This window comes from Tenrec ecaudatus, chromosome 7, assembly GCF_050624435.1.
Source record: "Tenrec ecaudatus isolate mTenEca1 chromosome 7, mTenEca1.hap1, whole genome shotgun sequence".
Classification (NCBI taxonomy): Eukaryota; Metazoa; Chordata; class Mammalia; order Afrosoricida; family Tenrecidae; genus Tenrec; species Tenrec ecaudatus.
In genome coordinates this window covers 29,756,587-29,882,428 of record NC_134536.1, presented here as the reverse complement: position 1 = coordinate 29,882,428, position 125,842 = coordinate 29,756,587, and the positions used below count along the sequence as shown (strand labels likewise).

The window sequence follows — 125,842 nt, the reverse complement described above, 5'->3', positions numbered from 1 at the left end:
GTCATGTGATCAAATAGATGTGGATTCCTTTACACTGTCCTCAACATTGGAGTTAGATAAATATCTAACTAGTTCTTGTTTGGAAATGGATTATTCTTACAAGGATCTACATATAATGTCCTCCTTGGGGGACACACAGCAGAGAAGTGGGTGAAGGGAGATGTCAGATGGTGTAAGATATGAAAAAATAATGTATAAATTATCAAGTGTTCACGTAAGAGAGCGGGTTGGGGAGGGAGGGGGGAAATGAGGTGATACCAAGGGCTTAAGTAGAAAGCAAATGTCTTGAGGATGTTTTGACATGAGGGAAACATGTACAAAAGTGCTTGGCACAATGCATGTATGTGTGCATTGTGATAGTTGTACAAGCTCCCAATAAAGTGATTTAGTTATAAAAAATTCCTTTTGCTTTGTGTTATCACTTGCAGACAGGTTATCTTATTCAGCATGTTAATTTGACAGTAGATGCCTGGGGAGATCCTTGTTGCTAGCCCATGCTAGTGTAAACCTTATCCAGATCCTGAATTCACTTGGCTTTTTAAAAATCATTTTATTGGGAGCTCACACACCTCTTATCACAATCCATACATCCATCCATTGTGTCAAGCACATTGGTACATTTGTTGCCATCATCATTCTCAAAACATTTGGTTTTTACTTGAGCCCTTGGTATCAGCTCCTCATTTTCCCCTCCTTCCCCCCTCCCCCTCCCTCATGAACCCTTGATAATATATAAATTATTATAATTTGTCATATCTTACACTGTCTGACGTCTCCCTCCACCCATTTTTCTGTTGTCTGTCCACAGGGAGGAGGTTATATATAAGTCCTTGTAATTGGTTCCCCCTTTCCACTCCACCTTCCCTCCACCCTCCTGGTATCGCCACTCACCACTGGTCCTGACGGGATCATCTGGCTTACTTGGCTTTTTTGTGTCTACTTAATTATATTGTCTTCATTTCACCTGCTTTCTTCTTTTCTGATGCTAAATGGGACTTAGTAAATGACAGTTATATAGACTGTATGGGAAAACATGTCAACTAAAGACACATTTTTACCAAATATGTCAACAGAATGGCATATGTGTAGCGTATTTCATATATGGGAAGGCTGGAATATCAAAATGGAAAGAAATATCGGGAGTCGCAATGGGACAAAGTGCCCTGAAGAAGTAGTGAGAGGAGTCTGTGGGTGCGGGGGTGGATAGCTTCACAGGAAAGACTGGGCTTCTCTGGACAGGAGCTGGCCTTGACCTGAAGACAGCTCGTCAGAATAAAGGCACAATGCCAGGAGGTTTGGTCTCATAGTGCCGGCTAAAGCCCCGTGCTGCTGAAACTACAACCTTGGGATAAACCAAGGGTATTCTGAATCCACAGGGTAACCATGGCAAATCTCGCTGGAGAGCCCACTCACCCGTGATCTAAAACAGGATAATCATGTGTCTTGGGAAGTAGATGGGATGCTTCCTGACTTAAGAAGACTGGCACATTGTTTAAAGACCTCACCGTGTCACTCCCCTTTCTTCTACTGTGGAACCATTTTTTTTTCATTTTAACAATTTATTAGGGGCTCATACAATTCTTATCACAGTTCATACATATACATACATCAATTGTATAAAGCACATCTGTACAGTCCCTGCCCTAATCATTTTTTTCTCCTCTTTTCTTTTTTTACATTTTATTAGGGACCCATACAACTCTTATCACCATCCATACATATACATACATCAATTGTATAAAGCACATCCATACATTCCCTGCCCCAATCATTCTCAAAGCATTTGCTCTCCACTTAAGCCCCTTGCATCAGGTCCTCTTTTTTTCCCCCCCTCCCTCCCCTTTCCCCCCTCCCTCATGTGTCCTTGGTAATTTATACCTCGTTATTTTGTCATATCTTGCCCTATCCGGAGTCTCCCTCCCCCCCTTCTCTGCTGTCCCTCTCTCAGGGAAGAGGTCACATGTGGATCCTTGCAATCAGTTCCCCCCTTCCAACCCACTCACCCTCCACTCTCCCAGCATCGTCCCTCACACCCTTGGTGTGGAACCATTTTTAAAGCATCATTTGGACCCAGCTTTAGCTCATTTGGCAAGATGAGGCTTTTTGCCTTGTCCTGTCTCAGAAGCAAATGCTACAACTCCTGGTCCTTTTTTTTCCCCTTCCCCTCCCAGTGTTCTGCATCACTCCACCTCTCGTCCGTTGTACTGTGGTACCTAGTGTACAGTCTGGTGATGGAATCTCTGTGCTAGTCGGATACATGGTGGAAAGAAAGGTTTCAGGGAAGGGCTTCCAGACTAAGACTAGGAAAAAGAAATAGGTTGGCTTCTGAGTAATTAGCCTTTGAAAACCTTAGGAGTAGCGGTGGACCGTCATCTGTTATTGTGCCTGGAGATGAGCCCTGTAGCTTGCAGGGCACGCAAATACAGCTGAAGTGCTGCCTCTTCGGAGTAGATTTAACTTCCCCGATGTGGATAGAGCACAGTTGGCATCTTCATTCGCACAACTGAAAAAGAAGAAACGGTGGCAAATAGCCATTAGCAATTAGAACATAGAATGTATGAAGTATAAATCCAAGAATCCTGGAAATTGTCAAAAATGTAGTTGAACACACAAAGATGGGAAATTCTAGGCATTTGCTGAAATGGACTGGTACTGATCATTGTGAATCAGACAGTCTTATAGTTAATCAGGAAGAAATGCTATTGAGGATTGACGTGTTCCTCATGGAAAAGAACATTTCAAGTTCTATTATGTGGTACAATGCTGTCTAAGGTAGGATCATATCCATACACCAACAAAGAAGAGCAGATAATATGACTTCCCCAATTATGCAATGACCACTAATGCCAATGATGAAGAAACTGAAAAGATTCTACCAACATCAGTATGAAATTGAGCTAGTATGCAATCAAGATGGATTGGCAATTACTAGTGATTGGAGTTGGAAAGTTGGAAACACAGAGGATCAGCAGTTAGAACACAGAAGGACTCTTGTGATAGGAAAGAGTTGGAGATCACATACTAGAATTTTGCAAGACCAAGGACATTTTCATTGCAAATACCTTTCTCAAGATAAATGACAGGGAGACACACCCTTACCAGATGAAATACCCAGGAATCAAAATTGATACTATTTGTGGGAAAAGGAGATAGAGAAGCTCATTTTCAGTGGAAAAAGGTCAGCGACGGACTGTGGAACAGACCATCAGTTGCTCATATGCAAGCTCAGGGGGGAAGCTGAAGAAGATTAAGACAAATCCATGAGACCCAATATATGACCTTGAGTTTATGCCAAGAATCTCAAGCACATTTTAAAAAATTTACTTTTATTATTTTAAATTCATTTTATTGGGGCCTCTTACAGCTCTTATCACAATCCATACATCCATCCATTGTGTCAAGCACATTTGTACATATGTTGCCATCATAATTTTCGAAACAATTTCTTTATACTTGAACCCTTGGTATCAGCTCATTTTCCAGTCTCCTCCCACCCTCCCTCATGAACCCTTGATAATTTATAAATTATTTTGTCATGTCTTACACCAACCACTGTCTCCCCTCACCTATTTTTCTGTTGTTTTCCTGGTAAGAGGGGATTATATATCCATCATTGTGATCGGATCCCCTATTTTTTTATTATTTTTAAACCGTTTTACAATCATACATGTATCATGTAATTCGATAGTTATATCAAGAGTTGTGCAATAATTACCACAATCAATTTTAGAATATTTTCTTCTTTGTACTCGTTATTAGTATAATTACTTTTTGTGACAAAAATATGCACAAAACATTCTCAAATTCAACAACTTCTACATGTATAACTCAGTGCCACTGAGGATACTCTGCATACTGTGCAACCATTATTGACATCCTTTTCCAAATCACTCCACCACTACTAACATAAACTCCACGCTCCCCACACAAACTCTTGCACCTGTGGTAACCATTGGCTAACTTTGATTTCTTCTTTTAGTAGTTTTCTTATATAAAATTCACACCTCCATAGTTGTCACTTTTTTAAAGAGTTGCATCCCCACTGCTGTATTCATTGTTTGCTCCCCAATTCCTCCCCCCAACTCATCCCCATCCATGGTAAACCATTATTCCAGTTAGTCATTCTTGTGCTTCATAAACTGGGAAACCTAACAGAAACCATTAAAAATGAAACAAAATAACCATGATAAAGAGTAAGAAAGGAAAGACTAACAAGAAGCCAGAGAATAAATTTCTGTCTTGGAACAGTGAGAAATATTTGAGGCTCGAGTAAATTCAGAATGGGCCAAGAGGGCGGTCTAGTGGCCAAGTATCATACCGAGGTTTGATCTACCATCATCATCAAGTTCACCGTAGTCTTTGACAATATAGCTGTTCAAATCCCTTGCCTGTGGCCAGAGGAGATTTTCTAGAGGTTTAATCTGACTAGATACTCCACGGATGGATTGGGGGCTCCCACTGTTCTCCACACCCTTCTATAAATCGGGTTTTCAGTTTGTAGCTCTGATCATTTTCCCTTCGTCATATTTGGATTTTGTTATTGTCATCTTTGGATCACACAGCCTGGAGGTGCCTCTTCCATGTGGACTTAGTTGACTCCTCACTTAGATGGCTGCTTGTTTTGAGCATATGCCTCTAAGACCCAGACACTATTCCAATTGATAGCTGAGCAACATCTGCTTTCTTCACCATACTTTGTGGTGATCTCTTCATGAAAGTGAGTATCAAGCAGGGCCATGTTATAAGAATAAAGTGTTCTCTGATTGGGGCTAGAATAAAGTAGGAGCTCAGAATCCATCTGCTTGTCCATGGGTTATGTCCAGGCTTCCTTTGGCAGTCATATTGTGACAAATGTAAAAACCAACAAGAACAGCAACCCAAAAAATGAAAAACTAACAAAAACTTTAAAACCCCTCAAAAAGGGCTGGCCCCAATCCCAACTACTACGTGGACACCTGGCCCTCCCCCCAGAAGAATATATTTCAAAGGACAGCATTGAATCTGCAGCTCCAGGAGAGGCACATGTCTGATTGGAGCACAAGGAAGCAGATAATGGGAGAGGAAGAGAGAGTGGAGCACATCCTGGTCCACCAGGCCTTGAGGATGATGTTCCCGCTCAGAGCAGCCAGTCCACTCTGGACCACATGGCCGGCCCCACTATGAGACATGGTGCCCCTCACTGACCCTTTGTCCTACAGAGGACAACACTGGAGACACAGTGTGGGAATTGTGCCCAATCTGATCCCACCACACTGAGGCAAAACACTAATGGGGTGCAACAGAACAGCAAGGGAACGGAGCAGCGAGGTCCCCAGGGAATGCTGAAGGTGGACTTTGGGGCCAGGGTGTGGTGCCCCAACAGACTGGACTGGAAAACACTCCTAAAGGCCAACAAACAGTCCTTGAACTAACTACAAACCTTACTTTCTTCATGTGTTTTGTTTTTTGTCATTGGTTTGTTATTTTGTTATATATTGTTGCTTCCTTTTGCTCTGTCTTGTTTTTGTGCATGTTATTATCTCCGCATTTCTGTCTAAAGATAGGCTGGATGAACAATCTGGAGGAGAAAACAATGGGACCGACAGTTCTGGGGGCACATGGGAGAGCAGGAGGGGAAAGGTAGCAGTGTTAAGAAACCCAGAGACAAGGGAACAACAAGTGATCCAAATCAGTGGTGAGGAGGGTGTGGGAGGCCAGGTAGGGCGTGATCAAGGGTAATGTAACCAAGAGGAATTACTGAAACCCAATGAAGACTGAGCATGATAGTGGGACTAGAGGAAAGTCAAAGGAAATCGAGGAAAAAGCTAGGAGGCAAAGGGCATTTATAGAGATCTAAATAAAGGCATGTACATATGCAAATATATATATATGAGGATGGGGAAATAGATCTATGTGCCTATATTTATAGGTTTAGTATTAAGGTGGCAGAAGGACATTGGACCTCCACTCAAGTACTCCCTCAATGCAAGAATACTTCTATTAAATTGGCATTCTATGACACTCACCTTCCTGACACAACCGCTGAAGACAAAATGGGTGCATAAGTAAATGTGAAGAAAGCTGATGGTGCCCAGCTATCAAAAGATATAGCGTCTGGTGTCTTAAAGGCTTGAAGGTAAACAAGCGGCCATCTAGCTCAGAAGCAACAAAGCCCACATGAAAGAAGCACACCAGCCTGCATGATCACAAGATGTCGAATGGGTCAGGTATCAGGCATCATCAGAACAAAAAAATCTTATACTGAATGAGGAGGGGAGAGTGTGGAGTGGAGACCCAAAGACCACTTGTAGGCCACTGGACATCCCCTTACAGAATGGTCTCGGGGAGGAGACAAGCCAGTCAGGGTGCAATGTAGCAATGATGAAACATACAACTTTCCTCTAGTTCCTAAATGCTTCCTCCCGCACTATCATGATCCCAATTCTACTTCACAAATCTAGCTAGACCAGAGGATGTACACTGGAGCAGATAGGAACTGGAAACACAGGGAATCCAGGGCAGATGATCCCTTCAGGACCAGTGGTATGAGTGGTGATACTGGGAGGGTGAGTGAGGGTGGGTTGGAAAAGGGCAACCGATTACAAGGATCTACATGTGACCTCCTCCCTGAGGGATGGACAACAGAAAAGTGGGTGAAGAGAGACGTCAGACAGGGAAAGATATGACAGAATAATAATTTGTAAATTATCAAGAGTTCCATGTGGGAAGGGAGAGCGGGGAGGGAGGGGCAAAAATGAGCTGATGCCAGGGACTTAGGTGGAAAGCAAATGTTTTGAGAATGATGAGGGCAATGACTGTACAAATGTGCTTTTACACAATTGATGTATATATAGATTGTGATAAGAGTTGTATGAACCCTTAATAAAACAATTTTTAAAAACCCTCAAAGCAATAAAGCAAAAAAGAAAAACATTGTCAATTATCCCTCTGGGTTATTAGGTGATTGCATAGATACCATCAATAATTTATACAGTGGCATAGAATTTCAGGTGCTATTGATATGAGGACTTTTTGCAAGTATAGTCCAACTGTAAACTGCAATCCATGAGTTGTTGCTTTGTGCAGATTGATTTCTTAATTGAGCTCTTTACGTTGCGTGTGGGGGTTAATGCTAGGGGAAAATTTACTTTAACATTTCTTGCCTCTCAGATTGAAACCTGTCAGTTGATGCAAGGAGAATATTTAGTTACTAAATATATGATGGTTGTGGGTCCCCTTTCACTGGGCACCCACTAAGCCAAGGGCTCCACCCACGGTCCCACGACTGACATTTCCAAAGGATGGGCCCATTCTTTGCTCCCTCTCCCAAAAGGGAGTTTCAGTCTTTGCTCCAAGAACATCACGCGGGAAGAAAGCAAAGGCCATTAAACAGACAGGAACGTAAAGTCCAACATACATGTCAGAAGAGGCTCTAAAATTTGCTCTTGAATAGGGAGAAGCTAACGCCATTGAGAAGTACAGTAACTTTACAGAAAATTACAAAAGGAAGCTCGAGAAGACAAAAGCCTAATACAATGTGCAAAGACCTGGACTTAGAAAGTCCAAAGGGAAGAACACTCAGCATTTCTCAAACCGAAAGAACTAAAAAAAATTTTTTTTTAATTCAAGTTGTCAATGCTGCTAATGAAGGATTGTTCGGGCGAGATATTGAATGATGTAGGAAGCATCAAAAGAAAATAGAATGAATTCACAAAATCACTGTACCGAAATGAATTGGTCAATGTTCAACCAATACAAGAGTAGCATACTATATGATGTATTAATGGGGTCAGTCCAAAGTGAACTGAAGGCAGTGGTGAAAAACCAGGCTCCATGAATTGACAATTGAAATGTCTCAGCAAACTGACACCACTTTGGAAGCACTCACCTATGTCAATGAATTTGGAAGATAACTAGCTACCTGGCCAAATCAAGTAGAAGAGATCCGAAGAAAGGCAAATGAATATGTAAATGAAATTTTGCCGAAGGTAATTGAAAACAACGGTTGCACCCATAACATCAACAGGGAACGTCCAGGATTTTAAGCCAGATTCAGAAGAGGATGTGGGACAGTGTATATCACTGTTGAATATGTTTCCTGGTGTTTTATTGACTGTAAACTATAAATAATATTGAGAAGAACAGGAATTCTAAAACACCTGATAATGCTCATTTGGAACCTATGCATGGATCAAGAAGCAGCAGAGGGGTGTTGCATTGTGTAAAATCAGGAAAGCCAAGAAGACTTTAAGCACTTGCTGATGAAAATCAAAGACTACAGTCATCTGTGTGGAGACACTTCAACAGAAAGAGTGAAATTCCTCACATCGGCGTCAATAAAGAAATCCGTCATAAACAGAATAAAGTCTGAAGTTGTCAAGGGTTTTTTTTCACTTGGGCCAAGAGACGCGATTTTGAAGACTTTCTTTACTCAATGTCCTTTACACAAGGTTTTAACTGAGTGTATAAAAAATGCCTTATAAACTCTGTGAGCTATGGAGAATAACAAAACCAGAGACACACGCGGATCCACGTCCTGGTCTAGAGAACAGTTTATATCATTTTTACTACACAGCCAAGCATTCCATTTTTGTTTGTCCTAGACTCAAATCTGTCTCTAGAATTAAATTATACATGTTTGACTCAGTTTATGAGGAAGAGGAAGTTTATGACAGTTTATAATTAGAACTCTTTTCAAAAATATATTATTTTGGGGGTGGGTGGGGGGAACCGCTACATTGCACTGGTTTTAGAACTCAATGGAGCAGGAGCCGTACAATGCCTTTTTCAGCCTAGTGCTAAGTTTAGTAGGTGAGACACTTAGTAACATTTTTATTCTTTCTATCAGGGATGAGCGCGTTGTGTTTTAGTTGAGATTCTTTGGGGTGTGGGTCAGCAAGAGAAGGGATTTGCAGGCATCACAGCTGTTGCTCAGTAGTACACACTAAAACAGAAGTGTTTCTGCTGCCTGGCCTGGCCCCCGCGTAGGGCTAACCATGTATTTGTAAGCATCCCATCATTTTAGAAAGAGAAAACTCAGGGACCCTGTTGACTTCTTGGCCCCTGTCCCCTTTTGCTTGAAGCAGAACATAGTTCTGAGGAGAATTGTATCTGTGTGCACAATGACATTTGAGCAGTCTACACTAAGAATGCATCGTGGCCTTCACTTTGGGATCTGTCCGATCTGAGCACATTGACCTGTCCAATCTGGGAAAGGTTTTTCCTTTTTCACTCACTTCTCAGTTTCTCGGTTTCTTGTCTCTACAGCTCTGGAATTCCAGACTCTCAGGAGCTGCTAAACCTGATTGGTGTCGATTTGAATTCTACACAGCCTTCGAGGGGGAAAGTGCTAGTTACACGTTTCTTATAGATAATTAAAAATTTTCATGGTTTTAAGGGAATTTTTTTAGCTAATTAGTGATAAACCAAATTGTTGCGAAACCATGAGTTGGCAACCAAGACCTTACAATTTCTTGTTGTTGTTTTTTAACCGTTTTATTGGGAGTTTGTACAACTCATCACAATCCATACATCAACTGAATCAGGCATGTTTGTACAAATGTTGGCTTCATTCTTTGCTAGAAATTTACTATATTGAGCCCTTGGCATCAGCTCCTCTCTTTCCCTCGACCCTCCTCCCCACCCTCATAACCCCCTAATACATTGTACACTGCTATTATTTTCATCTCTCACACTGACCACTGTCTCCCGTCCCCCATGTGTTCTGTTGTTCTTGCCCCTGTGTGTATGGTTATGGGTTGATCATTGCGACTGGTTCCCCCTTTCTCTCTTCCTCTCCCCCTCTTCCCCCTGCTCTTCTGGTATCTCTAGTCCCATTGCTGTTCCTGGATTCTGTGTTTCTTGTTCTTTTCATCACTCAGCAATCCTATCTTTTTCTCAAGCTCTGATGGCAGGGCAGGTGATTGATGGGGACAGTGAAGCTGGTGAAGCCCCGAGGCTACTGCTGCTCCGCCTTCAGACCCCCTGGTCCTAAAGCAAGTGGTGGGCTTGGCATGGTGGGCTGTTGTGAATATTTCAAGAAGCTTAATTGAGCTCACGGGATACCTAAAAGGTCAATTTATTTTTGGCAGGAGTTATAGCAACCTTGGTTCTCTCATAAGACTCAGACATATTGTCAGTAGCATATGCCTTTGATGAATAAAATATGAGAACACAAATGAGTCATTGCCTAAGGCCAATTAATTTATAGACATAGCCTTTCAAAACCTTAGGAGAGGGTCGTGTTGGGTGAGTGGGGAGAGGGCCTTGGGGATGGCAACGTTTGGAGCCGATGACATTTTATAATGTTTCCACTTAAAACAATCCTTTTCTGTTTACCTGGTGTGTGTGTGTTTTTTTTTATTTACTCCCTGCCACTTCTCTCTTCTACTTTTCCTGTCTCAACTAAATGTTTACTACATCAAAGGACAAATCCCTGACAGACCAGTCATAAGTCGGTCAATAAATTAATGAAACAAAAACTGTTTTAAAAATTTACAATTGACATAAGGATGAGGACAGTTGGCCAGTAGGAACATAACCCAAGAATGGACTCTTACATAGTCAATTATTTTTCAATAAAAGGGTGAACAATTTTTTAGAGAAAGCATGATGCTTTCCACAGATGGTGCTGGGACACTTTGAAGCCCGTACCCCCTTGCCCTTTCTTCCCAACCCACTCCCAAATAAGGCAGCCTGGCTCCAGACCTCACCCCAAATTGAAAAATCTCAAAGTGGATCTTAGATTTAAAATACACAATTTGAAACTGGATCAGTTGGACCTTACTAAAATTAAGAACTCTGCATATTCAAAAAGCATCCTTAAGAGAATTAAATGGCAAGCCAAGGACTGGAAGAACAGGATTGGCATCCAGAACATATAAACAGTTAAAAAAATTGTAGTAAGAACATAAACCACCCAATATATTTGGTAGACAAAATACCAGAATGGCCTGTAAACAAAACAATAGGCATCATTAGTAACCATGGAAATGCAAATTTAAACTATAATGAATTACCATTACATACGTATGGACATGGCAGAAATCAAAAAGGTGATACCAAGTCCTGAAAAAGAAAAAATCTGAACAGGAAATGAAATTCTGCTGGTGGGAAGTAGTTTAGCCAGGTCTTACAAGTTCACCATAGCTGCTCCGTGACCTTGCCTTTCCGTTCCTTTGCGCCGACTCGAGGAAGGAAAGCTCACGTCCACTTAAAGGCTGGTTCAGAACGTTGAGAGCACCTGTCTTTGTAATAGCCCCAAACTGAGCACAGCCTGAACGGCCGCTAACAGACTACGGAGAGACAATGTGTGGTACGTCCATACAATGGATTTCTACTCAGCAGTGGAAAGTAACCATGGCTACATACAGCCACACGGCTGGACTTGAAAACATTTTTTAAAGGAGTGAGAGAAGCTAGAAGGGAAAATCCGTCCCTCTAGGAATGATTCAACTCAGGAAGAACTCAAGAAGTGGCACAGACATCTCCAAGGAAAGTCGTTGATTGGGGCTTGGTGCGGGGTGAGGAGAACAACACAGGAGGGAGAGGCTTTTGTGGGGAGACTGAAATGTGTACCAGCTTGACAGTGGTGATGTCTTTAGGGGGACATGTTCGTCAAACTGTGGTATACTTCAAATATGTGTGGTTCATGGTCAATCACACCTCCATAAGTCAGAAAAAATATCTCAACATGGCAAGCTCTGCTAAGGTAGGCCAGTGGAAAAAAGAATGATTTGGAAATACGCATTTATTTGCCACTTTTTTTTAAGTGTTTGAAACCTCCCATTTCATCTCACGTCCTGTGGACACGTTATCAGGAGAAACCCGTTTCTGGAACCGGACTTCCTGCTGGATAAGCCGAGGGGCAGCGAAGACGCCCGAGGAAGCCCCCGAGGTGAATCACTGCACACGGTGCCTGCACTAAGGCACGCGAGCATGGAACAAGTGTGAGGATGGCGCAGGACTGGGCAGTGGTTCGTTCTGTTGGACATCGTGCTGTCAACTGCACCAAAGTTTCGTTCTGTCGCTCTGAGTCGGTACCAACGCAGCACCTAAGCACAACATAACACCTCCAGTGCCATACAGATCAATATTGCCTTTCTGGCAAAGCCTCCATAAAAGTGCTTTCTGAAGTCACGGAAATGATCCTAAGAAACCTTCCCGGTATTTACTGTTCGGGCTAGCAATGGGGCTGCGTTCTCTAACATTTCCCTTTGGCTGTCTTTCGGATGAAATCCTGTGAAGGCATATGTGGAATCCTGTAAGAAGAGAAGCCTTCTGGACTTCTAGGAGTTCTGTCCCCCGCTCTGAGCATGTTTTCTCGGCAGCATTTAATGCAACATTGTGTTCCGTGTGTCTGATTTGCTTTACCTTTCCAAAGCATCCTGCGGAAACAACAGCCCGTTTTGTTCATCTTATCTTTCACTGGTTGGTATGCTTAATTAGTTACATCATTGCCATGACAAGCAGAGCACACTAGTTTGGGAACAGGCAGGACTGACTTTTGGTAAGGACACAGCTCTCCCTGGGGACGCCAGGTGCAAACCCTGCGTGATAACGAGGAGCTTCTCCCCAGCCACCACCTTTCACAGGGCTCAAGGCATTCTCCATTGGGCAGTTTTACAAAATGAATTAGAGACAGTGAATTTCCTGGTTGGATTAAGTAAAGGTTTATGGAGAGAGGTTTTATTGCCCAAGCTCACCAACCCAACTTTCCTCATATAAATTCCTACTGGTTCTTGGTGCACCTACCCCAAGCCATGGCACTTCCAATCACTTCATGTGCATGTGAAGATTGGAATTGACTAAAGGAGACTGAAGATGGTTTTGAATTGTGCTGGGAAATGCATTTGAATTGTGCTGGCAAAGAATATCGAAAGAACCATGGTCTGCCAAAAGAACAAAGAAATTCGTTTTGGAAGAAAGAAGTACAACCAGAGTGCTCCCTAGAGGCAAGGATGGGGAGACTTCAGTTCATGTGCTTTAGTCATGTCAAGAGAGACTTGCTCCTGGAGAACACCATGCTGGATAAAATATAGGGGCAGCGAAACAGAGGAAGGGCTGCAACAAGATGGACTGACAACAATGGACTCAAACATAAGAACAGTTTTGAGGATGACTCGGGATCAGGCAGTGTTTCATTTCTGTTGCACATGGGGTCGCTCAAAGACACCTAACCACCACCTCCACCTGGTTCTGGGGAGTGGGACTGTGAGTATGACCCGGGGCTACATGACAGAAAGACTTCAGCCCCATGCCTGACCTAAGGTACAAATGTGAGAACTGATGCTTCTTAGGATCCTACATGTTACCCCAGACAGCATTTCTATGTGAAGGCAGAAGATACCTGAATGTTTGCTTGTTTGCACCCAGTACTTTGCATATGAGGAAAATTCAGCAACAAACGCACTGGTGTCAACATGTAGGCACCTTGCACACCACCTGCAAGTTGGTTGCCTTTGAGGACTGTGCCCTGAAGGGCTCTCGGTAACCTGAAGAGAGCTCGAACGCTAACAGAGCAGACTCGGAAAGGAGCTGCCACAGCACCATGATCCTTTGTATCTCCGTCCAATGTGTGTACAGAGAGGTAAGACCAGGCCTCCGTGGCGCAGTGGGGGTCAGAAGGGGCTGGAGACGGTGGTAGGACTAGCAGCGGGAATCTGGCTTAGTAAACAGACTTCGAAAGTTTGTGACAACCACATTTGCTTTTCCCCTTAGGGTTAGCTTCAAATTAAGATCTGCACTCGAAGACGTTTCTTCTTGGGTTGAGAAAATGACCCACACCGGACCCTGGTGAAAACAGGCACAGTGGTGGCAGTTCATCTGAAGTCTGCCTGGGAAGGAAGGAATCCACGCTCTGCTACCCATGTGGAGTGCTTGCAAACATGATGGAAGCCGACATGGCCACTCTGTGCTGGCTGGGATATTGCCCCTTTGCTTTGGCGTTCACATCCACGCACCTGGCGTTAGTTGCCAGGTGTTCCTGACAAACAACCAAACTCTCTCGGTCAAGTAGGACCAGTGTTAGTGGTGGGAACAGATGCCGTGTGGAGAGGCAAGATCCAGCCTCAATGAGGTAGTGAGGTCAGAAAGGGCTTGAGAAGGTGACAAGACTAGTTGATGGTGGGAATCTGGCTTAGTCAACTCATAGCTAAAAGAATTCATAGACAACATCAATGAGAAAAATATGTGAGCCATCCAGCAATAGTGGTGAGCTATGAGTAGATGCTTGAATAGACATGGGCTGAACAGAACTGGGAGGGAGAATGGGCATATACCCATGAATATAGATTTAAGAGGATATTTGTATTTGCCTTTAATGTAAACATCACAACTATGAGCGTGGTGGAGCACACAGGGGCATTTCTATTCTTAGAACCAAACACCTTGAGAGAATGATGTGCAGAATGATGTCCTGGGAGCTCAGGACTATAGTCTCAGGAAACACAAGATCAACTAGCATAACACAGTTGACCCAAACCATGTTCTACACCCTACTGTGGTGAGTAGTGACCAGTGTCTTCACAGCTCATGAACTTCCACTTAAGGTGCATGAAAATTGAAAGACACATGGCAACAACTAGTCCAATGGGCTAATCCACTCAAAAACGCATTGCTATTGAGTCCATGTTGATCCATGGTGATTCCATACGACAGGGCAGACCTGCCTCTGTGCGTTTCTGAAACTGTGACTTTTATTTTTTTTAAATCATTTTATTGGAGCTCTTATAGATATCACAACATTCCATAGTTCAGTCACATCAAGCAGTTTTGTACAATTGCTACTACATCAGTTGAGAATGTGACTCTTTACAGGAGTAGAAAGTTACATCTTTCTCCCATGAAGACACTGGTGGTTTCATGTGGTTCGTAGCCCAAAGCATAACCACTACACCACCAGTGCTCTCTAAATGGAAGGATGGACTGAGGACACAAACATCAATCTCCGCATCTCAGAGACCAGAAGAACTAGATGGTGCCTGGCTACCACTAACATCTGCTCTGAAAAGAGTCACATTAGAAGGTCCTGGATATGGTGGGAGAAACGTGGAATGGAACTCAGCATAAAAGGGATCGAGCTTTAGGGTCAGATTGGACAGATAGGGATTCCCCAGATTCAGACTCTTAGTCACCCTTCAGCTCTGGAAGTAAACTTACCCCTGTGTTAGAATAATCAACAATTAAAATGAGAAAAGTGCAGCACTTGTCCAAGAACAGACGCGTAGGAATGAAACAGGAAACGCTGGTAGGAAGTGGGATAAAAGATGGTAATTATGGATACTTAAATGGATGAGTTGAAATAAAATGTGTACAGATTGTAGAATGCAAAACTGATCATCTGATAGGTAAACCTTCACCTGAATCAATAAAAAGTGATAGAACAACTACCAACACCCCCCACCCCAACCCCCAAAGAGGAAAGAAAGAAATAGACCCAGGAGATCAAATTTGCATGAACAAGTTAGTCATGGGTCTAAAATGCCTTTGATCTTTGAGGGTGAACAACAGAGGCTCTTTTGTAAAAATCAGACTCCACGTGTCAGCTTGATCCGCATAAATACTATTCAACTCAGCATTTATTGAGCAAGTGGCCTGGTGGTGCCATGATTAGGTGCTTGGCTGGTAACTATGGAAGACAGATGAGTGAGCCTCGCTGCTGCCGAAAATATTTGCAGTCTTGGAAACCCTAAATAGCGTGGTTTTGAGTGGGAATTGATTAGATGGCAGGCGGTTTGGTTTGGTATATGCACAGTGCAGTGGTAGGAGCTAAAAGCATTGTTTTTCCAGAAGCCTGATCATCTTCAGTATCTGAATATTTTCTAAAAACCATTTGCTGAACTCCAGTTTAGAAGTGGCAGCATTCCACGAGAGGTGACAAGACTCCCCACGCTACATACACCTGAAATAGTTCACGCTGGAAATTGCAGTGCACATCTGTGATCTATCTGAACACCGAATGAAATTTTCAAAGTAGATCTTTTGGTTGAATAAAAAGAGAGTTGAAATTCTAACAAAGCTTTTGACTTAAAAGTTTTGCATATTTAGATTAAGAAGAATTGTATTAAACTGAAAAAAATTCTCTGAGAAACTCCATCCCTGGCATGTCTCTCATTTATATTTTTGTCAGGTTTATAATTCATGTGCAGGTCTCTGTGCAGGGAAGCAAGAGTTTTTGGAAGATTTGTACTGGAGTCTCAATCATTTCCCAGATGTCTGTAATCTGGTATTCTTTGTAGGAGGAATACTGGCTCCGGTCCTTGTTCTTCTGAAACTGGGGTTTTAACATTAGGCATTCATCGATGCTTCGTGTAAGAAGTGCTAATGCTTTCTTTCAGCCGTAAGAGTAAAAACATAGCAAACCAAAAACATAGCACTCTGGTTCTGTTGCTAAAATCGTTATGATTTCTTTTCACGCGATGCTTTTCATGTTGCATATTTGAATTTGCATTAGTTGAAAGTTTTAAGAAAATATCTCCAGCAAATCATCTACACTGTGTCAGGGAGCTTGTTCAAAACTGCTTAGCTTTAAAACTCAAAAGAGGTCACATGTGGATCCTTGTAATCAGTTCCCCCTTTCCAACCCACTCACCCTCCACTCTCCCAGCATCGCCCCTCACACCCTTGGTCCTGAAGGTATCATCCACCCTGTATTCCCTGTATCTCCAACCCTCCTATGTACCAGTGTACAGCCTCTGTCCTATCCAGCCCTGCAAGGTAGAATTCGCATCATGGTAGTTGGGGGGAGGAAGTATCCAGGATCTGGGGGAAAGCTGTGTTCTTCATCGGTACTACCTCGCACCCTAATTAACCCATCTCCTCTCCTAAACGCCTCTATGAGGGGATCTTCATTGGCCGACACTTGGGCCTTGGGTCTCCACTCTGCACTTCCCCCTTCATTTAATATGGTATATATATACATATACATATACACATATATACACATACATACACACACTTATATCGGTTTGTTTTTTTTTGCATGATGCCTTATACCTGGTCCCTTGGCACCTCGTGATCACACTGGCCGGTGTGCTTCTTCCATGTGGGCTTTTTAGCTTCTGAGCTAGATGGCCGCTTGTTCACCTTCAAGCCTTTAAGACCCCAGACACTATCTCTTTTGATAGCCGGGCACCATCAGCTTTCTTCACCACATTTGCTTATGCACCCATTTGTCTTCAGCGATCCTATCAGAGGGACAGCAGAGAAGGGGGGAAGGGAGACTCCGGATAGGGCAAGATATGACAAAATAACGATGTATAAATTACCAAGGGCACACGAGGGAGGGGGGAAAGGGGAGGGAGGGGAAAAAAAAAAGAGGACCTGATGCAAGGGGCTTAAGTGGAGAGCAAATGCCTTGAGAATGATTGGGGCAGGGAATGTATGGATGTGCTTTATACAATTGATGTATGTATATGTATGGATGGTGATAAGAGTTGTATGAGTCCCCTAATAAAATGTAAAAAAAGAAAAGAGAAAAAAATGATTAGGGCAAAGACTGTACAGATGTGCTTTATACAATTGATGTACGTATATGTATGAACTGTGATAAGAATTGTATGAGCCCCTAATAAATTGTTAAAAAAAATAATAAAATAAAATGTATTGCATTGGAAAAAAAAAAAACAACTCAAAAGAGATGATTTTTGTCTGAGAAGGATAAAGTTGAAAATGGTCAAGTGGAAGTTCCTGGTTAAACTCCCTGAGATTGGAATGAGTTCTTTGACTGTCTTTGGTTTTCTGTGGTTACATAGAATTTTAATTAACAAGATATTAATTGTGGGACTGATGATTTCAAAACTTGTGATTAAACCCCAAGGAAGGAATTCAAGAACAATCTTGGGGCGATGAAGTTCTCGCCTGTGGAGATGTACCCCTTTTAAAGCGTACACTTCCAGAATGGCTTTCTCCTGGGGGCCAAAGAAGCAAGGCCGTGCACCTATGGACTCTCTCGTTATCCGACATCTTGCATTGATGGCCATGGCTAAAAACAAGCTGCCATCTGATGATTTCTTGCATTGACAATGCGCTCCTAGCTGTAACTGCCGCTGGACGGGCGGCGAGAGTAATGCTGGCTTGATGGGGTAAGGTCATGAGTCACTTTGGCCTAGCCTTGATTCTTAGTGCTCTGGCAGTTATGATGTAATTTGGCAGTTACTGAAGAATACAACTTGTCAATTATATAACCATGTAATCATCCTCCCTTTTTGCATAATACCAGGTTTTTGAGTAAGAACCCGATCTTTGGAACTTAACCCAGGCAATAAGTGAAGAGTGGGCAGACTGTCTTTGCAGTTGTCAGCATGCGGGGGGGTGGGGGTGTGTGCATTGGGGTGGGGCGCAGAGGCAGATAACAGCGTCTTTACTGAATTCCGCAAGGATAAAGGGACCTTGGTGGTGCGGAGGTTGAGCACTCACTGTGAATGGGGAGGATGGTGGCTTGAACCAGAAATGTGTGGCAGTCTACTTCTGTACAGGTGTGCAGCCTTGGAAACCTACAGGGGCAGTTCTACTCTGTCCCACAGAGCAGTTCTCAACCTGTGGGTCGCCATCCCTTTTGAGGTCAAACAACCCTTTCTCAGGGGTTGTCTGATTCAGAACAGTAGCAAAATGAGAGTGATGGAGTAGCAACAAAAATAATTTTATGGCTGGAGGGGTCACCATAGCATGAACTGTATGAAAGGGTTTCAGCTTTAGGAAGGTTGAGAACCACTGGATTAGATGGAAATGCAGTTTTGTTTGTTTATTTGTTTTGATAATCTTTCAGGATTAGATTTCTAGGTCTTTCCCCCACAGAGCTGCTGAGAGGGTTAGAGCCTTCAGCCTTTCCATTAGCGGTCAAGTACTTTATGTTTTGCTATCAGGGCATGTTCACCTGGGGCCAGTGGTTGCCATATTGGTCAATGGAAATTACAAATCACTCATCCTTGGAGAACGTCTGTTGGGGAGCACTAGATTTGATTTCCCCATGAAATCGCTTACTCCTCCACTAGGAAAACCTCAGTGAATAGAATCTTAATGACTGATCCACAACAAAGCATCGTGCAATTTGATCAGTGATTAAAAGTTGGAAACAATGTGTGGAATAGTTTTAAGTTATCTATATTGGGTTATTCTAGGAGGGTAGGTCACCCAGGAGACTCATGGAATGTGTGGTTCATTCACACATCAATGACTTTATGAGAGTAACTACAAAGCCTTGTCCCCGAGACAGTTGGTGGTGGCCTATTTGCCCTTGACTGCCTCATGTGAAATGTCAAGGTCAATTTCAGGTCTGTGTTAGTGAAAGTAACTTTTTAAAGCTTTTGAACAGCCCAACTCAATCTGTCTTGTCTATGAACAACGAGGCTGTTTTCACTCAGATTTAATAATCCAATACCAATGGCTTTCTTTTTGAGTCTAGAACCCCTCATGATCTTTCAGCAGATTGAACTCAACATGTTTGTTCCTTGTTGAGAGACTCTGAGAGCTCAAAGTACTCACCAGCTTATTAGAAGGTAATAGCTCAATTCCAAACTCTCAGCACAAGTCCTGCTGCAGAGCAGACTCTGAGCCACTGTAGTCCTCCCGGACTGAACAATCGCTGCATAGGATTTGCAAGGTGGAGGCAGGAATCCTATTGGAGCGGACGACCTCACCTTTCACCGACAGAGTTAGCTGGTGGGCTCACACTAAAGACTGTCTGCTAGTAGCCCAAAGGTCTAAGTGTTGTGGAGGATAAATATTGATTTTTACTTCTGAGAGAGTTATTGCACTAATCTTTCACTAGAATATAGACCTTACAGCTAGAGTTGATTACTTAATTCCTGTTGAAGGCTTTAAACTGAGGCTATAAACTTACCACATTTTGATTCACTTATTATGCTTATCTTTCATTGATTGCATCTTCCCCAGTGAAAGGGCATTTTGGTTGGTTTATTATTTGGGGAGTGAGGGAGGAAGAGTCTGATATAGACTAAATGTCTAGAATAGAGCTTATTCTTCAAGTAGCAGACCCTCAAGAAAAAAACTGAATGTGATCACAAAAAGATGATAGCTTTCATTGGATCACACCACCATTAAAATTGCTCATTTAGGCCATCAGTGACCTCTGCATTTTAAACCCAGTGGTCATTTCTCAGTCTTCTTCATATTTAAATTATCCACAACACTTAATATAATGACACACCCTTTTCTGGGACAACACGGTTTCAGTTTTCCTTCTACTTCATTGGCTAAACCAGTTGCTCTTGAGACCCTGATCTTCATGGGGTTTCAATGGCTAGTTTGGGGGAAGTAAATTACCAGACCTTTTTTCTGAGGTACTTCAGAATGGACTTGGTAGACTTGAACTTCCAACATGCTACTGAGTCCAAGAAGCATTTGAGGGAATTGAATGAAGAATTTTATCTTTCATCAGTTGTTGGAATGAGACGTTACAATGCCCTAGATCTGGGGTCAGCCAACTTTTGAGATGGAAGGGCCAATCCTCTGCCTCACAGCAGTTTAAAAATCATTAGAGTGCCATAAATATATCTTTACAAACAAATGAAATCACCACTATCTGAAAAATATTCTTTAAAAATGTTTAATTGTGTTTCAGAGACCCATGTACTTACAGAAAGAGCCACAGATGGCTGGTGAGCCACAATTTGCTGACCCCTGTCTGAGATAAACCAATCGATCAATTATTCATTGGTAAGTATTCCTTGGGTGACCCAGAAAATGCAAAGCAAATGATCCCTGTGTTCTAGGAAGTGTAGATTCTAGTGGAATCGTACTTAAACAAGAGCTGGTGGGGAAAGGGAGATTTCAGTAAATCTGCCATTTTTCTATGTAAACCCATCTGCCAATGTTGTCTCGAGCCTTGTTTTAGAAGTGCCCCCCATATGGATTCTGCCTTTTCTTAATCAAGAATCATGGTTTTATTCTGGGGAGTAATGTGGACAGCCCAAATACTACAAACATATTCTAGTTTTCTGTGCAGCTTCCTGGTGGCTAATGAGATATATTTGGAAATTCTGGGTGGGAATCACTGAGGAACTTCTTCAAGGGGATCTGCTCAAACTGGAAGCCTTTGGCATTCTCCGTATTGACCATCTTTCTTTGTGGAATGAGAGTGGGGTGCCATGATGTTCATAGCCATCTTGGACCATGATGTGACTATAAGGAGGAAAGCTAAGATTAAAGGTGACAAATTTAAAAGGGTGGGGCTACAGGGAGATGCGATGGTGCAGGCAGTTTGGGGTCAGTTGCTAACTGACAGGGTTCAAGCCCACATACTGGAAATACAAACCTGGTGACTGTTTGGGCTGGGTCTGGACCATGCAGCTGCTTCCCCCAGCTTTCCCGAAAGATAGCCTGCTGGACTGTGCTGCCCCTCCCCCCACCTCTCAAGGCCAGAGCTGGACTGTGCAGTCCCTGCCTCCAGCATTCCAAGGAGCTTATCTCTCTGGGCAGGTGTGTACAGCCCCTTCCCTCAGCGTACCAGGAAGCGGGTCTGCAAAAAACAAGACGATGTACTCACAGACCACATCCTGACTCAGACCCTGCAACTGCAGCACCAGAGGGCCTTCCTTCCCATCAGTACACACATCCTTGGTTCCAGCCCTCTCTCTGTCCCATTGCCTTACTGCCAGGTGCGGCTACACTGACCTAACTTGTTGGGTCTCGGAACCCGCCTCGGGGCTCAAAATGCTCCCAATTCCTTTCTCTGCTCTCCCTTCCTTCCCAGGAGTTCTTTCCCTGCCTCAATAAAATCTTTCTCAACTTCAAATCCCTGGCTTCATTCTATCTCTGTTTCACGTCTGTCTCCAACCTCTCAGTGACAATAATTCTTTGAGCCAAGAAAACCCTAGGGAGCAGGTCTATTTTGTAATACATGGTATCTCCCTGCTTGATGACCACTAACAACCTTAACAGATGAACAAGAGAGAAGGAACCAGGGGTCCTGGACTATGGGGCTGTCATCTCGGTTCTGATGACCTATCTTCAGATTCAATATCAATAAGTTGCTTTGATGGTGATTATTGTTGTTTTTGTAACCTGCCCCAAGGTCCGTTCTCTAGTCTCTTTTCCATCATCTGAGCTTTTGGAGACTACTTTCCCCTGTGACTCCCAGTTGAGTTTAGCTATTTGAGAAACATGGCAGGAGTTAAATAAGGTACTATGGATTCTCCTCTCTGTCTTGTATTGTCTTTATTCTGGCTTCTGTCCATCTATGGCTAAAGCTCCTGCCTGGTGCCCCCAGTCCTAGCTGGGCTCCAGTAGCACTGCCCTAGCCTAAGGGTGGTAATGTCTTCTCCAATAGCTTCATCATCCTCTGTTGGTTTCCTTAACCCTGGTTCTAATTGTTATTGTCAGGTGCTGTTGAATCAACTTCAACTCATAGAAACCCCACGACAGAGTAGAACTTTCCCATAGGATTTTCTAGGCTGTAGTCTTTGCTGGAGCAAGTCTCTCAGTCTATCTCCTTTGGAGCTGGTAGGTGAGGATCACCAAGCCTTTTGTCAGCACCACCACCAAGCCTCCTCCTATACTGCTATTAACAGTGTGGCTTCTTCATCCTTGGTTTCAGCTACACACTTCTGAATGCACCAACTGGGATCCCTGATTGGTGACACTTCATATTTAGGTTCCCTGCTCTGTGTATTAAATGTAATGTTGATTGATACAGCCTACAGGAGCCATGCTGTTTGAAAACTTCCTCTATGTAGACCCTAGATTCATACTCAGTTCAGCAAAGTGGCCACATTGTGAGTATCATTTTTGCCTTAGTTCACAACCATCCCTTTGACTTTACCATGTCCAAATGTGAATGCATTTCACCCGTTTCCTTCTGTCTTTCCAGGGTGTGAGAAACGCTGTAGTGCGCCACCCAGACCTGACCGCTTCTGCCTTCTCCTCTTGCTACAAAGGAGACTCCAACCCCTTCTCCCTCGGCTCTCTGCTTCTATGCTGAGCTTGACAATACATTGCGATGGCCACACACACTCACAGACAATAATCACAATGAAATGGTCTCGTAGGGGAGGTAACAGGTTTCCACGGGTCAGGATTAGGAAACCGTAAGGATGCAGTCGTCGGTCCACAGCAACACCTCTCCTCGGTCTGCAGCCAAATCTCTCTTGTCTTCAATCTCTCAGTCATGTGGTCCCTTAGCTTCTGCCCCTGTGAACCAAGAAATTCTGCCTCACCATCTCATAGCCTTGGCGCTGCTCCTCTGTTTTGCCTCTGCCTCTGGGACTTCTGGTCTCGGCCACGGCCCCTTCAGACAGAGACCTTGAATGTGCTCCTGGGGGCTCCTCTTCCAATGGTCCTGGATTTCCCTCTTCCTGATGCGATGACTCATCGTTATAGTTAGGGGAATGGCAATAAAGATGGACCAGTTCTCTGTATTAGTGTTCCAGCTGCCTGTGAAGAGTCCCACCCAATCGTTTGGTGGGAGTTACAAAGACATTGCTGGCAGAGCCATCGTGAGAGATTTCATTCCACCCACCACACAGGGGCCCTATCAGCCCGGATCCTTTGGTATCTCCTCTAGCTATTCCGGTCCATGATCTTCAAACCTTCAAATTCCTCACTGGACTATACTTTTGCTCCCAATCACCGGCCTTTCTGTCTCCTTTTACAGCCTAATTCAAAGAATGGTCTACACGTTCTGTCATTAGTTCTGCACCTAGGCAGTCTCACATCTCTCCATAGAAATCGCTCGACACGATGACTGCGCTTCGTGCCTCCCTTCACCTTCAGCAGCACTTCATGCTGCCCACTTGCTCCTCTTCCCTCCTCTTGGTTTCCATGACAATGCGCTCCCCTGGCTTTCATTTTCTCTCTCAGAATGCTTTTCCCTGTCTTTCTCCTTCTTGTTCCTCCCTCCCCTCCCCACACTGTCTCCTGGAGAGAGAAACTGCACAGCAGACACCTAACTCTCCTCAAAGAAACCCCCACTCACCCGTGTTTCCCTTTTCATCACCTGGATTTTCTCAGCCACGGACTAAAGAGGGCTGCCAGACTGATGCGGAACTGGTTTGAGGCCTCATCCTAAGAAAGGTCTGCAGAGACTAATGCCACTCATTAGATCACGGACGTCCCTTCCACATATCATCCTCAGGCTTGGGACTTCAGCTGAAACTGAGACAATAGGGAAATAACAACAACCGAAAGACAATAGGGAAACAACAACCCCTCACTTAATATCCATATATAAATAATTGTGTATGTGTACATAAAGCGTATGTATACATAAATATAAAACAAACCGTGGTCAATTCAGTAATTTTTACATCTATAAGTCAATGATATTGATTAGATTCATGTTGTCCAAACAATCCAACTCTGCCATGGAGTGATCCTAGAGTAGAACTGTGTCATAAGGTTCTGGAGGCAGTAAATGATTGGGGGAGTGGACCGTCTCATCTTCCTACTGATGGGATGACTGGTCAGTTTGAACTGCTGAACTTTCAGTTAGCAGATCAATGTTTAACCTGACGCCTACAGACCAACTTTAACCAAGGATCCACTTACAAGCCTATAACTCAAACCCAAACCTTGTGCCTTTAAGTGGTTCTCACTCATAGCAATTCTCTGTAGGATTCCAAGACGGTAGAGCACAGACAACCTCCTATGTCTCCTGTTGAGCCATTGATTGGTTTGAACTGCCAACCCACAGCACCGCTAGGGCCCCCTTTTAGTCTTGTCGATCCTACACTTATTTTCTAGACAATGGACAATTTTTAAAACACCAAATCAAACAAAAAAGCCAAGGTAAAAAGATTCAAATGGCTCAGTCACATGTAGTAGAAGTAGAAATACTTAAAGATGAATTCTTGAGATATTTAGTGTATTTCAATATAGTTAACTTTGTCCCATGTTCTTGTTTGAAGTCTAATTATTAATTTCAAACTGCCCACTTCTCAACTTTAAATGCACCCCTCCACCCCATTTAGCAAGTTTTCATAAAGTTTTCTTCTTGATGGACCTGGGACTATGCCCTTGATTGAGAGGAGACCAAGGAGTCTTAAATGTCTCTAAGAGTTGGGCAAAGTTCCAGGACAAATCATAGTAGGTTGATCTCATTATATGTCTTGAGAAGTCGTTGGGCAGGTAGTTCTGAGCACTGTCAAGGACCTTGTGAACTTGGACTTCAGTCAGAGACCTGACCAGGCTTCTCAGGACTGCTTGTGAGCAAACTGCCTTGGCGCCAAGGACAGCTGTGAAAGTCACAATGCCCTGAGTGAGAGCGCATTAGCTTCCCAGGGCCTCGATAGCGGATTCTCCAGGAGGCCAGGGGTCTGAAGTCAAGGGTGTTGGCAGGGCTGTTTTCGCTTTTCATTTCAGGTCATTTTCTTTCTTTCTTTATGGCATTCTTGAAATTTTTGACATTTTATTATAGAGAAAGCAGAGATTTTACATCATCAACGGTCATACGTCAGTGAAAGAATTTGGGCATAGCCATCTATTATAAAGCTTTTGCTTGATTTGGCACATTTCCTTTCCTAAGGGAAACCCTTCCTTGCCTCTTCTAGCTTGTAGTGCAGCAGCTCTCAACCTGTGAGTCATGATCTCTTTGGGGGTCGAAGGAGTCTTTCACAGGGGTCGCCTAAGACCATCAGAAAACACATATTTCCGATGGTCTTAGGAACTGAGACACCGCTCTTCTAGCTGTGTCCAGGAGGGTCCGCCCACATGCAGACACACCCACATATGAGTACCGGCGTGAAGACGGTTACCCATGCTACACCATGCTTCAAGACAAAATTTCATTTACTTGTCATTAGAAATAAATATTTCATGATATATAATTACATATTATTTTTGTGATTAACCACTATGCTTTCATTATGTTCAATTTGTAACAATGACAATACACCCTGTATATCAGATATTTACATTACAATTCATAATAGTGCAACATTACAGTTATGAAGTAGCAATGAAAATAATTTTATAGCTGGGGGTCACCACACCATGATGTATGAAAGGGACGCGGCATTAGGAAGGTTGAGAACCACTGCTCTGGGGGCTCCAGGCTTCCCTTGGCTGTGGCTGCTTCTCTTCGATGCTGTTTCTGTTTCCCATGCCCTTCTCCCCTGGTTCTCCTCTGGTGTGTTCCTTATCAGGACACTTGACATTCAATGTAAGACCTGCCTGGAGAATCCAGAGAATCTCACCTCAAGTTTCATAACTTAGGTACAGAAAGTCATGTCCTAAATAAGTTCATGTCCTGGTGGTTAGGTCTTGAATGTACCCTTTTGGGGCTCACTACACAACCCTCTATGATGGAAGGTAAACAGTTGAGAACATGTCTGGTACTGTTCATGTATGTGCGTGTGTGGAGCTGGGATGTGGGGATATGTAGGGAGTGCTTGGGTACCTAGCTCTGGTGGCATAGTGATTGCGAGTTGGGCTTCTAACTGCAAGGTCAGTGGTTTGAAACCACTAGCCACTCCTTGGGGGAAAGAAAGGGTTCCTACTCCCATAAAGAGACACTCACAGGGGCAGTTCTACCCTGCCCTCTGGGTCGCTCTGAGTCGGCATCGACTTGATGGCAGGGAGTTTGTGTTTTGGTTTGGGTAAAGCACAGTTTCTGACATTTGATAAATACTAAATAAAGGGCAGCTCCAGTTATTAGTAACACCTCCACAGCTGTATTCTGTGAAGATAGAGCCAGTATACTCACTCAATTTGCAGATGACTCAAAGCTGGATAGAAACAGTCTGGGAACAATCTTGATAGACTGGAACCATAATGAGGTAAGACAAATGTAAACTCTTTGGGGGTCCCCAAAGGCAGCCATGTCTGACAGGATGGCGGGGGCACAATTAATAAGATCTTCCAGCAGCTCAGCAGGAATGTTGAGTTGAAATAAAGGATTTAGAACCAGACTGTTCAACACAGAAGCCGTTTCCGACTTATGGTTATGCAAACTTAAATTAAAATTTAAGTTAGGCAAAATAAAATGTCAGGTTTATTCCCTCCATCGCAGCCAGCTCATCTTAAACACTGGATAGCCAGGTGGCAGCTGCGTAGGCCAGTGCAGCGTGACAAACTTCCTGTCATCACAGCAAGTTGTTTCGGGCAGTGCTGGCCTAGCGTGCAGGGCCTTTGTGGCACAGTGGTTCGGCAATCTGTTGCTGAACAAAAGGTGGGCGGTTCGAACCAGCTGCTCCGGCTGGGGGAGAGAGATATAGTAGTTGGTTTTTGTAAAGATCACTGCCTAGAAAGTCCTACGAGGTAGTTCTACTCTGTATGGTCAGGGGGATACGAGTCAGAGTGGCCCTGATGGGCGCAGGGAACAAGGCTAGACTCTAGCTTGTAGTGGAGTCAAATCACATTTTGGCTATAGTTCTGTCAAGACCTTCGGTGTTAGTCTGGGTAGACTAGAGAAACAAATCCAGGGAGACTCATATGTGAATAAGAAAGAGGTTTATATCCAAGAGCAATTAAATTATGAGAAAATGTCCCAGCCCAGTCTATAAGTCCAATATTAGCCCACATGTCCGATACCAATCTATAAAGTCTTCTTCAAATTCAGGAAAGACACGCAATGATGCTGAATGCAGAAGGATCACAGGCCAGTGGGTTGGAAGTCTTGTGGACCCAGTGGCATTGTAAGCGTCTCCGCACTGGCAGAAGTCTCTACGTGGATTCAAGAAGTCTCTACATGGATTCTCTGCCTCCAGAGGTCTGGTTGCATCAGGGTAGGTCCATATGGCTTCTCCAGCTCCCAGGGTGTGGCGCCATGTGTCTTGTCAGTAGAGCGCCTCTCAGGGAGCGAGCAGAGAGAAGTATCTTCAGCCTCCAAGGAGGAAATACAGGAGTACCCAGGATTCTCAGGAGAAGGTCATGCCCACACAGGCCTCATTGGTTATGTCTTGATTGACAGGCTAGACTCCACCCCTTCACTCGTAATCCTCTCCAATGGACACCAGATTATGTAACTACCACACCTTTCCAGAGGCAAGTAGGCCATTGGTAACATGTCAGATGAGTGTGCCCGGAGGGTGGAAGAGAAACAGTATCGCATCATATGAGGTGTGTTGCCTTAAACGAGCTTGGAGATTAACTGGGAGAAAAGATGACACCTACTTTTGGGAGCTGTCAAGACTATCATGTGGAAAAAGAAGGTGGTTTCCTGAGGACCCAAAGGCCAATAAGTGGCTACTACAGGAAGCAGGACTCCTTGGGCCATGCAGAGCAAATCACTGAGAGAGGCTCGGGGCCAGAGGGCCTGCGCTCACATCTGTGCTTCTGTGTGCGCCTTCTCTTTCTTGGCACCAGCATGCCACGTCCTGGAGCCCGCGGTGATTACTTTTGTCAGGGGGTGCATAAGGCCATGAAGCACCAACTCACTGCTTAAATTGGGCTTTTGAGGTTCCTTCCCGCATAAGAATCTACTCTTACTTCATTTCATTTTTATCTTGGTAAAATCAGTGTGCCAGCTTTAAGCACCAGTGCTGTCAGATAACAGGGAATAGCCCCTCGCTGGCCTTGAGAGCTGGGACACGGAGAGGAACGGAGGGAAGGATTAGGCTCAGCCTCGGGATCCTGTCGAGGATGTACCAGTTTGTATAACTCATGAAAGACCAAGATTAGCTGCAAACCCTATCCTCCGAACAACACAGGCATTGTGGCAAGAGTGAGAGTTAGAGAGGACTCAGCATTTTGAAGAAGGTTCTTAGACATGCCCCGGGGTGGTGTGTGCCTTTTCTATCAGCAGCGAACGTAATGACTAAATGTACATTGGGAGCAGCTGACAGCAGTTGGGCGCTTGTAAGTGCTCTTTTCAATGGAATGATGGGAATTAAGGAGTCAGGCATATAAGGAGAATATCAGGTCAGCAGCTGAGAGGCTGGATGGAAATATATATTTTTTAAAACTAATTTGCATAGAGACTTGCAGAAAGAAATGGATGATAATGGGTGAAATGACAGAATATTTATGGATAGCAATGTGAGTTAATATAAATACTTAAATTGTGGTCTACCAGAGCTGTATTCAAAAGTAAAATTTTATATAAACCATGGATTGAGAGCTACCTCATCCTGCGTGAGACAATTCCGTTTGGTTTGTGCAGACTGCCATCTGCCTTCGGTCTATAAATTTTGTGTCTAACAGGAGGAAACCTCTTTGGCCATTTCCTATCATCCTTTTAGAGGAGGTGTGATAGTTGGGTTTATTATGCCAACCTGGCCAATAGGAACATGTGGAATTAATCAAGTTGCAGTTTGATTGGAGGGCAAAGAGATAAATGGCTCTCCAAGGGCCACCCCATGTATTGCTCTCCGGTGATTGGACCAGAGAGCTGCTGCTTTAGCTAGTTCTCTGCTTCAACCTGTGTGTTACACAACCTGTGGGCCAAGCCAACCCATGGATCATGTTGCTAGACCTTGAGGCTGGTGGATCCTGCTGCCTTGCATTGCTTGAGTTCAATATCCCATAGAGACCTGATTCCTTAAGCTCCCGAGCTACTGACTGTGGCTGACCCACCCTGCAGTTTGCTGCCCTGAGGGAAGACTCTGCCCGCCTTGTGGGAGGACTGGGCTGTCTGCTTCCTTGACCTTGGACTTCCAGTATATTAACTGTTCCACGAAAGTGAGTTGAACTGAGCCCTCTGTGCTGCTGTGTGGACTAATTAGCTGTTACATTCCTTCTCGCTGTATAAACCTATCCTCTTTTCAATATAATTATAAGTGTCCTGGTTTTGTTTGTCTAGAGCCACTCCCAATCCCATTTCAAGAAGTCCATATTTATGGTTTTGTTTCTCTAGGGAACCCTGCCTACCATAAGAGGAGAGTTGCATCCGTCCACGCATTCGAATATGTTGGCCTGGGTGTCTCAGTTGGGAAGGGCTCCTCTTGGGGCAGGCCCACCTGTAAGAGTGTAACTGTATCAGGGCATGTTGATTCTTTAATAAATAAGGCTCTTGCATTTACATATTAACTTATGGAAGTATGTATGCGTGTATGTAGAAACCTAATGTTGTTAGACCCTCAAGATAGGTAGTATTGATCATTGGTAGAGATATGCTACATACACATATAAAGAAGTTTGTGAAAATAGGCAGATACCTCAGAGATATTTAAAGTTCAGGTCAGACTCCCATGATAAAATGAATAATTTTAATATGTGAGTCACAAGTCTTTTTCTGCTTCTCAATGCATTTAAAGGTTTTGTTAACATTATACTGTAGTCTAGTAAACATATAGGAGTGCTGGTGGCACAGTGGTTACTCATTGAACTGTGATCTGAAGAGTCAGCAGTTCAAAACCACCAGCTGCTCCTCAGGAGAAAGACTGGGCTTCCTACTCTGGGAAGAAGTTACAGTCTCAGAAACTCACCGAGGCAGTCCTACCCTGTCCTGTAGGGTCATTATGAGTCAGCTCCAGCTCAATGTCGGTGAGTAAGTGAGTGATTAATTAGTTTGGGAAAGCCACAGGGGGTCACTATGGGTCAGCATTGACCCATGACTGTAGGTTTCCCTTATTTGGCTATGCAGATGACGCAACCTTGCTTGCTGAGTGCAAAGAGGACTTGAAGCACTTTTTGATGAAAATCCAGGACTGGAACCTTCCATGGGGATTGCCTTTCGATGTAAAACCTCACAACTGGAAACAACCATTAGAAAATATCATGATAAGTGGAAAAGATTGAAGTTTTCAAAAGTTTTCATTTTGCTTGGTCAACCATCATGGTTCATGGAAGCAGCTTCCAAGAATCCAAATGATGCCTTGCATTGGGGAAATCGACTGCGCAAGACCTCTTTAAAATATTGACCAGCAAAGAGGTCACTTTGAGGACTAAGGTGGGCCTGAACCAAGCCCTGGTGTTTCTTTCCATTGCCTCATCTTCGGGTGCAAGTGGGGCGGGGAATAAGTAAGGAAGGCTAAAGAAGAATTTGTGCTTTAGAATTCTGGTGCTGGCGATGAAGACCGAAAGTACCACAGACTGCCAGAAGGGCAAACGAGTCTGTCTCAGAAGAAAGCGGTGGCGTCATAATGCCCCTTAGAATCAAGGATGGTAAAACTTAATTGCACATGCTTCGGACAAGTTATGAGGACTTCATGCTTGGCAAAATAGAAGGTCCGTGAAAAGGAAGACGACCCTCAATGAGATGTGTGTTAGTCCAGGTAGAATGGAGAAACAAATCCACAGAAGCTCGTGTGTATAAGAGAGAGTTTCATATAAAGGGTAAATGTATATTAAGAAAGCATCCCAACCCAGTGCTGTTCAAGCCGATAATTCCAATATTAGCCCATATGTCCAATACCAATCTATAAAGTCCTCTTCAGACTCGCAAAACATGCAATGATGCCCAGTGCAGGAAGATCACACACCAGTGGGTGGGAAGTCTTCTGGATCCAGTGGCGTTGTAAGCATCTCAGTGCTGGCAGAGGTCTCTACATGGCGTCTCTGGCTCCAGAGATCTGATTGCATCAGGGTAGGTTCATGTGATTTTTCCAGCTGCCAGGATGTAGCGCCATGTGTCTTAGCACTTCCAATGGAGTAAGCAGAGAGTCTCTCCCTCCTACAAGGAGGAAAAATATAGGAGTTCCTAGAATTCTCAGGAGAAAGACATGCCCACACAGAGATACCATTGGCTATGATCCGATTGACAGAGGAGACTCCACTCCTTGACTCTTAATCCTATGAAGCCCCAAATTGACACTAGATTATGTAACTACCACAAGATGGATTGACACATGGCTATACCAATGGGCCTCAAACAGTAGGGATAGAACACAGGGAAAATAAAGGCAAGCCAGACCACACAAATTCCACCGTGGGACATAGTCTCCGTGGGCAGTACGTTGACATAGACTTTCTGACCGCATGAGGTCAGCTGTGAGGTACAGGGATAGGGTTTTTTTTTAATCTATTGTTTTCTTTTGCAGAGCAAATAATCCAGGAAGTTGAACTATATGAAGATGTAACGATTGTGACAAGAGATGTAAGAGCCCCCAATAAAATTATTTAATAGTAATAAAAAAAGAATGTAACATCACAGTGAGAGCAAAAGTCATGAACAACTTGGATGGGCAGATGACACCACCTTGCTTGCTCAGACCAAAGAGGACTTGAAGCCCTTGCTGATGAAGATCAAAGACGGGCAGCCTTTGGCGTGGATTGCAACTCAATATAAAAAAATAAAAACCCTCACAACCGAACCAATAGACAACCTCACGATAGATAAATGGGTAGCAGATTGAGATTGTCCAGGATTCTATTTTACTTGGATCTACAATGAACTGCCATGGAAGCAGCAGGTATGACCTGAGAAGTATCGCACTGGGAAAGTGTGCCGCACAGACCTCTCTCTCTAACGCAGTGGTTCTGAACCTTCCTAATGCTGCGACCCTTTCATACAGTTCCTCATGTTGTGGTGACTCCCCAACCATAACATTATTTTCATTGCTACTTCATAACTGTCATTTTGCTACTGCTGTGAATCGTCATGTAACTATCTGATATGCAGGATGTAATTTCATTGTTACAAATTGAACATAATTAAAGCATAGTGGCTAATCACAAAAACAATATGTAATTATATATCGTGAAATATTTATTTCTAATGACAAATAAATGAAGCATGGTGTAGCATGGGTAGCCGTCTTCACGCCGGTACTCATAAGTGGGTGTATGTGGGCGGACCTGCCTGGAGACGGCTAGAGGATTGATGTCTCAGTTCCTAAGACCATCGGAAATAAGTGTTTTCCAATGGTCTTAAGTGACCCCGGTTGAAAGGGTCATTTGACTCCCAAAGGGGTCGTGACCCACAAATTGAGAACCGCTGCCCTAAAGAGTTAAAGAGCAAAGATGTCCTTGGAGGACTAAGGTTTTGCCTGACGCCAAGCTATGGTATTTTGAATCACCTCATATGCATGTGAAAGTTGGACAAGGACAAAGGTAGAGTGGAGAAGAATTGATCACTTGAATTGTGTTGTTGTCGAAGAATACTGAATACACTATGAAGGACAAACATCTGTTTTGAAAGAAACACAACTAGATTACTTTTTGGAACCAAAGGTAGTGGGACTTCCTCTCATGTACTTTGGACAGGATATCAGGCAACAGCAGTCCCCGGAGAAGGACATCATGTCTGGTGAAGTACGTGGTCAGCTAAAGATGCAGGCCCGCGAAGAGAAAATGGTAGTGGCTGCAGCCTTGGGCTCAGGCATAAGAGCCATTGCGAGGATGACGCGGGTCCGGCCAATGTTGTACATAGGGTCACGGTGAGTCAGAAGCCCCAGGAAAGCACCTAACAACAAGGAACGTGGCAGGGGTCCCGGAGTGGTGCAAAACAGTGGGTTGGCTGCTATAAGGTTGTAGGTTCCAGTCTACCCAGAGACACCTTGGGGAAAAGGCCTGACACTCTGGTTCAGAATTAAAAATCTACTTCAATCCCCGGAAACGTGTGGAGTCAGGGCTGCAGTGCCATGCAGGGGGTCACCAGGAGTGGGAATTGACTGGCTGGACAACCGGAGTCCTGGTTTCTCTGGCGTGATCATGGCTGCTGGATCCCGAGCGCCACCCAGTGCCGGGCATCGGAAAGCCCTTCGCGTCTACACCGCGTTTGCGAGCTTATGCACGCCCCCTTTCAATGGGGGCGCAGAGCAGAATCGGCTTCCTTGAGTCCTCGGCGGAAGCGGAGGCCCGGAGCGTGGTCCCCAGGCGGTCTCCAGGCCCGCGGCCGGCGGCGCGGCGGGGCGCGGGTTGCACCTGCGGCTCGGCAGGTGGCGCTCCTGCTCTCTCGGTGAGCGGCGCCAGGTGCGCGCGGGCAGGGATGCGGAGCGCACCTTCCAGCAGCCTTTCTCCCCAGCACACACTGGCAGCCGCCGCCGTGGGTCCCTGCTTGCAGGCGGCTGCGGAGCTCAGAAGGGCCCCCAGAATCCCGGAGGCTGGAGGCGCGGAGAAGCTGAGCCCAGGTCTGAAAGAAGCAGGTTAGCAGTCGGTTATCTGGCTCCTGTCCTGGCAGGCCCTTCCCTCCCTAACTCTGCTCTGGAAGATCGTGTCCAAACACAGCAGGCCTCCCTCGCTCAAATGCCGGTCCAGGACCCAAGTGAGTGAAAATCGAGACTATTTGTTATCCCGGTGTCTCCTGGTCAGTTCTGATGACCAATCGCCAATCTTCCATCTGACTGCTCGTCCAAGAGTGCTGAGAAGGAACAACGCATGTGAATCCGGGTGTTGGCTAAGAACCTTCGAAACACTGTGAGCTTCCGCAAGAATAAACCCATCTTTCTCGGAAGAACACTGAGCACGCTCCTTGGAGACTTGCCTCTTGTCCTTTGGACATGTCCTTGGGAAAGGACAGAATGATCGACATAGGGCAGGGGCAGTGACAAAAGAGGAAGGCTCTTGGGGAGAAGGACTGACACGGGGGCTGCAGCCCGGGACAAGCATCTTCCCAATGGTGATTTGGCACAGGACGGGCCGGTGTTTTGTTCTCTGGTCAGAGCTGCCTCGACGGCACTTAACAACAAGCCACCAGAGTGAAGCTGTGTGTCCATTTGCGCTTTAGAAAGTATGGTCACTGGCCTTACCCCTCTCTTCCGCACAGCTGAGTCTCAACTGACAGCTAGCCTCCCTTTCTGTCTAATTCACACGGATTGATTACGTATTTGTACATGGGATGGAAGACCTTGAGCTGTTAGGAAGTTTCCATTTTAAAATGTCTGATTAAGTGACATGAATTGTGTTCTTAATCCTTGGCAACTGTCCCCACTGTTTATTTCCAAAACTTTTTTTATCACCCCCAACAGAAACCCTATCATCTTTTCCCACCTCTCCCTGCCCCACTACCTTGGTAACCATGAATCCACTTTCTGTCTCTAAGGCTGTGCACATACTACATATGTTCTAGATAATAAACAATATTTATCCTTTTGTGATTGACAGTGTTTCCAAGGTTCATCGATGGTGTCGTATGTATCAGAATTTCACCTTCCTTTATGACTGAAAACGATTCCATCACCCCACACACCAGTGGTTCTCAACCTTCCTAACACCGCGGCCCTTTCATACACTTCCTCATGTTGTGGTGACCCCCCAACCATAACAGTATCTTCGTTGCTACTTCATAACTGTAATGTTGCTATTATTAGGAATCGGGTGACCCCTGTAAAAGGGCTGTTCAGCTTCTGAAGGGGTCGTGACCCACAGGTTGAGAACCACTGCTATACACCACATTTGTTTCTCCATTGATCTACTGATGCACCTTTTTCCCCCCGCTGTTGGAAATTGTGAATAGAGCGGTAATGAACATGACTGTACAAATACCTGTTTGAGTTCCTGCCTTCAAGCCTCTAGGGGCATATCCTAGGAGTGCAAGGACAGGGTCCTGTTCTGTTTTACTTGGGGAGCAATAGCCGCCCTACTTTCCACAATGGCTGGCCCGTTTCACATTTTCATCTGCAATGAATCAGTGCCCATTTCTCCACATCCATATCACCACTTATCGTTTTATTGTTTGTTTGCTTGCTTGCTTTGTTTTCAGAATAGTCATCTAGTAAGAATGGCATTTAGGGATTTGGGGTTGTTTTTTTTTTTTTTTTTTGCTAGTATTTTAGTTAATGGGAGACGAATACCATGCTTGGTAGCAAATCCTTGTGTGCCCACAGAGGAGGGGCAGCACCCTCAAGGCACCCTCTCAGAAAGATCGATCATCGTTCTGATGTCTATCACAAGAATGGCTTTTAAACTGTCTCGGCCCTTCCTGCTAGGGTTGCTGTTGCAGTTGACTCTGGCTCATAGTGACCGATGGGTCAGCACAGTGAAACACGGCCCGGTCCTGCGTCATCTTCACCATCGTTCCTTACGTTTCAGTCCTTTGCTGTAGCCATGGTGTCAACCCACCTTGTTGAGGGCCTTCCTCTGTTCTTGCTGCTGTCTACTTTACCGAGGATGATATCCTTCTCCAGGCTGGTCTCCCTCATCATGTCCAAAGTACGTCAGAGGAGATCTCAGCATCCTTGCCTCTACCAAGCAGTCTAGCTGTACTTCTTCCAAGACACGTTGGTGTGTTCTCTTGGCCATCTGTGGTACTTGCAACATTCTTCGCCATCCCCATCATAGACAAGCACATTTATTCTTCTTCAGTTATCCTTATTCAATGCCCAGCTTTCATATGCACACAAGGCAATAGGAAATAACATGATCTAAGTCAGGTGAACACAAGTCCTCAAAGTAGCATCCTTAAAGAAGTCTTGGGCAGCAGATGTATCCAGTGCATTGCTTCGTTTGATCTTTTGACTGCTGCTTCTGTGAGCATGGATTGTGGAGCCAAGTAAGAGGAAATCCTGGACAACTTCCATCTTTTCTCCTAGAGGATACGTTATTAATCTGCCATGATACACTCTCCTGTTGGACCCACTAGAGCCTGAACCTCCTTGCCAACATTGAGACCCCAGAGCAGCCATTCTAGTTGGCACATGGGTAAAACTGAACTGCCTATATCAACCCTGATCAATATTTAACGTTTCCATGACATTAGATAACAACAAAGACCAAGTCTTCATCTACAATAACCACATAAGTCATCCATAATGGGTATTTGTATGAGACAGAACATCGAAAGGATCAAAATCATAGGAAATCATTACTTTTAGAGGTTCAAAGAATTATGATGAATCTCCAGAATCTCAAGATGTTAAAATGATGCTCAAAAGTCCAACCGGGTAGCAATTTTTTTTTTGTAAGGATGTGTAGAATTGTTGTAAGGAAACAACTTTAAAAAACTGGGTACCACACACAAAATATTTGTTTTAAGGCATTGGAGAGTTACCAGGCCAGGAGGAGCATTTTAAAGGGACAAGGTTATAGAGAGAAAAAATAATCAGTGAAGTGGATTTTCAGATGGATCTTCCCCTGGAGGCACTTGTCAACATGCACGTTGGTTGTACCCTAAGACTGAGAAGCTTAGCAAAGCTAGTATTTGATTTAGATGGGAACAGAAATGAGTTTAGAGCTAGCCAATACTGTAGGATCCTGATAAACATTCCAAGCTTTTAGTGGGACCCTCCAACCACTACACCATAGGGAGCAGCCAAGCCTTTATAAAGACAGAAAACCAACTTTAAATCACATTAATTTATAATCATGTAGCGTTACTTCCCCATAGATTTGAAGCCTTCCAGAAACAAGGATAAGCATGTTCTTCAGGAAGATAACATTGTCAATAGCTTTAAATTAGTTTAAAAATCATCGCAGAAAGTACCCTGCATGCAAGCATACATCAAGATAAAATTATTGTAAGCCAATTAGGGGTGATGCTCAGAAATCTAGCTATGGCAATGACTTTAAAATCCAGACATGGACTTTAATATGCCCAAGGTGTGGAATTGTGCAGGAGACTTGGAAGTTGTTTTAGAAAATCAAATAGAAAGTACAAAGTTGGAGAACATATAACTGGATAACTGAAATGAATATTTCAACAGATGTGTTTAATAATGTCTCCGATGTAATCGAAGAGAGATCATACAGTGGAAAATGAGTTAGAAGAAATAATTATGAGGGAATCATGACAGTCAAAGGTGATCCTAGAGAAAGTAGTTATTGGGTGGTAGAACAAGAAGGAATCCAAGGGAAAAATTCTCTGTCAGATTCAAGGTGAAGGAGAGGAGAGATGGGCAGAACCAATATTTCATAAGGTAATGACCAATAATTACGTTTTGAATGAGTCAACGGGTATCAAGACACATATTGAAGAAGTGCTATATACACTTCAAGTAGATGGAATAAAATATGCACATAGGCATTGGCTAGAATACTCCTATAGCCTAAGACAAAAATAAACCCAAACCCTTCAAAATAAACAATATTAAAATTACCAGAAAAGGGGCAAAGAAACAGAATTACCCTTGAAGGAACAAGAAGACTCCACACTTGCTTCTCAGCAGAAACAATAGAAGCGAGAAGGTAATGGAATAACAACGTTAGGGTGCTGGGAGAAATATATCCTAGAATGCTACCCCCAGAAAAAACAAGACCACCACCAAAAACTTCCACTATGGAGGTGACATGAAGACATTTTCAAAGATGAAAAACCTGAAGAACTTGTCACAGCTGGAGTCATACGAAAGCAGATACAAGTAAAAAGAAATCTCCAGTCAGAAAGAAAATGATCCAGAGAGAAGCATTGAGTTCCAAAAAGGAAGGAAAAATGATGAAAATATTAGATATGGGAAGACTTACAAATAAATGCTGACTATTTATTTATTTATGTTTTTGAAATATATGTAGAATGAGAATATGAGAGTGCTTCAAATGTTCATGGAAAAATGGAATTTAAAGATAATGGAAATTCTTCAGGAACCTTTTGAAGACACTTCCTATATGAAAATAATGACACAGAAGATAATAACTGATTGAAAACCAAACCAAGGTTGTAACTCTGTGGGAGTAGAAAGCCTCATGTTTCTCCTAAAGAGCAGCTGGTTTAGAACTGCCAACCTTTCGTAGTTAGCAACCAGAAGACATGCCACTCTGTCACCAGGTGTTCAGGGAGTAGGTGGAGTTGAAGTGTTAAGAGACCTTGCTGTGACTAGGCCATGGTAAAGGTAATAATAGTCATTAGACTTGAATAAGTCAAGAATAAATGTTACTCCTAAAAGAGTAATTAAAGAGAGTCTAACGAAAAAAAATCCAAAAAACCCAGTGGAGGTTAAAAATCATGAAAATTCATAGCCCCGAAGAAGACAAGAAAGGGATGGACAAAGCAATATTAAAAAAACACCAGGTGGTGTGTTTAATCCTACATCTAACAGCAAAACATTAAACATGAATGAATCAAACCTCTAATTAAAAGAAAAAATTATCATTGTGACTAAAATAGAAAGGTAGAATGAGTTTTGTTGTGTGAAATGCATGTTGCAAGACAGGAGACATTTGAATGGAATAGGAAAAGTTCATCTATCCTAATATGCAAAGGGTACTTTCTGACAATAAGCAAAATTAAAGGAAAAAGGATATTTTATTATAAAATAAACATCCCAACATGAAGATGTCTCGGTTGTCTATCCCTAACACCAAGGACACCTGGTGGTACAACTTGTGTATCAATTTGTGTACCTGTTGGGGTCCCCTGCTGAAGGTTGGTGTTTGTACCCATCAGGAGGAGCTTGTGAGAAAAACGGTACCTGGCAATCTGTTCCTATCGAGATGGTAGCCTGAAAAACTCCATGAAGCAGTTCTTCTCTGTTTCCAAGGCTCACTCTGAGCTGGAATCCACTTGGTGACATCTCACAACAATGATAATAATATGAGGGGTACCCCCCCCAAACCCCAGATTTCCCCCCCAAAGCTATGTATTTGCATTTTCTTACCAAAAAGCCTTATCACCTTTGAGGTACTCTCCATTACACTTAATATATTTGTCAAATCTGTGACTCTATTCTTGGAAACATTTTTCAAGCTCATCTGTTGGGATGTCTGACAACATCTCCCTCATTTTCCCCCCAGCCTTCTATGTTGTCCAATCACTCTCCTTTCAGGTCCCTCTGAATTTGAGGAAACAAAAGGAAATCACATGGAGTGAGGTTAGGTGAGTAAGGTGTGTGGGGAAAGAGGCATACTGGTTTTGGTGTGGGGTTTTTTTTTGCCAAAAAATTGAGCACGGAGATGACTGTGTAACAGATGCATTGTCATGTTGGTAAAACCAGTCCCCCATCTGCCACAAATCAGGCTTTTTTTGTCGCACACTCTTACGCAATATTTTCAGATTATCTCAATAGGAAGCTTGATTAACAGTCTGAGCTGGTGGAACAAATCAAATGTGTGGGAAACTCGCACTGAGGGAAATATGATGAGGACTATGTTCCCTAACTTATAACAGAGGGAATCTGGAAAATTAGTATGCCACGGTAGGAAAGCCACTACTTTGCTAAGTTAGAGATAAAGTCCAAGTGCTATTATCCTGCTTTAAATATCATTCCCACAGATTGTCCCCTAACATCTATGCTGCCTTAAAGTGAGCATATGGTTGATTTTATCTCCCTATGGAAACAGACATCCTGTTGCTATCTCTTCCCACCCCATATCACTCGGCACCCCTCAGACATTCCCCCAATAGAGGTGGTAAATTTCTTCACCTTTGAGTTCAGGGACTTTACTGTAGTTACCACCCACTTTGTGACTTATGTTACTACTGCATATATATATATCTTTGGCTACCTATAAATATCCCAAGTTAGTAAAGATGTTCTCTTCCTCCCTCTCTCTTCTCCCACCTGCACGTGGACCACTGAGAGCGACTGAGGTGAGCATGCATGAAATGTGTCTGACTTTAATTTTATTCTCTCTCCTATCTTCTGTGTCCATGGACCCGTTGGTTGTTAGAGGCTGTTTTCCTCTGACACAAAGCACTAACTTGGGTCAACATTTTCATCCATTTGGGAAGTTGATGGATGTCCAGAAAGAGGTTTCTCATCAATCGACATTTCACCTTTTTTCATGAGAAAACAACTCATACACTTGAGTTTTTCACAAATTGCTGTCCTTGTAAGCTGTGTTCAACATCACAACAGTTTCTGCAGCATTTTTCCTGAGCAAGAAACAACGTTCACAACTGCATGCTGTTCTCTTAAAAAGAGGTTCAAGCGAAACTGCTTTTATGAAAAATTCACTGTGATCAGAGAGAACCTTCCCAGGAAATGCCATTGGGTGCACTAACTCAGAGTGAGCTGCTGGATGCTCACTAGTGGGGTAAGATGCAAAGGATGAAAAAGGCAGAGATTTCTTCCACTTGGGGGAAAGGGGTACTCCCTCATATATCGGCAATAATTGATATAGCATAATCTAAAAATATAAAACTTCAGAATCGTGGTAGCAGATTTTAACACACCTTTTGTAGTAAAGGATAAAATTAGAGACTTTTTTTTTAAAAGCACATGAACAAAATTGGTAAAGATAAGGCTAATTTGAACAGAAAAGATTCACACACTTAACCTGATTGCTATTCAGGGTTGACCCTCAGTATTCACAGATTCTGTTTGTGAATTCTTGCTAAAATTTATTTGACCTTCCTAATATAAAAGTCCTTGCTCTTCTTTCTTGGATATATGCTACTCAGCACAGTGACAAACGTGTAAGGCACATGTTCCCGACTCAGGTCGAATAAGGCTGGATTGTTGTCAGGTGCTTACAAGTTGGCATCAACTCCTATCTACCTCTGTAGAGCAGAATGAACACTGTGAGCCTGCACCATCCTCGCAATTATGTTTGAGCCAATATTAGCAACCAGGGTCCATCCATCTCTTTGGGGGTCTTCTTTTTGGCTCACCGTCTACGATACCAAGCGCAATGTCTTTCCCAGAAACTGGTCTCTCTTGATGACATGTCCAAAGTATGTGAGACTAGAGCTTGCTTTCAAAGAGCATCCTGTGGGTACTTCTGCCAAGACAGATTTGTTTATTCTCTGGCAGTCTATGGCACTTTCTTTGTTCCTTGCCAACACCCTGATTCAATAGCATATTCTCCCCTGGTCTTCGTATCCGTTGTCTAGCTTTCTCAGCCATTTGAGATGGAGACCAGCACGTGGGTCAGGCCCGCCTTAGTTCACCAAGTGACATCTTGGCTAGGAGTCAAGCAGCAAAAAACACGGTTGTCAAGTTAGGTGTGAATAGAGATAAAGGATTCCTTTTAAGAAGTTTAGCAACAAGACATTCTGTTATGACAGGGAAAGGAGGAGGGGAAAGGTCCTTATAATGCATTTCACTAGTGAAAAACACTGCAAAGAAGAGGGGAACTAAAAAGAATTGCTATACAATCTTAGAATTCTTTATTACATACAGATATAAAAATATGAAACGGTTGTTTCTCAACATGTCTTTCCGTGGAGGCCTATACAGTCCTGCAGGTGCCTTTTCCATCTCTGTAACTCTTCCTGAAGAATCCTGCGTTCTTATAAACAATTGCAAAGAAAATCTATTTATAGGTAAAATTTAATCCCCATGAAAATCCTAGAAGGTTTTTCCTGTTCAATTCTAAATTTTACACGGAAATAAGAAGGCCCAGAATTATCAATAGTATCTTGAAGCACTACAAAGCAGGGGTACCTACACTATGAGTTACAAAGACTATAAAATTACAGTAATGAAAGCAATGCGATACTGGTATGAGGATAAACAAATTAATCCACAAAAGCAGAATTATGCATCTGAAAAAAGGACTACCTACATCTGGACATTTTAAGTTTTGCTATGATAGAATTAAACGTAGTGGAGGAATGGTTTGTTGAAATAAATGATGATAGAGCAATTGGTCGCCCTCCTGTCTTGACTTTATTCTTCAGGCAGGCTGCATCCATGTGGCCAGCAGGCTGGGCTGCTGAATCCAGACACACCACCTTCCCATTTAGCTAATTGAGCATAAAGTGCCACTAGTTAGCTAAGACTGAGGTCCTTTGTTATGGATTGAACTGTCTCCTGCCTGAGTTTATAATCCCACTTAGGAATGGGGATTCCTTATTATGTGAATAAGGCAGTATTCTGATAGGATGAGTTTTAAGTCCATCTCTCTTGGGATACAAAAGAGATGAAACAAATGAGGGAGCCAGCAGAAATGGAGAAAGATTGATGCCCCATGAAGATGACCAAGGAGCCCAGGCAGAGATGCTGAAGAGACAGGGGTCTCTCCGTAGGACCAATTCAGAGAGAACACCTTCCCTTGATTGTGTGTTTCTTGCCTCCAAAACTATGAAAAAAATATGTGTGTGTTCGAGAACACCCACTTGTGGTATTTCTGTTATAGCAGCACTAGATCACTAAGACTTCCTGCTTGGTCAGTTTTGGGCTTCCTGACAAGTGAAGTGAAGGTTTCAGTGCCTCCAGACTGCAAGATAGCAGACGAGGAAGAGCGGCTGCAGCGTCATGAGGGGTCAGATTGCACTTGCATTCTCTCAACCAGATGACTGTCTCTAAGCCGCTCTTCTATGGAAATTCTGGCGCTGCCTCTGAACTTAGTACTGTATAGGTTGTCTGACTGCGGCCATCCCCGTGGCAAGAGGGATAAGGGTGCTTGAGCTTTCCACGGGAAGGCCCCTGCCAGACTGTCTGTACCGAGCACAGTGTGCTTCCAGTAAGGCAGGGATGCAGGTAAGCAGACACCTATTGATACGGCGTGTTAGAAGAGGGTCAAAGGTACTGTTAACATGCTCTTCAAAACAACCTGTATTAGTTCGGGTAGACTAGAGAAATAAATTCATTAACAGGCATATGTATATAAGAAAGAGGTTTATATACAATAGCAACTTAATATTGAGAAAGCATCCCATCCTGGTCCAGATCAAGTCCATAAGTCCAATATTAGCCCGTATCTCTGATACCAATCTATAAGGTTTTCTTCAGACTCACGAAACACAGGCAATGATGCCGAATGCAGGAAGATCACAGGCCAGTGGGTTGGAAGTCTTCTGGATCCAGTGGCATTGTGAGCATCTCAGCACTGGCCAGAGTCTCTACTTGGCTTCTCCAGCTCCAGAGGTCTGCATCAGGTTAGGTCCATGTCTCACAGGAAGTCAGCATTGTCAGGAAAGAGTCTCAAGGGAGTCAGCAGAGAGAGTGTGTCTCCTGCCTCCCAGGAGGAAATACAGGAGTTCCCAGAATTCTCAGTAGAAGACCATGCCCACACAGAGGCCTCATTGTTTATATCTTGATTGCCAGTCCAGACTCCACCCCTTAATTCATAATCTTCTCAAATGACACCAGATTCTGTAACTACCCCAGAACCCTTCCAAATGGACAAGAAAAGAACAGACAGCCCAACACTAGACCAGTTCCTATGAGAGCAACTCTGGTCCAATTCTGGCTAACACTGGGTTTTAGGAATATTTAAGTTTTCATCTGTCTAATAGGTAAAAATAATTGTCTCATTATTTTTTTAATTGGCTGTTGTGGTTTCACCATTGGCAGTTCTTCTTCTAGAAACTACCCATTCATACATAGCCTGAACTCAGGCGTGTACTGGGTGGGTGGGTATGCTCAAGGTGAGTGATCGTCTCAAGCTTGAGAGGGCCAAGGTACCAATGGTATCCCTTAGGCTTGAATGCTGTGGGTATTACTCCCATTTTAAATTCTCTATAGACTCAGTGGCACCCGACAACAATGTGGACTATGCACCCCAGCCCCTGCACCTCAGTGCCCAGCTCCCTCTGCCCATCCACCCCTGGCTGACCCACTGTCGCTGTCCCTTCGTTCCTGGGAGCTGTTTGCCTTTGCTCATTGCTTTGCATGTTTTCTGTGAAGAGCCCAGAGGCTGACACTTGGTTGTACTGGTGGTGATTGCTTTCCCTCTTCTGTTGCCTGTCTTTCCTCTTCCTCAGGCTGAGTCGCTCTCTCCCCTTTAACTTATGAAGATCATCATTTCACTGGTATGGCAGGTGATTAATTTGTTCTGAAAAGCTCTCCCTGTTAAACCAGACTCACTTCCTCTCTTTCCGCTGGGTATTGCTTTAAATTATTCCTGGCCTGAATTGGAGGACTTCTTGATCTGTTTTCAAATAATGGGCCGGGGAGTAGCCAGATGGCCCTTCTCTGACAGCACAGCTAGTCAATACTGGATATTTTGGGGAGATGAATTGAATCATAGCAAAACACACACATACACGCCTCCCTGCACATAGAATGAGTCATGGACATGACTGATTCGCTGGAGAGGTTTGCAGTGAACTCTGGCTTACTAACTTCTGACTCACTGATTAGAGCATAAATGGGTTGGAAAAATTTCCCTCTGGCTTTTAGTTTAGGAAACCTTTAAAAAATTATTATTACTGTGGAGAACTGCATACAGCATAACATTTTAAACCATTTTTAAGTGTACAATTCAGTGACATGAATTGCACACTCTGTGTTGCATGACCATCACACTACTGGGAAGCATATTTAGCAGTCAGGGACTTATTCTCAGTGGAGGAGACCTGGTGGCACAGTGGTTTAAACACTGCACTACAAACTGCAAGGTCAGCAGTTTGAATCCACTAGCCATAATGTTTTATAGCTTCGGATTCCACAGGGAAATTCTGCTCTGTCCTGAAGGGTTGCTATGAGTCAGAATCGATTTGATAGCAGTGGGTTTGAGGATTTTTGAGTGTGAGTTTCCAGCTGGGAGACAGAGAAAAGAGACTGCAACTCTGCCGTCAAGAATGCGAAGACCCCAAACCAAATTCACCGCCATGGAGTCTGTGGTGCTGCGTAGCGACCCTATAGGGCAGGATAGAAAGAACTGCTCCTGTGTGTGTCCGGGACCATGACTGTTAATGGGAGGAGAAAGCCTTCTCTTTCTCCGGCAGAACAGCTGGTAGTTTCGAACTGCTGACCTTTTGGATGGTAGCCGACTACATCCAGCCAAGGAACGCGTTCCTCCCTCACTTGGAAAGACCAGAATCAGATAGGCCTATCCGCTATCACTTCTTGTATTCCTTGAAGCTGCCTGCTCCAGTAAAGATTGACAGCCTCCGAAAGCCCGTACAGGGTAGCGATGAGTTGGGATCGACATGACGGCAGTGAGTTTGCTTTATTGCGTTTCTTGTATTCCCGGTTCGAGCCCTGCCTGGTGTCTGTGAGGAAGGCTGGTAAGAATTTCCCCAGCACCTGTGGGAGGATGGGAGTCGTGTGTCAGCATGACTGTCACCTCGGGCTGGCAGTCCATGCAATTTCTTCACAAGTTGCTGCAAGGAGCTTCATAACTTCACCCACCTACCTGTTTCTTTAGACGGCATCAGCCAAAAAAGAGGGAGGCCAACCACATTGTAGGCACAAGAGGAGAAGTTGTGCCAACCAAAGTCCACAGCAAGATGTGATCTGTTGAAAAGCCAGGCAGTCACATACCCATCGGCACTGTTCCACTCTCCGGTTCCCAGCCTCGGCAGACAGGTGTACCGAAATATGCATTTCTTACAGGGCCATACACCCCCACGTGGCTAGAAACACCTGGGTGCAACTACAGACACAAGATACTTATAGAAAACCACACACGGGGACACACATTACACACCAGCACACAAGCATACCCTGTCACACAAGTGCGCACTCACCTATCATCCATCCCCACAGGACCACCTTTTATAAAACCCCTATTCTCTACCCAAACACCCCGCCACTCAGAGATCTGGCTGGCATTGGCACTGAAATGCTTCCAGAGTTCTTCTCACTGCGTGTTAGTCGCTGAAGGTGGTGTGGCATGGGAGATAGCTCAGCGTTTCTTCCAGCCTCACCCTTTGGTCCTGAGTCCCCACAGCAGGGAGTGGGGGACCCCAGGCTGCCTGCCCTAAGCCCGGGCAGATAGCACCAAGGTGTGGGTGTTGCTGACCTCCTTGCCTTAGCTAGGTGTTGTTGCTGTGGTTAGGCGGTGTCGAGTCAGTTCCGACTCACAGTGACCCTGTGGAGAACAGAGAGAAACACTTTCGGGGCCCGGGCCTGGGCCTGGGCATCCTTACAATTGTCCTATGTTTGAACCCACTGCTGCAGGCAGTCTGTCAATCCATCTTGTCAAAGGTCTTCCTCTTTTTCACTGTCCCGCTCCTTTCCCAAGTCCTTTCCCAGGGACTGCTCTCTCTCGGCAACATGTCCAAAGGATGTCAGATGAAGTCTTTGCCGCTCTTGCGTGGTAACGCCTGTCACCTCAGGCGTTAGCAAAGTGCATTGTGCTTAGAAAGACCGCAATATTGGTTGATTAAATCCAAGAATTTTTGATTCAAGAATATTTTCTTAACACTACCTTTTTATGTCTGGAAAAAAAATCTGAATAAGTTCTTGCCTCCTATCCCTTGCTGACTTTTAAGAGACATGCCTAAAGTGATGTGACATCTCTTAAGATCCACCCCACCCCACAGAGTGGAAAATCCCAATCACTTCATACATCTCTTGACGTTTTCATCAGAGATACCAGTACTCTCAGCCAGAAGCTAGTCCGGGGAGGATTAGCCAAGGGAAATTTGGATATTTATAACATCATTCACAGACCATACTGGTCAGACACTTCATGAGCTCACCCCTAGTTTGATGGCCAGAACGGCTTCACTTTCGTGAGGTGTGTAATATTCGTTGGTATTGATGATTTCAAAGAACTTCTACATTTGGCTAAGGGCCAGATGTCCCGTCCCCATCTCCCCCCCACCCCCCACTCTCGTTTCCTGATTCTAGTCCAAGGCTCTTCATTTTATATGGGAGTGAACTGAGGACCAGACACTTTAAGTGACATTGCTGAAGTTAACCAGCTCTTTGGTTGCAGAACAGAGAATGGGGCCGAGGCCCGGGCTATTGCTAGTCTACATTTTTCAGGTTGATTAGATGTGAGTGATTTTATTTCAGGAAACAACTCCTTGGTAAGAGTGTTAGAGACACGTGAATTAAACATGTGATTCTTTACCCAGAGCACTCTGGTTTGGGTAGAGCATTGGCTGGTTTCGGAGGAATCTGGTCAGTATTCCCATCGAACATAAACTTGACCTTATGACTTTGGGGAAGATGAGAGCTCTTTCTATAAAAGGATGCTGTGCTCTGTTGATTTGAGCTCCGACTTTGAGATGCTCACAGCACACGGGAGCTCTGAGAGCAGGCTTGCCGCATCTGACCAGCAGCTGTATGATGGCCATCGGTGGCCATCGCAGGCGCATTACTCATTGCCCTATTTAATAGCAGTGGTTGATATCACTCTGCTAGTGTGAGAAGACAAAGATGTCTCATCAATTTTGAAGAGTCTAGATATGTTTTAGGATGCTGCCCTGTATCTAGGCAGTGCTGTGATTTATGGTCGTAACTATCTTTCTTGCTCATGTAAACAAGAGTTAGATTTTCCCCCTCTTGTTTTATTATTTACTATATTCGTATTTCTCTAGGGTTGGGTTTTGATTTCCCCCCTTTTGCTTTTGCTATGTTAAGTGTGGACATCTTATTCTAGCCTATGCCTAGCAGGTTTACACAGTAGCCTGCATATATTGAGGTGCAATTTATAGGGTAACCAGTCAAAAACTCTATATACACGTGTATATATACTGTTTATTGGTGTCTGTGTTGGTGCTGGATGCTGCCAAGTTGGTTCTGGCTCATAGCAACCCTGCATACAACAGAATGAAACCCTGCCTGGTCCTGTGCCTTCCTCACAATTGGTATGTTTGAGTTCATTGTTGCAGCCACTCTGTCAATCCATTCTGTCAAGGGCCTACCTCTTTCCCACTGTCCTCATGTTGTACCAGCATGATGTCCTTTTCCAGGGACTGACCTCTCCAGATAACATGACCAAAGTAAGTGAGATGACCATCTTTGTTTCTAAGGAGCATTCTGGCTATCCTTCCAAAACAGATCTGCTTCTTCTCTGGTAGTCCACAGTATTTTCCACGTTCTTTCTAGCATCAAAATTCAAATGCATCAGTTTTTCTACAGCCTTTCTTATTCCATGTCCAACTTTCACATGCATCCGAGGCAACTGAAAATACTGGGCATCTGTTTAGTCACAACTATTCTATAAATAATTTTATATACTACCATGTATACATCCATGTGCATAAAAATGGAATACACCATAAATCCAGAGGCCTGATAGCTAGCAATAGCTATTACTCTTACTTGCACAACCGTGACTTTCCTCAAAGACAAACTAACACTAATATGAAATACAAAGATGACTAGTCTCTCCATAATTTGATATGGAGAATGCTGACAGTGGTCAAGCTATGGGCAATTGTTTTCTTTTCTCTATTTCCTAAAGGTTTCATATTGTAATTTTATTCCTTTTCTACTGGAAAGACATGTGTTATTGTATAAGAAATGCAATAAAACTATAACACTGAAGAAGTTTGTAAAAATTCTCCATGTTTGAGCTCGAGTGTTGAGGTCTCTTAGCATCATTATCTCCTTTCTCTTTATGGAAGTACTGCTTTCACAAATGGGCCAATGAGCGTGAGGGGTCAGGTAGTGTGACACCTTGGCTGGGTCACAATGCTCAGTGGTTTGGCAGTTATGATGTAGACAAGCTCCTTGATCAGATCTGATACAATGTAATCATCTTCATTGCAAACTCTAAACAGCCAAATTGAAAGAGTTTCCTCAGAGTTGTTGCCTCCTTCTGATAAATGTGGATGCTCTGGCAAAAACTTGCTTGTATTGTGCTTGGTCTTGATCCTGCATTTGGCTCATCATCTGACCTCAGGTTCTTTGGGCTCAGCCAATGGTCTGCCCTATTGCCCACTGATGCTGGGAGTCATCAGCAGCCTGCCATTTTATCTGCTGCTGACGGGTTGGGTCCTCAGTGCCTGCAGCTACAGGGATGTCATTGTTATGTTTGAGCCCATTGTTGCAGCCACCACGGTGTCAATCAATTCATCTTGTCAAGGGTCTACCTCTTTTTCTGACTCCTGACCCATACACTTAGAACCTGGCGGTCTCTACAACTGTGTGATTCATTTCCTTGAGATAAATATCTCTGCATATATGCACACATCATTTACTGGTTTTGTTTTTCTAGAGAGCCCAGTCTCAGCAATCAGTGTATCTGTCTCTTCCTCCTTATCGCTTACTAGTCTTAAACGGTTCATATATATGATGACTTTCAGACTGAAAGCCTTTCAGTTATTGTTCTCCCTGGTGCTCACTATGAGGCAGAATCAACTCGATGGCAGCGAGTCTAGGTTTTGATTGCTTTCCTTCTTTGAACAGAATGTCTTCTTTGTCTTCCGCAGTGGCTGTTACGCTACTTGACATGAAATGTTATCAGTTGACACTCCATTCTGAAATAATGAGTTTCCCATCTAGTTATAATCCTGGCATGAGATAACTAAATGTTTTCAGATACCACTTTTAAAAATCGATTGTAAAAGTGAAGTAGAAGCGGTCATTAATAGACATCGTAGGAGCTAAGATTCAGCAGGAAGAAGACCTTGCCATTGGGTTTCGCCCAGTTTGACGGGCAGGGTGGTCATTGCCCCTTGGCAGCTGGGTGGTAGGCAGAGGAATTCGACTCATGTTAGCCCTGAACATTCTGTTCCCAGCTCCTCATACACATTTATTCAGAGACCAACATTTAAATGAAAAAAACAGGGTTAGCTATAATCTGTGTTAGCCACTTTTGAAATATAATCCTCAAGCACAAACCAACAAAAGCTATGGTCATCGAGTTGCTTCTGACTCATAGTGGCCCTACAGAACAAAGTAGAACTGCTTCGTTGGGGTTTCGAAGCTGTAAATCTTTACATCAGCAGACTGCCGTGTCTTTCTCTTGAAGAGCGGCTGGTGGGGTCAAATTGCTGACCTTTACGTTAGCAGCTGAGTGTTTAACCACTGTACCATGACATAGAAGTCACCAAAGAAAGCTAAAAATAAATGAAAAACTTAAAAACAAGTCAATATACAACCGGGGAAGAGAAGTTTCACTTTAATAGGTACAGAAAGTAGAGTTATTTAATTTAGAAAACATTAATAACTAATGTTTCCGTATCTTAGACTTGGCATCTCTAGACACAGCTATGTGAACTGGATTAAGTGTAGAAATTGCTTCTTCATTCAGACCTTGAGAGTTATGGTTATCATTTAGGGCTAAATTCTAGCACAAAGGACTATAATACGACATGCTTCGACTATTAAATATCAACAGTTACTGTAGATGCCAAACATCTCTAGTGAGCCTTGCAAATTTTAAGCAAGTCATTGTGTTTGAAACTCTGAGATCTAGATGGAGTGAATAAGGTGCTGTTATGAAAGTCTTTTGAATGAAACATATGAGTGTGGGGGGGTTAGCATGCTCAAGTTGCTGGATTTTTGGCTCCTCTCCCACCTGTTTCTCTTGCTAAACACTCAAGATGGGAGACTCCATCAAGATTATATAACTGTTCTTGGAACTCTAGTCTCTGTGAATAATGGGAAAGGAGACCCTTACAGATCGTTGTGGTGAATATTTGGCTCTGAATTAATCTGGACGCTTAAATCTCCGAGATTTCCAGTAATGTTGAATTTGGCGGCATACCCTGTGGTTATAATATTTTAAGCCTTTAAAATTTATGGATTCTCCCATAATGACATGCTTTCCCCACCCGCACCCCCACCCCTGATTATTTTTTATGACTTGCATTCTTGTCATAGGCCTGTCTACTTCAAACAAATGCTCTCGGTGTACAGCTCTTGCAGCACATGGTGACTGCCTAAAGCACTCTGTGTGCCTTGGCATGCGGCCACAGGCAACCGCGAACACCAGGGCTTTCCTGGGTGAGTAGGGAGCACCTTGTTTTCATCTATTTTTCTACTGGAGTTCACCTTCTAGGGTTAGACCTTTTCATCCTTTCCTTTCTCTGTTCCTCCTCCTCGCTTTCCTTTCCTCCCTCTCTCTCTTCCTCCTTGCCTTCTTAGATCTCTCTTTCTTCTTCCATGTTTCATTCTTCCTGCAGTTTGTTGTGAGGGGCTGTCTAGTTGATAGTGACTCCTCATTAACCCCGTGCGACACAGTAGAACTGTCCAGCAGGGTCTTCCGGATGACCCTCTTTATCAGAGCCGACCGTCTGGTCCTTCTCCTCAGGAGCCACGTTGTGGCTTCAAACCACCAACCTTCCAGTTTGCAGCGGGGAGCTGAAATCCCCCACCCAGGCGAGCGCCTTCGATGCCATCAGTGTCTGCACAGTAAAGCCGTAGTACTGCAATGCTCCCCTGCAAAGGACCAGGTGTTTCTAGCTTTCGCCTTCTCCTGAGTCCTCACGTCTTTTTTCCCAGATCATTAGAGCAGGGGCCCATCTGGTCTCTGCTTTGGACTTCTGGCCTGGGGAGAACTCCTGGAGAAGAAAAGGTGCCTTCTCCTATTGAGGTTCGGTGAGGATTCTGTCCGGAAAAGAATAGCTTTCGTTTAGTGTTTATCGAGATGAGGGCGAGGTATAATACGTTTCTGCTGTGAAGCAGGCAGTGTGAGAGGAAGGACCAGATGCTTTCGGAATACAGACTGGGGCAGTGGTAGCAAAAGGTGGTGGGAGACCCTCAGGGGAGGGCCCCAGGGCAAGGGCGGCAGAAAAGGGGCTGGCTGGCTAGGTAAGCACTGTTGAGACGTGGGAGTACAGTTGTGCAGAGACAGCGGTGCAAAGCACAGCCTCTTCTCGGCCAGGGACCTCTCAACCTTCCATCCTTTAGCTCCCCTTTCTGCCCCAACCCTTTCTTTGCAGGGGGTCTTCAAGGGCACTATTCTGCTTTCTTGTTGAGGCCTCTTGTGATGATCTCTGCGCCCAGGCTTTCTGCACAGAATTGCCAAATGGCTCTACAGCCATGTGATCAGTGGCTGATTTGACTGGGTCACTGATTTTTTGCCCAGCATAAAGGTTTAAATATGTATGTTCTGAATCTACTTCTGCTTGTTTACTGTAGTCCCAAGTGTAAGTAAAAGATAGTTTGCATAGAGACAAACCCCCAAAAGAGGGTTAGAAGTAAATTTGTAGCATATATGTCTGTATACATGTGTATAACATATACACACATTCATCTATATGCATGTATGTTAGCACATACAAACCCATGTAGATATAGATGCACACACACATGCAAATATTAGTATAGATATAAATATATGTATATTTAAATGAAACTTGGGCATTGCTTATTGTGAAACATTGGTTGATATGTAGAAATAAATAGAACAACACTTTTTAATATTTTTATATTGCAGAGGAAGTTTTTAAACACTCCATCTTGCTGTTGATTCAGAAATTGAATTAAATCCCTTCTTAACAGCCATTTCGTATAAACTTGCTATTGGAAGCTTTTCCTCCAACTCAATTAAAAAGGAGGACAGAGAACAAAAGTTGCATGTGCTCTCCATGACATGGAAACGTCTGGATCCTAACTAAGGCTCTTCCTCTTGACGTGCACCCAGCCCCTTCCATCTCGTTGGGAGCTGGGGTGAGAAGCCAGAGGTCTGGAGGAACCGGGGTGAGGTTCCGGTGGGAGGGCGGGGTGAGGTTAGTCTACTCCCTCCAGGTTGGGGTCGGCCTCTTGGGCCAGCTGCTGCTCCACTGAGGGCTCTCCTAGCAATCCCCCAGCCACTGGTGGTGGTGACCGCTCCGTACTGGGCTCAGGTGCAGGCACCCCTGCTAAAGCTTCCTCATGCTCCAGGAGGGCCGGCCCACGACCCTTTGCCTCCTTCGCTGGTCCCAAGGCTTGGGCTGGAGACAGTGCGGAGGTTGCTTCTACCTCTGGTTTCTGGGGTGGCTGATGATGCACGGCTCCAGTGGGGCTGCTCTTCCCACAGACCTCTGCTCCCAGCCCAGTGTGGGGGTCAGTAGCTTGAGGGGGAAGTTCTGCCTCGTTGCTTCCTTGGGCGTTAGCCTGAGGCATTGGGGGAGGGAGCGGACTCTCAGACTCCAAGGATGGAAACAGAGGGGCTGGCTCTGGCTCCTGGAGGGCCGCGTCATCCGGTCCTTGAAGGCTGCCCGATTCTGGGGGGATCTCTTTGGGCTGGCTGAAGGCAGGCTCTGGAGGATGGATGACCATGAAGGCTGCGGCCAGGTTCTTCACAGCCTCCTGGACACTCCGGACCTCCTCTGCGTCGACCACTTCCTCCCCAGGCACGCCTGCTTCGGACTCCTCGTTGGAGGGGTGCTGGCTTGGGTCTTCCTCTTCAGGCATCTTGGCCTCCCTGATCTTTCTGTAGAGTTCGTTTCTCTCTTCTTGCAAAGCCCGACAGAGGTTCTCCAGCCTCCCAATTTTCATCACGAAGCACTCGTACTCTTTCGCTCTCAGCGCTTTCTGTGATTGGAAAACAGACACACAGACATAAACCGGTGGGAAGAGTGCAATGGCCAGAGGGCTCTCTGGGGACTAGCAGGACTGTGTTCGTGAATGTGCCCCCAGGGCTGCGGGCCCAGCCACATAGCGGTGCTGGGATGGACTCTCCATGGGGCATTGTGTGCTAGATACTGGGGACGTCCTACTCTCCCCATCATCCCATCCTTTCGTTGAGGACCCGGAGTGGCGGCCAACAGGTCCAACGCCAGACACCCCTTAGAAAAGTTGATGGTTCAAACCCAAGTCAAGGGGCCTTGGAAGACAGAGCTGGTTATCTGCTTTATTCAAGCTCGAAGTCTTGAACTCCCTGATGATCTCTACTCTGCCCACGTGGACTGGCCATTCCGCAGCTACATCATCGACAAACAACAGCCTTTTCTTGCGGAAATGAAGACGGCCAGGCTTCTGTCTGCTCCAGGTGAGAGTCTCTACCATCTTAAAGCAGAAGCAGCTTCTGCTTCTAAGACTTAGAAGGGGTAAAGCAAAAGCTGTGCCCCCCAAAATGACAGAGACAGGCCTGGGACTTGGCCTCCCTCCAGCCTTTGTCTCCTTGGCTACAGATAAGCTGCAGCGCTAGGCTCCTCCCAGCAGCCATTCCGACGTATGTGTTGATGAATCATAAGTGTCCCTCTTTGGAATTGCTTGCAATTTGGAATGAATTGTTAGTACAGTCATTACAACTAGAGAAGCTTACCCCACCCACAAGACTGGCTGCTCAGACGGGCGGTCTCAGTGTTGCTTCTGGTCTTTGGACAGGTGCGTGTGCCTGGACAGGAAGTTAGTCCTCTTTTCCTGACCTGGAGCTGCTCTGTAGTCTACAAGCACGTTGAAGACTTACCCCCTCACCGCTCCCCTGACAGCCCAGCCTATTCCGTGCCTGACATCATTCCTTGGTGTTGCTGCTGTTGTGAGCGGCTGTGGAGTCAGTTCCGACCCACAGGGAACCAATGAACAACAGAACGAAAGCCTGCCTGGCCCCGCACCATCCTCACGATTGTCATGGTGGGAGCCCATTGCTGCAGCCACTGTCCATCCGTCTTGCTGAGCATCTTCCTTGTTTTGGCTGACCCCCATAGCATCAGTTTCCAATTGCTTGCTGGAGGAGTACAGCTCTGTATCGGTCCACCAAAGTGAACACCGTGGGAGTGGGTCTGGCTGGTGTCTCAAATCAATTCATTTTGTACCTACCGGGCTTCCTGCTCTTGGAAACGTCAAAGACACCCCTCCTATCTCCAGGGAATTCGAAGTGCTGCAGGAGGTGGTGCTGTTCTGGTCCCAGAGGACGTCATGAGTCTGGGCTAGTTTCTACATTACTTTGCTCTGATTATTTTTATTACGTTTTACCATGCCACACTCCCAGAGAAATCCAGCTCTTCTTTGGAATGCTATCTTTTTACAATTAAATGATAATTATTTTCCGTGAATAGTTTGGCTTTTCCTCCCACCCCCCACCTCCACCTAGAGGCTGTTCAGTTCATCCCAATTCACAGCCACCAGGGAAGGAAAGAGGAAAAATCTGTGTGAGAAATGGGCTCACCTCTTCAATCATGTCCAAGAGAGCCTTGTTGCAGTTCTCGAAGCGCGCTTTCCACGTGGCCGTGTCCTTCTCCAGCTTCTTCATTTTCTTAGTTGTCTGTGGAAATTGGAGTGGATTCATGTTAATCACGATGTATTAATGAACCAAAGAAGGTTCCCTGCATCTGTGATATCAAGATAACCCTTTGTTACCAGCTGCTGAAGCAAGTGTATGTTCCGTGTCAAGGGGAGGGAGAGCCATGACTTATTCCCGTATCTTCTCCATCAGTGGCGAGCACATATTTGCACCAAAGCCCATGCAGGAAAACACAGACCACGTAGGGGCACACTGTTTTGTTGCTGTTTTTTCTCATTCAGAATCAAAGCAGCCTTACTGAGGCCCAAGACAGGCGTGTTTGCTTCACTGAATAGAAGACTATTGATGAGAAAAGTGGGCAAGGGGTGTGAGCCACTGAACTGTTGGTTGATCGGGGCATTTGAGAAGCAGCCACACTAAGGCCGCTGTCCATGCCTTCAGCCCTTCCCTGGGATAGAATGCTGTGGAATTCACCCAATGCAATGACCCACGTTAATGAAATTCGTCTTAGAAACAACGATAGCAGGAAGTTTCTATTTTCACCCCTACTTGATCGACGGGGATACTGAGACTTAGAACAACGGAATGCTGCCCAGGTGAGCTTAAAGAAGAGTCGTGGTTCCCAGGACTGTAACTCTTATAATCCGAGTTGAAGGAGAGAATAGTATCAGAGTCTAAACTGTGAGAATCTACTTGGCAATCTAAATGTCCAAGGTACATTTGTGGGATCTACATAGGAAATAAGCCTCTGGTGATTTCCCTCTATCCATAATAGAGGGATGGGAGGAACGTGTTTACTAACTAGAGGGCATTGGAGAGATGGCTATAGGAGTTCAAATGATGAATCTGACTCGAATGGTTGAAACCTTGTCAGTTGATTCCCCGCTCTGGTGCACATTAGGCCTGATCTGGTTTTCAGCATTTCCTGTATTATTTTTGTTTGTTCATCTTGGGGTTTATCTCAGGTGTGTTATGTCCTTGGAGGTCACCCTCTTGAATTTTTGTTACATGTTTTTCTGTCTTTCAGTATCTGAAACCTGATTGATGAACCTATAGGGACGGCAAGTACAGTGAGTACTGGGGGTACAGTGATGGGAGGGGGGTGGTACTGTAAAAGAATGCTGATGTCAGGAAAGAAAAGAATGTTTTGAAACTGATTATGGTAACAATTGTACAACTCTGCTTGATGTGGTTGTACTATGGAAAGATGTAATTCTCTGTAGTAACTCCCAATAAAATAGTTTTAGATAAAAAATAATGTTCAGGACAGAATAGCAAGAAGCAATTTTTTGGAAAATTTTTGAAAAAGTGAAAGTTATAATTCTCCAGAATCAAAATCATATAACTTTGTTATATTTCATTATCACATAGTCTTTACAAGTATTTTTGATGGCCTACATCCTAATAGTGAACTTTTTAAAAAAGAGAGTAAATTGCATAGAGAAACTGAAACCAAAGCAAACCAAAAATGAGTGGTGTTGGAGATGCTAGTCCCGTGAATGTAACATATACTTAGTCTCTGCTTACCACATGGCCTTAGGTGAATCAATTACAGCAGGTTAGAAAGCAGACTCCTGTTCCCAGTTTGTGGTGTCACCTCTCTGCTGGGTGTAGTGAAAGACAAGGCAGGTGACTAGCACATTCTCCCTGGTGTGCAGTTGCTGAGACAGTGCTGCTCTGTGCCACATGTCATCAGCTGGTGTTCCTGGAGAACAGGGCCTGGGTGGGGTGCTGTCAGCCCACAGGCTGTGTGGACAAGCTGGGTGAGCCTTGAATGGTGGCTAGTTAATCACATCTTAACCAAGTTAGTGGCTTATAAACATTTTAAGGCCATCGATCCGCTTATGGAATTGATGAAATCTATAGCCACAGATGTACATAGGTAAACTTAAATAGATTTTTGGATTAAATTAGTTAATTTCCAGGGAACCTACTGAAGTCCATAAATAGACACCAGATTTACAACCCTCACGCTCAAATTCACTACTGAACATGCTATAATTTTAATATAAGTAAATCATTTTAAAAAAATGGTTAAGTCTGTCTGGTCTGGTAGTTACATAATCTGGTGTCAATTTGAGACTTGAGTGGATTAAATGTGAAGGGTTGGTGTCTAGTCTGTCAATTAGGTCTTAGCCAATGAGATCTCTGTGTGGGCATGGCCTTCTCCTGAGGATTCTGGAAATTCCTGTATTTTTCCTCCTTGGAGGTGAGAGACACTTCTCTCACACTGCAACTTTTAATAAGTCTTGGCCTTTTTAAAGACCATCTTAAGTTTATTCCCTGAATTATAAAACATGATTTTACAAGGATTTTTCTAAAAGGAAAGTTTCTATTCTTAAACGTGGTGAATGTCATTGCTTGCTCAGAACACAATGCTGATGCTGGATTTGTGTGGGGAAAGCACCCAGTGAAAACAAGACTTAACCAGAATGAAGGCTGAACAGGGTAGTGGGATGGGAGGAAAGCGAAAGGAAATAGAGGAAAGGAGTAGGAGGCAAAGTGCATACAGAGAAGCCTAACTACAGACATGTACATATGTAAACATATTTATGATTATGGGGGAAATAGACTTATGTGCATATGTTTATAGGTTCAGTAGTAGGGTAGCAGGTGGACATGGGGCCTCCCCGTGCACACTCCCTCAATACAATAGCACCTTGCCCTGCTAAACGGTCATTCCATGATACCCACCTTCCGACATGATCACTGAAGACAGACGTGTGTGTAAGCAAATGTGGTGAAGAAAGCTGATGGTGACCAGCTATCAAAAAGATATAGCGTCTGGGGTCTTAAAGGCTTGAAGGCAAACAAGCGGCCATCTAGCTCAGAAGCAACAAAGCCCACAGAGAAGAAGCACACAGCCTAAGCGAACACAAGATGTTGAATGGACCATGTAGCAGACACCAAGGAACAAAAACAATCATTGTGTGATCACCTTCCTCACATAAACGCTGAAGACAAAGGTGTGCATAAGCAAGTGTGGTGAAGAAGGCTGATGGTGCCCGGCTACTGAGAGATATAGTGTCTGGGGACTTAAAGGCTTGAAAGCAAACAAGCAGCTATCTAGCCCAGAAGCAACAAAGCCCACACGGAAGCAGCACACCAACATGGGTGATCATGAAGGGCAGAGGAGACCAGGTCTCAAACAACAAAGGCGGGGGTGAGGGGATGGTGGGAATCACATCACCGTGAATGAGGGGGAGTGTGTGATGGGGACCCAATGCCCATCTGTAGACAGCTGGACATCCCTGGCAGAGGAGTAGTGGGGAGATGTGTCACTCAGGGTTCAGTGTAGCAACAATGAAACTCAAAACCTTCCTCTAGTTCCTGAACGCTTCCTTTCCTCCCAATTATCATGACCCCAATCCTACCCTGCGGACCTGGTTGTACCAGAGGATGCACAGAGGTGCAGTAGGGATCTGGAAACACAGGGAATCTAGGACAGACGAACCCCTCAACACCAGCGGTGGGAGTGGCGACACCAGAAGGGAAGGGGGTGTAGAAAGGGAGAACCGATCTTGGAGATCTATGTGTAACCTCCTCTCTGGGAGATGGACAATGGGAAGGTGGGTGAGGGGAGACGTTGGGCAGTGTAAGATAAGAAAAATAATTATTTATAAACTATTAAGGGACCAGGGAGAAGGGGGGAACGGGGAGGGAGGAGGAGGGGAAAAAAAAGGAAACCGAGCTGATTCCAGGAACCCAAGTGGATGGCGAATTTTGAGAATGACGAGTGCAACGAATGTATAAGGGTGCTTTGCTCAATTGATGTATGTATGGATTGTGATAAGAGTTGTATGAGCCTCAATAAAAAGACTTATTAATAAAAAAAGATATAGTGACCAAATGAAAATATTCTTAGGGATATCAAATAGTACTTGCTTTGTTATGGTTTAAAATATCTCAGGGGCCTGGGCATTTTTCATATTGTTAATGGACGTTTAATGTGTATTAAAATTTAGAGACATTTTAAAAAAAACAAGACTTAAGGACTGTGTCCAATAATAATATTACTGCCTGTATTTGCAGGAACAAAAGCATTTACATTAAATGAATTCATTTGACGATCACAACATTGCAAAATAGGCAAGGGAATAGTACTTCCAGCGACAGTTTAAAAAATTAAAATTCTGGGTAATTAAGTGAATTGATCAAGGCCACTTGGTGAGGATGTGGTCTGCTTAGGGTTTAAGTTTCTGTCGAGGATAGCCTTTTACATACTGCATATACTTGAGTATAAGCCGACCCAAATATCAGCCGAGGCACCTAACTTTACCACAAAAACTACATTAAAAACATGCTGAAAACCTCAACTTACACAGGAGTATATATGGTATATTTGACAGAAAGTACAGAGTTCTGTATATTTTTCGTTTTGAGAAGGACCCCATAAGATGTCATTTTCTACCCTAACAATTAATTTTTGTAAACAAGTTTTCAATTTTCCCTTTAGAAGATTCAGACATTTTTTTTGCTTTAATATTTAAAGCAAAATGTTCAGTTGTCAGCACTTGTTTTTTGGTAAGCTATATGTGGATTAGAAAAAAAACATGTTCTTTCTCAGAGTTAAAATATCTCCTAGGTTTTTGATTTGGTTTTTTAACTCTAGCTAGGATGATTTATCAGCTAGTTAGGAATAAAAAAGTAGGACACAAATCTAATCCACGCCGTTATTACTTCATGAAGTGCACGGAAATATCTTTGCAAGAGCTAAATGAAACCCAAAGGAGCCTGCCTGTCGAAACAGAAAATGTCCACCTCGCGCAGGTTACAAGGCGCACTCACTCTGTCCATTTCCTGTTTGAAAGTGGCAAACACCTCGTTGCTTTTTGTCAGCGTGCTCTGGAACTCTTCAAAGCGCCCCGAGTAGAGTGTCAGCTGCGAACAGAGAGCAGAGTGGATCTATTTTAGGCTGCTTTCAAAATGCTTCCGGAACAAAACAACATGCCATTGTTCATTATTTGAAAAGAAAACCGAGTTAAGGAAATTCGCAATACAATGTTAGGAATAGGTTCAGCAGTTTTGATGGAAGCAGATCTTTAAACAGAAAGGAAATCATCCAGGATGTCTTCACGATTTCATAGATCGTAACTTCTACCAGGAGGTCTTTGTTGAGCACTAAACACGGACATTGAGCATGTGGGGAAACTATTTGTTTGATATGTGAATTCCAAGGAGTCCTGGTGCTGGTTCTGTGTTGCACTGAGAACCACAAGGCCAGCAGTTCTAACCCTTTGGGGTCTGTGGGAGAAAGATGAGTCTTTCTGTTCTCCTAAAGATTTGCAGCCTCAGAAACCCGAGGGTAGTTCTATAGCACTCTGTAGTGTTGCTGTAAGTCAGAATTAACTCGAAGCAGTACGTTGCTTATTGTTATTATTGTTACTTTGCACTCCTACAGGGAAGACCGCTGCAGAGGGAATTTGACAAGCGGATTGTGAGCAAAGTGCTCACAGAATATAGTGCCCAAAGAAAGCTAAGTGAAATGCATCATCTGAAAAGGCGGTAAGCATGGCAGGTGGTCTTGAACTTGGGCTTGAAGGAGAGGAAGAATGTAGACCAATGGAGAGAAGTGATGAGGGAATTGTGGGGAAGAGTAAGACGAGGGCTGCTTTCCTTGTACAAACTGTGCACCACCCAACGATACCACATCCAAACAATTGCTAGTCCGTCTTGGGCCTTGTAGTTTCATGTATTTACAGTGCTTAACCAATCGATAGAAGTCCTTTTTTGATGAGCAATTTCCAGCTCATCAATTGTCTACAGATGAAAATAACGAGAAGGGGGTGCCTTCTACTAATTTGCACCAAAGCATCATATGGGTTAACTCCTTGCCATTAAACTGATCCCTTATGGGCTAGATGATAGGAAGCCTCATCTTTCTCCCATGGAGTGGTGGGTAATTTCGAACTGGTGACTTTGCAGTTTGCAGCCCAACACGGAACCCACGACACCCCCAGGCCTCCATCATACGGGTTAGGAGTGGTCAATCTGCTGCTCAGCACTCCTACTTCAAGACTTGCATTGGGATGGGAGTTGGGCAGGGGAAGAAACTGTGTAAGGACTTGATAGGTCGTGGCAGTAGGGAACATGAAATCTTAGATTAAAGGTAATATTTTAGAACAGCGAGTTTTGAGGGAGTAGAGATTTACCACATATAATTGAAGTTGGTGGAACCTCTACCTTCAAATGCATCCGTGGTTCCCTCAAGTGTCCCGAACATTCCCGATTGCTCAGAAAGCCACAGCAATGTCTTCTGTGTGCAAAAGCAGCAGAGGCTGCACTTGGCAGACTTGCAGGCTGGTCGTCGGCCAGAAAGAGGGAAACAGCGGGCCAGCTGGCCGTGCCTGCGGGACCATGATTTTGAAAGCAGAGAAGCACGCAGCTGAAGAAAAGCTGTCTGGTTAGCTAGCCCCCCACTCTGGGGTTAGCTGTTGGAAGAGGAGTGTGTGCTAGGAGGACAGCTCCTTGAACGCAGACCATTTGGATCTGGAGTGACTTGGTCCCAAACGATTCCGAACAGCAGAGGTTTGACTGTAGTGAGCAACAACAAAGCAGCACAGACCCTTTCCAAAGAACACCGAGCTTCCATGGACACATCCAACACTAACCGACTGCCATGTGTGGCCTGCCACTCACGTGTGCCACAGCGCCTGGGGGCAGCCCTGTGGTCTAAGCTGGTTTCTCGCGATTCCTTGCTATGAAGTTTAAGGGAGGTTAGGAGGGGATCCCATAACCCAGGGACAGGAAGTTGGCATAGAATCTGACATTCTCTCTCTCTCTTTCACACACACCAGGTGCATAGAATAATCCACTAAAATGATTTCAGGTACCACTAATGGCTCAGGGCTCTGCGTCTATGAGCAGGTGTGTGGTCCATCTCACCAATGCAACCTTTTGAGCATCAGAAGAAGCTGCCTCACCCTCTCAGACCCAGTTCTCCTTTCTTTGGGCAAAAACTTCCTTTTTGTGCCTGAATTTAGACAGACCCCTTTCCTCTCCTCCGAGTTTCCTTGTTGCTGGCGTGAGGCGTGGAGAAGAAGACAGTCACACTCCGAGTGCGCGCAAGCACTGTCCCCCTCGGCACCGCCCTCTGGAAGCTTTTCCCAGTGACTCTGTTGGTGGCTCTGGGGTTTAGGCACAGGGTTGCTGACCTAGAGGTTAGAGTTCAACCCGGCTTCCCTTTGAGAGAGAGAGAGAGAGATCAAGCTATCTGCTGCTATAAAGATTTACAGTCTCAGAGACCCTCTGCAGGGTTACTGTGAGTCAGAAGCTACTCTAAGGCAGTAGGGTTAGTTGGGTTGGTGCTCATATTCTGCCTGTCTTTTACATCTTGCCTTTTGACATATTTGTCACAGGGAGCAAAGCCCACGCGGACTGTGCACATCTCTGCGACCATCTCTAACCCTCTCTTCTGATGCTTCCTGTCAACGTGAGAGCCGTGTGATCCGCGGAGTTCTCTCTCACTACTACACCAACAGCATGCATGGCTCCGGGACCTCCCTCACGCTGGTTGGCATTTCAGAGAGATAAGGACGGGACATCCAAGAGGTCATCCTGCCCGCCAGAGGCAGAAAGAGAAAGCAACTCTTCTGTGGTCAGCCATAACCAGAGTGGCCTCCGTATGTCACTTCTAAAGCGTCGGAGCACGGCACCCATTCTCTTCACTGTGCGCCGACTTTTCCTCACAGAGCGGCTCCCACCCTGCCGGGGCTGGGAGTTCTCACAGCAAACCCAAGGATGTCGTGGGGGAACAAGTGCAGTGACCACAGAATCACAGAAGGGGCCCTCCTCCTCTATGGGTGCGGTGAAACTTCAGCTTTTCGGGACCCTGATTACACATTTTTAACAATGTACTCACGCCTCTTTCCCCTCGGTTCGTATTTTGTATCCCGTGTTATTTGCTGACTCTCCCCACTGACTACCAGATTCGTCCTTATTGATCCAGTGAATACTCCGTTGGTGATGACAATGGTGTCCCATTGATCATCTCTGACATTTACTCTTTTGCCTTGGTTTGGAAAATGGGAAGTCAGACATCTCTTCCTGAAGGGAGAAGCAGGCCCCCACACTGGCAAAGCTGCTAGCCCATCATTGAAAAGCGACTTCACTGGATGGAAATAACCCAACTTAGTCGCTCAGTCCGCGTAGCTGCCTCGCTCAGACCTTGGGAATGAGAACTAAGGCTTTCCCCTGCCTCCCTCTCTCCTGCTAGCCCTCGCCTTTTAAAGACAGGTTAAAACCAGAGTAAGTGTTTTCAATGCTATGCAAAAGAATCAGTGATAGAGGCTGTTTTTCAGGGTTTAAAAGCTTAAAAAATATGACAGCAGTCTTAGAGACAGCCTTGTTTCGACGTTATTGCACACGGGGGTTCAGCTGTCTTTCTGTTCTTGATGGTTAAGTAATTCCTGGGGTTTTGAAAGTGCCACGAGGAGACAAGAGAGAGCTGCGGGAAGGTCCTGCCACACACAGGTCTGTGCTGTGGCAAACAAGGCAAGGGAGGAGGGGGCAGGGCTGGCATCGCCCGGGACCAGGGGTCATCAGTCTCATTCTTTCTCTAGAATATAGAGTCCCAATTTGACTTGGCCTGCCGGCGAGGCAGTGGATTGTTTAAACCGGCTCTCCTAGTCTCTGTAAGTCCCAACAAGTGGCCTTTTCTTGGATGCGTCTGGGTCAAAAAGTGGGGGAAGACACTGATGGGATTCCCCTGTGGCTCATTGTTAACAGGGGGCCTTGTGAGTACCATCCTGCTCAGTATAAAACGAGCCCTCTGAGAAACACGGGATGGGGTAGATTTCGCTACCCGCCAGAGCAGGAGTGGAGTGTGTCCTGTGGATGCGGGGATCCCTGCCCAGTGAACTCCCATCGAGAGGAGGGCTGTGACATCAGAGCAGTGACAGAGGAATCGTGGCAGGAGCAAGAGACCCAGGAGTCAGAGCATGAGCCAGAGTGGCGGACTTCCAGCCCACAGAGCAAGTGAAGCAGGTGCTTTGGGGCTGGAGGCTGGCTTTTGGAGTGGGTACCTCTGGACAATTAATTCAGGGAGCTGAGTTCACTGACCCATGGAGCTGGAACTGAGCGGCTTTGGATCGAGGCCAACCGCAGAGGGACATGTCCTTTGGGTGTATGTGAGCAGCCCGGACAGAAATTTGCAACATGTCCTGACTGAACTACTGTCCCCTGGGCATTTCTCACCTGAACTGTAACCCCTAGCGTACTCCATAAACCCCTTAATGTGAATATTGTCTGTGAGTTGTGTGGTCATGGCAGTGAATGAGAAAGTCTAGATGAAAAAGCAGAGTGTGGTTGGAGACAGCACACCTACGGCTCCCTTTTCGGAAAAAAAAAAAAAATTACTCAGCACATCCTGGCAACTACGTAAGCACTTTCGTGTGACAACCCATGGTCCTGGATAAAGTGTATGTATTTACTTTTGTAGCCCCTCCAACTCCACCACCCCAGATGGTTCCAGGTCTCCTCCCCCGGCAGCCCTGGTGGGGGCTGTGCTGTGGACTTTGGAACACACTGCTCTAGAGCCATGGACTAGCGATGGAAAGATAAACTTTTCCAGGGATTCTCAAAAATGTACTTACTGGAAACTTTTTGGGGTCTCATATTATCTTATATCGATCCTCTCCAGGATTCCTGGGGAGTCGTGAGTTACACAGTGTGTTGTTAACTGCAAGGTCAGCAATTTGAGCCCACCTGCATTGGGGTAGAAAGAGGTGATTTTCTGTTCCCATCAAATTTTACTATTTCAGAAACCAACAGAGGGAGTTTCCTTTGTCCTACCGGGTTTCTGGAGTTGGAATTACCTGGGTGGCAGAGGGTTGGGCTTTGGGGTTTGAGAGAGCCTCACCTCTGAGACAACTACCGTGAGTGTGCTAATGGGGAAGCAGTCATGGGTCAACATGACAAGCATTCTTGTCTTGTGAGACCATCAAACTCCTTTTCAGCCAATGCACCTCACATACAGCCACCGCTGCTTGGCCATTGGGGTCTGTGGTGTGTGGAGCTTTGGGACAGAGATGGACTAGGAAGAAAGTCCTGGAGAACCACTTAAAAAAATCAGCCGGTCAACCCCCACTAGCTCCCAGCAGCCTGGTCTGTCACAGGTCAGGGGGGTGGCACAGAAAGTGGCAACTTTTGGTTCAGTTGAGTAGGAGACTGCCATTAGTTGCCAACCCCATGGCAGCTAACAGCATGTACTAATTAATAGCCAGCAGTACATTGTTATTATTACCACTAATAGTCAGAAGTTCGATTAGGCAGGTTTTTTTGGGGTTTTTGCCTCTCTTATTTACTGTAGTAGTCTCGCGCTTAATGGGTGCTCAAAAAACTGGTTGAATAGCTTGCATTTATTATGGGCTGGGCATTGTGCGAAGTGCTTTGTATGTATGACTTGAAACACACTGTATATGTAAATTACTTACTCATCAACTGGTTTTCCTTTTACAAACTTAAATATACGAATAACTCACCCCACACTGCTGAGTGAGGGCTTTTCTGATGTAAAACATTGCCACCCTTTAGAGCAGGGATGTTACCTTTTCATGTCTTCTGAAAGACTGACTGTGAATCCTCTCTCAGGGAGCCCATTACATCATCCTAACTTAACAGACGCGCTAATGTAGGCCCACAGAAGTTCGCTGAGTTACACAGTCACACAGCTTCTCAATAGAAGAGCCAGGGCTCTGACCCTGACCCCCAAACTCAGTCAATTACTGAGGGATTATCGAGGATTGTGGGTAAGGCTATGAACTCTGGGTAGATGTCTTTTTGTTTTTAGGATGCAGGTAGAAAATAGGATCACATATTTATATTTCATAGGACATTAATCTCCTAGATTTTGATGTCGCCTGAATGAATCATTCTCTATCTCAGAGTCGATAGCTATAACCTCCATTTAACATGAGGGGATAGGGATAGTCTATAACATTGTATGCACAATTCATAGCTTTGTCTATTGTTCTCAAGTCTTTGCGCTGCAAGTGGGACAGAGCTAGAATTAACACCTCTATTTGGACTCCTTGGGTTTTTCCCACCAGCCACACCCCCTTCTCCACTGCCCACTTCCTTAGTGGCCATCACCACTGCCACCCTTTGCCATGGCCTGATGGGCTCATGGCTACCTGACAGATGGCCTGTGGGCTTCTGCTTCAAGAATGTAGTCTTCGAACTCGGGACCCTTTGATTCTATTAGTAAATCCTCCAAGACTACACTTCCAAGCTCCGTGTGATTGGTATTTTGAAACGATTCTGATATATGATCCAAAAAGGTCATATTCACATTTTTGTCTGTGCAGTGATATGGTTTAGGCTCTAAATTGCTTAATTTTTTTTTAAAGCAAAGAACAAGCGTGCTTTGTTGTGGCAGAGAGCTCTGTAGTGTCTCCCATAAGTTCGGTCGTCCGCACGTCGACATTTACCAGTGAATGATCTGGATCTCTGCTAACGCAGCACCATTTGAAAGGCTTCTGGTTTCCTACGCTTCTGTTACTTTGCTCTAGGATTCTGCCCGGGAAGGGACGTCAGCACTGGGGAGGAGCACTGGTGGGGCAGTGGGTGCAGCGTTATGCTACGAATAAAAAAGGTAGGTGATTCAAGCTCCCCGGCTGCTCTGAGGGCACCGATGAAGCAGTCTCTTGCTATAAAGGTTTGTTTACAGCCTTGGAAACCCTGCAGGGCAGCTCCCCTTTATCTGTAGGCTTGCCGGGATTCAGAAGTGATGGCCACAGGTCAACACTGGGACATTTCTACCAGCAGAGCAGTTTGAGCTCCAATGGGGCCCTGTGGCAGGATGGGTATTCCACAACCCGAGAAAGAGTGTTTGGCAGAACGGGAGCTCAAGTCCAAAGGCAAAGGGGAAACTGGGTAACCTCAGAATGTGCCCAGGGTCAGCTGTTCCCCGAGTCCTTCCTCTGGAATCTGGAGCATGAATTCCCACGTTGCTGTTGCTGGCTGCAGTCGAGCCCTCCCCGTCTCAAGGTGATCCCACGGGTCACCCTGCCACCCGCAAAGCCTTCTACCTGCCCCCGGTGGTGCTCAGTCCCTTTGTTGGGAAGAGTGAGGAGAAAGTACAGCCCACACCGTCTACCCCATGTCACCTGAGCCTGCAGGACTGTCTCTTGTTCCTTCAGCACTTTGGCCTGAAGCTTCCACTCTGCTGCCTGGTTCAGGAGCTGTGAGGAGAGAGGATGCACGGAGGATTGACAAGTTGTCTGTGACTCCACTGCTTGGCTGTAATTAGTACGTCAAAGCTCTGTAGCTTCGTTCATTACTCCAATCAAGCACTTTTTGGAGCTCCACAGGGAATGTTGAGACAATAATTGATCTAGAAAGTTGCCTTCTCGAACCAGATGACTTGCTTTAATAGAAAAACAAGAGAAACAGCCACTCCCTCAAGCATGCAGCACACACTGTTCACCCTTCTCCACAGTTCAGGAACCTGACCTAGCAATCCTGGCCAGTCAGCATTCAGCATCTGCTTGCTCCTCTCCACAGCATCAAGAAACCCTAGGCCAGTGGTTCTCAACCTTCCTCATGCCGTGACCCTTTAATACAATACCTTATGTTGTGGTGACCCCTCCAACCATATAATTATTTTCATTGCTATTTCATCACTGTTAATTTTCTACTGCTATGAATCAGGTGTCCCCTGTGAAAGGGTCGTTCGACCCCAAAAGGGGTCGCGACCCACAGGTTGAGAACCACTGGTTTTAGTTATAAACATGGCACAAACTTTTAAAGTGATTTTGACTTAAAAATATATATAAAATATGAACTCCCATGTCCACTGACTGGTGCCCTGGTCTCTGTTTTGCACATGGATCTTCTGATTGGAGTTCAGAATTGCCTTTGGACAAAAAAATCACATCCATAATGTGACGATCGAGACGCCCAGTTATTTATTTGCTTGTTTGGAAAATAGTGTAGCATCTAAAGCTATTTGTGAAGCAACCATGTCAAGTACTTTTCTTTTCGATGCTTCACGTCCTTTGCTGGTTTGTTTTTTAAGTTGTCTTTTATGGCTGCTCGCGTGTAACTTGACAATTGTTTCACCAGCTGACTTCACGCAAACACGTCACCTTGAGAACTGAGATGGCCTGACCCCAGGCGTCGTGTTTTCAATGTACTCACATGCACGTAGAAGTTGGGCAATGCACAGGGAAGATTGGTGATGGATGGTACATTTATTTAAATTATGGGGCTGGAGAAGAATTGTGAAATGAACTTGGACAGCCAGAAGACCAAACAAGTATATCTTGCAAGAAACACCACCAGAATGCTCCTTGGAGGCAAGTCTGGGAGAATTAACCTCGTGTACTTCGGGCTAACTGGGGGAACCAGTCTCTGGAGGAGGAAGTATAGGATCAGCAAAAAAGAGGAAGGTCTTTGATGAGATAGACTGACTCTGGCTGCAAGGATGGGCACAACCATGGCAACCGTTGTGAGGCTCGCACGCGCCCGGGCAGGGCAGCATCTCTGTCTGTTTTTCACAGGATTGCTACAGGAGTAGAGGCCTATGCAGTGGTACCAAATGACGACAACAAGCATGCAAAGCAGCTGGAGAAAATTCATAGAAGCAAGTTGTTTCCCGGTGATATTTTATCGATTTGTGTATCAGTCCATTGATTCTTTTAATACAGGAACATGTATAACAGGAAGAAAGCATTTTGAAAACTGTTATGGCCATAATTTTGCCACACCCCCTCCCCCGAGATCTGGATGTCTTCCCCCTTAATACCTATGTAGGTGAGCTGGGTTTTTAACAATGGTATCAGTGAGGTCATACTGATCCTCTGAATTGGGCCTCTAGCCTTTAGAACGGTGAGATAATCCATCTTTGTTTTATCACCCCCCCCCACTTGTGATACATTATTTGAACAATATGATATGGAAAAAGGAATGCTATAGAACGAATACAGGATAAAAAGCGTCTTCTCCTTCTCCCTCTCCCCACTGGGGTGGAATAGGTGTGGGAATTCCAGAACATGGCTTACCGTTGCCTACTAGCCCTGGACACAGAATGTGCTGAGGGCATCTCTCAGTCTGTCTTCTAGCGAGGATGGAGAAGCTGATGGATTAAGCTGAGTAGCCAGCCAGATGGTCATCTGTTTAGAATTATTTATTGTATTTCAAGATAGGGCAATTTGGATGTTCCTCTTTTAATATTTCCTTTTAAAATGCTTCCAATGTTCATGTGTTATTTTTATATTCAGAACAACCAGAAAACAATAAGATCTTTCATTTTGAAAATGTTTCTCTTAGCCAAGAGCTCCGCTTGGTAAAGTAGAAGGGTGGCGAGGAAGAGGAAGACCCCTGACCAAATAAATAGATGGCACTGTGGCTGCCAACGTTGGGCTCAAACAGAACAACAATGGTGAGGCCGGCCCAGGACTCATCAGCGTTGGTTTCGGTTGTGCATAGGGTTATTGTGGGTCAGACCTGACTCAGTGGCACCAAACAACAAAAGCCGGTCCAGTTCTAGGAGTCCTTGGATGGTGTAAATGGTGACCTTGGCTGCTAACCAGAAGGCTGGTGATATAGTTCTACTCTGGCCCTCCCGGGATTGCCCTAAATCAGGAGTGCTGGCTGGTGACTGGTTTTGTTCCTTTATGCCTCCCTAGGCTACAGTGAAGATCGGCTGCCTCGATATGTAACTGAGTCTTTGTGAGAGACCTGGGGCAACTGTGATATAGAAGCTTGACAGTCCCCTCTGGCCATCTGGAGTTGTGGGGAAGCTTGCTCATCCTGGCTGCCTAGGAAGGCTTTCAGCATATTTTGAGGAAGACCCTGGACAGTGAGAAAGACCAGCGGCTGCCCATTCTGCGTGGGGTGAGGAAACACACCAGCTCTGTTTTGACATCTCACAGCTTAAAAGATGATATCACAGACTTGGAAACCACATTCCGGTAACTGTCCAACTTTGAGTAGCTGAGGGGAGTTACTGCTCTTTAACCCCAATCTGCTATTTCCTAAATCCCAGGGTGGAACTTTGGCCTGGTTCTTGCCCATGCTGTCACCCCAGTTTTTACGTCATGGACCTTTCCCTGGTTCATCCTCTATAGTGGTGCTGTTTCTTATTACACAGCGAAGCTGCCCCATCCTGTCGGAAGTCTAATTTACCTGAGAGGACAACTATGCCAACAGTGGGGTATCTATTTTCTTGGATTTTGAAGAATAATGGAATGATTTATTTCTTATCTTGGGTTTTAGATGGATTGAATAAATGCATCTTTTTCTGAAGAACATAAGGTATTTTTTTATTTGAAAATTTGAAATATATGACAGGTTATGTACTACTACAAAATCTCCCTTTCTTTTCCATATTGGAAAATGGAAATGATTATTTTTTAAATTACTGTTATAATAATGGAAGTGACTTGAGTTTAGTACATGAAAAGCTCATGATCGAATAGTAAATGGCCAAATTTGAACAATTGGTTCATTGACTGTGTCTTAAATCATTCGCTCCCTATGAGTGTTATGTACACTGCGCTTGAGAGATAGTCCCACCAGAGTGTGAAACTTATCTTGGCCACGTAGCACTATGTGACTTTCAGCAAGTGATGGAGCCTCCAGGAGCCTCCCCTCTCCCAGCTGTGGCATGTTTTGGTGTGGTTGGCCTTCGTAAGTTGTCAGTACCACTGCCATCCGGTTTCTTAAACCCAAAGCGTCAGGAGTTGTCATCCTTGGTCCTCCCTCCTCGCTGTCACTGGCTTCAGTCCCGCAGCACTGCCTCATGCTTTTACTTTAGTTAACATTAGGATAAAATCTAACTCCCCCTAGCTCCACCGCACCTTCTCTACCGCGACCCCCCGGTGTACCCCTCTGGATTGCTGCAGCATCCCTCCACAGTCTTCTGCTGTCGCTCTCATATCTCTGCCGTCTATTTCCAAGCAAGCTAATCAACAAACCCATTGCCGCCAGGTCCATGTTGACTCATAACAAACTTCGGGAAGACTTCTGAGATGGTAAATCCTCGAGACAGGAGCAGCCAACCTGATTTTCCACCCAAGAGCCAAATAAATCTTCCAGATGCAGCCCTATCTGTCCCTCCCTGACTCAACTGACCCAGCATTCCCCACTCTATTGAGAGTAAAATCCAAATGACTTTCCAAGACCTGCAAAGCGACATGGTGGGGCCCCCACTTTGTTCTGAAATAGTTCTCTCATATGGTCTACGGGCTTTAGCTTTCCTCTGCTTGCCTTTGGAGCGCACCCCACTGGTTCTGTGCCTGCCTGCCCTTTCTTCCTGCTGCTCCGACTGGAGGTTACTCCCCAGAGGCCATGCCAGGCGGCTCCCTCCATCAACCAGGTCTCCAGCCAGCAGCCTCCCCTCCCCTTCTGATCTGTTAACTTCAGGTCAGTCCTCTGGTCCCTCTCCACTTTCAGGTCCCCCTTAATGTCCCCAGGAGCATTATTCTGCTCTGAAATTGCCCTTCATTGTGCGTTGACGTGTTCATTGCCTCTCTCCTCGTTTGTCTATTCTCCATGGTGGTGGTAACCCTCCACGGCCGCCTTCACTTCCTGCTCTTCAGCAGCTTGAGCGGAACTTAGCATAGGGCTGCTGTTAGCTGGGGAGATGCCCCGCCCCCTTCATGGCAGCCCAGGCACACTAGGGTGGCGCATGCTGAATCCCGTGCTTTCCTCATGCAGTCGGTGGGGTTGGACTCTTGACCTCCATCGGTTTGCTGCTCTGGGGAAGTACATTCCCAGGCCATGCTTCCTGGTCCATCTCGGGGTTTCCTTGAAACCTATTCCTAAACCTAATGATTACAACACGCACCTTGCCACTGGCAGATGGGTGCTAGCTGTGCTTGAGGGACCAAAGCAAAAAGAAAAACCAGACTTGCTGCCATCGGTCCATGTTAACTCAGGGGAGGCCCTGTGGCTTTCTGTGCCTGTAACTGTTCACAGGAGTAGAAAGCCCAGTCTTTCACCGGTGGGGCTGCCGGTGGTTTTGAACTGCTGACCATGAGGATTAGTCAGCAAAACCACTGTACCACCAGGGCTCTCGTGCTTAAGGTGTAGGGCCTAGACATTGAACCCAATGGCTGTCCAACACTGCAAGCGAACCCCCCAGGCCCCATAGCTCATGAGAAAAATAGTTGCCGAATTAAGGTCTAGTTGCAGTTAATAACACTGTAATAACACTAGTTGCAGTTAATAGCACAATGCCCTGTCCTGGTTGGTGGCTCCACCTCAGCACAGGCATTTCAACAGTTACCGGAAACCACATGCTCAGCCATGCTGGACACTCAGCCCGCAGCTATGCACTCGGATGAAAAGGATAGGTACGTATTCCTTTTCTCGGGTGTGCCGCTCCTCTGCTTCCTTCATCATTTCCTGTGCCTGCTCAAGTTTGGCATCCACCAGCTTCTGCTGCAGTTCTCTGTGCTTAAATATTTTGTCCAGATGCTAAGGAAAAACAAAACACATAAAGTTTGGTTTGCCATTGTCTCTTTAGCAAAATGCGACAACAATATTCATAATGCTCCCGGAAAAAGACATCCTCCAGGCTTTAAGGCTTCAAAAGGAAAGGGGGAAGGGGTCGCCTCAAGGTAACCCTGGCATCATTCAGGCTGTGCACTAGGGTCAGAATTTTGCAAGGTCGCTGCCAACGGTGCGGGTGCCTGCATTTAGCACTCCTACGGCCCGAAGGTCCTCAAGTTATTTTTTTAAAGTTGGCGAATTTGGCAACAAGCAGCTCATTGCCATCATCAAGTTTATTCTGCCTCCTGAGGCTGTCGATCTTTGGGGGAGTAGAGGGCTTCTGAGTGGTTGGGGGTTTACAACTGCGGACCTTGTGGCTTGCAGCCCAACCTGTACCCCACTCCACTGCCAGGGTTAGAGGGCTACTTATTTCTATATACACGGCAACAGCGACTGCATACTCTCTTGACATCTCAGGGCTTTCGATGGGGAGAAAACCACTGGGGGGCACTGCATTAACACCAATACCGTTTATCTTTGTGCATTCCACGCCACATGTTGAGAGGAAGCTATGGGGTGCCCACCACTGGCCCTTGGCCTGGACAGAACCCCCCCCCCCCACATTTTGTTCTGTGGCTCTGGGACACAGATGAGTTGAGATGCAAACAAGTTGCTGCTCTCCCCACCCATCCCACCCCACTCCACCCACCCCGGGAGGCCTCTTTGCCTCACTTGTTGAAGAGGAACTTGTCACTGGACCTCAGGGTGGAGACTCTTGGGGATTAGAAGTCCCCCAATCTATCTAGGCCAGTCTCAAGAATGTAGAATTAACCGCGGAGGCGCTGGCCTGGACATCACATCTGTGCCCCCCTATAGAGTATGGACATTTCCTCCTGTGACTTGCACTGACTCTCCCTTCTTCTTCAGTCTGAACCCCCAGGCTGAAGCTGGGTCACTCTCTGTGACCACATAGACAAGAGGCATTTCTTGAGTCACCTAACTGCTGTGGCCACATGCTGTTGGCTCACTTTCATTCTTGATAAAACTTTAACCAAAAGAGCCACTTAGACTCTGTTGCTGCCTTTTCAAGCTGAGGTTTTTAAATCTGGGTGGACTGGGAAAAGGATATTGTTAGGTGTTGGTGAATCACTTTGGACTCATATCCACCCCATGTGATGGAGGATAACTGGATTTGCTCCATTGAACACATTAGGGGACCAGATCAACATTTCTCCCGCACAAGTCTCTCAGTGGGTTTGAACCATCCACCTTTTGGTTAGCAGCCCAGGCTTACCCACTGCATGAATCCTGACTTTGGATGGGCAATTGGGCTTTCATGTGGAGTTTAAAAACGTGTTAAATAATATGATTTGGGGATAAAAAGAGTTTATCTTTCTCTAAGTGTAAACTGTTGAAGTTACCAATGTTTTGGCCTTCCTGACAGTGAGAAGCTCTGCCCCCGTATCTATGAAACCCAAACCAAACTCGCTGCCATCGAGTTGACTCAGAGCGACGCTGTAGGATAGAGTAGAACTGCCCCGGTGGGTTTTTGAGACTGTAACTCTTTAGGGCAGTGGGAAGCCAAATAAGACGTGATTACTCTGCTCGTGGAGACAATTAGGTGACACACTGCATGCATTTACCACATTGCTTGGCAAAAACTGAGCCCTGACTGACACCCTTATTGCTATAAGGAGAGTCCTAGTGATGTAGTGTTTGCACGTTAAGCTGCTAACTGCAAGGTCAGGACTTTGAAACCACCAGCTGCTCCTTGGGAGAAAGACGGGGCTTTCTTCTCTTGTAAGAGTTTTAGTCTCTGGACCCCACAGGGGTAGTTCTACAGGGTCTCTACATGTCAGCATTAACGGGATGGCATTGAGTTTGGTTTGGGTTTATTGTTATAACGATGGCACGATCAATAATGTCAATAATTGATCAACATAATAGAGGATGACGTATGTAATAATATTCGCTGTGGGGGTACAGAATAGAGATCCTTAATTGAGAGAGCATGGTGATTCTGACGGGGAGTGTGTGAGATGTGTTGGGGAATTATAGAAAGAGTTACAGTCTTAAAAACTCACGGGGGCGGTTATACCCGATTCTACAGAGTTGCCGAGAGTTGGCATCAACTCGATGGCAGTGAGTTTGGCTTTTGATTTCGAGAAAGAGGGGTTTGAGAAAAGACGGAGGGATTTGATGTTAAAGAAAGCCATGCACGGACCCTCCCACTCGCTCCTTATTGTCTTTGTTTTGTAGTGATTCCCGTTCTGAGAAATCTTCTCTGACTTTTCAGCCGGATACTTTGCAAAATCATCTGCTTTGGGGAGGTCTTCACAGAAATCCAGTGGGAAATATTAACCAATTGGGAGGACTGGCCCTCCTGCTCTGACCTGCCTAGTGCCCCGTGCTCACAGCCCAGGTGCAGAGCTCGCTGGCTGTGTGCACGGCAGGTGTGCTAAGGCCTCACCTCCTCACGGAGCTCGTACTGGTCGATGATGCTCTTCAGCTTCTCCGCAAGCTCAGTGTTCTCCTGACACAGCTTCATATTCCGCTCGCTCTGCTGCTCAATCTGGGCCTGGATGTCAGTCAGGGTGCTCTGGAAGTGACTTGTGATCTCCTTCCTCTTCTCTTCCTCATCGCGGGCCCGCTGAAGGGTCTCTTCCTGCGGAGAGCGAGCAATATAGTTTGCAATGCTGGTTGAAAGTCACTCGGGGCCTACAGAATTCAGGATGGGGCCTAGGAAAGGAGATGAGTGTGCTGGGTAAACAGGCAGATTAGGGTGTCTGTCTTCAGGTCTCTCTAGAGCCACCCGTGCTCAGCCCCACAGGAACTGTTGGGGACACACGGTCTTCAGGGCAGGTGCTGCCAGGGCCTGGAGTTGGATAGTCGGCTATGAATAGGCTTGTGGAAAAGATGACAGGTCTCCTGGAGAGGGAATAAAATGCCACAGTTTCTCACAAACACACTTTAGACGGTTTTGCTCTCTTGGCCCTGGCCTGAACAAAAGGCCACTCTGTTTTGTTGATGGAGGAGCGACTGTGTGGTACTTTGGTTGGGCACACGTAGAAACCATGACCTAGGCACAGCAGCGTTGCGTGGTCCAAATGTTGGAAATCTAAGTGACCATGGCGTTAGCTTGTTCTAAGGAAACCCTGTGTTCAAAAGTTTGAACAAGGAAACCGGGATAGCTGGAGAGATGGATGCGAACAATCCAAAATCCAAAAAGGAAGTCTTGAAAAATATGATGGATATGTTAGTTTTGTCACAAAGGGTCATTGAAGTGTTGGGTGTAAAGTTTGAATCTGAAAGCAGTGTTATGTTTTAAATCTTCTTTAACGCTTAAGTGAAACATCTAATTTCCCCCTCTTCTGCTTTGTTAACACTGAAGAATTGGAAATTAACTTTTATAGCATCTTTTGTTCTCTTTTCTCCTAAATCAGAACTCTTCATTCATTGCTAACCCCTAACAATGGGCCCACATTTCCTCCGTCTCTATATTGAGAATTGTTTACTCTGCAATTGCTCTGCTCCTTTCAGAATAAAAGGGCTTCATCTTGCTACATCACACCAAAGAGAGCGAGACATTTACCCTGCTGACAAGTGAGACAGCTATTTTAGGCTTCCTTTCAGTTCTGATTAATTGTTAATATGAAAGCTCCCTTCACTGTTGGCAAGTAAAATTGTTCCTCACTTAGTAGCCTACCAAGCTCAAATTATGTAACGGGATTTTTGAAAAGCAATAATGTTCAAACAGAAGTAATTGTGCAAACCTTTAACATAATGGAATCATGTGCTCGAGTGAAAACGGATGCTGACAATACAGACTCTGGCGATACTTTACCGCCGCATCCCTCTTTCTTCTACAATATTAGCCTTTCCCTACTTTCAATGGCTTCTGCTACCTGAGTTATATTTTATCCATGCTTTACATTCACTGAGTGACCTCTGTACTTTCGAACAGGAAGGACAAGGGTACAAGACGCTCCTTCCTCAAACTTCATAATGGGAAGCGTGGCTGTATGTGGTGACTGGCTCTCCTGTCCATTCTGATGGATGGTGACTTCATGTGTTCAAGCAGCCACACCTCAGAGGGTTGCCCTTAATTGCAATCTTAATTAAGCAGTTTGCTAGGCCTTGTTTACCTTGCTGCCACTGGGGGCACTTGAAGCCCCAACCTCTAGGTTCACAGGCAAGCACAAAGTGGACCACACAGGGGCCTTTCAAGTACATGTATTTCCTTTCAAAGGATTATGGTCACCAGCTGAGGAACTGAATCTCTGTATGAGAGTGACGGTCTCCTCATGGCGTCTGGTCTGCTGAGAAGTCAGCAAGTTCACAGGCGTAGGACTGCAGTCTGTGAGCTGAATGCCATTCGCGTGCGTAACCATTCCATCCACGAATAAATGATTAAATGACGGAACCATCCTGCACCACAAAGAAACTGAGATATTATGCATGGGCAGCTGGCTACAAATAAAAAGAGACAGATGTTACGATGGCATCAAACCCATGCCAAACTATTAGAATACCCAGTCCTGGCCCCCAAAATGTCATCTTCCATTTTACATGAGGGTGTTGTTTTTTTTTTGTCAGTGGGAGAAAATGTGAATCTAGCAAAATCTTAGGAAACTTGAGTTTATTGATGAGGAATTATCAATCACTTAGACACTGTCTGAGATAAAATTTTCTCTTTTTCAGCCAACGCTTTATGCATTGTGAAAATTAATCATGCAAATAATGTTCAGGGGCAAAGTCTTCAATAACAAAGATGGCAAATTCTGTGAGCATGGCCGTCTATCTCAGCATGGATGAGGTGCCTGGCACACAGTCCATAAGCATCCCGTAAATGTTTATTTAATGAGTCAGTGAATTATTCATTTATAGACAGTCATATGAGTAGTTTGGACGAGATGATTCCTCTAGTCTTTTCCAGAGGAAAATTCTGGGATACTGTGAGAACAAGGCCTTCCTAGTTCTTTACCGTGAATATGTGACCCAGGACATTTACCTGTCTCTTACTGGGCAGATCTTGCTCAGCACAGGGTGACGCTCAGATTTACTGCTTCAAATAAGTGTAGTCTTTTTGAAACAAGCCCACATCTCAGACTTCCCTAGTCCTTTACTCAGTTATCTTCCACTGTAAGACTTTGTGGAGTTGACTTGTATGACTCATTGAAGAAGCAATTTCAAGAAATCATCGTGGAAATTTAAATTTAGAGTAGAAGAAAGAGGCTGGGTATGAGTTTTCCCGTTTGTATTTGTATTTGTCCAAGTCCCTAGTACATGCAATTTAGATTTAGATATACTTAAGCTGTTTTCCTTCCATCAAGGCCATGCAAACTCAAAATGCACTGACTCTTCTGCAAATAATGATAAAGCCTGCACTAAAATGCAAGAAACAACTTCTTGAAGGCTTTGTAGAGTAAACAGAATTTGAAATATTCCGGTGGGAAGTGGACACTTCTAAAATGGAATGACGTATTGTAAGTGTCTCTCTTGCTCTTTTTTTTTTTTTTTTACACCTTTGACTTGGCAGCAGACTGCAGTTGGCAGCTACGTGGGGTGGATAACATTTTTATAGAGAACTCTCCATCTTTTCTAATCTGGAGAGGCCCAAGCAATGATAGCTGTGGATAATGAGGTACGATTCTACACAAAGAGAGGGTCAGAGAGGGTGAGCACACCTTTTGTAAATAAACTAAACTCCCATTTCTGGCTGATCCTGAAACATACATGTTCAGAGAACACTCCAGCAAGCCAGCTAAGGAACGAGAAGAAAACAATTGATCTGAGTTGCTGCTCAAAAGACAGAGTTTACAGTGCACGTTAATTTCTCCCTAAAACAAAAAAAAAACTCAACATTTTTCATAGAAATATAAATAGAATACAGATTCCTCTGAACATAACAGCCATAACATCCAAGATACAATCTAAAATTACTCAACATATGAAGAACCTAAAAAATGTGGACCTTTTGCCCAAGATCAAGTGTAAAAATGTGGACCACACTCAACTGCCCTGGAAATCTCTTCCACAATGACCCAAATGTGGAATTAGCAGATACAAATTTTAAAAGAATTTAAAAGTACAACTAAGGTTAATGATGTAAAAGAATGTATTCTCTCAAAGAATGAAAAGAAAAAAAATTCATGAAAGAAAAATGAGCTATAAAAACAGACCCAAGAGATGGAAAATTATAGTGCTTGAAATAAAACAAAACAAACAAAAATACTGAATGTATACTTTAGAGCAGAATGAGATGACAAATAAAAGCAAATTTGAAAACAGATCAATAGAAGGGATCCACCAATTAAAGCGAGGTAAAAACATGAATTGGGATTCAGGAGCCTTTGGGAGAATAGTTAAAAGTCAAAAACTCATGAGGTTGGAGTTTTCAAAGGAAAAAGAAGGGTAGAAAAATGTAATTTTCTTTTTTTTGCCTTCAAAATTTCAAAGGTATGCATATTGCTGTTTAAAACTTATAATATTGTCATAAGACAATCACAGTTTAAAGCATTGTTGATGTTAGGTATGTCCTCTTGGATCTGACTCTTGGTGAGGCTGTGGACAACAGAACAAAATACCGTCAAGTCCTCCCAATAGTTGCTACGCATGAGCCCACTGGGACAACCATCGTATCAATTCATCTCATTGAGTATCTTCCTCTTTTTCACCAATCATATACTTTACCAAGCATGATGTCATTCTCAAATAACCCACCAGTCAAAGAAAACAATGAGGGAAATTAGAAAAAAAATTGAATCCTCTTTATCCGTTCTGAAAACTTGCATAATCTTAGACAATTGATTTAGACCGGTGGTTGAGTTTCTTCATCAGCAATTGGGTACATATCAATTCAGAGGATAGTTATAAAGATTAACTAATATATATAAAGCAGTTAGCACATCTTCTGGCACAAGGATAACAATGACTGATTTCATTTTGGTGCCAATAACGTGAGCCATTGTTGAGGCCATGTGGGTGTACCTACCATTTCCATCATTCTACATCTGAGTGCTACTCAAATGTAGCAAGTGGTATGATTCCACCCTTTAAGTCTTTTGGCTGGTTAACTAGACCTTGCCACTATGTCTAACTTCATTTTCATCTCTCTGCTATGAAAGCCACTTGGAAAAAGCTCAACATTCTATAACTTAAATACATTTCTTGGTGATGCACCCATTCCCAGATTGCCCCTAGTAGCCCGAATTCTCATCTTCCTTAGTACAATCATCTAAGGGATGCAAGAAGCCTGCCTCCTAGGATGTATCAATGGAGCCCTAGTGTCCATCAAACTAGCCTCCCATTTCCCAGATAGCAGCAACACTTTGGAAAGTGACGAGCTGTCATTCTCTTCTATTTCTTTCACTCTAATTCGTGGTGCAAATGAGTTGTCCTCGTTGATTTCATCTATACTCGCTGTTGTCGTCTACTTTTTAAATGCATCTCCTTGTAAACCCATATAATCATGATACTGCGCAGGAACATGGATGGCTAATTAATTACTGTTTGTGAAAAGCTCCAGGATCGTCCGGTGGAAGGAGTACTGTGGAATCATACAGCATTTTGGAAAAACCTACGTCTTGTCTGCTCGAATGGAGCTCGTGTCTATGGGCAATCAAGTGAACTGCTCTGCCCTGGCTTATGCTTTAGTTGACGAGACCCTTGCAGATGGAATGAAGGGATTAGTCTATTATTTTAAAATTCAACAATTCAATCTGAAGAGCCACAGTGGTTTTTGAAGTTGCTTCTTTTTTTTTTTTACTCTGATGACTACTGCCATTTTGGCTCTCAATCTTACTTCCTGATGCCAATTAGCTTGATGCCAATTCATCTCATACTAGGCAGACTTCCTTATAGGCACCAAACGTGTTCAATTTGTACCAATTTATATTCCCAATAGCAGAACGAAGCCCTACCTTAAAAAAGCCAACACTGGACATGATGTAAAGGTAAGGGGAAAGTCACAGGCTCTATTAAGGGTATGTTTGGCAGGTAGGTTGTGGGTACTTAAGTGGTCTCCTTTAACTTTTCCCACCCATATGATGGAATTGGTATAATCCTCATTGTATTCATGAGGAAAGAGGATCAGGATGTCTATTGAAAGCCACAAGTGGGAAACTGGGAGGATTAGTATTTGAACCCAACCCTCTCTGATTCTCAAACTTGCATTCTTCCCTGGAGTGACAGAGGCCCTCCGACATGCAGCGCGTCAGAAGATGGGTGACTTGTGAGGCGATACCTACCTTCAGAGTCTTGTTGTGTCTCTGCAGCTCCCGGCACAGACTCTCCAGTTTGCTCCGGGCGAGGATGGCTCTGCTGTGCTCGCTTTGCAGCTGGTCCTTTTCCTTCTGGAGTTGCCCCTGTTTCTTTTGTAAGAGCTTTAGGGTCTTCTGCTCAGTACGATGTTCCTCCAGCTAGACAAGAGAGAAAAGGCAGAGACCTCTTGTGAGCTGACAGACCGGAACAAATGCGAAAAGACCTAAAGATGATTCTTCTGTTGTCTGGAAACTTTGCTGTTGTTGTTTTAACTCTTATCAGCGTCCTTCTGGAAGCAAATGAACTTCACAAATGTCCCTTTTATGGTACTTACAGTGTTTAGGGCACAGAGTCTGCAGATGTTTTCTCTATCGATATGATTATCATCACCACCATCATTGATCTTGTTCTTATTTCAGTCTTTGTGGTGCTCTGTTGTGATTGGGTGCAGTCAGGTCAGTTCTGACTCGTAGTGACCGACACCAGCAGAATGAGACACTGCCCGGGCCTGCACTGTCCCCACAATTGTTCTTATGTTTGAGCCCAGGGTGGCAGCCACTGTGTCCACCCATCTCATTGAAGGCCTTCTACTTTGTTGCTGCTCCTTTCCTTTACCAAACATGATGCCCTTCTCCAGGGACTGGTCTCTCCTGACCACATGGCCAAAGTATATGGGATGATGGCTCATCATCCTTGACTCTAAGGAACATTCTGGCTATACCACTTCCAAGAAGAAGTTCTTTGTTCTTTTAGTAGTCTGTGGTATTTTAAATATTCTTCTCCAGCACTGTAATTCAAATGCATTGATTCTTCGCATGTGAAGTTTGGACATTGAATAAGGAAAACTGAACAAGAATCAATGCATTTCATGAGCAAGTGCTTTGAGTCCTCCTCACTTCCAGCATGCAAGTGCATGTCATCTGCGTGTTGCTGGCTGTTAATAAGTCTTGCTCTCATCCTGATATCATATTCTCCTTCAGACAATTCAGCTTTTCCGATTTTTGTCCAGCATACAGATTAAACAAGTATGGTGACAAAATACAAACCCTATGCACATGTTTCCTGATTTTAAACTAGAAAATTTCAAAGGGCAGGTTGAGAAGGCAAAGTAAAATACTGTCATGAGATATGCAAAGACCTGGAGTTGGAAAACCAAAAGAGGAAGGACACATTCAACATATCTTACACTGGAAGAATTAAATACTGTGGAATTAAATACTGTGGACAATTGGGCATCCCCTTACAGAAGGGTCACAAGGAAGAGACAAGCCAGTCAGAGTGCAGTGTAGCACTGATGAAACAGACAACTTTCTTCTGGTTCTTTAATGCCTACCCCCCAACTATCATGACCCCAATTCTACCATACAAATCTAGCTAGACTGGAGCATGTACACAGGTACAGATAAGAGCTGGAAACCCAGGAAACCCAGGAAAGATAAACCCCTCAGGACCAATAATGAGAGTAGGGATGTGAGGAAGGTGGGGGGAGAAAGGGAGAACCAATTACAATGATCTACATATAACCCCTCCCAGGGGAATGAACAACAGAAAAATGTAATGAAAATTAATAATAATTTATAAATTATCTAGGGTTTGTGAGGAAGGGAGAGTGGGGAGGGAGGGGAAAAATGAAGAGGTGATATACCAGGGGCTCAAATGTTTTTTAAATGATGATGGCAATATATGTACAAATGTGCTTGACACAATGGATGGATTGATGGATTGTGATAAGAGCTGTATAAGCCGCCAATAAAATGATTTTTAAAAACACCAAGGAAAATAAAATAAAAATGGATCTTTGTGGCAGAGACTACAACAGTCTATTATCAGCTAAAAATAAAAAGTAAAAGAAATAAAAATTCAAGCCCTGTGATGCTCACCTTCCTGACACAATCACTGAAGACACAATGGGTGCATAAGCAAATGTGGTGAAGAAAGCTAATGGTGCCTGGCTACCAAAAGATATTGCATCTGGGGTCTTAAAGCCTTGAAGATAAACAAGTGGCCATGTAGCTGAGAAGCAACAAAGCCCACATGGACGAAACACAGCAAACTGTGTGATCATGAGGTGTCTATGGGATCAGGCATCTAAGACCCAGAATAAAACCATACCCAAGATGAATGTGTGTATAGAGGTATGGAGTGGAGAGCCAATGCCCATCTGTAGACAATTGGACATCCCCTCACAGAGGGGTCATAGGGAAGAGATGAGCCATTCAGGGTGCAAAAAAGCACCTATGAAACACACAACTCTCCTCTAGCTCTTTGGTTCTTCCTTCCCCCCACTATCCTGACCTCAATTCTACCTTACAAATCAGACTAGACCAGACCATGCACACTGCTACAGATAAGAGCCTGCAACACAGGGAATCCAGGATAGATAAACCCCTCAGGGCCAACAAGGAGAGTAGAGATACCAGGAGTATTAGGGAAGGGGGGAGAAAAGGGGAATTGATCAAAAGGATCAATCTGGACCCCCTTCCCAGAGGGACGTACAATGGAAAAGTGAGTGAGGGGCGACAAAGGATGATGTAAGATGTGGAAAAAATAATCTATAACTTATCAAAGGTTCGTGAGGGAGGGTGGGCGAGAAGGGAGTGGGAAGAAAAGGGGAGCTGATATCAGGGGCTCAAGTGGGAAGAGAATGCTTTGAAAATGATGATGGTGCCATATGTGCAAATATGCTTGACACATTGGTGGAATGTATGGATTGTGATAAGAGATGTAAGAGCCCCTAATAAAAGTATTTTTAAAAAATTCAAGCCCTGAGTTTCAGTTGAGAGATCCTATGGACAAAATATTGAATGATGCAGGAAGTATAAAAAAAATGGAACGAATGCACAGTCACAGTACCAAAAAGAACTAGTCGACATTCCATCATTTCAGGAGACAGCACATGAGCAAAAAAATCAATGGCACTAAAGGAAGAAGTTCAAGCTGTACTGAAAGCATTAGCTGAAAAATAAGGCTTCAGGAATTGATGGAAATGGAAATATTTCATAGAGCTGATGAAACACTGGAAACATTCACTGATCTTTGCCAAGAATTTTGGAAGACAGCTACTTGGGCAACTTTTGACTGGAAGAAATCCATATTTGTACTCATTCCAAAGAAGGGTGGCTCAATAGAATGCAGAAACTGTAGAATAATATCATTAATATCACATGCAAATAAAATTACACTGAAGATCATCCAACAATGATTACAGCAGTTCATTAACAGGAAGCTGCCAGGGATTCAGGCCAGATTCAGAAGATGATGTGGAACAAAGGATATTATTGTTGATGTTGGATGAATCTTAGCTGAAAGCATCGAATACCTAACAGATGTTTGCTTGTGTTTTGTTGACTGTGCATGTGACTGCATGAATCATAACAAACTGTGGATAAACTTGAGAAGAATGGGAATTCCAGAACACTTCATTGTACTCATGTGGGACTTGTATATGGATCAAGAGCCAGTTGCAGGAACAGAATAAGGGAATACTGCCTGGTTTTAAATCAGGAAAGACTGGTGGTTGTGGTAGTTACATAATCTGTTGTCATTTTGAGACTTATGAGTGAAGGAGTGGAGATTAGTCTGTCAGTCAGGTCACAGCTTGATGAGCTCATTTGGAGGCGCTAAGGAGATAAATAGCTCGCTGGAGGCGGGACACATTATCACTCACTGCAAAGCATGCTTGCTGACAGGACATATGGAGCTAAGCTAGAGCCCTAGAGCTGGAGGAACCACGTGGAGACCCCTGCCAGCACGGAGATGCCTCTACCATCACTGGATCCACAAAATATTCCACCCACTGACCTGTGATCTTCCTGCATTTGGCGTCATTGCATGTGTTTCGTGAGTCTGAAGAGGACTTCATCAATTGGTATCGGACATATGGGCTAATATCTGACTTATGGACTTCATCTGGACTGGGCTGGAATGTTTTGTCAATATTCAATTGCTCTTGTATATAAAGCTCTTATATACATGAGTGTCTATGAATTTGTTTCTCTAATCTACCCAGACTAATACAGTGGTCTGGAGATAGTTTTATTTTTTCACCCTAACTAATGACACCAGTTGATATAGAAAGACATTTTTCAGAATTTATAAACTGCTGGGATGTTTTGGCAGTGAGGAAATAGTCAGCAGTTAGATTTCTTGTGTTACATTTAGCTTCCACAATTCTTTCTCATAATAAACTTGGACAACAAATTTTATAGACAAGAGGAAAGAGCCCTCTTGGTAAATAGAAGTTTATTTATAAACTCCTTATAATTTGGGCTTTGGTGTGAATTGTGAGAAAGAGGAAGAAGAGTATGTCCCCCTTGGCTAACTAAGCATGGGCAGTTTTCATCATGGCTTCCAAAATAGCCAATGCCCAATCTAGTGACACGAATAGCAAATATCTGCAAAATGCTGTCCTCTGAACCCATCCCCATCTCCTCCATCTGCAGGGAGAAGAAAAACATGACCCTTGATTCTGCCCAATCCAGGTGACCCTTCAGAATTTCTCACACTCATCCAGGAGCCTCTGGGTGGCCACACATGCTCTGTCTTGGGATGCTAATGCTCTGGGTAGGGTAGGTTTAGCAGTTAAAACAGATAGCTAGTTACATTTGAATTTCAGAGATGAAGAATAATTCTCTATAGAAAGTCTCTGGGTGGGGCAAATGGTTTGCAATTGGAGACTCCAACTCAGTGGTTCTGTGTACGAAAGCCCTGGCCTTGTGCTCCTCCAAAGATTGTTGTTATTGTTAGGCGTTGTTGAATTGTTTCTAATTTATAGTGCAGATCACAGCTAACTAGATGGTGCCCGCCTATCAATGGGAACAGTGTCTGGGTCTTAAAGGCTTGCATTCAAACAAACAGGCTTCTGAGGTAGGCAGCAACTTGGAACAAGCATTCCAGCCTGTGTGATCCAAAGATGACAATAACAAAATACAAATATGATGAAGGGAAAAATATCAGAGCTTAAATTGTGAATGTCCAAGAGTGGGAGCCGAGGGTCCATCTGCAGACTGTCTCATCAGATTAAGCCTCTGGCAGATCCCCTCTGTAAACTTGATGAAGGGGGCTCAACCCATGGTATATAGTACGATACTTGACCAGTTGACCTCTCTCTGGATCTAACCTGAATTTGCTCAAGGCTCAAACATTTCTCACTTTTTCCACAACAGAAATTTCTTCTCCAGCTTTTAAAATATTATAGGTGATCTTTTCTTTCTTACTCTTAATTTTTATCTTTATATTGTTATCACTATTTTCTTCTTTCTATTTCATTTTGCTTTGTATTGTCTTGGCTAGGTTTCCCTGTTTATGAAGCACAGACTGCTTGGATGCATAGAGATAAGAACTGGTGCAGTGGTGTCTAGGGGACCAGGTGGAGTGAGGGGAAGAGAGGTGAAGGGAATTAGAGAACAAACAGTGAATGTGAGCCTGGGGTGGGAGCATTCAAACTAATTGTGATGTATATACAACACCTTAAAAAAGCAAATACTAAAAAAAAAAAAAAAAGAAGAAGAAGAAGAGGAAGAAGAAACCAAACTTGACCTCTGGTTACCATGGATGAAGGAGGAAGAGTATTTGATTAGAAGGCATTGAGTCTATGTTACTAGCGGTCAAATAATTTGGAAAAGGGTATCAATAATGGTTGCACAACACAAGGAGTATAATCAATGACACTACATTACCCCTGTAGAAGTTGTTGAATTGGAGAATATTTTGTTGTGTGTATTTGTGACACAATTAAAATAATTAATTACATGAACAACCAAACAGAAGATCACAGTTAAGAAATGCCCATGGGGGCAGTTCTGCTCTGCAACACTGGGTTTGCCTTAAATCAGAACGGGCTTTATAGTCATGATTTTGTTGTGCTTTTTTCACATCTTTAGCGAGCATATTTAAAACATTACATGGACATAAATATCTAAAAACACATATTTGTGAATTATTTGCAAACATAACTTGGTGTCTGTCTTTCCAGTTGTCATGCCTGGCAAACAGTATGGGTTTCTTGGTTTAGGCACCTCACATATACGTGAACATTGGACAATGAAGAAGGGAAGCCAAAGAAGAACGATGCCTCTGAATTATGATGTGCATGAAGAATATTGAAAGTACCATGGACTGGCAAACGAACAGACAGTTCCGTTTTGGAAAAAGTACTGCCAAAATGGCCCTTAGAAGTGAGGAAGAAGACTTTGCTCATGTACTTTGGACATGTTTGCGGGAGAGACCCGTCCCTGGAAAAGGACATCGTGCTTGGTGAAGCAGAGGGCAGCACAAAGAGGAGGACCCTCCATGAGAAGGACCGATACCGAGGCTGCGATTATGGGCTAAAACCCAACAATTGTGAGGCTGGTGCACGAGTGGGCGGTGTTGAGTTCTGACAACACCTAACAGCGCCACCCACAAGCCCTGGGTGGAGAGTTTAGAGATCAACCACCAGGAGCCAGCAGAGCCTAACAGATTCTAGGAGCATCTCTTTCAGCCTGACAGTCTGTAAACACATTCAAGTCGTAACCTTTTGCCCAGTATCATTTCCTCCTCTGATTCGTTTCTCTTTGTGTCTGAGTAGTAGGTAGTACTTAGTGTCTGACTACGGGGTAGCTACTGGTCCCAAGAATGACCTTGCTCACCAACTGAAAGGAAAATTCCTGTGTGCTTCTGGACCCCAGAGGAGTCTGATAAGATGGATGCACAGGCCACATGGGCCCTGACATGTGCTTCATTTTCCCCATCTTGAAAAAGCAATTGCTCTTTTTGAACTTGATAAATAAGAATGCCGCATCTTCTTTAGTTCACATCACATCCAGCTCCTTCCACATTGAAGCAACCCCTATAAACTCTTGCCCGATTAAGCCAAGGCTATTCTTACGTCAGACAGTGTCTTCATACTTGTGGGCAATTTCTACTCAGCAGTGGGAATTAGTATTAGAAAAAACTAGGTTTGTATTACAATAATAGAGGTTGGTTGGAATTGATCTGCTTGAGGTTCAATTGGAAAATCAATGACATTTTACTTTATATTGCTGATGCTACATTTGTGTTCATAGGCTGGATAAGATGCTTTCATTGCGCACCATCGTCATTAGAGAAGAGTGGCATCACTCGTGCTTAGATGTGGATTTTAAACAAGCGGTTGTCCTCTCTCTAGTCATTTGTATGTTATTATTGTGATTGCTATTATGGTTTCCATTAGGCATTTTATAGATTAAACCCCATGACAGGGTTTTTCTTTCTTTTTTTTAAAAAAACATTTTATTAGGGGCTCATACAACTCTTATCACAATCCATATATATACATACATCAATTGTATAAAGCACATCTGTACATTCTTTGCCCTAATCATTTTCTTTTTTTTCTTTTTTTTTTTTTTACATTTTATTAGGGGCTCATACAACTCTTATCATAATCCATACATATACATACATCAATTGTATAAAGCACATCCACACATTCCCTGCCCCAATCATTCTCAAAGCATTTGCTCTCCACTTAAGCTCTTTGCATCAGGTCCTCTTTCTTTTCCCCTCCCTCCTCGCTTCCCCCTCCCTCATGTGCCCTTGGTAATTTATACATTGTTATTTTGTCATATCTTGCCCTATCCAGAGTCTCCCTACATCAACACTAAGGGGATTTGGAGCCAGAGGACCGGCCTTGGGTGCTGCAGGCTGTTGGAGCAGCACTCCTGCTCCCTACCCACTAGATGGTGACGTCAGAAATGCCTCCAGACAGGGCCTAATATCTCAGGATAGCAAAATTGCCCCATTTGGGAAACACTACCCTGTGACCATTTACGCTTGTCAAGAGGATACCCACCCACACGTGTCCCATTAAGTGAAAACCAGTGAGGTGGACACCGAGCTCATTGCCATTGACTCATTGCCAATCACACAGTGAGCCTACAAGGCAGATCCAATGGCCCACAGGATCGACCAAACTGTTATCTGTATGGCAGTGGCTGTCCATCCTCGCATGGAGTGGCTCGGACACTTGAACCCCCATCCTGTCAACTGGGAGCTGAATGCGGCAGCTCTGCACCGCCAGGGCCCATTCATTCGTTGAAAGAGATGCTTTGCTCTTGTTCATTAATATTTTCCTCTTGTAGAAAGATCATACAGATTTTAAAAGTTAGCTAGGTCTAGCTTGCTCTTCTCTAAAATCAAAACGCTTAACTTTCCGTCACTGGTGTGTGCTTATGGTGGGGTGGTGTTTAGCTCTTCACACTTATGTGGATGTGCAGAAGCTTTATTCATAAAAGCAAACATATTGTAACTGAGTCAACTTCAGTCAAATATTGGCTCTGTGCTTCTCTTCACTAGTAACAAGCAACAGAGTTTTTATCTGCAAATTCTCTTGTTCTCACAGTACATAAAAAAAAGTAAAGTTAACTCCAAGTATCAAATTAAAATAATAATAATAAAATAGTACTAATAATGTTGTTTTAGCTACACTGAAGTTAAGGAAGTTTTGGGGTAATTTTTAATTTAGTCGTGAAGTACTCTTCTTTATGAGTGAGCTTTTCCCTTTTTTATTAATGGATCTGAACAGGCAATGTTACCGGATTCGGGTTCTGTGAGGACAAGTGAGCTGGAGGGGCAGTGTGATTCACAGCTTTGAGTTTACTGATTTATTCTGTCTTAACACATATTTCAGACATTTTCTATATAATACCCAAATCAGTGATTAGAGAAATAGGTTATGGCTCCTCCCGCAGAAGAATTTACTTTAGAGGACAGCATTGAAGCTGCAGCTTGGGGAGAGAGACATGTCAGATCAGAGCACATGGAAGCATATGAATGCGGAGGAAGAGAGAGATCAGAGAACAGGGAAGCAAATGAAGGGAGGAAGAGAGAGTAGAGCACATCCTGGCCCACCAGGTCTGGAGGATGATATCCCTGCTCTGAACAGCCAATGCACAGAGTGAGCCATATGGCTGATCCCACTATGAGACACGCCATCCCTTGCTGACCCATGGCCCTACGAAGACAACACTGGAGACTCAGTGCCGGGATTGGCCTGATCTGACCCCGTGACACCGAGGCAAAGCACTGAAGGCATGCGGCAGAGCAATGGGGGAGCAGAGCAGGGAGCCCCTGAGGGAGTGCAAAGGATAGACTATGGGGCCAGAGTGTGGCACCCCATCAGACTTGACTGGAGGACACACCTAGAGGTAAAAAATCAGACCTAGATCTATTTACAGGTTTTTCTTTCTTTTTAATTTTTCTCTTTTTTAATTAACTTATTATTTTCTGGGTCATTGATTTTCTTTTTTGTTGTCATCATTGTGTACTCTTTTGTTGCTTTGTCTTGCTATGCCTTGTTTTTTGGTGCATATTATTATCTCTGCAGATCTATCTAGATAAGATGGGCTGGAGGAACAGTTTGGAGGAGAAAACAATGGGATCGATGGTTTCAGGGGGACAAGGGAGAGGGGGATGCAGGGGAAAGGAGGTGGTGTTGACCAACCCAGGGACAAGGGAGCAACAAGTGATCCAAAATTAGTGGCAAGGAGGGTGTGAGAGGCTTGGTAGGGATTCAGCAAGGGCAGTGTAACCGAGAGAAATTACTGAAACCCAAATGAAGGCTGAGCATGAGAGTGGGACAAAGGAAAGTAAAAGGAAATAGAGGAAACAACTAAGAGGCACAGGGCATTTATAGAGGTCTAAATACAGGCATGTACATATGTAAATATATTTATAAAGGATGGTGGCGAAATAGATCTACATGCATATATTTATAGGTTTAGTATTAAGGCAGCAGATGGACCTCCCCTCAAGTTCTTACTCCATGCAAGAACACTTTGTTCTATTAAATTGGTATTCCATGATGCTCACCTTCCCAACACGATTGCTGAAGACAAATGTGTGTATAAGCAAATGTGGTGAAGAAAGCTGATGGTGCCCAGCTATCAAAAGATATAATGTCTGGGGTCTTAAAGGCTTGAAGGTAAACAAGCAACCATCTAGCTCAGAAGTAACAAAGCCCCCATGGAAGAAGCACACCAGCCTGTGTGACCACGAGGTTTCTGAGGGATCAGGTATCAGGCATCAAAGAACAAAAAATCATATCATTGTAAATGAGAGTGGGTGTAGAGTGGAGACCCAAAGCCCATCTGTAGGCTACTGGATATCCCCTTACAGAAGGGTCTCGAGGAGATGAGCCAGTCAGGGTACAGGGTGGCAACAATGGACCATACAACTTTCCTCTAGTTTTTAAATGCTTCTTCCCCCCACTATTATGATCCCAATTCTACCTTACAAATCTGGCTAAACCAGAGCATGTACACTGGTACACATAGGAACTGGAAACACAGGGAATCCAGGACAATTGAACCCTTCAGGACCAGTGGTGAGAGTGGTGATACCGGAAGGGTGAAAGGAAGGTGGGGTAGAGAGGGGGAACCGATTACAGGATCTACATATAACCCCCTCCCTGGGGGATGGACAACAAAAAAGTGGGTGAAGGCAGATGCCGGACAGTGTAAGAGATGACAAAATAGTAATAATTTATAAATTATCAAGGATTCATGAGGGAAGGGGGAGCGGGGAGGGAGGGAGAAAATGAGGAGCTGATATCAGGGACTCAAGTAGAAAGCAAATGTTTTGAGAATGATGATGGCAACAAAAAATGTGCTTGACATAATGGATATATGTATGGATTGTGATAAGAATTGTACGAGCCCCCAATAAAATGATTTTTAAAAAGGAAAGAAAGAAGTTTTGCTCTCTAAGTTATATATTTTTTCCTATCTGAAAGGGAAGTGTAATTTATTTACTTGTTTATTTAGGTCAATTCTCTTCTATCCAGTTTTGTCTAGTCTGTTGTTTTGGGTTTTAGAGTTTATTATAGGACAGAACTTTATTACAGTGTGTATGAGAGGACACAATACCAATGTCAAAGTAGAGTAAGTAAGGATTGAGTTGAGTAGGAGCTCTTGAAAAATAACTTCTGTTGGGGCAACTGCTTAGCTGGGGTGAGGTGGTACAGCCTGGCCCATAGAGACAATGTGAGGCAGGCTGGGGAAGTAATTCCACGCCAATGCACTGCTGTCAATGGTTTCCTGTGCGAGTCCAGAGTGTTGCCTGGGCCTGCCATGTCCAGAATATGGCACTAGAAAAAGTTACCCTGGGATGGAAAACAGGTGGGAAGAACAAACGGAAATTGGGAACATGGAAATGAGAAAGGATGAGCATGGTATGTCAAATTTTGGCAGGGAAATGCTATTTTGATATTTATTTTATGGTATTGAAACTGTACATAGAAAGATAACAGCCAGAGCTAAACAAGTTGGGAAATAATGGACACGATGCTATTTGCTTTGTTCATGGATACAACTCTTTGGGAAAGAATTGTAACCATAAATTGAAAAAAATATATCCATACTATTTAATTGCACATTCCCATAACAATAACATTTCTCTAAGGTCTTAAAAAAATCCAGGAGAAGGCACACATCTATGCATGGAGATGTTCACTGAAGCCATAGTTGGTAAAGCAACCAGGAGAAAGCATTTAAATGCCCCTGTATTAAAGGACCTGTGGATAGAACCCCTGACCGGAACATGACACATAGAATTATGATGGTGGGAAAATGTCTGTGATATGAGCCGTCTAGATGTACTTTATGATGATAATTTTAATAAGAATGATCTCTATACATGATGGAAGAAAAGTGTGGTCGTCTGCTTCTGTAAAGACGTATGCCGTTGGAAACTACGGGACAATTCCACGTTGTCCTCTATGGTCACTATGACTCAGAGTCCGCCCCACGGCAGTGGCTCTGCAGACAATCCACAGCAGAACACGGGGTTTTCATTTAAATGTGTGATTTGGATGGTGCAATTAGAGGTAATTTTGCTTGTTTCGTGTATTCGGCATTCTCCGTATATCATTATGATGTAGTTTGTGTGATTAAAAAATAATTTTAAAGTATTGTTGGCAGAATTAAGCAATCAGCCACTCACTCAAGGTTTCAGAATAGATCTAGGTCTAGAGCATGGCACTTCGGTAGAACAGCTGCAGCGAGGTGGAAAGAAGGAAGGTCAGAAGGAGGACAGGTGAGTAAATGGGATGGCAAGACAAAGAAAAGGAGTCGCCCAGTAAACTGTACTCTTGCCACAGAGAGAAGATGTAGTCAAGGACCTGCAGGGATTGGGGCCTAGAGCTTATTCGTTCTTGGAGGCCTTCTGCGATAGTTGTGTCACCGTGGCTGCCTCTCTCTAAGGTCACAGCCTGATCTCCCCAGGGCCTAGCCTATGTAGTATCTATAAAGAGACATTGTGAAGGACTTTTCTCTTCTTCCTGCTGGCTTGGATCTTGCATCTGGTTTCCTGGGACCTGGGCCAGTGGCCACTATGTGACCTGCCAATTTTGGGAATTGTCTCAGTGGCCTGACGTGTTCCCCATCTTGGATCAATTCAACTCATGTCTCCACCAACCTGCAGTCCTCTTGCCTCCTCCTTTGCTTTCCTGGTTCAATAGTCTGCATCGATGTGAGCGTTTGACCCACAGACTGGAGTGAGACTGGGCTTGCCTGCATGAGCTACTTTCTTGATAATACATTTCTTTCCTGATAAAATTCTTTCTTATACATATATGAGAGTCTTGCTATTGTTTCTCTAGAAAACTCAGCCTAAAGTGCCTTCATTAAAAATTACAAAATTAACCATGGAAAATTAGCTCCAGCATATCAAGAATGAGCCCAGGCTTCTGAGAGACCCTGACACATAAGCTTCCGTAACTGCAAGGCACGTCTGCCTTCCCCGGACAACTCAACCCACTGGAGGATTTTTTTTCTTCTTCTTGTTTATGAACTTAAATTTCATTTTCTTGTCTCTGCTTCTCCGAAAGACACAAGTCAGTGGAATTAAGAAACGAAGAATAGACTCAAACATGAAAGAGAAGCAAACTGTAAGTTCACTAGGAAGTAAGCTGCCTCCCAGCTGTGGGGCTCAAACTCCTCAGGGTCATACATCGACTTTAGAAGTAGCTATTTTCTGTTTCACTTCATTTTCACATCAGCAGGTGTTTGTGAGGGTTTATTGAAAGCAGAGAACATGGCTCTACTAAGGCCCGTCCTCACTTTGTATACCTGGGCTATTCTAGTGTCCTGGCAAGTAGATACGCCCTTTATGGAGCGTCTGGTAACTGGCAATGACTTCCTTATTTCCCGAGGTCCTAACCTGTTGAGAGAAGGACCCAGAGCCAAGTGCAAGCAATCTAAATCTAACACTCTACGACCTTATGGGAAGAGGAGGAAGAATCCAGAGAGAAGAGACTCAATCAACCAGCAAGTCCAGAAGACCTTTCCAGAATTCCGAGTGGGAATATCTCAACTGCCTGTCATCTTGAGGACTCCTTTCAAAACATATTTGTTCAACAACTGAATGGAAGATTGAAGAGTTTTTTTATATAATTATATTGACGGTATTTCTCTTTTCATTGACCGGCTAAAAGGAATTTTAAAGAATCCAGAATTCTAAGTGATCTACTCTCTCCCAATATTATACATGTCAGTGAAGATCAAGTACTCACTAACTCCATCTTCCTCCTTCCTTTTATGTCCTTATTCCTAAGTCTGTCCTTTCCTTTTCCTTCAAAGGAAACAACAACTACTTCTACTTTCATGAATTCTTGACTTCTTTGAGGTAATCACCCTTGGGGAGAAGGATGTCCATGAAAAACCAGGAGTTCCCCTTTCCCAGCATATACCATAGCATGCTTCCTTCTTATAGAACAGCCGATCCGAGATCTTACCAGTTCAGCGTACTTCTTGAATAGAAAATCAAGCTTTTCTTCAGGTGTCTGCAGCTTGTTCAGATTTTGCATTAGGAGGTTACCTTCTTTGCCTTAGGTAGAAAAAAAGAGACATTGTTATGAATAAGAGTTGGCTTTCATGAAACGACCCGGTGCCTATAACAGTGGGCTCGAGTGGAAGATCCATTGTGAGGCTGGCCCAGGACTGAGCAATGGCTCGCTCTGTTGGGCATAGACTCGCTGTGAGGCCGAACCAATTTGATGGCACCTCACAACACCGTTTCCTCAGAAGATCTGGACCAGCTTCAGGTTGGCCATTCATTTGTTATTACTCTACCTAGGTCAAACTGCTCCGACTCACTGGGTCTCAGATAGAATTAATTTCCTGTGAAACGAGAGGACATCTCCCTCACAGAGTAAGAAAGCATGATTGAAGTTGGTGAAATGGAGTGGCAGGGGGGTCAGGTTTGTGATGTGCTTTTATCCACCCAAACATGAACTTTTTGATAGAATTGCTGTGGGTGTTGGTGTTGGTAGTTGCCATCAAGTCAACTCTGACTCCTGGTGCTCTCAGGTGCTGGGGAAGAATATTGGAAGAATCATGGATCACTAAAAGGAGAAACAAATCGGTCTTGGAAGAAGTAAGGCCAGAGTGCTCTTTAGAGGCAAGAATGGTGAGACTTTGTCTTACATACTTCGGACATGCTGTTGGGAAAGGCCAGTCTTGGAGAAGGAGACTTGGAAGAGGGGAAGGGAAAAAGAGGCAAACCCTCAACCAGCTAGATGGACTACAGCAATGGGCTCAAGCACAGGAGCAATCGCGAGCATGGCCCAGAGATGGGCAGTGTTTCGTTCTGTTGTGCATAGGGTCACTATGGGTCGGAACCAAGTGGACTGTACCTAGGAATAACAGCAAGTCGTATTTCATGATCTTTGACATGTTCGGGCCTATCCTCATGGCTATTGTTTTAGTCCATCTCAATATTTCAATATTGAATACTTTCTCCATTCCCCATTTTTGCTGACCTTCTATTTTACCAAGTAGGACCTCCTTTTCGAAGGACTGATCATTGCTCTGGATGTGCCCCAAGCAAGCAGGATCAAATTTCACCCCCTTTGCGTCTAAGGAGCATTCCAGTTTGATTTCTTCAATGGCTGATTTGTTTGTCCTTCTGGCAGTTCATGGTATATTTGATATTCTTTGCCAACACCACAGTTCAGTGCTATCCTTAAGGGTTTTGTTGGCTAATTGTGGAAGTAGATCTCTTTTCTTCCTAGTCTTAGTCTGGAAGTTTGTTGGAAACTGCCCACTAGAGGTGGACGGTTGATGATGGAGATAGTGATAATGGAGACGCCAGTGGTATAACTTTGAGTCACTCAGCAACACACAAGCCGCCACAGTACAACCAAGTGACAGGATATCACTCCTGCTTACCCCGTTTTTTTCCTTTAATTAATTGTAAGAAACAATCTAAATGGTCTATCAAAATTTCTGATCTGCCAGACACAGCCACTTTGATCCATTGAGTTTCTAGAATTCCAACCCCAAACAGAGAATTGAAATAGTCTGCCCAGTTTATTTCTGTAGTTTTTGTTTTCTGTTGTCTCTTTCTTGTGTTCAGAACTGATTCTTTCCTTCCTGTGCATGACCACATTCCGTTTGCATGGGAATCACCCTGCCCATATTTCTTAGCAAGCAGAAAATGACATCAATGTGGAAAAGAGTCACCATGTGGGGGGCCTACGTTTTGTACTTCCAACTTCTCGGGCTACCCAGGTCTTAAACTCAGCTGTCTGTTTCGTTTTCTGTTCCTGGTTGGAGTTTTGCACTAAGTTCTTAAACTCATTTGCTGTAACAAAGTACCACAAATCAGATGGCTGACAAGAACAGAAACTTCTGTTTCTGGAGGCTGGTAACCTGAAAGTAATATATGGCCGTGTTGATCCTTCTTGGGGCTCTGAAGGAGAATCCATTCCACATGGCTCTCCCAGCTTCTGATTGCTAATGGAGGTCTTTTGTGTTTCTTGGCTTGTAGACATACCACTCCAGCCTCTATCTTCAGATGCTCAGCTTCCCTCTCAATCTCTCTTGGTGTCTCTTCTCTTTTATAAAAATGTCACCCTGAGTGGACTAAGACCCTATTCCAGGATGTCCTCATGTTGTCTTAGCTCAAAACATCCTCAAAGACCCAATTTCCCAAACAAGATCATGTCAAACATCCCAGGGAATTAGCACTTCAATTCAGTCCACAGATCGTGTATTCATGATTGAATAAAGAGTAGATCTCAGATTTGTTACTTTCTCTCCCCACTGTTCTTCCTTTTATTTTTGTCAGCTCAACCTACCCAGTTTGCCTCTCTATGGTTCCTGGTATCCTTGACTGCAGACATCCATTGGGCCAAGTGTTGGAAAGGATGAGGGGGACTCCAAGCTTTCCCCCATCCTCATCTGTCTGTGACAACCATTCTGGGTCATCAGTGATGGGAGGTCAAACCACACAATTGAGTTCGGGTCTCCTGAGAGATAGCTGCTGAGGGATACTCACCCTTCATAGAACGAGTCCCCCGAGAGCAAGCCCCTATGCGAGCACGTTTATTTTGATCCCGGAGAGGCAAATATGCCCTGGAATCAAGGGTAAAGGAGGAAATCCAGGATGTCCAGTTAAATTCAACTTTCAGGAAAACAAGGAATCATTTGTATTACAAAGGTCTCCCAACTCTTGAATGGGACATACTTACACTAGGAGGGGGGAAAAATGTATCCACTGTTTATTTGAACTTGAAAGTTAACTCACTACCCTGTATTTCATTTGATAACTCTGGCAATCCCTCATGGATTCAAAATGTTGGTATACAATGGACTTCCAAGAACGTCCAGTCTAAACTGGTTAATTTTAAAGAGCAAGAATTGGTGGGCTGGGGGAGTCCAATGCCACATAATCACGCTGGCAGAGCCACGGCTTGAATCCAAAGCAGTACACTAGTGCTAAATCACGCTACTCCCTGGTGGAATTCTGATGCCAGGGAAACCTACAGAAATAAAAGGAAGCTTTTAAAAGAAAAGACCATGACCTCATTTCTAACAGTTGGTTGCATCTATCTTTGCCCAGTGAATCAGGTGGAGTTTGAGGCGTGACCGAAGACAGGGAAGAGGTGGTGCAATCCTCTACCAGCCAATGAAATTCGGTCGTGTGAAGTGCTGCCCTTTGTAGCTGGTAACTGCTGCTGCTCCACCCCAGCTGGGCTGAGTTTTCCCTCTCAAGCAGGGAGCGATTTGCATTGGCCAAGCTAGTCCTTTGCCTGCTGTCCTGGGTTGAGGTTCACTTATTAAAGCCAAGAGACCATACTGTTGATCATTTTAAGCACAGAATCTAGCACAGTGTTTGGCTCATGAAAAGTGCTCAAAGAACACTGATACTAATGAAACAAGACACAACCAACTAATTCCATCTGAGATCAAGGTCACCATGTTACATTGTCCTTAAGACAGCTTGGGTACCAGCTAGACTAGAGGGAAGACTAGCCTTAGTCTTAGCGCTGACATTTAATACATGCCAGGGTATCTTTCAGTGTGAATCCAGGCATAGAAAACTATCACATTACTGGTTTGTCAGAGCAAGAAACAACTGGTCTCCCTGCCTGCATGAACTATCTTCTCTTCCTAAGGTTTGTTTTCTTTACCCGTAAGAAGTGGGTTTTGTTCTCTTGCACTTTGTTTAAGCCTTCACACAAATAGATGTCGCCAGAGAAACACAGGGCTTTCTACCCTCATGTAGAGGGGCTGTCTCAGAAACCCAGAGGGCCAGTTCTCCCTTGTCCTATAGGGTCCCTGAGAGCCGGGATAGCCTCCATGGCGGGGAGTATAAATATCTCATTTCGTGCTGATTAATATCCTGTTATTTATATTAGAGATTACTATTTGTATCTATTATCTACCTGAAAAATCCTTCCTCTTTCATAAAAAAATCCAAGTAATTAGAAGCAAGCATATGCAGAATTAAAAAAAAACCAGTGTGACATCAGAGGACTTAGTCTTTAAGCTTCGATGGATTTCGCAGGACCAAGAGTGCTATTTGGGAGGACAGTGGAGGAAGTGACTAGACAGAGACTTGCTCATCGTGTAAGAAAGGCTGTAATTTCAGCTCTGGGGTCAGAGTCACAGTGCTGGACACAGAGGGAAAACTGGCTGTGCTCGCTGACATTTTGTCAGGAGGGGGGATCAACTGTGTTCTCCTAGGTGGGTCATCCCAAAGCCAACCTCCTTCCCTGCCCGTCAGAGGTGGGGAAGCCATGCGGTGAGCATCTGGCCACCCAACTGCAGCGTGCTCAGCTGGGCAACAAGTCTACACCCACGAAAACAGACCCACCTGCGCAGCAAGACAACCATTTCACATGGCCGTGGCCACCGTCACGGGGTTAGCCTGAAATATGAGGAATTCTTTTTACATTTAAAATCTTAAATGAAGACAACTGGGTTTTATAGATATGTAGATTTATGGGCCAGCCTTTTTCTAAATTTCTAGTGTTGGCGATGGTTGTTTGCACTAAGTTTGCTGGCAATCATACAGATGAATGGTTACTCCAAATATACATTTCTCTATCAAATTATTTGGGGGGGGGGGCAGCTTTGGAACTGACACGTCATCCTCTGGCTCTCTTCGTCATTGTAGTTTCCACATGTGGCAGAGACTTAAAGCCGGGGAAGGCTGTGAATGTTCTGGTGCAAGTGTTAGATTCATATTTCAACATGAATTATGTTTTCCTTTGAACACAATATAAAAGTACTGAGTGTGCTAAAGTAATTGTAGGATATGGATATGTACCACTTAAGGGAAATCAGCTGCATATATTTAATGAATAGAAAGGATAAAACTAAACCCAAGCCCCCTGTCATCCAGCTGACTGCAACTCATAACCACCCTGTGGGATGGAGGAGACTGCCTTGTGACTTTCCAATACTGTACATCTTTCAAACAAAATTAAACTCACTGCTATATAGTCAATTGCAACTCATGGCGACCCTTTATGACCGGGTAGAACCACCTCTATTGGTTTCTGAGACTGTAACTCCTTACGGGAGTAGAAAGCCTCATCTATCCTTCCAGTTATCGGCCCAAGGTATAACTCAGCATGCCCCCAGGCCTCCTACAGAAAGGCTAAACCAAAACCAAACTCATTGCCACCAAGTTGATGCCGACTCCTAGTGACATTGTGGCCCAGGGTCGAACTTCCCTTGTGAATTTAGAGACTGTAATTGTTTACAGGAGTAGAAAGCCCCATGTTTCTCCCTTGGAGTGGCTGGTGGTTTCCAACCACTGACCTTGGAATTATCAGCCCAAGGAATAATCACGACATTACCAGGGCTCCTTATAGAAAGGATCATATAGTTAAATTCATAGTGGGTTAACAACTATGGACCTGGGTTCTGGGACTGATTTTTGCCATCAACTAGCTTAGTCGTCATTTTTGGCAACCTCAAACACTCCCTGGTCTTCAGTTTTCCTATCTATGCAGTGAATGAGTTGATGCAGTGAATTCTAAGTTCAGCCTCTAAGGTTTGACGGCTCTATGAAGGTTTGCAATGAGTTGGCACCGACTCAATGGCAGCGAGTTCGGTTTTGGAGTTTTATGAAGATTCTAAAAGGGTCTTAGCAATAAATAAATGGGGCTTCGCCATTTTAGCTTGGTTTAGATAAGAAAAAACAATGCAGATAATTGTTTGCATGGTATGTTGGTTTTTCTAAAATGTCTTGGTCCACTTTTAGAATTTGGTTAAGATTCTCTTACCCCTCACTGTATTTTGTCATGATGGCGTGTTTGTTCAGCTTGGTTCTAACACTTCTATCTGGGTCCCTGGGTGGCAAAACTGTTCGCTTTCAACTTTCCCCTGAAAAGTTGGCAGTTGGAATATGCCCACCTGTGGAAGAAAGGTTGGAAGTTTGGGCCATCTGCTTCTATATTCATAGAGGTGACAACCAAGAAAATCCAATGGAGTGATTCTACTTTGCCACATATGGAGTGCTCCTGAGTCACAACTGACTTGATGCTAATGTTTTGTTTTATTATTTTGATGCCACTATCTGTTTTGCAAATATTACCTTTTCTGGTGTTTTTAGTCACATTTCTTTCCATTTGGTCAGTATTTTATAGTGTCTGTATTTTAGTGTTCTTGAGAGGTGCAGGAACCCTGGTGGGGTAGTAGGTCATGTGTTGGGCTACAAGGCCAGCAGTTCAAAATCACCAGTCACTCTGCAAGAGAAAGACGAGGCTTTTTACTCCTGTAAACATTTACAGTCTTGCAAAGCCCAAAGATGAACTTATACTTCCTCCTATAACAGTGATTCTCAACCTTCCTAGTGCTTCAACCCTTTAATCCAGTTCTTCATGTTGGTGAAGCCCCAACCATAAAATTATTTTATTACTTCATAACTATCATTTTGCTACTGTTACGAATAGGGTGACCCCTGTGAAAGGGTCATTTGACCCCCCCCCAAAGGAGTCGCAACCCACAGGTGGAGAACTGCTGTCCTATCGGCTTGCGAAGAGTCAGAACTGACTGGATGGCAGTGAGTTTGGGGAGTGTGCACTTGAGACTTTGACCGCTCACTCAATTGGAACAAGATGCCTATTGGATCAGTTGATAATATGTTTAAGTTATTGGCAATTTCTTAGTTAAAACTATAAAGAACATTTAAAAAAACATTAGGAGTCTAGTAATGAAGGTGCCACTACTGTTTATGCCATAGAAGGCTCATCCCTCATGCATTCAATAGGCTCAATTCCTGGCCAATGCACTTCATGCATAGCCAACACTTGTCCGTCACTTGGTAGCTTGTGTTTCACTATGATGTTGAATATGTTTTTTTTTAATCATTTTATTGGGGGATCGTACAATTCTTATCACAATCCATACATAAATCCATTGTGTCAAGCAGATGTGTACATTTGTTACCATCATCATTCTCAAAACATTTGCCTTCTCCTTGAGCCCTTAATATCACCCACTCATTTTTCCCACTCATTCCCCACTGTCCCCTCCCTCATGAACCCTTCATAATTCATAAATTATTATTTTGTCATAGCTTACATTGTTTGATGGCTCCCCCTGCCCTCTTCTCTGCTGTCCATCCGCCAGGGAGTAGGCTATACGTGGATTCTTGTGATCGGTCCCCCCTTTCTACTCCACATTCCCTCCACCCTCCAGGCATCGCCACTGTCACCACTGGTCCTGAAGGAGTCACCTGTCCTGGATTCCCTGTGTTTCCAGTTGCTATCTGTACCGATGTACATCCTCTAGTCTAGCCAGATTTATCAGGTAGAATTGGGATCATGATAGTGGGGGGGGGGCATTTAAGAACTAGAGGAAAGTTATATGTTTCATCGTTGCTACCCTGCACCCTGACGGGCTCTCTTCCCACAACCCTTCAGTGAGGGGGTGTCCAGTTGCCTACCGATGGGCTTTGAGTCTCTACTCTGCACTCACCCACATTTACAATGATATGATTTTTTGTTCTTTGATGCTTGATACCTGATCCCTTCGACAGCTTGTGGTCACACAGGCTGGTGTGCTTCTTCCATGTGGGCTTTGTTGCTTCCGAACTAGATGGTCACTTGTTTATCTTCAAGCCTTTAAGACCCCAGACACTATATTTTGATAGCCGGACACCATTAGCTTGCTTCACCACATTTGCTTATGCCACGTTTGTCTTCAGTGATTGTGTCAGGGAGGTGGGCACCCACTGATGTTGAATATGTTTTTGCAGAAATTTCAGACTAAGATGGACTAGGGAGAAAGGGTTGTGGATTTCTTTTCTGAAAACCTGCCAAGGACAATCTTATAGGGCACAGGAGTTCAATTTCTAGGTGATAATCGGGGACGGTGTGGGGTTGACTAACATTTTATTCTGTTATACATGGGATTGCCATGAGTTGAAAACTTACGGACAACAATAGTGAGGCTATTCCAGGGAGAACAAAATAAAACAAAACCTTCCAAAAAGAAAGACACATATCAGAAGGAAGAGTAGCATATTAACACTTTTCCCTTCTGCTGGTCAGAAGAAAATGCTGATTATTTCTCTTCCCTCCCATCGCTTCCCTAAACCTTCCTCACCTTTCTGATTCCAGCTAAGTTCTCACATCCCTCGTGGATCTGCTCATGGATCTTTCCATTTCTGTGGATTCGTCTTCTACTTGAATTCTTCTGGCCTCTATCTGTCCCCTCACTGCCTCCCCCATAAAATCTAGCCCTTGTCAAAGCAACAGACCATTATCCTTTCAGAGTGCACCTCGAAATCCAATGGAAATGGACACAGTGTGCTATCTGGGGTGCTCACTGAGGCTGCACAGACACTGAAGTGGAGATGATACAGAGAAGATTAGCATGGCCCCTGTGAGACACAGACTCTCTGGGAAAGTGACCAAGCACATGGGTGTCGGGAGACATCTTGAAAAACATGGCCAGGTCAAGGCACCTTTCAACATGCAGAACTCAGATTGATTTGTAACTAGAAATATGAAATCCATGAACTTTATTCTCATTGTTTTTTTGCCCTTCTGTCTGTCTTTCTGGCTGTTCTCAAGAGACGGAACCGACCTATGGGTCAGCCTTATTTTCTTCATATGCTTTGCTTTCAGCTCATGACTTTCTACTCAATCAATTGTCAACCTAAATATCAAAAACTATATTCCACTGAGATGTGCCATGGGAGACTGGGAGAGAGGCCTGTTTCTCTTGTCCCAGAACACAGGGTTGAAACGGATGGTGTTGCCATAATTTAGAATTGGCTCGGTGGCAATTGGTTGTGAGCACATTATATTTTTTCATTATTTGTGCTTGTGCAGACCATATGCCATTTGCAAAGGTATGCTTTAGGAGACACTTGTGAGCTGGGGGGAGAGGGAAGGATGTTGTCTTATGAGGAATCTGTTTTTGTTTCTTTCAATTCGATGCCAAGGGCAATGTGACTGTACTAGCTAAAGACATTGTAAGCGATTCCTCCAACTATTCAAATGGGCAGTGTGCTGATTATGAAAGATTGAGTGGTCTCTAAATGAAAAACAAGTCCCGAGTGCTTGGGTTGTGTAGACATTTCCCAAATATTCAGGAGGTTTGGTTCAAAAAAAAGGGCCATGGCAATAAGTTTAGCAAAGGCTGGAAACTCACCAGCATGATTGAGGTTGTCGTTGTGTATAGATTCATTTAAGGGAGCCCTGGTGGCTTATTGGGTTATGCACTGGGCTGCTAGCCACAAGGTCAACAGTTTGAAATCACCAGTCACTCTGAGGGAGAAAGACAAGGCTGTTCAACTCCTGTCTACCAATAATAGTTATACAACATGAAGAATATAATCAGTGGCACTGAATTGTGCATGTGGAAGTTGTTGAATTGGAGAATGTTTTGTTGCGTATATTTTTGCCCCAATTTAAAAAAAGTTACATGAAAACAAGGAAGAAAAAATATTTTGGAACTGATTGTGGTGATAATTGTATAACTCTTCTTGATATGATTGGATATTGAATTATGTGACATGTGGATGAAGTGCCAATAAAACTATTAAAAACAGACTTATCTTGGAAACCCATGGGAGCAGTTCTGTTCTTTCTAGTAGGATTACTGTGAGTTACAGTGGACTTGATGGCAATGAGTTTGGAGTGTGTGTGTATGCATTCATATATGTGTGTATACATACATGTGTGTATGCGTTCATATGTGTACATGTGTGTGTGCATTCATACTTGCGTGTACATGTGTGTGTACACATTGTGTGTATACATTCGGATACATATATGTAATGATACCTACACACACCCATATCTATTAAGAAACTGCTTAGAATCATCTGAAATTCAAAGGATCCAAATCGCACACAGTGGAATTCGGATTAGTTAACCAGAAAATCTCAGCATCTTAAAATGACCAGCGAAGAAAGTATTATCTCACAAGCATTCAGTAATTAAAGGCTCTTCTTTTGTCAGTAGCCCTGGGAAAATTCTGGGTTACCTGTTCAGCTTCTAACCACAGATTGCAGTTCAAAGCCACCGTGAGAGAAAGTGGAAGCTTTCTACTCCCATAAAGACTTGCCGCTTTGGAACCTCACAAGGGCAAGTTCTCTTTTGTCCTATCGGGTCCCTATGAATCAGAATCAACTTGATGGCAGTGAGATTGTTTGGGACTTTACTTTGTGTGCATAAGCAAAGTCTAAGGCTAAGTCTTTAGGTAAGGATGGATTACTTAGTAAATTCTACGAGAGACCTGGATAGATTGTGAAGACAAGACCACAGCCCACACTTTATACAGTTTTCCTCCCAAAGTTGAAGAAGCTCTTTCTGAAACTTCAAAATCACCAATTCCACCACTGATTTGTGTCTGAATTACCCAGAGTGTCCCGGCTCCCTTCCAGACCTACTGGCTGTGGTTCTCAGCAGGTGCTGGCTGGAAGCAACTTCTCTGTGTATGTGAAGGTTGGACATCACATTTTGACAAATTCTACAGTTGAGTGTAACGCATGGTTAAACTTGAAAGCCATTGGTCTAGATATACAGTTCCAATTACTGACAAATGGCCAAGAAATCCGCTGAAGCCACTTCCAAATAACTGGAATAATGTTCACCATGGTGGTTGTAAGTTTAAGGTAGCTAAGGGGCTGAGTTGGGGTGGTGACGGAGAATGGTAGATATGTCTAGGTAAAGAAACAGGATGTGCTCAAATCCTAAGCGGAATGGGCACGCCGGGGTCAAATCACTGAAAAAAGCTCAGAACACACAATAGAAGTGATAGAGCCAGTGACAGTGGCCAAGGGCTCAGGAAGGGGATATGATAGGGCAGAGTGAAGGGAGATAAAGCTGGAATTAGAGTGTCAGAGCCGTAAGCACCATGCTAAAGATTTAAGTCTCTGTCCTAAAAATAGTGGGAAGCCATTGAGCTGAGAAGGTAGACAAGTAGGTACCCTGTTGAATTCACTTTAGTTGTAGTAGGAGGAAGGAGCTGGGAGCAAGCAAACTAGGAGAAGTTGCAGGAGGGTATTGTAACCATCCACAAGTTAGGGGAATGTGGCTTTTAGTAAAGATTGGAGTAAGTACCATTTGTGAGGAAGATGGGAAAGAAAGAAAATGCATATATTCGAACACAAGTACTTGCCTAATCCTTTCAGGATTTTCTTTTCCAGTTTCTGCTCTTTGTTGCTCGTAGGCTCTTTGGCTGCTGCTGGCTCTCCAGGAGTGGTGGGTTCTCTTTCAGTCTCTTCAGGGGTTTCATCGCAGTCCCCTTCCTCATTGTTGGGCAAGTCTTCATTCCCAGGCTGCTCCCTTGCCTTGGCAGTGCCCTCTCTCCCTGCTGCGCCCACAGCAGACCCGTAGGTGTTTATGATGTCTTCCAGTTGGCGACTCAACTCGTCAGCGATATCCTGAACTCCCTTCTCAGGCGGCACACTTGCCTCTTTCTCTGCGGCTTGGAGTGGAGCTGAGGGACTCTGGTCACGTGGCCTCTCCAGGCCATTCTGACTTGGTGAGGAAGAGGAACCATCACCTGGAGGTGTTGACTGGGGGTCAGCTGGGAGTTGCACAGGCGGATCAGTCTCCATCTCTGGAGCAGGATCTGGTGGGAAACACCATTAGGTTTAGTGAAGTTAACCCTCAAAATCTCAGCAGCTCACTGCCACTGAGATGGTTCCCACTCACAGGGTCCCCTGTAGAACAGGGCAGAAGCTGCTCTTGTGGGTTTCTGAGACTGTCATTCTTCAGGGACGTTGAAAGCCTCCTCATTCCCCCTAAGAGCTGCTGGTGGTTTCAAACTGCTGGCCATCAGGGAGCGGAACTCACTGCTCCACCAGGGTTCACTTTCAGGGAACCTGACTCACTGCCCTTGAAGAGATGCTAACTCACCGCAGCCCTACTGGACAAGGCAGGACTGCCCATGTGCTTTTGGAGATTTTAACTCTTTTTTAGGAGTAGAAAGCCCTATCTTTCTCCTACAGAGTGGCTGGTGGTTTCAAACAGTTAACGTTGCAGTTAGCCCAGCACTTAAGCACGATGCCACCAGAAACCTGTGACCTCTAAACAGTAAGACAATCTCCAAATTGGTGTCTACTAATTACTCTTCTAACGTAGGATGAATGTATTTTCATGAACCATTGATACAACAATTAGTAAAGTAGCATTTGTCTAAATCAAGTCATACTAACCACATATTTTTGGCGTGGGTCTTTAAATTTCAGTAGTGTTCCCTATTATTAGCATTACAAGAGCAATTAATACTAATGATTTTGTGGCAATTTGTCATTTTGCTTAGAATAGTAAATTAATGGTTATCAGTCTCTTATAAATTCTATGTAGGTCATCAATCACTGGAAGTAAATTGATGTATAGATTCAGAATATTTTAATTAAAATGCCATTCATTTTCTTTCAAACTCAAAACATAGAACAAAAGAACCATTGAAGTTACTAAAGATCATCTATAACAATCACACCCCTAAGTTCTATTGTCATACATAAATTGAAATTTGATTACGGTGAATATCCAATGTGGACACCTTATTATATTGGATCTATACTTTCTTGTTTTCTGGTATTTTCTTTTTCTGTAAAAGTAATATGTAATTATCGAGTAGCAAGCACTTTTGTTGAGGTTCAAACTAGCATCAATTTTGGAATAAAGCAGAGAAGGAAGAAATGTATAAATAAACCAACCGCTATGGAAATGTGGTGCTGTACATAATAATAATTCCTTGAATTGATAAAAAGTACCTTTGTTCGAATATAAAATATGAACTTCTTTCAGGAAAAAAAAGATAAATCACAAGTTTCTCTATTCAGCCCAGAAGCTCTAGGATACATAATTTAATTTTGAGAGATAGCAAGTTAGTAACGACGAAGAGGGTATCGTAGGGACATAATCCAGATATGCGAAACAAGGGGGAGGGACAAAAAGAGCCCCAGATTCTGGAGTTTCTGATTGACAAAGCGACAGGAGATCGGGTTTAGCTCTTCAAGTACGTTGCAATTTATTTGCAAACGATATTGAGCTGTGAGCCTGCTGATTAGTAAAATAGGACCGGGTCCTCAAAGCAGACTGGGCCACCCACTTGGTGGCGCTCACGGAGGCCTTATTAATCGGAGGAAGGACTTTTTCCTTCAACTCACGGGACTTCACCAACCTCTCGACCACGTCAGCAGTGGACAACAGCTTCACTGCCTCGCTCACTGGCATCTACTTGATCCTGGCCTCGGCTTGTGGGACCTGCTCGTCTATATATAACTTGTGACTGTCACCTCCGGCCCCGCCCCCAAGGACTTGGAGAACATGGCACCTGCTGTCCAGCCGGAAGCTATTTTAAGCTCTTCTGAAAGGAGTGGTGTTATTTACACGTTACCCTTGAAAACCAAGGGACGGGAATAATTCTCTAAATCAATTCAAAACAGCCTTTACTGGCTTAAGTCCCTATGTGGATTTTAAAGTGTTATTGTGGTTATCTTCGAATGAAATAAATATTTAAGGTGATCCAAACATCAAAGCGATTAATGAAAAGCGTGCCGTTCATAGTGTTTTAGTGTGGTTAGTCTTAATGCAAGTGTTTATTTGTATTGATTTGCTCTTTACCCATCAGGTACTATAATCATTGATGGGTTTTGTTTGTTTGTTCGCTTTCCCTTAATTCCAAGAATATCCTCTGATGTGCTCCAAAACAGAACGTTTGAGTCATGGCAAACTGCAGGACAACGCAATTCCCAAAAGCAGTCTCCACAACAGGAAAAATCACCGGGGGGGGGGGGGGGGGGGGAGCGACAAACCAAACCAAAATTAAAAGCACGTTGTTATTTTAAAATTGTCCCTTTCCTATACTCTGGTTTCTCTTCAGATCGCATAAAATTGTCCCTTTCCTAATTAATTTCCCTGCCACAAAAGCAAAAAAAGTTTACCTCCTATGACTGTAAACTCTGTTGTCTGCTCTCCCCACCGCCCACCCCTCCCCACTTCTTCCTTTGTCCTGGCCATCCCGCCAGGTGACCCCACTCCTCCCTTCCTGAGCAACACCCTCCAGTTCTCCATACACCAATGGGAAGTTCTTCAATCGTTCACTGCTAGTCTCCACGTGTGGAGTGTTGAACACCACAAACCACACTCTCCACCTTCTCACGGGGCCTGGGGGGCGTTTGTCAGACTTACCAGGAGGCAAGGAGCCAAGCAGAGAGAGAAAAGAGCAGAAAGAGCAGCAGAGAGCGAGTCAGAGTTGCAGCCACGACCCGAGGGAGGCTGGCAGGCCCTGTTCCCACCAGGGAGACAGAAAGCAAAGACAGGCTGGACACACACACACACACACACACACACGTGTGCGCTGGCAGCAGGCCGGAGGGGGTGGGGAGAGAACAGCCTATGACACAGCCAGGGAGAAGTGCACAGAGCTTCAGCCCGTGTCTCTTGGGGAAACGTCTTAGCAAAGGGAAGCAGCTGGGAGATCTTCAGCAGCCCCTGCACGCTTTCTCTCTTTAAACATTTAAACCAAGAATCTGCGGCCCCTTTACCAATGCAAGTTTGCACCCTTGCTCTTTGGGGCCAGAGATTCATTGTTTTTCCTTGTTTCTCCGTTTCTTTCCAGTGTGGTTTACTACTCGTCTTCTGCTTCCTGTTCTGCTAGCCGTCATTAGTGTCAGGTTTCTTAGCAGAATCCTGGGAAAAGACAGGAACGATGGCATTGTTTGCTGTTCTTGGAAAATTTGAAGGAAAAAGTTGGATGAGTACTTTGGAACTGGGTGTAGTGTCACCTTCATGACTTTGCTCTGAGGGCCCTGGGGAAATGGAGGTGACCTCAGATCACGGTGTTCTCAGATAAGCCCTGGGGGATATACCCGCTTTTTAAATCTTACCTGGTATCAGAGCTTAATACCCAAATTGTAGAAGACTATGGGTCCCCAAACCCATCTGCAGAATATCTGGTTAGATTAAGCCTCTGGCAGATCCTCTCTCCTACAGACAGGTACTCAAACAGCTTTATTGGACAGATATTATTGTAAACTTGATTATGATATAATATGATATTTGGTCAATCTACCTCCCTCTTGGCACAACCTATATTTGCTCTAGGTTTACATATTTCTCATTTGTTCCATGACAGATTTCTTTTCTGGTTTTTTAAATACTGATGGCAGTCTTTTCTTTCTTATACTTTATTTTTATTTTGTGTCTTTACATTATTAATTTTTTCTTGTTGTTTTGTTTTTTATTGTTTCTGTTAGGTTTCCCAGTTTATGAAACTCAGAAGGAATGGATGAATAGAGACAATGCTCCCTGCAATCAATGGTTTATCAGGGACGGGGGTGGGGAGGGTGAGAGCAATGGGGGAGCAAGGAACGAAGGCAGGAGGGGCGAGGGAGCACAAGAACCGATTGTGATGATGTGCATACAATTGTTTTAAAAAGTGACTTAACAATGGGAATGTATTTTTATATTGAGAAAACGACATATATTTTTTTTAAAGAATCCAAAGTTGACCAATGGCTCCCATGGGTGAAGGAGCACGTTTTTGCTCAGGGGGGCATTGAGTTTATGCTAATGGTGGAATAATTTGGAAAAGAATCTCAATAATGGTTGCGTAACCAAGTGTAATCAATGGCACTAAAACATACATGTAGGTGCTAAATTGGAGAATGTTTCGTTGTGTATATTTGTGGCACAGGTTAAAAATACACTAGTAATGAGTACAATAGAGAAGAAAAAGTGCATAAATTAATTGTGGCAATGACTCTACAATTCTCCTTGATGTGACTGAACTATTGAACTGTATGATTTCAAGAAGACGTGCCAGTAAAACTGTAAAAAATATATCCAGTATATTTCATTCCTTTTTTCCACAAAATGTTTTAATTCACATAATGTTTCTGATGAAATTGGTTAAAGCAAGTTAAATGTCTATTTCTTGGACAAATTTGAGATATATATACAAAAATACTGTTTTGCTTGAAGCATACATATATAAATAGAGATATCAACAGAAAAATGCATTTTATTCATTAAAAAATTAAGCATTATCCTATCTCTTCTATACACATTACAGTTAGTAACCAAATGATAGATAAATGGTTTGTCTTTTAAGATGTTTTTCCACATATAAAAAAAAGTAATATTTCATCCTTGCTACAGTGCACCCTGACTGACTCATCTCCTCCCTGCAGCCCTTCTGTAAGTGGATGTCCAGTTGCTTACACATGGGTTTTGGTTCCCCACTCCACACTCCCCATCATTCATAATGATAAGAGGGTTTTTTTGATGCCTGATACCCAATCCCTTCGATACCTCATGATCACACAGACTGGTATGCTTTCTCCACATGAGCCTTGTTGCTTCTGAGCTAGATGGCTTCCTCTCCCGAACTCCTCGTCCCCCTCCCCCACTATCATGATCCCAATTCTACCTTCCAAATCTGGCTAGATCGGAGGATGTACGCTAGTATAAGTAGGAACTGGAAACACCGGGGATCCAGGACAGATGAACTCTTCAGGACCAGTGGTGAGAGTGGTGATACCGGGAGAGTGGAAGGAAGGTGAAGAGAAAGGGGGAACCGATTGCAAGGATCTACATATAACCTCTTCCTTGGGGGACGGGCAACAGAAAAGTGGGTAAAGGGAGACATCGGACAGTGTAAGACATGACAAAATGATAAAAATTAATAAATTATCAAGGGTTCATGAGGGAAGGGGGACAGGGAGGGAGGGGGAAAATGAGGAGCTGATACCAAGGCCCCAAGTAGAAAGCAAATGTTTTGAGAATGACGATGGCAACAAATGTACAAATGTGCTTGACACAATGGATGGAAATATGGGTTGTGATAGGAGTTGTATGAGCCCCCAATAAAGTGATGAATTAAATAAAAAAATAAAGAGAAGTAATAGTAGCATATCACTATTTTAAGCCCTTACTGAATTAATAGATTGAGGCATTAACTACCACATGAGGAGAATATCTTGAGGGGGGAGGTCAAAAGACATTATGCCTTTGGTCTGATGGGACAACATAGTACAGACCACTATTGAAGTTGCCTTGCTTAAAATGTTCCCTGCTGAATCCGATCAAGGAAATACACAGGACAGAGCAGCAGGCTGTGTTACTTCACAGGGTCTACTCAGGGAAACCTGGGCTGGGGGAAATTCTGTAGAATAAATCATCGGGTTTCCTCAACCAAAAAATTTCAAGAAAGAGGAATAGAGAAAATATAGATGAAAAAAGAAGATATTTCAGCAAATCACATCAAATGAGTGATATTTGGGTCTTTCTTGAAAAGCAAACTATCGGAGGGAAAAGAGAAAGGAAGGGTGCTATTCCAGTAACGGGCTAATTTAAATTTGAGCACTGGTTGGATTGTAGCAATAATCAAAATAATTTTAGGTGTGATCATAGTATTGTTGTTAGATACCATAGAGTCGGCTCCACCTCATAGCAATGCTGTGTACTACAGAAGGAAACACTGCCTGGTCCTAGCCATCTTCACAATCATTCTGATGGTTGATAATAGTATTAGGCTTAGGAGAAAAGAGCTCTCAATTTTAGGCAGGCCAGGGGTTAAAAGGCGAGGACAAAGGCTGGAGAATGCCTGCATGGAAATAGGAAGACTAGGACAACAACCAAGATGAGCAATGAGGAGGCAGGTGTGGATGAGGGACAGAGGTGGGTCAAGGAAGGCAATGTGTTGGCCAAGGGGGAGCACAGGATAGCCTGGGGGCTACATTCAATCTGCATAACTAGTCCTTGCCCTAGTCAGAAACTAGCTACTGTAACTTTTTAAGATGACAAGCCATAATCCTATTCCCCCTTTCCCGCAAGCAAATTATTAAAGACCTTTTGGCTTGGCATATGCATTCCAGCCCCTTCCGATGTGCGCACTGGCCCGGGGCCTCTGAAGGACACTGGCGTCTGAGAGTAAGACGTGCCTCCGCTGGCTCTAGGACTGGGGTGACTGGGGTCGTGCGAACATGGCAAAGGAATGACTATCAAGGGATGGAGAGTAAAGAAACTCGACGTAATGCCCATTGCTCCCACTCTCCGGACCCAGCATATTCCCTTGTCGTGCATGTTAAAACTATTTAATATAATTCCAAATGGAATTGCGTTGAGTCAGTGCCCCATGCTTTGGTGTTTTTTCATTAGAATTTAGATAGACTTACAATATAAGGCATTTTGTGGTGGTTTACATCGTCTTAAATCCAGGCACTGTGTTTTTCTTGAATTTGCCCAAAATTGCCATATAAATTTGAATGCTTGTGCAAAAGTGTTCTGAAAGTGCCTGTGGTAGTTACATAATCTGGTGTCCACTTGAGAATATTAAGAGCGAAGGGGTGGAGGTTAGCCTGTGAATCAGGCCACAGCTTTATGACCTCATTTGGAGGTGTGAAGGAGATAAATAGCTCACTGGAGGCCAGACACACACTCACTCCCTGGGAGACATTCCTGTTGACAAGCCAGATTGAGCTACACTGGTGCAGCCAGAGCCCTGCAGCTAGAGAAGCCACATGGAGACCCACGCCAGCGCTAAGATGCTTCTACTGCTACTGGATCCACAAGACTTTCCACCCATGGGCCTGTGATCTTCCTGCATTCAGTGTCATTGCATGTGTTGCATAAGTCTGAAGAAGAATTTATAGGCTGGTATCAGACATATGGGCTAATATTGGACTTATGAACTTGATCTGGAACGGGCTGTGATGTTTTCTTAATATATTATTACACTTTGATACAAAGCTCTCTCTTACAAATATATGAGTGTCTGTGAATTTGTTTCTCTAGTCAACCCAGACTAACACAGTGCCAGTGGGCAGCAAATCATCCTAAGGTGAGAAGAGTAAGTCATATTTCCATGAATCGCTATACATTTGGGTCCAACTTATGTATCTCTTATTTCAATTTGTAGCGACCAAACACTATATTAGGGAATCTTATTACTCAAAGATAAATAAAAACAGGATGGAAAAACTTAATTTTTATATGAGAATCTGTCTCAAAGAATACTTCACAAATTGATTTGCTTTTAAAATTTAATATAAATAAAGGCAGTGCCTACTGAGCCCAAATTCTGCTGAAGGATGTGATCTGTTATAAGTTCTTACTATATGAAGTTGCCTTGGTTTGTGGGCGAATGTAATGTGAAATCAGCTCTGCTACTCTAGACATGATGATTTGGACTAAAGATCGCCACTCTATTGGCTGGTCAACAGGAAGGCCTCTTCTTCGTTATATAACTTTAACCTACGGGACATTCCCTGGTGGACGGTAGCAACAGACCCAACAGGTGTCTCAATAAGCCAAGGTTTCTCAACCTTAGTAATATACAAAACCAAGGTTTCTCAAACTTAGTAATATACAAAGTCTTTTAAAGGACTAACTTAAATAATGTGATTAATGTAAAGGAGAAAAGAATGTATCATAATAGTACTAACTTATCATGCCATTTGTCTGAGTATACAAGGGGACTTCAGGAAGTGTGGAAAAATGGAATGATAAGGCAATGGGAAATTTCCCATTGTGTTAGTCCTGGTCGACTAGAGAAACAAATCCATAGAAACTTATATGGGTATAAGAGAGAGTTTTATATAAAGGGTAATTGTACATTTGGAAAGCATCCCAATCCAGTCCAGACCAAGCCTGTAAGTCCAGTTAGCCCATATGTCCAAAACCAATCTAGAAAGTCCTCTTCAGACTCACAAAATACATACAATGATGCCAAATGCAAGATGATCACAGGCCAGTGGGTAGAAAGTCTTTGGATCCAGTGGTGGTGTAAGCATCTCAGTGCTGGCAGGGTCTCCATGTGGCCTCTCCAGTTCCCAAGGCACAGGGTCTATCAGTGTAGTGCCATGCGTCTGGTCAGTAGAGTGTCTCCAAGGAAGTGAGCAGAGTCTCTCCTGCCTCCAAGGAGGAAAAAACAGATTTCCCAGAATCCTCAGGAGAAGGCCATGCCCACACAGAGGCCTCATTGGCTATGATCCAATTGACAGACTAGACTCTTAATCCTCTCAAGTCCCAAATTGACACCAGATTATGTAACTACCACATCCATAAACTTTGAAAACTCTCTCTTAGGTACCTAACATGAAAATGGCTATACATTTCTTATGGCTATAATTCTTATACAATATGAATTTAAAACATGTATATGATAGGTAACATCTTTCAAGTATACCGTGAAACCTCTAAGAGCTGGAACATGATGGGAAAGCCTGGTCTCTACATTTTCTATCTTTGACAGTGTGAGGCTTTATCACATGACTTTTGTTTCTCTTAGTGGAAAAGATGTGTTTTCCTTTTCTGAAAGCTTTTTGCCTTGAACAAGTTCTGGCTGTCACAGATTTTACTGTATGATTAGAACAAATAAGCAAAAAGCTACAAATCAATCAGTATCATTCAAAAGGACAATATTAATTTTACATGACAGGTAATGTTCTGCTGAACCGAAATTGCTACTAGCAATTTGAATGTGCTACCGACTGCTGTTCTACCCTGCTCGCTACCAAGGTCGTATTCCTGGTCCTTGGCCATTCAGACGATGCCATACGGGCCACCCACAGGGTCTGCTATGCTTGCATTAAGCTGTCTGCATCAACGACTGTTTGTTCTCACTCGTCTGCCATTATGAAAGCCGTGCTACACAGAAACACACATCTGTGCAGACGCCACAACTCCGGTTGCAAGGTGACTCTCTGGATCATCCAAAGCAGGTTTTTGCTTTTTCCAATCTTCACTGAAATGAAGACGCACACAATTTTCGAAGAAGCCTGGTGTCTCACAGGGATTGTTACTTTCAGGGATCTCTTGGTCTGCGAGGGGTCCAAGGAAGTGCTGTCGGTCAGCAACGATGGCGAGTTATTAGATAGATGTTTTATGGGAAAATTAACTTTAAGAGATTACAAACTTAAATTTTAAAAAGGGAGATTCCAAACTAGGCCTCTAATTATTTAAGATAGCCAAGGAATACATTTCTTCTCCAAAAATAGTTTTCATAATCTATGTGAATATTATAAGTCAAGCCTTTAGAAAGTCGATTGATGTTTGAAAGCTTATTATAAGGAATATTGTCCCTTGTCCCAATGCTTCCTACAACTTTGCTATGCTCCCCAGTAGGAAGAACTTTTGACTAATGTAGATCCTTCTGTAATTTAACTTCTCAATTGTAATTAAAATGCCTACAATGCTATCAACTTATCAGTTTTCTTCTACGTAAATCTTCTGTTTTAATAGACTGAGCATGTTCATGACTGATTTTAAATCACATGTACAGACAAGGAAAACATCTAGGCCCACATCGATAACATTGGAACGACTACAGCTGACAGCAATACATGCCCCATTGACAGTTTCAGCCCAATGTGGGAGATGGAGAGGCAGAGAATGGCATACATATCACCCTGTAGACGAGATATCTAGAGAAACAGAAGCAGAATAATCTCAAAGTTTGTGAATCACCATCTGATCCCTTCAAGTTCATGGGGCAGAATCAACAGAGAGTTGTGTTACTTTCAGATCAACTAGAAGAGGTTTCTGATCATTTTAAGTGAAACTTTCTCCCATTGTAATTAGTTAGGCCGTGGGCATTAGCAACAGACTGAAATTCCACTGGCAGATATATAACAGTATTAAAACCAAACCAAATCCACTGCCAGCCAGTCAGTTCTGAATCATAATAACCCCAGAGCGTTCAAGACCACGGCTTTGAGAGCCAAGCACTGGGCTGCAAAGTGCAAAGCCAGCAGTTCAGATGTACCAGAGATGAAGTCATTTGATCCCTAAAAGACTTACAGATGCAGAAACCTTAAGGAGAAAATGTCCTCTGCCTTATATAGAATTATTATGAGCTGGAGTCCACTGCATGGTAATTTTTTAAATCATATGGTTTTTATCTTGTGAATTAGGTGGGGCATTGTGTGACTTACAAGCGAAGGGGTGGAGTTTAGCCTGTCAAGCAGGTTGCAGCTTGATGACCTCACTTGGAGGCAATAAGGAGATAAATAGCTGGTTGGAGGCAGGATGCTCACTCCCTGCGAGACAGTGAGACATCACTGACGGCAAACCTGATAGAGCTCCACTGATGCAGCCAGAACTCTGGAGTCGGACGAGCCACGCGGAGACCCTGCCAGCACGAAGATGCTTCCACCACCACTGGATCCACAAGACTTTCCACCCACTGGCCTGTGAGCTTCCTGCATTCGGCATCATTGCAAGTGTTTCGTGAGTCTGAAGAGGACTTTAAAGATTGGTTTCAGACATATGGGCTAATATCGGACTTAAGGACTTGATCTGGACTGGGCTGGGATGTTTTCTAGATATGTAATTGCTATTTTATATAAAACTCTGTCTTATACACATATGAGTGTCTATTAATTTTGTTTCTCTAGTCTCCCAGACAGACCCAGGCATTTACATTTTAGACTATCAACTCTGCATTCAATAGTTCAAACCACTGTTTATGCCCGCAGGAGACTGACTACCCCACTCTCTCCCTGGATGCCTCTTTACCTCCTTCCGGACTGCTACCCTTCCTTTCATCCAAGTCAACATTTGTCAACCCTCTAGTTGACAAATTAGCTTCATCTTCCCTCCCTTGTTTCTCACCCCCTATTTTTGTTTGTTTGTTTTAACCGTTATGGGAGAAGACAGCTTCAACTTTCTCCTGCAGAATGGCTGGTTTAAATCCCTGTCAGCTGGACCCTACTGCTTAGCCCACTGTGCCACCACATCTCCTTGCAAAGCAGTAAAAAAAAAGTCAAACACTGCCATTGAGTCCCTTCTGCCTCATAGTGACCCTACAGGACAAGGTAGAAGTGCGCCTGTGGGTTTCTGAGACTGTAACTCTTTACAACAGTACAAAGTCTTGTCTTTCTTTCTTAGGTCAGCCACAGGAATATTGATCATCTTGCTTCTTCAATCACCAGAATTTTCCACATGAGAGCAGTAGAACAGTAGAATGAACTCCAGTTCCCAGTCTGAACACATTCTGTTTGTATTCCTATCAAATAAGGCTCCCTGAACTTCTGGTGTAATCTGCTGGTCCAAAAGATACAGTTGACTTTTTAAAAAAAAAATGTTAACAGTTTTACTGACACATCATACACAGGTCATGCAATTCCATAATTCAATCATATCAAGAACAGTTGCACAATCCTCAACACAACCAATTCTAGAACATTTTCTTCGTTGTACTCACTGTTATTCGTGTAATTATTGTTTTAATTGTGGCAAACATATACACACCAAAACATCCTCCAATTCAACAATGTCTACATGTATCATTCAGTGTCGTTGATTATACGCTCAACCATTATTGAGATCTTTTTCAAAATTATTCCACCAACATTAACATAAACTCAATGACTCGTAAGCAAAAACTCTCCCTCCGTGCCCCATGGTAAGGATTGGTCAAGTTTGGTTGTTTCTTCTTCTTCATTGTTAATTTTCTTGATATAATGCCCACATAGCATACATTTCCATAGTTAAATCTCCTTTTAAAGGAGCTGTATAGGGGAGTGGGTGGGAGGGGCAAAAATGAGGACCTGATACCAAGGGCTCAAGTAGAAAGCAAATGTTTTGAGAATGATGAGGGTAACAAACATACCCCAATAAAATGATTTAAAAATTTTAAATTTAAATTAAAAAAATAAAAAGAGCTGTATATACATCATCACAATCATTTAGAATGAACCTTCCTTCCTTCTCCCACATTCATTGTTTGCTCCCTCATTCCCCTCAGCCTCCCCTGCCCCATGTCCTTGATAAACCCTTGCATCAGGTATTGTCTCTATTCATCCACTCCTTCTGTGCTTCACAAACCGGGTTACCCAACAGAAACCATAAAAAGCAAAACCAAAATAAAATAGTAATAATATAAAAATAAGAATAAAAATAAAGAGTAAGAAAGAAAAGACCACTATCAAGATTTTAAAAGCCAGAGAAGAAATTTCTGTTGTGGAATAAGGGAAAAATATTCGTGCCTAGAGCAAATTCACGTTGAGTCAAGAGGGAGGCCAACTGACCAATTATCATATTTTATCATGGTTTGCTCCACCATACTCAAGTTTACAATGCTGTCTGTCCGACAGTCAAGATGCTAGATTCCCTTGACTGTGGCTAGAGGTACCTGCCAGAGGCTTAATCTGATTAGATACTCTGCAGGTGGGTTTTGGTCTCCCACTGTCCTCCATTGCCTTCTACAAATTGGGGATTCACAATTTAAGTTCTTTTCTCTTCATCATATTTGAATTTTATTATCATCGTCTTTGGATCCCACAGGCTTGTGCGTTTCTTCAATATGGGCTTAGTTGACATCTCACTTAGATGGCTGCTTGTTTGATTACAAACCTTTAAGACCACAGACAATATTCCAATTGATAGGTGAGTACCATCTGCTTTCTTGACCACACTTTGTGGACAGTTGACCTTCAAGGTGTTGCAAAACTTCATATACGGTCCTCACCCTAAAAGACATGGCAACATCACCAACAATGATAGATGACAACATCACCAACGATTTCCTCAACTAAGTGAATATCCTGATCAATTTGCACGTTAAACGTTGGGTGGTAAGTACATCTTACTCTTAATGCACAGCTGTGGAGTTGATTCTGACTTCATAGAACTACTCCTTTATTTCCGAGACTGAAAATTGTTAAGGATTCAGACAATCTCATCTTTCCACTGTATGTGAACTCTTGACCCTTCTGTTAACAACTCGGTGCTTAATCCACTATGCTACCAGGGTTCTTTGCTTTTGGAATACTTTTTTTTTTTTGGCACCACAGACTTTACCGGCTGCGAATTCTGCTTCCTGCAATGAACTTCATTAACTGGTGAAAACCCTGGAGGACTAACTCACCAGCAGCACTTTGTACGAGGTTTGCTTCCATTGTGTGACTAAGTCTATGTTTTCCTTCATTCCACCGGTCTCTGATAAGGTCAGGTATCCGGGTTGGCACAAATGGTTTACAGCCAACAGCAAATCTAAAGACTGGCAGTTTGAAACTACTCACCTGTGCCTTGGGAGAAAGACCTGACGCTCTGCATCTCCAAAGCCCGGCCGTCGGGAAAGCCGCATGGAGCAGGTCGACTCCGTCACACAGGGGCTGCCACGAGCAGAACGGACTCCTGGTACTGGGTGTCACGCGGAGATCACCGCTCACTCTGGGGACTTTGCGTCTTGTTTGACTCATTAAGTAGCACATCTGAATTGTCTTCTGCGGAAACCTCTGTTTTTATTTCTGTTCGTGATGTTCTATTCTCTTCAGTTTGGGGGGTTGGACAAGGTGATCTTTCTCAGTACTGGAATCTTCTCATCTATTTTTCTCCTTTTTCATTGAGTCCCTCTTCAGTGAAAGTCATCATGCCCTGAATCTGCTTTTGCACAATGATATCACTAGGGATCATAGCAACAGCGATTCTAGACAGGTGGACCACAGACTTAAACTAAATTTTGAGCGCATTGGTGGAAGGGATGAGAGAGGAAAACCTGGCCAAGTGATTGAATTTTGACATTGTTTGTTTTCTTCTGTTAGTGACGGGTGAAGATTCAACTTTTAGTCCTTTTATTTTCCAAGTAATATCACAGCTCAGTGAAAAAATTTAATCTACATTCCATGTTTTCATTCTTGAAATAATGTCTGATGCTGACCCAGGAAGAGCACTGTCATTATAGTTCTATTCTAATGCAACGTTATCACTTCCCTGGAGCTAGTGATTTAAAATTTTTCGATGAGTTCGAGAATATTATGCCTTTCCAACCTGTTCAATAGCTCCGTGACATGCAGCACTGCCAACCTGTCACAACATGTGTCCATCCTACTGACTGGTAGGGGTGCTCACTAGGCTGGCCCGCAGACTGGAAGTGATCCAGGTGTTTGCCCAGTCCCAATATGGCGATCAAGAAGAAACCGGACTTGATAGCATGATGTCATTTAAATTACATGTCAGTAAAAATGTGCTGAAGATAATTTTTAAAAGTGGTTTCAGCAAAACATCAACAGGGAGCTGCCAGCGATCCAAGTTGGATTCAGAAGAGGATATGAAACAAGGGATAGCATTGTTGATATCAGATGCATTTGAAAGTACGGAATACCAGAAATATATGTCCCTCTTGTGGATTGAGGATGCGAAGACATTCAACCAAGTGAATCATAACAAACTATGGATAACGTTGCAAAGACTAGAAATTCCAGAACACTGAATATGAGGTCATGTGGAACCTCTGCCTAGACCAAGTGGATGTGAACAAGTGGAATGTCTGGTTTAGAAACAGGAAAGGTATGTTCTACTCAGGATTGGAGGAGGACTCGTTAACTATCTGTTCTATGCAGATAACAAAACTTTTCTGAAAATGGAAAAGTCTTGAAGCTCTTAACTGATGGAAATAAACACTACAGACTCAGTATGGATTACGCCCCCCCCAACATAAAACAAACATTCTCACGACTGGACCAATAAGGCACATCATAATAAATGAACAGAAGAGTGAAGTTATGGAGAATTTTATCTTACTTGAATGTACAATCAACATCTACAGAAGCTGTTTTTAAAAACTCACTGCCGTTGAGTCCATTCTGACTCAGACCCATTAAGTCAGAGATGACTCAGCAACTACGCGCAACAGAACAAGACATTGCCTGGTTCTGTGCCAGTGGGAGTCTTCCATGGAAGCAGTACTCAAAAGATCAAATGACATTTCATTGGACACATTAGCTTTTTCAGCATATTTAGAGTATCAAGAACAAAGGTGTCATTTGAGAACTATGATATGCCTGACTCAAGGCATGCTGTTAGGTGCTATTAAGTCGCTTCTGACGCATAAGGTCCGTATGCACAACAGAATGAAACACGGCTTTGTCCTGGGCTGTTCTAACAACTGTTCCATGCCTGATCCCATTGTCGCAGCGACGGTATCAGTCCATCTCATTGAGGGCCTTCCTCTTTTTCTCTGTCCCTCTACTTTACCAAACATGACGTCCTTCTCCACAGACTGGTCCCTCCTGACAGCATGTCCAAAATAAATTAGTGGAAATCTCACCGTCCTTGCCTCTAAGGAACACTCTGGCTGTACTTCTCCCAAGACAGACGTGTTTGTTCTTTTAGCAGTCCAGGTGCATTCAATATTCTTTTTCGGCACCACAATTCAAGGCATGTCCAAGGCATGCCAAGACACAGAGAAGGCAGACAATGAATAAGGAAGCCTCCAGGAGGATTGCATGATGGTGTTTGTAAAGAATATCGACTCTACTCCAGACGGACAGACGAAGAAACAAAACTCTTTCGGGAGGGCATCTGAAAGGCTCCTTAGAAAGCAAGGATGAGGAGACTTCCTTTCATTTACTTTGTACATGGTATCAAGACGGCCCGTGCCTGGAGAAGGACGTCATGCTAAGTGAAGCAGAGGGTCAGCACAAAAGAGGACAGCCCTCGGCAAAAAGGGTTGACACCATAGCTGCTGAAATGAGCTCAAACATAGCAATAGGCATGAGGATATTATTGTACATACACAGTCACTATGAGTTGGGTCAACTCAATGGCATATATATATATATATATATATATATATATATATATATATATATATATATATATATACACTTTTAAATGAATTCTTTTTTAAGTTTAAAAGGAAAATGGAGCTTTGTGCTGGTAAGGACAAACACAAGGTCAATAAAGAGATAAGAAACTTGGGCCCAGGGACGGGCTTGAGGAGGGAGAAAAGGGACAGTTAGAAATGGCAAACGCCTCGTCTTTTCTCAGAGCATGAAATTGAGCAACAGCCACGCCAAAAACCATCTAGTGAACGCTCTCTACATTTATTCCCCAGGTGGGACATTTTGTATTAAAAATTTGTTAAATTTCAAAAGGTACCAAACAATTCTTTGTTGTTGCAACTTACTGTATAATGAAACTGGAGGATTTCACGTGGTTCCCTGCTTTTCTCTGTGAGGTAAGTGAAAGGGACCGTTTGGATTTGTGCATAAAATTCTAATGTCAAAATATGTAATTGATGAATGTACCTAGAATTTCTGTTGTCATCTTCTTTTGATGTGTCATGTCTTGTTTAGTTTCTGAAATTCTAAAGTGGTTTGGGGAATTTGGATTCATCAAACATTAAAACAATAACAACTCACTGCCATCGAGTCAGTTCTGACTCATGTCTGTAGGACGCTGTCATACAGCCTCTGTGGGGTTCCAAGACTGTAATGTTTTATGGGATAGAACGTCTTAGCTTTCTCCTACATTAAAATGACAGATATTTCAGTTTGTCCAAAGATCTGTAAGAAATGGGAGTTCTATAATAGTACTATCTTTAATTAAATTAAAGCCATGCAGTTTTGATAAATGAAAATAAACAGATGGTATAAGCAATCTATATATATATATATATATTTAGAGACATTTATCATGATTAAAAGGAGAGATTTTCAATCAAAACCTCAAGAGCCTGAGTTAACATGTAAATTATATACAAACTATTTCCTTGATCTTCTTGCAGAAAATTAAACACTTTGTAATTGGCCTGGAACTGAGTGGAAATAAAACGGAGAGGATCATTTGCGTTTATGAAATGCAAATAGGATTTTTCTGATAGATTACGCTACTAAGGGAATGAGGAACTGCTTCATATTATATAAAAAGAAATCTGTGTAGGTCAGTAAGGGGGTGCAAGATACAGCTAAATTCTAAGGCATAGATAAAATTTAGGACAGCAACATTTTAATTGACTGTGAAATAGGAATTGCTAGATATTAGCAGAGGAGAATGAATGAATCTGTCGAGTATCAACTTCCATCAGTTAAATTCCTATTTTTATCAGCCAATGCATCATTGCACACCGATCAGATGTTGCTAAAGTGAAACTTTCCCATCCTCTTGGACACACTCTCCCAGATATTGTTGGTGGTGATGGTAGGTGTCATTGAGTCGGTTCTGACCCATAGCGCCCTTATGCATGGCAGAATGAAACACTGCCCAGTCCTGCGTCATCCTTACAATTGTTCCTGTGCTTGAGCCCACTGTTGCAGCCACCATGTCAGCCCATCCTCCTGAGGGCCTTTCTCCTTCTTGCTGCTCCCTTATTTTACCAAACCCGATGTCCTTCTCCAGGGACTGGTCTCTCCTGCGAACAGGTCCAAAGTCTGTAAGATGATGTCTTGCCAACCTTGCCTTTAAGGAGCACTCCAGTCGTATTTCTTTCAAGATAAATTGGTCTGTCCCTTTAGCAGGTCATGGTACTTCCAAAGTTATTCTCTAGCACCACAATTCAAAGGCATGGATTCTTCTTCAGTCTTCCTTATTCAGTGTCCAACTGTCACATGCATATGAGGCTATTGAAAATATCATGCCTTGGGTCCTCCCTCCCAGCAGCAAATGTGATGAAGAAAGCTGATGGTACCTGGATATCAAAAGATATAGCATCTGTGGTCTTAAAGGCTTGAAGGTAAACAAGCAGCCATCTAGCTGGAAAGCGACAAAGCCCAGGTGTCGATAGAATTAAGTATCAGGCATCAAAGAACAAAAAAATCATGTCATTGTGAATGAGGGGGAGTGTGGAATGGAGACCCAAAGCCTATCTGTAGGCAACTGGATATCCCCTGACAGAAGGGTCGTTGGGAGGAGACGAGCCAATCAGGGTGCAGTGTAGCACTGATGAAACATACAACTTTCCTCTAGTTCTTTAATACTTCCTCCCCTCCCACTATCATGATCCCAAATTTACCTTATAAATCTGGCTAGACTAGAGGATGTACACTGGTTCAAATATGAACAGGAAACACAGGGAATCCAGGACAGATGAACCCCTCAGGACCAAGAATTAGAGCAGAGATAAAAGGAGGGGAAGGGGAAGATGGGAGAGAAAGGGAGAACCGATCACAATGATCTTCATATAACCCCTTCCCTAGGGGACATACAACAGAAAAGTGAGTGAAAGGAGACATCAGACAGTGTGAGACATGACAGAATAATAATATTTTATGAATTATCAAGGGGTTCATGAGGGATGGTGGGAGGGGGAGGGAGGGAGAAATGAGGAGTTGTACCAAGGGCTCAAGTAGAAAGAAAATGTTTTGAGAATGATGTTGGCAACAAATGTACAAATGTGCTTGACCCAATGGATGGATGTGATGTATGGATTGTGATAAGAGCTGTATGAGCCCCCAATAAAATGTTCTTATATATATGTGTATATATGTATGTATGTATATATATAACAGTTTGGGTCAGGTGCACCTTAGTCCTCAAAGTAATGTCCTTGCTTTTCCATACTCTAAAGAGGTTTTGTGCCGTAGATTTACCCAAAGCAATACATCTTTTGATCTCTTGACTGCTGCTTCCCTGTCCATTGATTTTGGATCCAAGCAAGACAAAAATCCTTGACAACTTTAACCCTTTCTTCGTTTATCATGACGTTACCTATTTATTTAGTTGTGAGGATTTCGGTTTTCTTTACACTGAATTGTAATCCAGGCTGAAGGCTGAAATCCTAGATCTTCACCAGCAAATGCTTCAAGTCTTCCTTGCTTTCAGCAAGCAAGGTTGTGTCATCTTCATGTCCCAGGTTGCTAATAAGCCTTCTAATCCTGATGCCACATTCGTTTCTCCGGTGATTTGCTCAGCATACAGATTGAATAACTGTGATGAGAAGATATAACCCTGACACTCACCTCTCCTGATTTTAAACCGCACAGTGCTCCCTTCTTCTGTTCACCCAGCTGCCTCACGATCCATGCACGTGTTCCACAGGAGCACGGCGTGTTTCGAATTCCCATTCTTCTCAGGGTTATCCACAGTTTATTATAATCTACATAGACGAATGCCTTTGGTGTAGTCAATAAAACACACATAAACATATTTCTTTTTTACTTTCAGTTAAGAGCCATCTGACATCGGCAATGGTATATTGCTTGTTCCACGTCCTCTTCTGAATCCAACCGGAACCTCTGGTCATTCCCTATCAACATACTGCTACAATCATTGTTGGGTGATTTTCAGCAAAATGTTGCTTGTGTGTGGCATCAGTGATACTGTTCTATAATGTGAGCATTCTTTGGGGTCATCTTTGCTTGGGATGGGTGCAAA

The 125,842-nt window shown here is 43.7% G+C and overlaps 1 protein-coding gene across 1 annotated transcript; it reads right to left on the bottom strand.

Moving 5' to 3' along the window:
* Nucleotides 1-52,874: 52,874 nt before the first annotated feature.
* TXLNB (taxilin beta) lies at nucleotides 52,875-106,347 on the bottom strand. The gene is made up of 9 exons (XM_075554226.1): nucleotides 105,906-106,347; nucleotides 94,766-94,857; nucleotides 81,000-81,170; nucleotides 75,221-75,415; nucleotides 72,616-72,735; nucleotides 67,419-67,493; nucleotides 60,100-60,192; nucleotides 55,237-55,332; nucleotides 52,875-53,660 (listed from the first exon to the last, which is right to left on the bottom strand). The coding sequence occupies exons 1-9, from the start codon at nucleotides 106,345-106,347 to the stop codon at nucleotides 52,875-52,877; spliced, it is 2,070 nt and encodes a 689-aa protein (XP_075410341.1).
* Nucleotides 106,348-125,842: the final 19,495 nt, after the last annotated feature.

Excerpts from the sequence above, each read along its gene's own strand:
- TXLNB (XM_075554226.1), bottom strand. The coding sequence starts at position 106,347 with ATGGAGACTGATCCGCCTGTGCAACTCCCAGCTGACCCCCAGTCAACA. Across the intron at positions 72,736-75,220 it reads AGTACGAGCTCCGTGAGGAG|CATCTGGACAAAATATTTAA; the intron begins GTGAGGCCTTAG and ends GTTTTTCCTTAG. Across the intron at positions 53,661-55,236 it reads TCTTGGACATGATTGAAGAG|AAAGCGCTGAGAGCGAAAGA; the intron begins GTGAGCCCATTT and ends TTCCAATCACAG.